At 39.0% G+C, this 137128-nt stretch overlaps 2 protein-coding genes, 1 non-coding gene and 1 pseudogene across 10 annotated transcripts in view; 1 reads left to right on the top strand and 3 right to left on the bottom strand.

Moving 5' to 3' along the window:
- The first annotated feature begins 48882 nt into the window (after positions 1-48882).
- On the top strand, positions 48883-82857 carry Ythdc1 (YTH domain containing 1). 7 transcript variants are annotated; one of them, XM_036200781.1, is made up of 18 exons: positions 48883-49267; positions 53721-53756; positions 60570-60671; positions 62097-62425; positions 62537-62957; positions 66271-66360; positions 66869-66922; positions 67502-67596; positions 68173-68281; positions 68371-68488; positions 73409-73493; positions 74460-74626; positions 77068-77150; positions 78210-78246; positions 78343-78382; positions 78475-78537; positions 80073-80207; positions 81874-82857. In XM_036200781.1, the coding sequence occupies exons 1-18, from the start codon at positions 49240-49242 to the stop codon at positions 82096-82098; spliced, it is 2217 nt and encodes a 738-aa protein (XP_036056674.1). In that variant the 5' UTR covers positions 48883-49239; the 3' UTR covers positions 82099-82857. The 7 variants fall into 7 exon arrangements, with proteins under 7 accessions (XP_036056674.1, XP_036056673.1, XP_036056676.1 ...); XM_036200780.1 differs by having other exon boundaries at positions 78319-78382; XM_036200783.1 differs by lacking the exon at positions 66869-66922 and having other exon boundaries at positions 78319-78382.
- Positions 73747-73853, bottom strand: LOC118592616. Its single transcript, XR_004946090.1, has one exon. It is a non-coding gene; the product is annotated as a U6 spliceosomal RNA (small nuclear RNA).
- Positions 82858-94830: 11973 nt separating the features above from the next.
- On the bottom strand, positions 94831-115500 carry LOC118592338 (annotated as a pseudogene).
- Positions 115501-127995: 12495 nt separating this feature from the next.
- LOC118592310 (UDP-glucuronosyltransferase 2B9-like) overlaps positions 127996-137128 on the bottom strand; it is a 9616-nt gene continuing 483 nt past the window's right edge. The window contains exons 1-6 of one of the 2 annotated variants that reach the window (XM_036201134.1): positions 136873-137128; positions 134902-135050; positions 132789-132920; positions 131073-131160; positions 130102-130321; positions 127996-128275 (exon numbers count right to left, since the gene is read on the bottom strand). The exon at positions 136873-137128 is cut by the window's right edge and continues 483 nt beyond it. In XM_036201134.1, coding sequence (XP_036057027.1) covers positions 127996-128275; positions 130102-130321; positions 131073-131160; positions 132789-132920; positions 134902-135050; positions 136873-137128 — 1125 coding nt within the window. The remainder of the gene's footprint in view (positions 128276-130101; positions 130322-131072; positions 131161-132788; positions 132921-134901; positions 135051-136872) is intronic. The other variant, XM_036201135.1, reaches the window with a different exon arrangement.

The raw sequence follows: 137128 nt of genomic DNA, 5'->3' as shown, positions 1-137128 counted from the left end.
TATTCAAAGGGGAAATTGTCACTCCTTCCTTGTCCCATATGGTAAGAGCACCTAGACAATTTCTCTAAATCCATAAAGGGAAAACCCATTTTATGTTTCAAACACAGTAAGACTTTATACAGTGTAGTACTTATTAGCCAATTTTGTAATGTCTTTTAAATTTAATACATGTCCTTCCTAACACTGCCTCTGCATAAGGTCAGAGATTGTGTCTCTTCTAGCCACAGTAACCCCAAGGCTTTTCTAAGTCTCAAAACCATAGCTGGCATCCAGCAATTATTTCTTAAATGAATTAATATATTGACACTTGGAGGTTCTGGGTCTGTATTAGTTATTTTTCTATTGCTGTGATAAAACACCATGGCCAGACAACTTAAAAAAGGAAGAGTTTATTTTTGCTTATGGTTACAGGAAGACAAAGGTCCACCATGGCAGGGAACTGTGGTAGCAGGAACAGCTGAGAACTTACATCTTAGCCTGTAAGCAGGAAGGAAAAAGAGGAATTTGAAATGGTGCCAGTCTATAAACTCTCAAAGCCTACCCCAGTGGCATCCTTCCTTCAACAAGACCAGACCTCCTAAAGCTCCCAAACAGTACCATCAACTTGAGACCAAGTGGTCACATGCCCAAGACTAAGCTGGCAGTGGGGCATGGGAAGGGATATCTCATTCAAATCACCACAGGGTCTAGGATCCTCTAGCAGGGTACTGATCTAGGGCTGACTAAGCCAAGTGTCTATTGGGTATGAAAGTGAAAATCAGTCCTCCAGTGGAGCATGATATGAGAGGACATCAGAATAAAAAATCAAATTCAACCCAAAATCCCCAAAGAGAATGGGGGGGCTTCAAAATCAAGGAAGAAAGCCAAATCCTAAATAGGGAGCCATTTCTAGGCTGTGCCTCTTAAACTAGGGATTTTGTGCTCACAGGAGTATTCATCGGGGTACCTCAGACGACAAGAAGCTACAAGACTAACATGGATCATCTCTCAGCTACATCAAACCTGCTCAGTGGTAAGTGTATCTGAAATATTCTATTTCTATTAATGCTGCAGGTAAACTAAAAAATTCACATATTTCCGACATAAAAATAACGGTGCTTTCAGGGAGCCCTGTCGGCTCTTCCTGCACTCAGGCTCACATATTAAAGTACCACGAGCTCTCTTGGTGTTTGGGCTTGCTACACTCTGCAAAATCTTGAGACACAGAGATAAACAACCTCCACAAAACTATACCTTCCATGAAACACTCTAAGTACAGTTTGGAAAGGGCCTTGTACAACTGATAGGAAGAATATCAGACTAGCCTCAGCTAAATGTTACTAACTCAACCTTCAGTATATTCTGTAAATAAGAAACTGTTAACAAGTAACTAGATCTTAACTTCTTTCTAACTAAAATCAACATTTTTTTCCTTACTATTAACTACTTAAGGAGAGATTTGCCAAAAACTAGATAATTGTTGAAGTTTGCTACATGTGTGGTGGGATTCATTTAGCTATTGCCTTCATTTTCTTTAATTTACTTAAAAATCCCACACTAAAAGATTAAAGAAGGAAAACAATGTGTGCTGATTTATCCAAGAATATTATATACATATAAAGAAAAAGGCAGAAATTTAAAAACAAATATGATTCATTGTCTAGATACTAAGAAATTATAGTATTCGGTTTTTTTTGTTTTTTGTTTTTTTAGCTATTCATAGATAAAGGTGGGTAGACACTAAAGTGTCCATAAGAAAGGAATCTGAGAATTCAGATATTACAATGTAGTATAATTTCCTAGAATGTCCACTGATAAGTACAGGTTATATAGAGACTTTTTAAATTGTGTATGACTACATTAATGTATCCTATCTTTTTCTTCATCGGGGGGCAATACTTTGAGTTTGGAAATTAACCTTAGCTTAGAAGCAAGGTCGACATATGTAAAAATTCTCATATTTCCTTAGCTATTATCAGTTGAACATCTCCTTCAGTAAATGAGTAGGAAAGCAAGTAGTTATGCACAGTTGCACCTGGAATTAAAGTTTTAACTATTGGGGTCACCAATACTGACTTAACGTGATATTTGGGGTAACAGAAGAAAGAGCCTGCTTTCTTGATATCATTGTTGTACCACCAAGTTAACCAATCCTGAAGCTCACCCAACCTCTGTACTGTGTTAATTACATTAGTGTAAAAATAGAGAACTTGCCTTGATTCATTTTGAATTGGATACTCTTTTACATGCTACCCAAATTATCTGACACCTAGATAGTATATTCTTTTGAAACACTTGATTTCATATCAAAAAGCATCTTTTCAGGTCAATAAATTCAATTTTGTGTAGTTGGAGAGATTCTCTCCAGCCCCCGCCAAGCCCTATTAGTCCAACAACCCATTCATAAAATAAACACACAGACATTTCTATTATTTAAACTGCTTGGCCATTAGCTCAGGCCTACCATTGTCTAGCTCTTACTCTTATATTTAGCCCATTTCTATTTATCTATACTTTGCCATGTGGCTTGTGGCTTACCGGTGTCTTTACATGTTGCTTCTCATGGCAGCGGCTGGCAGTGTCTCCTCCCTGCCTTCCTGTTACCAGCCTTATCCTCTTCCTTGTCCCACCTACCCTATCCTTCCTGCCTGGCTACTGGCCAATCAGCACTTTATTTATACAGAGTGATATCCACAGCAATTTTGTATTCTCCTTTACATCCCTTTATAGTATTTTACCATGTACCTGTGTCTTCCTAGTAACCCCAATGTTTATATCAAAAGAATCAAAGGATTTTTTTTAATTTATGTGTGTGTTGGGGTTGGGGATTTAGCTCAGTGGTAGAGTGCTTGCCTAGCAAGCACAAGGCCCTGGGTTCAGTCCTCAGCTCCGGGGAAAAAAAAGAAATTTATGTGTGTATGTGTGTATATGTGTGTGTGTGTGTGTGTGTGTGTGTGTGTGTGTGTGTGTGTGTAAGTGTGTGTGTCTGTGTGTGTGTGTGTGTGTGTGTGTGTGTGTGTGTGTGTGTGTGTGTGAGAGAGAGAGAGAGAGAGAGAGAGAGAGAGAGAGAGAGAGAGAGAGAGAGAGAGAATATATGCCTCACAGAGGAAGGTTAGATTCTTGAGGCTGTAGTTACAGGTTGTTGTGAACTATCTGACTGTGGATGCTAGGAACCAAACTCTGATCTTCTAGAAGGGCAGAAAGTGTTCTTAACCAGCCATTTGTTCAGACCTAGAGTGAAAGATTTTAAAGGTGGATCCATTAAAAGCACAGTCCCAGGATCAATAGAGTTATACGTCTCTTCATAACAGTGCTTTTTCCTCATAAATATGTCATTAGGCAGTTTTGTCACTGTGTAAATATTATAGCATGAACATATATAAACTGAGGTCAGTCTCTCAGTGCAGTCTCCTTGTAAAATTCAGAGATTCTCAAAACACAGCATTTCTGAGGCTGATGTTTTTAACAAAAGTGTAGTCTAAAATACTGACAAAAGTCAAGTATGTTAAAACATATAAACCAGTAACAATGTTGTATACTGTTCATAATTGTGTGTGATCTGCTGTTATTCAACTGGATGTACAATAGATTTGCTAAGTTGGACATCACCACAAACATATGAGGAATATGTGTCACTTATGTTACTATACAGCTATGAAGTAATGACAGTGATGGTGCCATGTAACATGAGTTTGTCAGCTCCATTCTGGTCTAATGTAACCAGTGTTATGTATGTGGCCAGTCATTGCTCAGAATATTGATGCACACTTATACTTTTCATTAAATAATCAATATAAATAAGATGATAGCCATTTTTTCAAAATCATTTTATCCAAGTTGTAGGTCTGACACCAATATAGAACTTTATTATTAGGAGTTCACAGCATTGCATACTATTGTCTAACTAGGGAAAAGGTTACCACAATTTAACACTAGAACAAATTTATCACATGATACAGGGTACTGTGAGAAGTTCCTCTTCACTGAGTTCCACACAAAGGGAGGTCCCAGTCATAAGAAATTTGTCATCACTGTTTTCCTGACATATAGATGTGTCACTCTGAAAGTTAAGAAAGTAACAACTCACAAAAGAACAGGAACTCTGCCTATTAGAAGGGAAGGATGATTTGAAAACCTTCCATTTATGTATTTTAACCTTGGTATGTCATGGTAGTCAATTATCCTTAACTGGCTATCAAAGAAGATATTGAACTACCAGATTAAAGTTAACATTATCTAAAAAAATAGATAATACTTTCTTTTGACCATAGCATTTCTGCTGTTAAGGATTCCCACCATGGTAGAGAAAATATGAAAGAAATAGTTCAGTTGTTTTAAGGAGCATCATATAAAATACCTTATACTGAAAAGAACATGATTGTAGCAAAAATATGGGAAATCAATATTCAAAACTGAATTCTAATTGTATCACTTCCTTCACTGTTTCCTTAACTTGTCAGATTTTTTTTTATTTATGAGTTTGAGTGAATTGTTTGCACATGTATATGTGCACCATATACATAGTTGGTGCCATGAAGAGATGAAAGAAGGCACAGATCCCCAGGAACTGAATTTATGAGTGGCTTTGAGCTACTGTGTGGATACTGGGAACCAAACCTGGGTCCTCTACAAGAACAAGTGCACTTAATTGCTGAGCCATCCATCCAGCACTTGTTATTACCTTCTTAAGGTCAATATTTTGTCAGGATCCTAAAACATGTACGATTTTAAGTTTCATGAGAAGACAAGTCAGTTTTGTGTTCTGTTATCCCTTTTTGTTATGGTGAGATAGTGGCCCTAATCCAGATTATTTGATGAAAATAAAATCATCAGATAGAATACAACTATGGCTGATACTCAGCACAGTCTTTTCTTCAATTAACTAACGTATATGCAAAGACACATATGGATTCCAGGAATGTCATCAATAATAATCATCCATGTACTACCAAAACATACCACTTTTCTCCAATGAGAAATTACATAAAGTCATATGTGTCAGATTTTTCACAATGCCGAGAGTTCAATGGCCTCCAGTTTACATCTTGGGTGGAATTCATAAACTCTCTCAATGCACCTCAGTTACATGTTAATGTGAAGCTCCACCATACCATAGTCTGGTTACATGACCAGTTTTCATGTTCTTTTGATCAAGGTCCCAACAAGAAATATAAGGAACAAACAAAAGAGGAATGTTTCAAGGAAAATTATCTGCAAAGTTATTATTTACAAATGTGTGGATGTAACAACTAACACATATGAGTCTAGAAGCCAAGGTTCTATAGCAGCAGAGTGATTCCTTTTAGGTTAGAAATAACCAAAGAGAAAGTCTTTGGGCTTAACATGAGGGATGACCTTCAGGTGAAGAACATAAGAAGCAAATTTACTAGGAGTCAGCCTTAAAATAAACACCTTGCTATTGTTATCTTGCCTCTTTCTGGTATACTATTAAGTCTTCCCATTGGCTCAATTGAAAATCAGAGAACATATGAATCCATAGATGATGCTCATGCTTGTCAAACTTCAGGCAGAGAACAATCTATAGAATGAATTTGGAGGTGTAAATAATGAGATAGCACAGGCAGAATAATTATAATAAAATACTGCAATAAAGTATCTCATTAAGAGGGACAGCAATCCTTTACCAGAAACAGGCCTTGTGCATAAAATGTTGATGATTTACTGACTGAATAGTAGTTAATCTACACCTTGCTGAGATAATAGGCACCTTGAGCCCTGATGCCTAGGAATATTTCCTCTGTCTTTCAATGTGCAAGGCTTCTTCTGCAGGGGTGTTGGAGAGTTTCTCTCTAAATAGCTGCATTGCCTCTGCAAACCCAACTTGAATTTAGCAATCTCAGTTGAATAACAGGGTTTCCAACCTCCCCCAAATTCACTTAATGAAAACAATTTGTGTTATGGAATATTAGTTAATGATGTGTTACATACTTTTATGCTGTGGAATATTTGTTTAATGATGCAAAGATGTGTTGCATTCTTTTATGTTGCATTTGTTTAACTCTATGAAGCTGTGTTACTTTGCCTGTCTAAACCACCTGATTGGTCTAATAAAGAGCTGAACAGCCAATAGCTAGGCAGGAGAGGTAAAAGCAAGGCTGCTAAGTACAGAGTATAGGGAAGAGAGAGAGGAGAAAAAAGGAAGAAGAAGAAGAAGAAGAAGAAGAAGAAGAAGAAGAAGAAGAAGAAGAGAAGGAGAGGAAGACTCCAGGATCCAACCACCACTCCACACAGACAGAGTAAGAAGGAAAGAAAGGTATATAGAATAGAGAAAGGTAAAAGTCCAGAGTCAAAAGATGGATGGGACAATTTGAGAAAAGCTGGATAGAAACTGGAAACAACCTAGATGCTCCTCAACTGAAAAATTGATAAAGAAATTGTGGTACATATAAACAATGCAGTATTACTCAGCTGTATAAACAATGACATCATGAAGTTTGCAGGCAAATGGATAGAACTAGAAAATATCATCCTGAGTGAGGTAACCCAGACCCAGAAAGACAAACATGGTATGTACTCACTCATAAATGGACACTAGATGTAAAGCAAAGGATAATCAGACTACAACCCACAACTCCAGAGAGGCTAGGAAACAAGGACCCTAAGAGGGATGCGTGGATCATCCTGGGAAAGGGAAACAGATGAGCTCTCTATGAGTAAATTGGGAATGAGGGTGGCAATGGATGATAGGGGATGGGGCATGAGAACATGAAGGAATGTGATGGTGGGGGAAGGACAAAGTAGGAGAGCAATGAAAGAAATATCTTGATAGAGGGAGACATTATGGGGTGAGAGGTGCTAGGGAAATTCCTAGGTGTCTACAAGGATGACCTCATTTTAGATTACTAGCAATAGTGGTGAGGATGCCTGAACTGGCCTACCCAGGTAATCAGATTCGTGAATACCCTATCTGTCATCATAGAGCCTTCATCCAGTAACTGATGGAAGTAGATGCAGAGATCCACAGCCAAGCACCAGGATGAGCTCTGGGAGTTCAGTCTAAGAGAGGGAAGAGGGATTCTATGAGCAAGGGTGGTCAAGACCATGATGGGAAAATCTACACAGACAACTGAACCAAGCTTGGAGGAACTCACAAACTTTAGGCCAACAATTGTGGAACCTGCATGGGACTGGACTAGGCCCTCTGCACACAGGAGACAGTTATATAGCTTAGTATTTTTGAGGGGCTCCTAGCAGTGGGATCAGGATCTGTCCCTACTGCATGAGTTGACTTTCTGGAGCCCATTACCTATGGTGGGATGCCTTGCTCAGCCTTGATGCAGAGGGGAGAGGCTTGGTCCTGCCTCAACTGAATGTACCAGGGTTTGTTGACTCCCCATGGGAGGGCTTACCCTTTAGGGGATGTTTCAGGGTGAGCAGGCTGGGGGAGAGCAGGAGGAAGGATGAGAAGAGGATCTGTGGTTGGTATGTAAAAGGAATAAAAAAAATTAAAATAAAAAAAAGAAGGGAAAAAGGAAAGCTGGCTAGAAATAAGCCAATCTAAGTTTGGGTATTCATAAGTAAGAGTAAGTCTGTATGTATTTATTTGGGAGCTGGGTGGGTCCCCTAAGAGCAAATAGAGGAAAAAGAATTCTGCTGCCTTCAAGACAAACTGATTTGAGGACTCTACTCACCCTTACTAAAATGATAATGTTATATTGTTCTCATTGAATCCTTTGGCTTGTTAATGAAGGGGGCTTAGTATGCCACTCCTGTGTCATTGCTGTGAAGTCTGCCTTGCCTGTAATGCTCTGCTTAATGGTCTTTACATGCTCCTGAACAAGAAGAAATACCTGAACTACTTAGGGTGAAAAATACCACAGCCTGGCTGGGAGGTGGTGGTGCACACCTTTAATCTCAGCACTCGGGAGGCAGAAGCAGGTGGATCTCTGGACTACAGGGGGAGTTCCAGGAAAGGCACAAAGCTACTCAGAGAAACCCTGTCTCGAAAGAAAAAAAAATACCACAGCCTTTTTCTATATGTTGCAACCCCTACTGAATTCCAGGGAACTGTGATACCTTGTGGAATATAGTACTTCCTTAGTGCTGGTCAGGAAGTACTTTCTTAGTCCCACTGTCACAAAGCACTTCCTTATTCCTACAGTTCATGAAGTACTTCATTAGTCCCACTAGTCAGGAAATAGTTCCTTGGTCTCACTGATTAGGAAGTACTTCTTTAGTTCCACTAATCAGAAAGTACATCCTTAGTCCACTGGTCAGGGAGCATTTCTTTAATCCCACAGGTCAGAAAGTACTTCCTTAGTCCCACTAGTCAGGAGCTGTCAGAGGTGCTTCAGAACAGTTCACCTTTCTGACTTGCTAGACTGCCTCACTACAACCACAGGGCTCCTGCTCTTTTCTAATGGGCTCATTAACCTTAATATCTTTTCACACTGATGAGGTTTAATTTTTCCTGACATTATTAGAGACTTTAAAGCTGGTTATAGAAATCAGGTACTTCAATTAAAATTTATATGCCCATATTATTTTTATATATCTACTTCATAGTGGACAGGTTGATATAGCAACTATTATAGATTGGTATTATATTTTTAAAGAATTATATGATTCATGAATTACATTCCTAAAAGCCCAAATAAATACCTAACATATTTGAATATCTTGATATTTTTCTGTTATGGTCATAACTTTGGTCCCCACATGGGGAATATTTCTTGCATGGTTACTACATCCCTATGAGTTTTGGAGGCACTGTAGAAGCTCCACAAACAAGAACCCTGTTCAACAAAGCTTTTGCTCTAGATGAATAAATAGTATGGTGGTTTATTGCTATTTCTCTGTTGGGTGTCAAGGACTATTGCTTTCCCAACCAGAGGCTAAAGGATGTTCCCTTTCCTCTTAGTCCACTTCAGCTCCTTCTGTATCTTAAGTTCTGTAGTTCACTCAAAATTTATAATTTACCTGTTGAAATTATGGCAGAGTTGCTTGCATGATGAATATGATTGGTTTTTGATTTGGGGGAATTTTGGGATCGGGCATTGATTTTTCAAGACAGGGTTTCTCTTTGTAGCCCTGGCTATTTTAGGAATCACTCTGCAGACCAGGCTGATTTACTGGCACTTTCTTTAGTCCTAAGATAGTGCAGTCTGCCAGCTCCCAAATAATGACATGGAAAGCTTATTAATTATGAAACCTTGGTCTTCACTGAGGCTTGTTATCAACTAGTTTTTAAAACGTAAATTAACCCATTTATATTAATCTATGATCTGCCAAGTGGCTTGTTACCTCTCTTCAATAATGTACATCCAACTTACTTTATGTCTCACTGATGAATCTTCACCTCTCTGATTCCTTCCCAGGGTTCCTATCTCTGCCTGAAAGTCCCTCCTATCATCTCCTGTCTAGCAGGAGATCCAGCTTGGTAGATCAGCTCTTTATTAAACCAACCAGAAGGTGCCTTGGCAGAGACAAAATCTTTACAGTGTACAAAAAGATTATCCCACAACAGGCTGGCCTCGAACTCACAGAGATCCACCTGCCTCTGCCTCCTGAGTGCTGGGATTAAAGGCGTGCGCCACCACCGCTTGGTGAATATTACTGTTTTGATACAGCAATCTAAAACATAAGTAGATTTGTTGGAGGAAAGTGAGAAAAAGATTGGCACGTGACTTTTTACTCCATACTGCTTACAGTGAAACCTGTGAGTGCAATGTTGAACCACAAAAAATACTTTAATCCTAATTCCATAAATAGCAGAATTATGGGGTTAAAACTTTAATTTTGGGATAACACTGACAGAGAACTTGGCTATCTTGATTCCTAGTTCTGCCTGAGTCAAGTTTAACATTAAAGACTTAATTGCATTTCGCTTTGCTTCAGATGGTCTGACTACTACTATGCCTGGGCCTCCTGCCAATTACCCCCAGGACTAAATGTAATCACTATTTTCTCTGCCACTGAAGAGATTCTTGGGAAGCTGCACTTGACTTGCTCCTTTGGTTAACACACTTACTTTTCAGTCATTCTCCTGTACATTTCTTCTTCCCCACATGGAAGATCTCCTAGATTTTAAATTTAAATCTCTTTGTCTCTGGCCTGATTTCCATCACAAAGCCCATGCTTTTACCAGCCTCACATTTTTTTCCAGGCCTGAAACTGGACATCAAAATATCCAATTTTAAAGAATGGGGTGCAGATCTAAACAGAGAATTCTCAACAGAAGAATCTCAAATGGCTGAAAGACATTTAAGGAAGTGTTCAACATCCTTAGCCATCAGGGAAATACAAATCAAAATAACTTTGAGAGACCATCTTACACCTGTCAGAATGGCTAAGATCAAAACATTGGTGACAGCTTATGTTGGAGAGGATGTGGAGAAAGGGGAACTCTCCTCCACTGCTGATGGGAATGCAGTCCTCTACAGCCACTCTGGAAATCAGTATGGCAGTATCTCAGAAAATTGGGAATCAACCCACCTCAAGACCCAGAAATACCACTGTTCAGCATATACCCAAAAGATACTCAACCATACCACAAAGTAATTTTCTCAGCTATGGTCATAGCAGCACTATTTGTAATAGCCAGAACCTGGAAACAATCTAGATTCCCCTCAACTGAAGAATGGATATAGAAAATGTGGTACATTTACACAATGGAGTACTACTCAGCAGTAAGAAACATTGACATTATGAAAATTTTTAGGCAAATGGATAGAACTAGAAAAAAATCATCCTGAGTGAGGTAACCCAAACCCAGAAAGACAAACATGGTATGTACTCACTCATAAGTGAATATTAGACACAAAGCAAAGGATAAACAGGCTACAACCCCCAACTTCAGAGAAGCTAGGTAAAGAGGAGGACCCTGAGAGGGACATGCATGAATCATCCCGGAAAGGGGTTAAGATCTCCTGGTTAAACTTGGAGGTGGGAGTAGAGGGGAGGAGATGAAGAACATGAGGGGATAGGAACATGAGGGCTTGGGATGGCCACGTTTGGGGAGGGAGAACAATGAAAGAGATATCTTGACAGAATGAGCCATTATGGGGTTAGGGAGAAAACTGGTGCTAGGGAAATCCCCAGGAACCCACAAAGAGGTCTCCCGCTAAAACTCATAGCGATGGTTGAGAGGATGCTTGAACTAGCCTTCCCCTGTACTCAGATTGGTGACTACCCTAATTGTATTCATAGAACCTACAATTCAGCAACTGATGGAAGCAGATGCAGAGATGCAAGCCAAGCACTTGACCAAGCTCCTGGAGTTCAGTTGAAGAGAGGGAGGAGGGACTAAAAGAGCAAGTGGGGACAAGATCATGATGAGAAAAACCACAGAGATAGCTGACCCAAGCTAGTGGGAGTTCGTGGACTCTGGACTGACAGCTAGGGAGCCTGCATGGGACTGCATTAGGCCCCTTGAATGAGGATGACAGATGTGTGGCTTAATCTATTTGTGAGTCCTCTGGCAATTGAACCAGGACTCATCTCGAGTACATGAACTGGTGTTCTTTAGAGCCCATCCCCTATAGTACCATGCCTTACTCATCCTTGATGCAGGGGCAAGAGGCTTGGGCCTGCCCCAACTTGGTATGCCAGCCTATGTTGAATACCCAAGGGAGGCCTTATACTCTATGAGGAGTGGGTGGATATGGGATAGGGGAGATGAAGGAAGTGGGAGAAGGGGAGGGAGTGGGAACAGTAGGTGGCATGTAAAATGAAAAAAAAAAACTTTAAGTAAACAAGTAAACCTTAAAAAAAGAAAGGATTTGAGAAATAAAAATAAAAATGCACGTTTTCAGCCTATCAATGTTAATTAGTTGACTGCACAAAGTAATATCTTACTATGCCCATTTTGCCATCTGTAAATGCCTACCTAAAATCAAATTATCAAATCCTGAGTGTATATCATATTTATAGGCCTCTCAATGCAATCATTATACTCTGCAACTATGTAACATGTTTGTGCAACTGAAGTACAGAACTAGAAAGCTTGTCTGTCAATGTGAAATGATAAATATTATTGATTTAGTGAAATAGACTATAATTTTTAGATTGTCCAGTACATTTTCTCTTGGTAGACAAATCTACTGGGAAAACCAAAATATCAGCATATGTCTTAGGAAGCATAAAATCATAGCCATTCATTATGCAATTCCAATATACCTGATAAAGCTCTTCCTCCACAGGGACTGTCTACATGGTAAGTTACCCAGATACTGCAGGAGGCCTGACATTGCCTTTTCCCAGTGTATATTTCTTCCTGGTGATGTCAGCCCTTGAGACTCTCTGATTGCTTTCCACCTTTTGACTGGCCAGTCACATTTCTTGCTGAATTGTGCATTCTTCAAATTTGTTTTGCTTTTGAGCTAAATTGTTATCTCATTTTGTTGATCTGCAAATGGCTTTGCAGATGACTTACTTGACAGGTTAGCCTTCTGTGATTATTTCCTTTTGCAATTAAATGTTCTACCTAGTAAAGCTGTGAGAGTCCAGCTCTGACCTTCTTCCACCTTTTGAAGGGTTCTTAGGAGTAGGAGAGAGGGATAAGAAAATATCAGATAGAAAGAGAGACCTAGCCAATGAGAAGAAAGACAGAAGCACAGGATTGATTAGGCCTGGATCAATACCCAACAGCCTCGTCCTTTATTGAAAAGGGCTTTTTATAACATGCCAAAGGGAGAGGCAAAACACTTCCCCTTGCTTGCAAGATCAAAATACAGCTGTACAGCCAAGTGGAGACTCTTCCAAACACCTGGTAAATACGCTTGTGGTCAAATCGTCCCATTATGCAGCCCTGCTGGGTAAAGCAAGCTCAGATTCTCTGACACTGAGTAAGTTCTCACTAAGAAACCTCTGTGGGTTTCCACGTAAAGCAAACTATAAATTTCTTTAGTAGGAGAAGATTCCAACAAGAAGGTATCCTGTAATTTTTCTGCATGCTGGTATGCAAATTAAGTGGGCTCCTTTTCTCTAACACAGAAAAAGCATTATTCCTCACAAAGTCCCCAATATAATGAGTACACACCAACTCTAGAGCCTTACATTGGGTTAAAATGTGTTGTTTATGGGGCTGGGAGATGACTTCACAGTTGGGGCACTTGCTATTCTTTTTGAGGGGACCCAGGTGCCATTTCTAGAACCCACACAGTGGCTCACAAATATCCTGAATCCTGTTCTAGGAGATCTGGCACCCTCTTCTGGCCTCTCTGGGCACCAGGCATGCTTGTGCAGGCAAGACACTCATACACATAAAATTATAATAATTTTTTAAAAAGAAAGAGAAAAAATAAGATTTTCTATAATTAGAATATTAATTTACTTTTACTTATTTACTAATGTAAATAAGATGTTCTGATAAACTTGGTTTATCAGCAAGATGAACCTTCATTGAAACGCAGACAGCTTCTCTTAAATGTGGATTCAGCCTACTCACTGCCTAAAAATTCTTAATAGTGTTTATCAATCTGGGGGTGTTAGCATATACTAACTGTACATAAAGTGCTTCAGTCTGGTATTTTCAGACGTGTATATAATCTATTTTGATCATAGTCATTCCTTTCGCCTTTTCTTGCCCCTCTCCCACTCTCGCTGATCCCTTCCTCTTTAAAAATAGCCCTCCTTGTACCTTCCTGTCTTTTTATTTTTATTTAGTTTTTGATAACCCAGTGAGTTTCATTCTGGTTGGTGGCAGGAAGATGGGTGATTATTTGTTTACAGGAGCATGGGCACCTTACCAGTGGCTATATTGCAGGTGCTACAGATTCAAGAGTGCAGCAGTCAAGTCATATCTGGAAGTCACCATTCTATACCATTGCTCTCTTTCCCCTTGCCTATGCTGTTCTTATGGAGACATTTGCTTCCAGAAGGACAGGGTACGAGTTCCAGCCATACACGCAGTAGTAACTTTCCTTTGTCTCACCCTGAAGGCAAGATTGAAAGTGCCGATGCAAAAGTACAACTCTCACCTCAAGAGGGTAAGAGATAGTTTATTCTGCTAAATGTGAGTGACCGTGAGGAACAGAGATTTAGTTTCCTGAGGTTTTCATAGTTACAGATCAAAGAAAGCCATAAATCAAAACACTTTTCAAATACATTGGTGAAAACATCAGAGAGACTGGTTACATCAGATTGGGGAAATCTCTGTTGTTGGCCTCAGATGCTCTCTGATAGCACGTTTAGCTTTGGGGTTGGTGGAAGTCAGTGGTCTACTCAGGTAAATACGTTCCAAAGGGGAACTGGTGCTCTGTATGGATATTCCAAGTGATTCACCTAGTGATCACAAGGCTGTTAGGTCAGGTACAGAGTAAGGCAACATATGGCCATGAAGAGGGTTAAAGATGGGGCAAGGTAATTTGACTCTGGATTGTAGTGGTATTTGTTCTACCCATGACCTTGGGCTATAGGGCCCTAAGGAGGTGGTGCTTCCTGGCCTCTTAAAAGAGAAGGGAGAAGGGTCTCGAGCCCCTTCTCCTTGCTGCTTGCTTCCCGGTCGGATCAAACCGCCAGGTCACTCCTGGTCAGAACAGAGGACGATTTCAGCTGTTTACTTAGTTCTGTGTTTGTGAGTGTATTTCCTCAATTTGTACCTCAATAATCCCTATTACCCATTACATAGACTCACGTGAATTGGTCATAATACTGGATTTACAACATTCTAAATGTGCCACAATCACTTCAATCAGTTCATCAGCCTTGCATATTTCTGTTTGAAGGTGCAGAATCTCTCTGGGAACATTTGTTACAAAAACAAACTGTATTGGATTTGAAGTAGCAACATGGGAACCATAATATAACTTTCTCATCTACAGAAAATGTTGTTAAAGACTAACTTGGATGAGCCAATGACATTTTTTGGAGTACTTTGTGGGTCAAATATCAATAGAGAAAATATAGGTTTTCCTCTGGTGAAAATGTAATTTTCATTCATGTGTACTCTGGGTATGAGTACATGTGCGAGTGTGTTGTGTTGGCATATGCTATATTGAAGTCTCCTGGATGCCAATCAAGAAATAAGAAATTCAGGCTGGGTAGTGGCGACACATGCCTTTAATCTCTGTACTTGGGAAGCAGAGGCGGGCAGATCCCTGTGAGTTCGAGGACAGCCTGGTCTACAAAGCAAGTTTCAGGGCAGTGGGGCTGTTACACAGAAAGAAGAAAGAACGGAAAGAAGACATCAGTTGAGTAATGAGTTCTAGGAGTAGCAAGCAGTGCCTCTGGTAGCGGCTATTAACCAGCGGCCATGAGTGGTGCCTTGCAGTTCCATGGAAGTCCATAGAAATATTTAGTTTATCTATAGTAATATAAAAAAAAAGAAAAACAAAACAAACAAAGGAAAAAATCAGGAATCAGTTGCCAGTGTTGAAAAATAAAATTTCTCTTAAGAATTCTCTTGCACGATCATGAACGGGAAAACTCAGCCCCTGTTCCCACACATCAACCATCAGCTGGTTTCCAGTAACAGTTTCTCCTTTTTAATGTACTAAGAGAATGTACTAAGAGTTCACTCACATGGCGAGTGGCTTTCTGACATTAAAGGCTACCTTTAAGTCATTTCCATTATTTGTAGTTAGAGTTTTCCTGCCTGGCCCAGTCAGGACAAATCTCTCTTACCAGCCAGTCCCACAGTCTCTCAGACCCAACCAAGTAAACACACAGAAACTTATATTGCTTACAAACTGTATGGCCGTGGCAGGCTGCTTGTTTATCTACTTCTTCTATCTTAAATTAACCCATTTCTATAATCTATACTTTGCCACATGGCTTGTGGCTTACCAGTGTCTTTACATGTTGCTTCTCATGGCGGCGGCTGGCGGTGTCTCTCCCCAACCTTCTACTTCCCAGAATTCTCTACTCTCTTGTCCCGCCTATACAGTGTCCTGCCTGGCCACTGGCCAATCTGAACTTTATTTACACAGAGCGATATCCACAGCACTTCCCCTTTTCTTATTTTTAGGAAGGTTTTAACTTTACATAGTACAACTTACATATAACAAAACAAATTATTCTAGCAAGAATTTACAGTTACAATATTAAAGAAGATATCGCTATCTATCTTATATTTGTGAAGTCCTAAGGTTTTTTATATCTAAACTATCTTTTATCATAACTGAGAAATTATAACTATCCTAGTCTTCCAACCACATTAAAAGATTCAGAAGGTAATATAATATTACCTGAGAACTGGAGACAGGAATGTAAAGCATTTTTTAAGAGTCTTGCAAGAGTAGACAGAGACAGCTGGCAGCCTGGACAGTCACCTAATGTTCCTTTGTAAAGTAGGGGCATTTGTCTTTAGCTCACAGGGCTAGAGTCTGTTGGTCACTTCTCTCAGTGTCCTGTAGAATGTCTGGCAGTTTCCTCTGCAAAGCAGGAACCTGAAGGACCATTTTGTCAAGCGAACTTCAGTGGTCACCTTTCTATGGGTCCTGCATGTCCAGTTGATCAAGCAGTCCAGGCAAGAACAGTTTCTTGCCCAAATGGCTATTTTTGTCAAGGTGAAAATAAACTCCATATGAAGTGTCTTCAATGCCCATCCTCCTCTCTGAAGTAAAATGGTGCTGCCAGGAGCAGCCATGTCTCACTGTCCAGAAAGTCTAAATTTTAAAAGTATTTTAAATGCCATATTCTGTAGATCTTTGAAGTATTTGAAGATTACCTATCTACCTGAAATATCTCTGTGTATACCTAGTAAACTTAACTAACATGGCTACAAGTATGATTATCCTAGATGACTAATTATTAATCTTTTTAATTATCCATTACAATTTAAAATGAGCTATACAAACATAATACCTTAAACATGAGTAGAAATATGCACACAGTATAACAAAATTAACTTTAAGTTTGTATCAATAGACAAAAATATATACCAATGTAAAACATTTTAAACAAGTTGTTGCTCTTTGGAAGTAAGTTCCTTAATCTACCCTTTAATCCTGTTATATCTATATCATATCCCCTTTTCTTCTTTAGAAAGAGATTGCATTTATAATCAAACTGCTTTAAATAAAAATATTGGTTTTTCTCTGTCCCACACCAGAGGGCTCTTCTGATTTGGGACACAAGAATCTCTTAACCTTTTCTTTTAGCAATATGTCTGGGTTTAGAGAAGGAGTGAGCCAATTCCATCTCCAAAGCCAGCTTGATAATTTTGGGAATGTGGCCATAGTTTCTCTTACTACTTCCTGCTGGAGGGGGGCGATGTATCTTATGGGGACACAAAGAAAATTTTAGGATTATGGAGTAGTCCATTAGGGGTGAACCTCTGAGCCAGTTGCCTTGAAACCATTCTGGATGTCAGATCATCTCGGCTATGGTGTCATTGGAGACCTTTCAGGTGGTCTTGGCTGATCAAACCTGATGTATCTTAATCTGGAACAAATCCATAGCCTCTGGCTTTATTGTTTAGAAACTGTATGGCCATGGCAGGCTTCTTGTTATCTACTTTTTCTCTCTTAAATTAACCCATTTCTGTTAGTCTATACTTTGCCACATGGCTTGTGGCTTACCAGTGTCTTTACATGTTGCTTTTCATGGCAGCAGGCAGCTGGCGGTGTCTCTCCCCAGTCTTCTACTTCCCAGAATTCTCTACTCTCTTGTCCCACCTATACTTCCTGCCTGGCCACTGGCCAATCTGAACTTTATTTACACAGAGCGATATCCACAGCAATTATTGGCCAGACTTCTGTTCACATTTGAGTTAAGCAACTCCTGGGAATCCAAGGCCTTGCCAATATCCTGGCTGGAACCAAACTGTGTTATGGAGAGTGATAAAAGAAGCATCCTCATCTAGCAGCTGAAGGAGAAACTCCAGCTGAAGTTAGAGATGGAGACAATGATAGCAGTAATGGTGGCACCCTGCCAGTCAGCAAGGTGAGGGGGCTGCAGGGAAAATCCCGGCTACAACAAAACTTCTAAACACACTTCGGGCAGTACCATGGAAAACCTTCCAAATAATTTAGTAACAAATAGGTGCTAACAATTAGTAAGAAAATAGGCTTTTTTATAATGATGCATAACTTCATTTTGTAGTGAAAGGGTGGTGAGGCTGAAGAGCTGTGTCACATGTTCTGAAAGAACCAGCCCAAGATCATCTCTTCACAGTTTTGTGTATCCTCCTTCACATGTGTTTTCACTCAGCCTTACCTTGTATATGGAAGCAGCAGGAACGAAGGAAAATAATGAAGACACTGATGTGGTTTTGCAATCTGTAAAGTGTATGTTACACTATAAAGTCCACATTTACTTTATATGTTGAGATGTGTGTTACATTCTCTTATATATAGCATTTTTAATCCCTTTTCTATTTTATTTGTTTCTACTCTAAATATATGAGTGTTTTGTCTGCTTGTCTATGTCTGGGTATCATTTGATGCCTGGTGCCCATGGAGGCCAGAAGAAGGCATCAGATCCCATGGATCTGGAGTTACAAATAGCTGTGAGCCACCATGTGGGTGCAGGGAACCAAACCTAAGTCCTCTGAAAAAGTAGCTGTGCTGTTAACCTTTCAGTCATCTCTCTAGCCCTACCTCTAACCTCTTAAATTTTCACTTTCATTTGCTGTTGCATTTACAATCTGTAGATGAAATTCTAAACAGTCTTGGTAAAAAAGAAACACAGGGCCAAATACAGGGGTAACAGCTGAAGAGATCAGAGAATTAGTGAAGAGCCACTGACTACCCTTTAGCTTACCACCAAGCTGTAGTTTCCCACATGAGAGAGCTTCTTCCTGCCTTACCTGTACTTTTATTGCTTTTCTGTTCTGCCTTCTCATTGGCTCTAAGCCCAGCCACATGGCTTCCTTGTCACTGCCTGTCTATACAGACCTCCAGGTGTCTATAGTTGGTACTAGGATTAAAGGCTCATGTCACCATGCTTGGCTGTGTCCTTGATCACACAGAGACTCTGTCTGCCATGTGATCAGATTAAGGGCGTGGGCTACCACCACCTGACTTCTATTCCTGGCTCACTATATCCCCTGATCTCCAGGCAAACTTTATTAACATACAAATAAAATCACATTTCAGCACAATTAAAATATCACCACAATAATCCATATGTGTATTTGGATGTATGTATTATAGAATTGTATTGAACACAAATCTGTGAATTATAGAATAGGCAACAATGAATTTATGCTCTTGTTTTTACCTTAGAAGGATCTGTTGTGCTATCATTCAAGACTGGGAGTTAACTTTGACATAAATTGAAATATCTCACTGGATGTGAGGTAGAGGGGTTGGGTATCTTCTATATGAGAGGAACTAAACAAGCTAAAGAGGTAGTAGGGATCATCACAGTCATGAATCATGTTGTTCAGGGTTTTCTACAGCAGTGGTTCTCAACCTGTGGGTCTTAACCTCCTAGAGTATCAGATGACTCTTTTACAGATATCAGTTATTTACATTAAAACTCATAACAGTAGCAAAATTATAGTTATGAAGTAGCAATGAAATCATTTTATGGGTGGGGGTCACCCCAACACGAGGATCTCTGTTAAAGGGTCATAGCATTAGGCGGTTAAGAACCAACCACTGGCCTAGAGAATCATTATGAGCCCAACTATGTAATATCAAATTTTTAAAAAAGCAAAGGTCTTCATAGGAAAATACTGAGATAATCAACTGGTAGAGGGGCTTGTGACTTTTCAACTTCATAAAACATTGCCAAGTTGCTCCCCAACACAGTTTACTCTGTTAGACTCCCTTCCAGTGATGAGAATTCCCATATCCCTCAATGGTTGTCTCTTGAATCACAATTCAAGCATTTAGTAAGTCTTTAACACACAACAATAGCAAGATGGGCCAGGCAGCAGTGGTACATTTAATCCCAGCACTCAGTTGGCAGAGGCAGGCAGATCTCAGTGAGTTCAAGGCCAGCCTAGGCTACAGGATGAGTTAAGGGACAGCCAGGGCTACACAGACAGAAACTCCATCTCAAAAAAATGAAAAATAGTAATATAGACCAGATGGATAGGACATGGCTGAATAACTGAATAAATGTCATAACATACAAGGTGTTTTTTGTTTTGTTTTGTTTTGTTTTTAGGAGGAGGAAGCATATTTTTATTCCACAGTATATTAGCTTGATTTGCCATTTGTACATATTTGGACATACATTATGTGGCCCCCGCTTCTACCCATTTGCTTCAGCCCTCAAGTGGTAGCGATAGGCCTGTAAGCCACCACTATGTAACCAGCTGTCCTGGCTTATTTGGAACTAAGAGGGTTTTCCCTGGGAGGCAGGATTTAGAAGGCACTGCTCATACACTTCATCCTACCCTGGAGACAGGATGCCTGGCTGTAGCCAAATGACCTTGAATTTCTTTCTGACTCTGGGAACAGGACTCTCATCAGTGAAATTCTAGTAAGATACCAAGATAAAAGCATAAACAGAAGTTGTGGTTTTATTGTTGTTGTTCCCAAAATAAGAACTCTAACATATTTAGATCTACAAATTAGTAGCACTTATTAGATTATAAACAGTTCTAGAGAGAACAACTCAACTCTCTCTGTTTTGTCTGGAACAAGGTGTTTTTAAAACCATTTGAACAGTCTTAAACACATGTCCAATATCAGCTACTTCTGGAGGTGTGTGGATAAAAAGTCATAATTATGCATAGATGTGCTCAAAGAAGCCCACTACACAAAACAAATAGAGGCTGGGGAATGGGTGAATTCCAGCTATCGAAGTGTAACAGAATATATATAGAAAGTCAAGGCAGCAAGGCTGTCTGGTGATATCATGGAACAGTCTAGACAACGGGAACCCTAACTCTGAAGACAAGGTACCAGGTAACTACAAGGAGAGACCTTGTAGAATCTGTTAGAGAAACTATTGGCGTCCACAGGGGGAAGATAGCGCAAGGTGCCAAGTACTTTAAGGGAGATGGACGTTGAGTGGACACTAGAGGGACTTCCTAGACTCTGGCTCTGTCAGACAGTACCTGAAACTTCAAATCGCAGCCCCGCGCTCTCAGTCTCATCAATGTTGATATGTTTCTGGCTGTAGTTCATGATCCCTGGTATCACTGCTAAAAAGACTCCTCGCCTGCCCATGTTTATTTTACCCTGGCCATCTCCTCCCTCCTGGCCATCATTTGAATTACACTCATTTTTCTATTCAGTGTTTCCTATTCTATGGCTCAGTCGGTTGCTTCTGGTTCTCATGTTTTAATATTAAATTGTGACTTCTCAACTTTAGCTCATTTCACTAAGGCAAGTGCTGCCAGTTAATCTGCTGGTGTGGACTATTGTTCTACACATCTTATTGTCTGCTGGATATTACTGCAGCACCTTCCTCATATTACTCACTTTAGGAAGGGCTTTCTTCTGAAACAATGGGAGGAGTGTGAAACCAAATGATGATTCAGTGAGACAGCGTAAGAACTGCTGCAGTGGGGGATTAAAAAATCTGGTTTTAGAGCTGATGAAATGGCTCAGTGGGGATGGAAAGCTGCTTGCCACACAAGCCAAATGAACGGAGTCATAGGGGTGGAAGGAAAGAACAGATGTCCACAAAGCTGTCCTCTGACCTCGACACAGGCTCTGCAGCTTCAGTGCCCACCACAATAATAAGTATATAAAAATAAACAAAAATATAGGTTGAGTTTGAGGGAAAAAAAATCTAGTTCTGATTCAATATTAACTTGACCAGTTTTCAGAACTGCACATGCCAAATGAGTAGCTGCATAGTGTGAAGAAGTCTCTGCATGAAAGTCTGTAGAAATCATGAAGCATTATAATGGCAGCACAATGTAAATGACAGTATGGCCCCCACTCTTCCATCGTTCCTTTATGTTTCCCATAATGAAGCATCACACTGTCATTTCTCTGGGATCTACTAGTCTCCTACACTGAAGAGATAGGGCAATTTTTTTCACTAGTTAGTTAATATTAATTTTGAATTTGGTACTAAAAATTCAAAGTATAATCTATAAAGCACCATATTTGGTACACAAATGTTAATGAGCAAAGCAGCAAGTCCTGTGTATGTCTCTGAAAATATTGACTAACCTGAACATCAGCTTTAATCAGATGTACACACTTATGAATGCCTTTCTAAAGTTCCTTAAATCAATAACATTATAAAGTATTAGCAAATGAAATTTTCTACCTCCACTCCTTCCCTGGGATGTGGAGAATATCTGAAATTGGGAAGAATTCACTTTCATATCACCAAGCAATGTAACGAATCTCAGACATTATGTACAGAAGATGTACAATTAAACTCCTTGTCTTCATGAGGGTTTGATTTGGTAGCGAGGATTTACCTTTTCTCTTAAATCTGTGCAATTTATGATTTGATGTCTGTGTTGAGGTCAACAGTTTCCTGCATATCAAGCTATGCTTCCTATTGTTTTCTCAATAATAATTAAATGAAATCAATTATTTAAAAGTCAACATATAACCTAGAACACTGTAAACTATTGGTTTATATGTTAATTCATGTGACAAATATCTATCCCTGATGATTGTCTATCCCAATGATTTGTCTATTGTAGCTACCTGGCACAGCGGTCTTGTGCTTTGATTCAATATAAATGACATAAATATCCTAAAATTTTGCATGCAATCATGCATATATTAAGTTCCATCTACATTCCCACTGAAGAAACAAAAATATATGTTCTATTTGGTTAGGATTGGTGTGTTTTTTAAAGGTACACTTACATACTTAGATTATCTTTGACACTGAAACAAAGAAAAAAGATGTTTATAAGGGAAATATGGTAAGGCAAAAGTAAATAAAAGGAAGATTTTAAAAAACATCACTGTAATGATATTTCAAAATTATTCCTCTTTGGATTGTGTACTAATTTCTATAGACTATCTTAATCAATAGTAGGCACATTTAATGTGTCAAAGATTCTGACTTTCCTGGAACGGGACATAGATTTGTTGATTAGAAGAGATGGAAAGGTGATTGCAGCCTACCCTGGTCTTTTGTATCACAGTTTTAGTCAGAGTCTAAATATATGTGTGCCCCAAGAACTTGTATATAAAAATTAATTCCTGACTATGGTCAATTGAGTGAGAAATGTCCCCCATGGACTCTGACATTTGAACACTTGGTTCTCAGTGGCACTGTTTGGGCAGGAAGTGGAGCTTTGCTAGAGGAAGTACATCGAGAGTTTAAGCCATCTCACTTACACAACTTAAGTAAAACACAGCTCTCTGAACAGATGAAGATAGGTTTCCTCTGTATCCCAGAATCAAATCAATATTTATATGTATAATTCAGCTATCATTTGGCTTAAAAGGGGTTATTGGGAAATATTATCATTTTTACTATTTTCTAGAGAGAAAATATTTTCCAGTTTCAAATAACCCTGGACCTTTGAATTATAACCTGTTTTTATGGGTTTTTTTTTTTGTTTGTTTAAAAAAAAGGAGTTTATAGCCTGGCTCTCCTTCCAGTTCTCTCTCTCCTTTCTGCTCCAGCTGCTGGCTGCCCTTCCTCCCTCCCTCGTCATTACAGACTCACCAAAATTCCTTCTCGTTTTTTATTTTCTAGACAGTGTGGACTCTGCCTCTCTTTTAACTGTCATTCATTTTCACTTTGTCTATATATCTTTTTCATATTCTCACATATACCAAGCGAAATGCATAGTTTAGAGGATATACAAAAATAAATTGTGGAACCATCGGAACAATGAAAATAATGTTTTGTTTCCTATCACCATTGTCTGCTTGTGTTCTTGCACAGCTTATGTGGTTTGGCACACAGGCCTGAAAAGACCACAACCTTTTTTCTTTTTTTTCTTTTTTTCTTTTTTTTTGTTTTGAGACAGGGTTTCTCTGTGTAGTTTTGGTGCCTGTCCTGGATCTCACTCTGTAGCCCAGGCTGGCCTCGAACTCACAGAGATCCGCCTGGCTCTGCCTCCTGAGTGCTGGGATTAAAGGCATGTGCCACCGACGCCTGGCTAGACCTTTTAAGATATCTTCTTATTGTCCCTGAAAAAGGACCAGTGGTAATAATTTTTATCTTGACATTTTTGTTCTAAAAGCACCATAGAAATATTTCATAACAGATTGATTGCCAAATGGTCCTGACACATCCACTTGTGGATACACAAGCTTTCGAAAGCTTGACACATGCTGAGTGACGTGAAGGCACTAATGACAGAACCCTGGTGTGTGGCCGTACAGAAGCCTAGCATAACGAGCAAGCAACTGAGGAACTGTGTGGGGAGACGTGCTCTGAACTATCTGCTTTGCTGTACCAGCTGAAAACAGGTCGCAGACTGGTTTCCTCCATATCACACAACAGAGACTTGTAACCAGACAGCTATGTCACAATATATCATGCATCAGAAATATTTGCTGAAAAATAAGTAAATAAATAAACAAATAAATATTTGCTGAAAGAACAATTCATGATTTTCCCTTGGTTTGCATATGATCTGGATTCTCTTTGGCTGTTGTACAGACATAAAATACATAATAAAAGAGAATACCTGCTTTCTAGGAAGCTTATATGTACTCTTTCTGAAAGAAAGTATTGTGATATTTGAAGAGAAATCCTTCTATAATAACTTTAAAATAAGACTGAATAGAAGTATAAAATATGGCCAATGGCCAACTAAGAAATTAAATAATCAGCAGAATTTGAAATACATTTCTTTTTTGGCTTCCTGATCTCAGAATTAAATTAGTAGGTCTTTTACATTCTTTGATTATTTTTTGCAAATGATGTGTGAAAAATTTTTGCTAAACAATTCTGGGCTGGTGAATATTGACTGAAAAGTTCACAAGATTTAGAATCACATTGGAGACAAGATTCTTGGTGTGTCTGTGACAGAGGAATTGTCTAGATTGGGTTCATTGAGGTGGAAAGACCCATTCACAGTGTGTGTGGCGGGGAGCACGATCCCATTGTTAAGGGCTCCCAACTTAAAACAACAAAACAAAAACAGGTGGACACCAGCACTCATTGCTAACTGCTTCCTAATGAAGGATGCCATGTGGCCAGATCCCTGGGTGGGAGATCATGTTCACTTCTCTCACTGATGAGACGCTGTCTGGCTTGAACTTGTGCAGCCCCTGTGAATGCTTCCACAAGTTCTGTGAGTTCACATGTGTCAGTCCTGTGTTCCTGCTACACAGGCTGTAGGACCTGGGAGAATGGAGCCAATAAATGTGGCAGACTCCAGTCTCATGCAAGAGCCAATTTATTCAGAAAAACAGAAAGTTTATGCTCTGAGGGTTAAGTTCATATGAATAAAGTTCATATGAATTGAATCCACATACAAAGACAAGCTGAGCATGACAAAAACATGTTCCTCCATAGAAGAACACCAAGGACAATTTTTAACTATTATCAATAACAAGCAGTAACAAGGAATTTGATATAAACCTACTCCTTTCTGCTGTGTCTGGATGGAGCAAGAAAACACATTCCAAGAACATTTCCATGAGTTCAAGGCCAGCCTAGACTACAGAGTGAGATCCAGGACAGGCACCAAAAAAAAAAAAAAAAACAAAAACCTGAGTAACAAAATGTGGTCGTTTCATTGTAACTGTTGCCATAAGCTCATAGGAAGGGGCACTATTAGGAGGTGTGGCTTTGTTGGAGTAGGTATGGTCTTGTTGGAAGAAGTGTGTCACTGTGGGGGTGGGCTTTGAGGTCTCTTTTGCTTAAGCTTTGCTCAGTGTGACACTGAATCCACTTCCTGTTGCCTTCTGATTAGGAAATAGCCAGTACCATGTCTGTCTGCACACTGCCAAACTCCCAGCTGCCATGCTCCCCGCCATGTTGATAATTGACTAAACCTCTGAAACTGCAAGCCACCACCTCAGTTAAATGCTTTCCTTTATAAGAGTTGCTGTGGTCATGGTGTCTCTTCACAGCAATAGAAACCCTAAGACAGAAGTTGTTATGGCCATGTTTTTGTTTGGAGGAATTTGGACATTGGTGCTTTGGGCTGAGAAAGCAGCAGAATGCTTTAAGTGGCACTTAATGGGCCATACTAATAGGAGCATGGAAGACAGAGGTGCTAAGAGTTATTCGAACTGTCTGGGGCTGGCTCAAGAGGTTTCAGAGGAGAAAACTTTTAGTATGTTGCCTAGATATCATTCTTGTAATATTTTGGTGAAGAATGTGGCTGCTTTTTGCCCTTGTCTGAAAAGTCTGCCTGATACTAAAGTGAAGAGTTTTGGGTTGATTCCATTGGCAGAGGAAATCTCAAAACAGTATTGACTCTGTTGTATGGTTATTGATGGTAACTCTAATGAAGCTATATAATGAAAAGGAACAAGATGAGCAAATAGAAATACAAAACACACAAATGGAGAAAAGGTGCACCAGGAAGTGAAATAGAGCCAAATCCTGTGTTCAAGGAGATAAATGGATTAAAAAAATGTAATAAAGGGAGTAATGACCTCAGGACTAGATCCCTCCCAGCTAAATTGCCAACTTGTGAAAAGGAACTAAAAGAAATCTTAGAGCCACGTGTGGTGGTGCACACCTTTAATCCCAGCACTGGGAAGGCAGAGGCTGTCAGGTCTCTAAGTTTGAGGCCAGTCTGGTCTATAGAACAAGTTTCAGGACAGCCAAGCTTAGGCAGTAAAGGACAGAAAGCTGGTAAAGATCTAATCAAACAAGGGAGGGGGCCATATTCCAGCCCCAGCAAGCAGCAAAACTTGGCAACTGTGGCCATGTGGTTCTGGCTTCAGAGTTAAGGATAGCAGTAACAGATTATGGAATTTGCCTCTGTGCCTAAAGAAAGCCGCTGAGACTTAGGCATATGTCAGGGGTGTCCCTGAATGGAGGCCTAGAGAGACCATTGCTTGAAGCTGTGAAGTTAAAGCCTGGATTGCCTTGGAGACCCCAAGATGTTGGAGACACCAGAGTTGTGAGATACCTACCTAGGAAAGCTGCTAACAGGGAGTGGAGCCAGCCCAAAAGAAAGAAGTGTGCTGCAGTCAACGAAGCCGAAAGGAGTTGGAGATATGACAAACATTTTGACATCAGACACAGAACTGCAGAGTATGGAGTTTGCCCAGCTGGTTTTGGTCCTGCTTTGGTCCAGTATTTCCTTGCTATGCTCCCTTCCCTATGTTTTGGATTGGTAATGTGCATCCTGAGCACATATGTTGGAAGTATGTGATCTGCTTTTTGATTTTTTATTTTACAGGGGATTACAGTTAAGATATTGCATGAATATCAGAAAAGACTTTGAACTTTGGACCTTAAAACATTGTTGAGACTGTAATAGACTATGAGGACTTTTCAAGTTCAACCAAATGCATTTTGCATTTGATATTGTTAAAAGCTTATGGGGACCAAGGAGTGGAACGTGATTTACAATACACGTATCTCCAACTGGGGAGTGGGCTTTAAATCCAATCAGAAATGGTTGATTACCCCCTAACATTCATGATGCTATTGTACTCAAGGGTATAGTTTGCCATGCCCCTTATTGCTGTAGTTCATAGGGTTCACAGCTGGGTAAAACTGTTCATGACTGCTCACCTAGACACCTACACAACACCTTCCAGTACTATGAGAGCTGGCAACAGGAAGGAAACTTACTCATTCCAACTTGATTTCCCATGTGATGAAAGTCTGCAGTGTCTTTAGCAACAGGGTTAAAGAGTCCATTTCCCTGTGGGTTTTTCAAACACCCTAGTGCTAGCTGTCCTTCTCCCCACCCCTTCTCTGTCCTACCCACCCTTCCCTTGCCCTACTCAAACCTTCCCCCATTATTTCTATCGTCTCCTTCATATTACCTGTGTGCTAATTCCTCCTTTCCCTTAACACTTTTCTTCCAGACCCCTTTCTAGTTTCATGAATTCTATAGATAGGCCAGGATACAAATCAAAAGACTAACATCAACATGATTAAGACCACGGGACGTTTGTCTTCTGGCTCTTGGTTACCCCAGTCAGTATAATGTTTTCCAGCTGCATTTACCAGCAAATTTCATTTTCCTTTCCAACAGGTTCCACATTTTCTTTATCTGCTCACCAGCTGATGGACATCTAGGCTGTTTTGATGTCCAGCAGTTGTGACTAGAACAGCTATGAACATGATGAGCACCTGACTCTGTAGCAGCAAATAGTTCTTTGGGTGTACACCCAGGAACGGTACAGCTGAGTCTTGTAGTAGATCTGTTTCTAGTTTTTTTTTAGTTATTACATTTCTTTATGTGTGTGCATGTATATGTGCCTTACATGTGCATGCTGGAGCTCTACATACCGGAGTCAATTATCTTCTTCCATTATGTAGGTCACAGGAATTGAGTTGGCAGCAAGTGCTTTTATGCACTAAGCCATCTCACCAGGCCCTAGCTTTTATTACTGGGTCTCCACACTGATTTCCACAGTAGCTGTACCAATTTTCACTTCCACCATTAATGCGTGAGGGTTTCGTGTTCCCCACATCCTTACCAGCAATCGTTGTCTCTTGCAATTCTAAATTGGTAAGATGAAATCTCAACGTAGTTTTAATTTTTCATTTCCTGATGAAATTACTTCTTACGATTACTCTCTACTCAGTCACAGAGCTTACTTTTTAATTGGGTCATTTGTTTCCTTGTTGTTTAGTGTTTTTAGATCTTTGTATAGTCAAGACACTGATCCTCTGTCAGATGGTTTGCTGGCAAAGATTTTTCACATTCTGTAGGCTGTTTCTTTACTCAGTTAACAGTTTTCCTTCCTTTGCTATACAAAAGTTTGTAATGTCATGAATTCCCACTTGTTGATTATTGGTCATATTTCCTGGGCAGCTAGTGCTACCAAATTAAGACTGTCTCATAAGAGAGGGGAGAGTTAGAAATAGCAGAAGACAGAGTATCAAAAGTGTAGTTAATACAGGTAATCATCCTTAATCTAAGGTAATCGAAATGCCACTGTTCATGCCCCAGATCAACCAGTTCTTTCCAGACTAATCATCTATTTTTATCAGATTTTTCCTGATTAATTGAATTACTAAAATTTCTACAATGAATATGTATTAGTTTTCCTTCAAACAAAGTATTATTATCTTACTAGAAATGATTTTTCTTCTACTTCATTATCTCAAATTTATGTAATAAACACATATAATACAATGAAAATCATTTTTATTTCCCAGGAGACTATGATTATGAAGTTTCATTTTTGTAGATTTAGTGCTAAGAGGCATATGAAAATGGAATTTAGGGTACTAACATACTAAGGACAAGTACACTATGAAAATGAATCAACAGATTCAAAACTGGCCTTGCAGCAATGTGGAAGGATGTTCTGGGCAAGCTGCATGCAAAGTTACTATTCTCAACAAGGAATCTTTGCTCTGCAGCATCCCATCCTCTGTCAGGTAAGAAAGACAGAGAGCTAAAAGGTTTGGGGTAGAAAGAGGAAGTACAGTTTCATCATAGTAACAATATTATTCAACAAGATATCAGAATAATTCGAGCTAGAAATTAAGAAGCCAGACATGGTGGCAGATGTTTAATCCCTGCACTTGAAGGGCAGTTTACATGTATGTAAGAAAACCTCATCTTCAAATCTGGTTCTAAGAAACATTTGACTAGGCCGGGTTGTGGTGGCGCATGCCTTTAATCCCAGCACTCTGGAAGCTGAGGCAGGAGGATCTCTGTGAGTTGGAGGCCAGCCTGGGCTACAGAGTTCCAGGAAAGGTGCAAAGCTACACAGAGAAACTCTGTCTCCAAAACAAAACAAAACAAAATAGAAAGACAGAAAGAAAGAAAGAAACATTTGACCAAAACAAAAAATTAACAGAGGGAAACTTTTCCTGATGACTAGTGTCAAACAAGGACGAAGACAACAACAACAGACTTGAATTTTACTTTCAACTTTTCAAGTGAAAATGCTTTCCCTTTCCTGGAACTTACTGTATTATGTTCTTTATGAAAACCTCCAAAGCAAATGACAAACTTGTTTGAGGTCCCCCAAGGCAGTTTTCAAGGCTGTGTTAAGCTATAAGCCTGGAGCTACATGAAGGACCAGGCAATTGAAGGTGGCTGTCCTAAATCATAGTGACCATGCTGAACTGAAGCCCCATGGAACTGCTCACTACGTGCTGCTCATGAGCCTCATGTGTCTGTGCATACTACCACACCCCAGTGTTATGTGACACTCCTTTTGTGTGATTTATTCAGGGTGTTGCATGCTTTGCTAGGTCGGTGTGTTTGATAAAGCAACATATAGGTCTGTTTCGTTTTGTTTTCTGATGTTTTAGATATGCCCATGCTTGCAATCCACATCAATGAACTCATAGGTGGTGATTTATTGCTGTCAGGAATGAGTTACTTACCAGGCCAAGACTTCCTGTCTATGATGGGCCGGTGCTGGCTGACAACTTCACAAACAGAACTAAGTAAGCATCATTCTTCCCCAGTATTTGCACTCAAACTGAGTCACTCAGGGAAAGACACATTGGAAAAGCCATTGTCCCAAACAATGTTGTAACTTTGAGCAGAACAATAACAGATAGTAGGGAAATGTCTAATTTCAAAACTCTCTGGGCATGCTTCCACACTGTCTCAAAATCAAAACAAAAATGCAATGTGCAATTAGTGACTGTGGCCACCCACATGAATTCTCTAGGAATTTGCTTAAACTCATCTCTAACTACAGAAGTAGTTGAGAAATCACTGTAGGCTGTGTATGTAGTTATTTTTTAAGCCTCAAGATAAAAAAAAATTAGTTGTAGTGTACACAAGAGCAGATGTGTGCAATTTGCAATTTTAACTCTAAGTTTTCTACATAAAACTTTTTGGCAATCAAACCGGCAGAGACAGGTTTTCACCTCCACAGCAGAGACACAAATATCTAGAGGAGAGAAGGTGTAGTCATCTAAAAAAATAGAATAAAAGCCAATAATTAGTATATCCATCATCTTACACATATATTGTTAAGTGTGTTGAGCACATTCAGAATCCTCTCTACTAACCATTTGGAAATATCAGTAGGCTTTATTAGTTACAGTCATCCAACTTTGTGATAAATCTCCAAAACTTCCTGCTAACATTATTCAGTGCATACATGAACCAGAACATTAGATTGTGCCCTGAAAATGTGCACAAATATGTGTCCAGCAAAACAAAATAAAACCAAAGAAAGAAGGTGAGTGTTACTCTTTTGCAAAGCTTTGGGGCCAATGTTGAAAACTGGAGTTCCTCTTTAGCTTTCCTCTATTTGTATTTACTCTTCCCTCCCCATATTCCGTGTGTGTGTGTGTGTGTGTGTGTGTGTGTGTGTGTGTGTGTACCTGTGTGTCTACACACATGGGGGTGGGTGAGTCTAGAGGTCGACATTAGGTGTCTTCTTCAATTGCTTCTCTAACTTGCTGTGAGACAGGCTCTCAGCAGACCTGGAGCTCATAGATTCAGCTAGACTAGCTAGACACGGAGCCCAGGGTCTGCCTGTCTTCTCTCCTATCTTCACTTCAAGTACTGGGGTTACAGATTGAAAACATGCCTGGCTTTTACATGGGCATTGTAGATGAGAACTCAGGTCCCTAAATTTGTATGACAAGTTCTTTATTAAATGAACTCCCTAACCCCTTAGGTTTAAGCTGCATTAAACAAATATTCTACAACACTGTCACTTCTTGATTCCTCATGCAAGATCTCATTCACCTGAGTTTTAAGCTCACTTATTTGTTTTTATGTGAATTCATTCTGAAAAGCAGTATCCATTAAACTGTAAAAGGCTCAAATATGGTATTAGACTTAATTTTTAATTGTTTCAGGTATTATGTTTTCCCATGTTTCAGATGACCCTCCAACTTGCTTTTCTGACTTGTTTTCAACTTCCTCCTATAGGCTTTAAATAGTTATTATGTTTTTAAAAATTGCTGTGTGTCAGCTGGGCATGGTGGCATATGCCTTTAATCCCAGCACTTGGGAGGCAAAGTTGGGCAGATTTCAAGGCTAGCTTGGTCTACAAAGTGGCTTCCAGGACAGCCACACAGAGAAACACTGTTTCAAGACAACTGAAACATAAATTTACTATGAGTGAGTTGCTTTTCTATTGTTGTGAATAGACACTGTGGTTGATATATTGTGCACCCCAATAAACTTATCTGGGGGTCAGAGAACAGAACAGCCATAATATTAAACATAGAAGTTAGGAGTGGTAGCACACACCTTTAATCCTAGCATTCCAGAGGCAGAGATCTGTCTGGATCTCTGTGAGTTCAAAGCCACACTGGAAACAGCCAGGCATGGTGACTCACGCCTTTAATCTCAGGAAGTAATGGCAGGGAGCAAGGTATATAAGGTGTGAAGACCAGGAACTAGCCTGGTTAAGCTTTTAGGCGTTTAGCAGCAGTTCAGCTGAGATTCATTCTGATGAGGCCATAGAGGCTTCCAGTCTGAGGAAACAGGATCAGCTGCGGAATTATCAAGGTGAGGTGGCTGTGGCTTGTTCTGTTTCTCTGATCTTTCAGCATTCATTCCAATATCTGGCTCCCAGGTTTGTTTTTATTAATAAGACCTTTTAAGATTCATGTTACAAGACACCATGACCAATGCAAGTCATAGGACAATTGGGGGCTTACTTACAGTTTCAGAGAGATAATCTGACTGTTATGGCAGGGAGTATGACAGCAGGCAGGCACGGTGCTGGAACAGTAGTTGAGAGCTTACATGTTGTGACGGCATACCAGACAGAGAGAAAGAGACTGGGCCTGACCTGGACATTTGAAACCTCAAAGCCCAGCCACAGTGACATACCTCCTCCAACAAGGCCACATCTCCTAACACTTCCCCAAACAGTTTCACCAACTAGGGACCAAGCATTCAAATATATGAGCCTATGAAAAGAGACATTCTCAGTCAACTACTACACTATGATTATTAAAAATTCTTTTTCGTTCATTTGTTTTATTCTTTAAAAGATTTCTCCATTTGCTTTTTTCTCTTATACCATACCTACATTCCTCACATATTGTGACTTCTTTCTTGTAAACATATATTCAAATAAGATCTAGAGTAATATCCCAATGAGTTAGTGGCCAATACTGTAGGGACTGCAGCTAATTTGAACAGAATGTTGACATAACAGACCATTTGGAAAATCACTACAAGTACATTCTGCTCAATGGCTGAATATTAGCCCACAGTCTAATGTGGAACTGTCAGCTAGCCACATGGGTTATACAAACCATCATATTGACATCTTGCTACAGAGTTCTTGTAGCCAATACTACCTGACTGATCCAGTTCTGATCTTGATCCAAATTGGTTGGCAACACAATTTTTAAATCTCCTCCTCTACAATTCAACAGTTTTTATGATTTAAAGAAACAATGGAGGGGGGCTGTTGAGACAGTGTCTCTCTCTGTGTAGCTCTGGCTGTCCTGTCCTGGAATTCTCTATGAAGACCAGATTAGTCTTTTTTTTTAATTTTTTTTTTATTTTTTGGTTTTTCGAGACAGGGTCTCTCTATGTAGCTTTGCACCTTTCCTGGGACTCACTTGGTAGCCCAGGTTGGCCTCGAACTCACAGAGATCCACCTGGCTCTGCCTCCCCAGTACTGGGATTAAAGGCATGTGCCACCACTGCCCAGCTAGACTAGTTTTGAACTCACAGAGATATGCCTGCTTCTGCCTCTGCTGGGATTAAAGGTGTGCACCACTATGCCTGGTTTAAAGATGCATTTTTTTTCTTTTGAGATCACAAAAAGTTTAATGATGATCAATGTTTGAACCACCCTCCAAATAGCTAACCAGAAAGCTAGGACAATAATTTAAGAGCTGTCTAGAATAGTTTGTTCACAGGCCAGCAAGAAATTATTTTCCTTTCATTACTTAATACTTAATACCATGACAGATTACATCCACACCTTATTTTACACAGGAAGTTTTTTTTTATTATTATTATAGTTTAACAAAGTAAAGGTGGCATTTATTTTGGTCCTATAATATTTGCTGATTTCCTTTTAAGTATGTGGGCCGCCAAACCTGAGACTATTTTTTAAGGGCTTACTTTCAATTAGCCTCTCTTGCCACTAGGTGGTGAACCTGGCCTCTAAATCTAGCTGGTCAAGTGTAATGTTTATGAGCAAGGTTTCGTCTTAATCTGTTGAAATATTAATATTCCAGCTTCAAAGGTGAATATAGGACAGTTTTCTTTCCCTGCCAGTTATTAAATATGAGCACAGTAGGCCTTTTTCCCATGCCAACTCTAGCTCTCCTTTGTTGTAGGAACTTAGCAGAATCACTGTATGGGGTAGATAGTAGAGTAGAATCAACAACTTTTTTAGAAGTACTTGGACCTTGAAGAACCTTTGTGGAAAAGCGACTGTTTTCTGTGATCTGTAGAACTGTTTTGCTGAAGGGGCTTTGCAACCATCCCATGACTTTGGTCACAAGAAGCGTCAGGTACACATGGGGCATCTTGTATTATTGTGTATTGCTCACGATCCATAAAAAATAGACTGGAGTCACGGAGGCGTGTGATTCTCTTCTTCAGTAAGACATGCAAATTAAGATTAGGGACCTTGGTATGAGGAAATACTTTGTGTAACAATCAATAAATACATTCAGGGTTCAGTCCCTCAGAAAAGGCTAGACCTTCCTGCTGCCACATAGGCCTTAAAATTTCATCTTGGGAGTGCTTTTTTTTTTTTTTTTTTTTTTTGGTTTTTTGAGACAGTGTTTCTCTGTGTAGCTTTACACCTTTCCTGGGACTCACTGGTAGCCCAGGCTGGCCTCAGACTCAGAGAGATCCTCCTGGCTCTGCCTCCCCAGTGCTGGGATTAAAGGTGTGCGCCACCAACTCCCGGCGGGAGTGCCTTCTTTCAACTGACCCACACTACATGGTGCACCCTGACACCCCATGTATGAACTTGGGAGAAAAGGAGAGGTTTTTAGCACCAGAAACAGTAATAGTTAATAACAAGCTCCCATCATTTCTAGCTGAGTGTTTTACATTCTTCCTGCTAGGATCCAGGAAGTAGGTTCCTGGCAGCCTGAGGTTTGCATGGAGCCTGGCCTCATTTCACCAGTAAAGGGCAGTTAATTTGCTGGCAGATTCCATAGGTGTCACGACAGCACTGGATATTCAGACCTGTTGTCTTTTCCAGAGTGAGAGTGTAGTTAGAGTTTTCCTGCCTGGCCCAGTCAGGACAAATCTCTCTTACCCGCCAGTCCCACAGTTGCTCAGACCCAACCAAGAAAGCATACAGAAACTTACACTGTTTTCAAACTGTATGGCTGTGGCAGGCTTCTTGTTATCTACTTTTTTTTATCTTAAATTAACCCATTTCTGTTAGTCTATATTTTGCCACATGGCTTGTGGCTTACCAGTGTCTTTACATGTCGCTTTTCATGGCGGTGGCTGGCGGTGTCTCTCCTCAGTCTTCTTCTACTTCCCAGAATTCTCTTCTCTCTTGTCCTACCTATACTTCCTGCCTGGCCACTGGCCAATCAGAACTTTATTTACACAGAGTGATATCCACAACATGAGAGAGCAGACCAGATACAATGTCCCTCCTTCCATTGTGCTTGCTGACAGCTAGACAAGGCATGGACCATGTTTAGAAAATCCCCAGACGCCATAAAATTATACTACTACATACACATTTGCACCTCCATTTAACTGTTGCATTATAAGCAAGCATATCATCTTGCTTTTAAGCTAAAGTTCCCCATATTTATGTTTAATCTGAGGAACATTACAGGGAAGAAAGTTTCCTTTGTATTTGCGTGGTTGATATATTGTGCACCCCAATAAACTTACCTGGGGGTCAGAGAACAGAACATCCACTATATTATAGGTTTAGGCAGTGGGTGGTAGCACACGCCTTTAATCTTAGCATTCAGGAGGCAAAGATTTGTCTGGATCTCCATTAGTTCAAAGCCACACTGGAATCAGCCAGGCATAGTGACATGCCTTTAATCCCAGGAAGTGATGGCAAGAAGCAGAAAGATATATAAGGTGTGAGGACCAGGAACTAGAGTCTTGTTAAGCTTTTAAGCTGTTAGCAGTAATACAGCTGAGATCCATTCGGATCAGGATTCAGAGGCTTTCAGTCTGAGGAAACAAGATCAGCTGAGGGATTGGTGAGGTGAGGTTGGATGTGGCCTGTTCTGTTTCTCTGATCTTTCAGTGTTCATGCTACCTATTCGCTTCAAAGACCTAAAAAGAAACACTGCCTATGAACTAGGGGTCTCTAAATCTTAGTGCTGTCCTACTAATAATGATATACATGAATGAAATGAGCCTGTTGTTTCCTACCATACTAGATAACCTATAAACAAACTGCTGAGAAATAGGCAGAGGCTGAAGATGTGGCTCAGCTGGTAGAGGACTTGGCTAGTGTGCACAAAGGCCTGGGTTCTTTCTCAGCACTACATATCAGGAGTGGTGACACAATACCCATAAGTAGAGCACACTGGGGGAAAGGCAAGAGGATCCGGAGATCTTGGGATGTATCCCTGGCTGCATAGCCAACTAGAAGACAGCCAAGGCTACACTGTCTCCAAAACATAATCAAACAAACAAACAAAAAATCCTTAGTTTTAACAATGAATGAGCTGGGCTTAGTGCCATGCTTTTTTAATCCCACAATCGGGACGCAGAGTCTAGTGGATCTCTCTGTGAGTTCAAGGCCAGCTTGGTCTATATTGTGAGTTCCAGGACACCCAGAGCTACACAGAGAAACTGTGGGGAGAAAGGGTGAGAAATGGGAGGGAGAAAGAGAAACAGGCAGGCTTAAGAGTTAATCATTGATGACTGGTGGTGAGAAAAATGTTCACCTCACTAGGAAAAAACCCTCAAATTTTTAATTTTATTTTACATATATTTATGAGTAAGGAGGGGGTGGCTGTGTCCTACCATGCATGTGCAGGTCAGAGAGCAACCCAACCTCTCCTTCCAGCACGTGGGTTCTATAGATCCACCTTAGGTGGTCAGGCTTGGTAGCAAGTGTCTTTATACAGCTGAGCCTTCTCAAAGGCCTCTCAAAAGTTTCCTTTTTGGTTGGTTTGGTTTTTGTTTTTCCTGAGACAGGGTCTCTCTGTGTAGCCCTGGCTGTCCTGGAACTCACTCTGTAGATCAGGCTGGCCTGGAAATCACAGAGATCCACCTGCCTCTGACTCTTGAGTGCTGGGACTAAATTCGTGCACCACCACCAGCTGGCTTAAATGTGTTCTAAGGTTGCAATTCTCTCTTCTGAAAATCCTAACAACTGTGGCAATCATGACTGATTGGGGTGGATGGATGAAGAATAAACTTAAAGGTGTTTTCAAGAAGACAGTCTTGCAATTGTTATAAAAAAAATATAGCTTGAAATGTTTCACTCAACAATCTATTGCGTTTTGACAGAAAAATGTGTAAAATCCTGAAACTCCAGAATTCAAATAATGGCTAAATGACACTGTTTTTCAATACAATCCACTTAAAAAAAAAATCAGGATTTAAGAATGATTGATTGATTTGAGACAGAGTCTGATTTTATAAACCAAGCCGGGCCTTGAATTGCCAATAATTCTGCAGGATGGGTCTCCTCAGAGCTGGAATTATAGGAAGGAGTCACCACATCAGGTTTACAACTCACTGTTTTCCTGGCTTTGGAGGGGGTAAAGTTAAAAACTACATTTCCCAGATGCACTTGAGGTTAGGGTTGCCTTCACCAATCAGATGCCGGAGGTGGTGCTGTTTGATGGGTGAAGCAAGGTACTGATTGCTTTTTTATGCACATTAATGAACATTAGCCTCTAATTTGATGGTTTACCTGGGCAATTTGGACTCTGACTCTTGGATCATCTGTTAGAATTCCTAGCCATTCCCCATGACTGTGCATGTACTAGCAAGATGCTTAGTCATCCCAGTGTCTTATGACCTAGACAATCTGTACACTGAGTGATCATGTAATCTACGTGCATTCGTGATGTAGCTACATAAGCCCATATATGCATGTGCAGGGGGAATTTATAAAAGTGGGCCCCACATACCCCTCCCCACTTCCTGTATGATCATTCCCATAGGCCTAAGCATATCCCTTCTGTTCCCCTTCCCCAATAAACTCTTATAGAGGGTTTTCTTGTACCTGCTGGCTTTTCTCCCACAGTAAACAGCACTGCTGAATAAATAACACTGCCTATGGTGATTCTGGGAAGCAAAGGTTCTTTCTAGAAGATTACACAGCAGCTGGGACAATTCCAAATAATTTGTTAGGCAGCCAATAACCCACTAATATATCTCTTATTTCTGTCCAAAGAATGGCCTGCCACTGTACCATACCCAGTAGACTACCTATACCATATACTATGACATATCGGTTCAAAAGTCACACTATAGAATGATTAGTGAGTGATACAGAGTACACTCTCAAGTTTGTTTTCAGACAGGTTTCTCTGTTTGACCCTGGTTGTCCTGGATCTCACTCTGTAGACCAGGCTGGTCTTGAACTCAGAGATCTGTCTGCCTCTGCCTCCCCAAATGCTAGAATTAAAGGCATGCACCATTACCACCCGGGTAAAACTCCAAGTTTGTTTGTTTGTTTTTGATACTGAATTATTTTACTGCTGCCTTATTATACTGAAAAAGGTCCAAGTTTTAATTGACTCAATTTTTTAATTTAATGATATATAACTTATCAAGTGCTATGTATACTGTAGATATTCTCTTCTCAAGGAGCATATATCTTCGGGTGCAAAAACAGTAGCTCAAAATCCTTAAAAATAATGTCCACATTGGCTTAACCATAATTCTCTGTTTATATTGTCCAATTTCCCTTAAAAGCAATTGTTTCTGCGTGCTTCAAAGGCAACCAAGAATGGTTCACATCTTTCACATAAATATTAAGTACTATTTTCTTCATGGTTTCAATCGTCCCACCTATTTTGGGGAGGGAAATGAGAGAGTAGCTTGGATTTTTTTTTTTCCTCTTGGAACAATTAATTGAGTGACTTCCTCGCACTCAGAATTGACTGCAAAAGAAAGTCTTGTGCCACTCAGTAGGTAGAAACTGTTTTTCCTTTTGTGCTGGTTTCTTCCTCTTCCTCCTTCCTTCTTCTTCTTCCTCCTCTTATTACACAAGACTAAAGAATTCATCACCGCTATTTGTGGATACCTTTGTGAAAAAGAACAAGCATGAATATCAAAGAAAGGTAAGGTCAGGGCTATCTGAAGAGGAGGCCTCAGGCAGAAGAGGCTTGGGCCTCAGAGGAAGCAATAATGGAGAGGATCGAAACCTGCCCAAGGCCAAAGATTATCAAGGCAGTACTCCTGGATGGTGTCAACATCTCCGAGGAGGCCTCTGAGCACCATTTCCAGACTCTCCGTTCTGTATGAAGGGAAGTACAAGACTCTCAATGCCAGGGATGTGCTGCTGGCCACAGAAGTGAGTTCCAGTGGTTCATTACACCACTAAAGCTCTAGAAGCATACACAAGCAAAAAACACCAAGAAGCTAGCTCCCAAACAAAAAGACAGATTCAGAAGAGCAGGACAACAGGGAGGAAGACACTGAGGATGAAGAAAGACGGGTGGAGGAAATAACAGAATGAAGAAGAGGAAGAAGACAACCGAATCTTGAGAATGGACAGGCTGGCACTGTAGAACTGACCACTGAGACATGTTTATGTGAAGCTTTTTCCGGCAAGGCTTAAGCTTGAGTGTCTGAGATCAAAATAAAAACTGACCAGAATGATCAAAACCAGCCCTTCCCAGACTCAAGAGCATCTGTGGGACAGAATTCTGTTTTGCTAAATCAGTCTTGAGGTTATGACCTTTTAGTATTAGAGATACTGAATGGCTAATTAATTTGATATCAGTAGTTTAAGTATCTGGCTAGCTAGCTTTTGATCCCATTTCTGAACTGCCCCCCCCCCCCAAAGTAATAACTTCTGTGGTGCTGCTGTGTTCCAGGTCAAGAGGTAGTAAAAGCTGGGGTGGGGTGGGGGTTGAGCACAGTCACAATGTTGATTACACAGTAATGGGCAATGGGCACTAATGTGTAGAACGGTTGTATTTTAGGAAATGACTAAAAAGCCAAGAGAGAATAAAGAAATCACTTCACTGGATGGTACATTCCTTTTTTTTTTTTTTTTTTCCTAGACTTAATTAGCTTGTAGCCTTTCTTGATTGTCTGTAGATGTTCAGTCTGCTGGGATGGCTGATCTCCTGATGCACACTCTAAAATTCTCAGTGTTGACTGGAATCTGTCAAACAAGAGTACCAGCATCTTAAAAAGAGGTGCCTTAATCTTCAAGATAACTGCCACTGCAGGCTTAAGTTCCTGGAGGTATAAAATCCCAGCCTTTCTCCTCTATGACTGGTGTTTTTCATTCTCTGAACTCACGACAAGTTCCACACTTGTTCCCCCAGCCACCGTCTTTCTCTCTCCTGCCTCTGCTTCCCATCCCCACTTCCTCCTCCTTCTACTTTGTCTTCCAGTCTAGGAACTTGGATTATCTATGTAATATCCCAGAGTGCAAATTCCTCCAATTCCTTAGTCCTAATCTCTTTATTATTATTAAGAAATTTTCTATTCATTTTACATACCAACCACAGATCCCCCTCCTCCCTCTTCCTGCCGCTCAGCCTTCCCTCCAACCCAGCCCATATTCCCACCTCCCCTAACCTCTTTTAAAAAGGAACTGAAGCTGGGGCAGTGGTGGCACACGCCTTTAATCCCAGCACTTGGGAAGCAGAGCCAGGTGGGTCTCTGTGAGTTCGAGGCCAGCCTGGTCTCTAAAGCGAGTTCCAGGAAAGGCGCAATGCTACACAGAGAAACCGTCTCTGAGATTTAAAAAAAAAAAGGAACTGAAACACCTCTAAACCTTAAGGGAAATGTAACGGTGCTGAGGAATCTAGCACCATAGCCACCACTGCTGAAGCTTCAAAAGTGTCTCTGCTGGTCTTTCCTTTCTCCCCAGTTAGTGCTCTCAGCACTTTGCTTTGTCTTAGTTGCACTTGAGGTTGACAGGTCATGTGATATAGTTGGACACGGTTAAGTAGTCAAGTGAATACAGTGAAGAGCTTGGTGACAGTGACTGGAGGCTGTCGAGAAGATCTTAGTGCTTTATAGAAATAAAGAGCATTTTTTTAAAAAGGTAAGGTCAGTTATTCTGAGAAAGGACTACTATTAGAAAATTTGGGGAGTCACACTTGGGGGGGCCCATGTTACAAGTGAAATTAGAGTCCCCTCTTGGGGTTCTTGGTCTCATTAATAAAAGAATTTAAGATCCAAATCCGAAAGAAAGTTAAAGGATACTTTAATAAAGTTTAAAAGGAAAACCCAGGGTAGGTAAGCTTAGGCTTATTCCCAACTAGCTCTTTTAACTTAAATTAAGTGATTTATATTAATCTCCATTCTGCCATGTGGCTTGTTACTGCTTCTCAATACTATATGTCTCATTGGTGAGTCTCTCATGCCAGATTCTTTTCCAGAGCTCCCATTTCTGCCCGGAAGTCCCACCTATCCTCTCCTGCCTAGCTCTTGGCCTTTCAGCTCTTTATTAAACCAATCAGTAGGTGCCTCAGGCAGGCAAGGAAAAACAGAGACTCATCTTTCAGTGTGATCAAATGTCCCACAACACAGGTGGCAGGGAGAGACATACTGGGAATGGCATAAGCCTTTTGAAACCTCAAAGTCCACTTGCAGTGACATATTTCCTCTAACTAGGCCACATCTCCTAATCCTTCCCAAACAGTTCCACCAATACCTAGGGACCAAGTACTCAAACCTATGAGCTTATGGGAACCATTCTCATTCAAACCCCCATACCTACCTTCTTCTATCTAAAAATTGGGGGAATATTAATAACATAGTGGTTACTATGTCACAGCACCATTTTTTGATCATTTACCTTGCCAGATGATATATATAGTAGCTAAATTTGCACAATGACTCTACATAGTAGATAATCTGATTCCCGGGTTCCCTTGTTTATAACAGGGGCAGGTAAATCCACAACTACATCACGAATGGATGTAAGGAAAACAGTAACTCTATTTACTTTGGGGTTTTGTCAGAAAAGTGTTCCAATATTTATCCTAATCATTATCTCCCAACAGTACAGAACTTTTTTATTGGCATTGTAACTGAAGATCAACTGAACATTTCTCAGTTTGTATTATACTACTATTATACTAGTTTTTGCTTCATGTTTCTCTTTTGGCTTATAAAGAAAAAAAAATCTTATTTGTAACATAAGGGGAATTATTTATAACAAGGTGAAGTTGTCCCCCTAATTCTAAGAGATATAGAATGTAGCCAGGCTCCAGGAAAATTTGAATGCTTTAAGTAAGACAACTAGGATGTGTATCTCCTTGTATCTATTTTCCCATTATATGTCTGCATTTTTTAGTCTTTCAAAGATCAGTCCTGTCTGCTCTTCATTTTATGTTATGGCCAAAGGGTAAATAGTTGCAGTTTCAAATGTTCATGAATTATAAATTTGGCCAGTCACCCCCCCCCCCCCCACGCCAGACAACTGGCTATCCTGGAACTCACTATGTAGACCAGAGTGGCTTCAAACTCATGGAGATACACCTGCTTTTGTCTCCCAAGTGCTGGGATTAAGAGCAGGTGACACTTCACCCAGCATATTGTTGTTTCTGCCCAATTTCAAACTGGGAGCCTTTCCAGTATGAGGACATTATGGAAAGCACAGCACTAGGAACTGCCCCTAAACCCATCCAGTCATAGTAATAGCCTTTTCATTTTCCTGTTTAGTCTATCCAGGCCCCTAGCCTATGAGGTGGTATTGCCCACATTCGGGATATGCCTTCCCACCTAAGTTAATCCTTTCTAGAAATGACTTCACAAATGCACCCAGAGAAGAACTTTAGTAACTTGGACTTTTCTCAATCCAATCAATTTGACAATTGAGATTGGCCATTATAATTGTTGCTCACCAGAGATGATGGAAAATTTGGAAAGACAGGTATTATTAGTCTAGATAGCCATATATGTAAGTAGCTACAGAAGACAGTCTCTGAGAGAAGAAGAGAGCAAGGGACTACAGAGTAGGCATTGGTTTTTGGCAGCATACCAAGTGTGTGTGTGTGTGTGTGTGTGTGTGTGTGTGTGTGTGTCTAATTTTAATGCAAGTAACATAGTTATCACACTGAATTGTTAAAATTAAACTCAATTAACTGAAAGAAAATATCATAGTCAGGAAGCATGTTCAGCTCTTATCAGCAATGGTGAGCAAGCTTGCTGTCCACTTCATAGCCTTCAGCTAAGCACCACAAATGTTTTGTTGACTGAACAGAAATCATGTCTTGGAAGTGGGCATCTCCTCTTACCTCTATCAGTCCCAGTGGATACATCTAGAAAATAGTTGCACAGGTAAGGCTCAGCAGGGAACACGGGGAAGACTGTAAGAGCTGGAGGAGCAGGGGGTTCATTGTAAGATTGTATCTCCTCGTAATATCAGAAGCTACACCCAGAAACTCTCACCAACACTACTGCCTAAACATGCACTAAACAGGGACAACAATAACAGACATGCCAAAGTGAACAGGGAAAGTCCATGAGGTCTCAACTCTACACAGAGAACTAGACACAACTGAGGACTACTGAGAGCAGGAGAATAGTCTTCTCCAGGGAAGAGCATACCACTTGTTTGTCCAATACTAAATAGTTAGCTCTGAAAATATGTGTATGAGTAACATTACACATATGGCAAAGGTTATATTTAAAAATAAATATATATTTATATATACACATAGATGCATGTAGCAACTATTAATGAAAGAAGACATGAATTTGAAAGAGTGAGGAGAGGTATGGAAAGAGGAAACAAAAGGGAGAAATAATGTAATTATAATCTCAAAAATGAAGGAAAATGGAAAAATTAACGTAGCATTGCAACAATTTCTTTTTGAGACTATGGTCTCACTATGTAGTGCTGACTAGGCTGGAATTCACTATGTATAGCAGGCTGGTTTTGAATTCACAGAGATGGTCCTGTCTGCCTTTTGAGTACTAGGGTTAAAGGTGTGTGCCACTCTGCCTTGTACTAGCTTTAGTTACTTCTGCCATGCCTTTTGTTAGTAACAGCGCTTTACTTCTGTTAACTGCATTTGTTTTTCTTTCTTTTCTTCTAGACAGGGTTTCTCTGTGTAACAGTCCTGGAACTCATTTTGTAGACCAAGCTGGCCTTGAACTCACAGAGATCTGCCTGCCTCTGCCTCCTGAGTGCTGGGATCAAAGGTGTGTGTCACCATGCCTGGGCTGCATTCCTTTTTTCTATTCATGGCTTCCCATACTGCTGGAAGGACCAGTCTGTAGCAGCTCATGAATTGAAGGAGAGTCTCAGAGTCAGCGGACTAATCAATTGACTTTTCTATCTGAGGGAGTAAAACTTAGTTCTCTGGGGCCAATGAACAGGACAAAACTTAACTCTCTGGGGCCAGTGAAAAAGGGAAACACACACACACACACACACACACACACACACACACACATACACACATCAACATGTCAGGAGCTCACCCAGGATACTGATGAATGGCAAGCCTTCAGCAGGTCAGAGAAACTGAAGAGGTGAACTACTGGACAGACAAACAGACACATGAGGACTTTTCTGAGAGCCAAAGCTTAGTTCTTCATTTTATTATTATTTGTGTTACTTGTTCTTCTCTTTCTGTTCTGTTCTTCTACGTGATGTTTCCCTTCTTCTGTGTCTCTTTGTTTTTCCCTTGCAGCTTATATACCCCAGCAAAGTCTTTCAAGCAATATAAAAATTACAATATGGTTACATTCTATTTTTAAGTGAATGACTACACTGAATACAAGCAAAAAACAACATGTTTCCCATTTTCCTTACATGATTAAGCATTTAACATATTACAGGTGAAAAACAAATCATCCCCAAGAACCCACACTCAGTTACATTCATCTTTTAGACTTCTCACAGATCAGGAGCCTCTCAGCCATAACTGTTTACATAGGCAATAGTTTTTATACTTGCCAGAAAAACAGGTTACTAGTTTCACTTTTCATATTTCAGAATCCAGTCCAATTACCTTAACTAACCATCCAATTCTGTTTCCTAGTTACATGAAGTCATTACTTAAAGCTTTGTTTTAGCTATGATGCACACCAAAACCCTTGAACACATTTCCCCTTATCAAAAAGAACTTGAGCTAACTCCTGAGACTTGACTGTTTTTCTTAATTATTAACCTAAACCATAGTCTATATGGCTCCTCAAATAAAACCCATAAGTCTTAGCTGCATGACACCTCCTTGTTCTTATTTTCTATCCTGTGCAGCCCCTGCTTTATCAGCCGCAGGGGGCAACACTATATCCTACCTTTACCTATACTAATTTTCCCACTAAACTAACCTCTATCATTATCCCTTACTATATTTTCTAGAAACCCTGAATCATCAAAATTCTATTTAAACTAACACTGTTTGCTGATGTCTTTCTGTAGGCTGTGAATGTGTGTTGCTCTGATTTGGTTGATAAATAAAATGTTGATTGGCCAGTAGCCAGGCAGGAAGTATAGTATAGGAGGGATAAGCAGAGAGAAGGATTCTGGGAACAGGAAGGCTGAGTCAGGAGTCACCAGACACAGAGGAAACAAGATGTTAAGATACCGGTAAGCCACGGGCCAAGTGGCAAGGTATAGATTTATAAAAATGGGTTAACTTAAGATGTAAGATCTAGCTAGCAAGAAGCCTGAGCCATTAGGTCATACAATTCATAAATAATATAAGCCTCTGTGTGCTCACTTGGGTCCTAGCAGCTTCGGGACAGGCAGGTGAGAGAGATTTGTCCTGACCACCCGCAGGCTGGGACACAGAAAATCTTCTAGCTACAACTGTTACTGCATAAAATCACTGCTTCAGTTGAACAGCACATCTTAAGAGGAAATCATCTTCATAATAATCCACAGGAGAATGGGGTATTTTCATGAGATAATTACACTACATTAAAGGCAGTGGGAATTCCCCAACACCCATCCGCACCATGCCAGATATCAGAGAAAAATGGCAGCAGCAAACATGCAAAGGCACAGCAGTAGCAAGAGGTATCCTGGAGCTGAAGCCCTCAGGGCCTTGCCTATCCAAGATTCACCTATCAATGCCTTGCCTCCTGGTGGGCTGACTCCTGAAGCTCAATTGCACCAGGTGTTCCTCTGACATGGCTACTGGCACTTCTGCCTTACCATTTTTCTCACATCTGCTTATTGTATTGTTAGTGAAACACACCTTAAAAGAAGAACACACAATACTAGGTGTTCCTGCTAATAGTGTGTTTCTATCATGTAATAGAAACCAGGAAACCTACACACACACACACACACACACACACACACACACAGAGAGAGAGAGAGAGAGAGAGAGAGAGAGAGAGAGAGAGAGACAATATTTTTTGAGAGGGTGTTGAGACAGGGTTTCTCTGTGTAGTCCTGGCTATCCTGGCATTCACTCTGTAGACCAGGCTGGCCTTGAACTTGTAGAGATCTACCTGCCTCTCCCTTCCAAGTGCTAGTATTAAAGACACATGTCACCATTCCTGGCTTAATATACATAATCTTAAAGAAAACTTGAGGACATAGGAAAAGGCTAGCTAGTGGAGATGACAACAGGAAAAATAAGATTCTAGGAAGAAATCTGGAGCAAATTTATAAATATAGAAAACAATTAGGTGTGTTGAACAGAGAACAAAGGGAGAGAAATTTAATTCACCTAGATCACTTAAGTAAGAGATAAGAGTAAAACGTCTGGTATCAACATGTGCAAAGTCTGTTTAAAGTTTAATTATTTCTTGAAAACTAAGGAGCTACTTGTATATCAGCGAGAAAAGTAAGTGATCACATCATTTTTCTGCTGTGATCACAGACTTTCCTGCCGGTTTCTGGCATGACAATATGGGTCCAACAGAAAGGAGCCAGCTGGGAGGCTACCAACATGAATGGTAAAAATGGAAAGGGCAGCAAGGACGGCCTAACAAGGACTAGCTTGGACGTTACTTTTGGATTGTTGTGAACAAAATCTCTCAAATAGTAGAAGGAAAGAACGCTTTATTTGGCTTGTGTTTCAGCCAGATTTCAGCCCATCACAATGCAGAAGGAATGGGACAGGAGCAGCTCCCTAGAAGCAGGAATGTGTGCTGGCAGCTTTTCACATTTTGGCAGACCAAGAAACAGAAAGTTTATGGTGATATTTTATTTGTACTGAAATGTGATTGTATTTGTATGTTAATAAATAACGTTGCCTGGAGGTCAGAGCTAATAACAAGCCAGAGCAGAGGTTGGGCAGTGGTGGCGCACACCTTTAATCCCAGCACTTGGGAGGCAGAGCTAGGCAGATCTCTGTGTGTTCAAGGATACAGCATGGAGACACATACCTTTAATCTCAATACCAAACAGAAGACCTGGAGGTCTGTACAGACAGGCAGTGATGAGGAGGTCATGTGGTTGGGTTTACAACCAATGAGGAGGCAGAAAGACACACAGGAACTAGGCTTCTTGCTAAGGGGGAGGACAGCAGTGGCAGTGAAGGGTAAGAAAGGATTTTTAGCTCTTAGCTATTGCTCTGACCTCTTGGGCTTTTAACTCTGCATTTGGCTCTGTGTTTCTTATTTAATAAGACTTTTCATCTACAAAAGTTAGACTGGAAGTAGAGGCCTGCTCTTAGTAACCAATTTCTATCAGATAAGCACCATGTTTTAAAGCCTCCATGGCCTTCCCAAGGCCACAAGCTGGGGAATCAAATGTCCAAAGAGGAGGCTATAGAAGGCATTTCACACCCAAATAAGTCATAGCATTTCATCTCAGGCCCACGAAAGCTCATTTATTCTATGTAGTACGTATGTCTGAGAGGGATTCTCAGTTTTTATTGCTTACTCTGGCAAGGAGGGGGCTGAGTGAATCTGATAAATTTCAGGGACTTCATGAAGCTATTTTGAGTTGTTTACTTTCCTGCTTAAGGAGTGTCCCTGCAGGATGGACTGTTTCAACCTCAGGAAACCTCAAACACGGACCAAAGTGTACTTCACCAATCTTCTTGATAATTCTGAACCTAGTCAAATTGACAATACAATCACAGATTGATGTAGTTACACCAGAAGGCACCTGGCACTTGATTGTCTTTCTACTGTTGTTGTTATTACTACTATTTTTGTTGTTTTTTTCAAGACAGGGTTTCTCTGTGTAGTTTTGGTGCCTGTCCTGGAACTTGCTCTGTAGACCAGGATTTTGTTTTTTGTTTTTTTGGTTTTGGTTTTTCGAGACAGGGTTTCTCTGTGTAATTTTGGTGCCTGTCCTGGATCTCACTCTGTAGACCAGTTTGGCCTTGAACTCACAGAGATCTGCCTGAGTGCCCAGGCTGACCTCGAATTCACAGAGATCCTCCCGGCTCTGCCTCCTGAGTGCTGGGATTAAAGGCGAGTGCCACCACCGCCGGCTTAAAACATAATCTTAAGGCAATACAATCTAACTATAACTTTTTTCAACAAACCCACACATTTGATATGTGTGTTGAGGACCTGTGAAACTGGCCAGGGCTAAGCCAAGTGAGAAGCGTTAAAAGACAAACTTTAGAGAGAACTGCACACTCTGATCTCATGGAAGACTTCTTTGAGAGCCCCCAGTAAACACACACAAGGAAGTCAAGACTTCGCTGAAGGCAGAGAACAGATCCTAAAGATATTCTTAATATCTAGGCCTAGAACAATATGTAAGGAGAAACAGTACACATTACTAAATAAATAAAAGAACATTACGTAACAGCCTCAGATTCTGTCTCCCATTAACCATTCAAGGCCTACCAAAAGTTTCAGGTGGGAAATCTGCACCCCCGATGTAGGAAGCACAGCCGCAAAGTCCAGAAATCACGTGCCCTTCTGCCCTTGGAAGGAGGGAGGGTCCCTGGGTGTTCAGGCTGCGCGGGGCGGGGCGGGGCGGGGCGGGGCGGGGCGACGTGCCGAGACCACGCCCCCTCGCGTCCCGCTTCTTCCGTCCTCCCCCTGTGACGTTTCGCGAGAGGCACGGAGCGTAAACAGCGCAAGGCATTTCGGGAGCGGGATTGTCTCAGGCAGGAAGCAGGCTCCATTTTAGCGCCGCCCGCCGTCGCCATCTGTTTCTCTCCCCTCCCCCTTGTCCCTGTGGTGGCTGGGTCCCAACAGGAAGCCTGAAGCCCGGGCCGCCCGAGGCCGGAGGGAAAGGCGGGAAAGGAGAAGAGAGGACGGGTGGAAGGGTGCGCGTCGGAGCCGAGTGGCGCAGGTCAGGTCCAAGCGCGCGGCCCGCCGGACGGACGGACGGACTGACGGACGGACTCGTGCGCCTGCGGCCGCGGCTGCGGCGCCCGCGCGACTCGCGTCCCGGCAGTGGCGGCGGCGGAAGCCGGAGGGCAGCCATGGCGGCCGACAGCCGGGAGGAGAAAGGTGAGAGCGGAGGACGGGGACCCCCGGGCGGCGGGCAGGGCACCGAGTAGCCGCGGCCTGCGGGCGGGGCTGGAGGGGAGGGCCTCGCGGCGGGCGGGCGGCGGCGGCGGGCGGCGGTCGCGCAGTGCCCGCTCGCTGCCAGGCCTGGCCGGGGCTGGCGTCCTCGCCTCCGCGGGGCCTCACACCTTGGCCAGGGCTTTGCTTCGGCCCGGACTTCACTCCGGACTTCACCACGTAGTCGTCCCGGGAGCGGTTGGGGGAGAGGGCCTGCTCGGAGTTGCCTGGCCCCAGGCTTGTTTCCTGGTAGGATTAATGCGGATGTAATGCGCATTTTCTGAACTCTCTTTCTGGTTGACTTTTTTTGGAAAATAACAGCGTTGATAGGCTAGTGAGGAGGCTCGCTTAAATGATAACGGGTGGGTTATTAATTCCGAGAAATAGCTGTAAGTGACTTCTAACTGCTCTCCTAGATCAGCAAATGTTTAATTCCTCAAGCACCCGCTTTAGAAAGGAAGATGCTAGAAAACAATAACACACACCCCCACCCACACACACAGCCCAAATTCTGGCAGCTCATCTCCCAGAAATACAGTGTATAACTCCTAAAAGGTACAACCAGGAATACATAGGTGTAGGTTATAAGAGACTTGGTAAAATGGAAGAACTTAAGTTGATAAAATGTCATTTCTTCTGAAAGAATGACTTTCCAGAGACCACAGATAGCAGTGTAGGCTCTAGATCAGTACTTTGCTGGAGAGTGGTCTAGATTGGATGCTGCCTTGAGATATTTCTCAGCTCTTGGGCTGCCGTGGCAGTCTTGTGATAGTATAATGAAAATATACTACGATTGCTGCCCTGTGTTTCTCACGTCTCTGTGTGGTTCATTAATTTGAGATGGAGGTTTGTTTAGTTAGATTAAACTTTCTCTGATATACGTCAATAGAGTATGCTTCACGAAATTGCTTTAGGATAAAGATGGGCTTTGGAAGTGGAATGAGTGAGAATATATTTATGATAATGCCTTTGTCATAAGCAGTGCTTGTTTTGTTTTTGAGACAGGGTTTCTGTGTAGAGGCTGGTTGTTCTGGAACTGACTCTGTAGCCCAGGCTGGCCTTGAACTCAGAGATCTGCCTGCCTCTGCTCCCTGCGTGCTGGGATTAAAGGCTTAAGTAATTCTTCATCTACTATTTGCATTTTTTTTATTTTCTATCCTTCATCTAACACCTCAGAATTGCTCCTGAGAATCTTGAAGGAATGGGAAAGAATTCTGTTAGTGAATAAAGGAAGCCAGTTTTTTATTAGAGTAAAGTCAGTTTTAAAAAGATCTTAAGGTCATTTTATCAACAGTTAAAGATTCATTCAAACCTTGATTGTCAGGATAAGATTTATGATTTAGAAGTTTATGACTTCCAGTGCTGCCCTGTTATGTTAGGCAATGTGAACCAAACACAAAAGCAAAGAAATACTCCATTGTCCATGTATTGTCTCTTTAAATGAACATAACTTAGAAATGAGTAATATACAATAGTGCAAAATAAAGAAAGGTAATGATTATTTGGTTTTAGAAATGGACTTAATAGTGAAGATAAGGTCCAAACACATAAACTTTATTGTTGAGAAGTAGTGGTATCACTTGTCACCAGTGCTTAGGATTTTTGGAAATGGTTTTTTAAAACTTAATTTTTCTAACTATGATTTATTTAAATTTTCTGGTTTCAGTGATTCTTTTTACAGTTAAAATCCAGATTATTTATTCTATACAAACAGCTAGTAGTCTACTGGAAGTGTTCAGTGTTGTTTGACCATTGTCAGACACCTATCAATTATAGGCAAAATTAGAATCAGTAAGTAAAATTTTTAACAAGGAAAATTGAGAATGTTAAATATCATGTTATATATTTAATAAGAAATAAGAGCCTTAGTCATGCCAAAATTTAAGCTTTTAATAAATCCCTACGTTTTAGAAGTTCTTAAAAAAGCCTCAGTTGGCAGAAAATTGCAACTCCTGTGTCTTAGTCACAGAATGAATTTTAAAGAGAGTCTTAGGAATTCTTAAAACTTATTGGGCTTTGTAATAAACACATGAATTCCTATAATTCCTCAATGAGTCCTCTGTACTTGGACAAATTACCAGGTTGACGATTTGTCCAAACAGTAAAGTTGAAACGTCAGAGTTGACCGTTTTTTGTGGGTTTTTTTGTTTGTTTGTTTGTTTGTTTTGGGTTTTGTTTTTTTTTGATGATGTTGGGGAACAAATTGCCCCATGTGTCAGATAAGTAAGTACTCTACTACTAAACCACATCCCCAGCTCTTCATTTTTCTGTAGGATGAGAAATGCACATCTTTTCTTTAAAGTAACATTTTGCATGAATTTTGAGTTCCTACAAAGAATATTTAACTCAAAATGTGTATGAATTTTCACTTTTGCAAGTAACTCTACATTTCTAGATCTAGGCTTCAAGGGGTGTGTTTGTCTGGTTTATAAGTGTCTCTTAAAGTAACTGTCCTATGTCTTAAGTGTTTACATGGTTAAACTTCATGAATAACTGAGCATGAGCAGTATAAAGTTCAGAGCTAAGTTTTAGTTAAACACAGAAATATATACAAGCTACTGTGTACATAGATACACACACATACTCTTGTATATATGTTGTGGTCATCAGTATTGTGAACTAGTTACCTGAAGAAGGGCTCTGTAAAACAGTTGGGTTTGGTACACATACCCCTTTCCTATTTTGGGTCTTGTTTTGGTTTACCTGTAGTAGAAGTAAGTGGAAAATTAAGATACTATCTTTAGGTGTCAAATGATGGCATGGAGGGTGGAAAATATGTTCAGAAGGTTTCTCTAAGTCCCTGGACATTATTTAGAAGAATGATAGTGTTCAGGCTGAGAGAATGGCTCAGTAGCTAAGTATACTTGGTAGCTCTTGGGAGGACTCCAGTTTTGAGTTTCTAAGAACTCACAGACCAGCTTACAACTGTCCTTAATTCCATCCAGTTCCAGGATCTGATGTCTGACTTTCACCACCAGGCCTCATGGTACACATACATGAATGTAGGCAAAACACTTAGATACATTTAGAAGGATGGTGGTTTTTAAATGACTTAACTATGTTTGAGGGGTTATCCTGATGTAAATGTGCTTTGCATGATAACAAAAGGTGAGATTGTAGGACATGCTGTTTTACCTCACTGAAACTGTGTTAAAGTGAGTTGAAAAAAATGAGTGAACCTCCTTACCTGGGTTTGAAACTGTGTGTTTAACATCACAGTTTTCTTTACTCTTGATCTGGTGATGAACCCTGAAATAAGTAGTATTTTGTGTTTTTTGACCAGCAGTCTAATGTGGTCAAATTGTGTGTCCTAGGTCGAAGATTGCTACACCAATCTCTCTCTCTGAAGTTAAGGTTTATGACCTTTTTATGTAGAGTTGAGATTTTACTTAAGTCACTTAAATTCTTTGGATTTTATTTCAGAGTTCTTATAAAACATAACCATATAAGGCTAAACTACTTTGAAAATCCTGCTCCTATTTCTATCTAAAACCCCATAAGAAGCAGAATTAAAGATGAAAATAAGGCTCTAAGAACAGAGATTCCTATTTTTTTGTTTTGTTTTGTTTTGTTTTTTTACTTTGTTTTGCCTCCTACACCTAGAAATCCATACTTTTACCTCAAACGCAGTTTGCTAGTGGTTTGGCTAACAGTGATTTTCATATATGAAAGGTAATGTAAATAGAAAACATTTGCAGATTTTCTGTAGAGAAGTCATTAACTTGTTTTTTAAAAAGTGTTGTTTTTTTTTTTTTTTTTTTTTTTTAAATTGAGGCACCATTTAAAAGTAAGACTGTCCTAAGTAAAATTTGGGTTTGCAAATGTGGTTGAAAATATGCAGAATATGATAACAATACTTGGATTTTTTGTTAGCAGTCAGTCCAATGGAATTGCTTAGAATTGTCCTTGGTCCCATACTTTTACAATGTATAGTCATATACCCTCCATCAGTATTTGAGTCAGTAATGAGTTGCTTGCATGGTGTGATCCCACAGGATTATATTGCCTAACAGTGTATTTAGTCTGTGAGGGCAAGTTGTTTACAAGATTACAAAAACCTTCTAGGGATTGCTGCACATCTCTTAGAATGTAGTCTTGTTGATATACAACTGCATAAAACACAGACAGAACCTCGATTCACCTCTGCCTCAATGCCAGTTGAACTGCATGAATCTTCAGTCTAGTTGAAGTTCTCTTGCTGCAGTATTACTAAGTTGCGAGCATATATTCATACTAGGATAAGGCAGATAAAAAGTACTGCTAACACAAGAAGCAACAGTATTGTCTTTAGAGATACCAGCATGGCCTATGTTTAGACAGTATTAGTTAATAGTTTCATTACCATAAACCCAGAGCACCTCATGCAAAGCCTTGACATGTTACTTCTCTGTTTCAACAGAAGATTGCCAAGACTGCTCCAGCTGGTTGTTTTCAGGTGAGAATATGGGCCCCCAATGATGAATAGTCCTTTTTTTTTTTTTTTTTTAAAGTGGGTTTTTATGTTAAATATTTGGCCCTTTTTAAAACAAAGTGTTTAGTAACTCAGTTCTTCTGTTGACTCTTAATATATAGCCTTTGAGTGGGTTTGAACCTTAGTTCTAAGTAGAAATACTATTGAATGAAATCATGATTTTGTTGAGTTAATTTTAGTTGCACTGCTCACCTTTTTAAATAACATTTGTGATAGTTTAATTTTGAAACAGATGCTTTAAAATGATTTTAGGTCTAGTTTTCTATGTAGACATCAAAGGAAAACTGTTTCAATCCCACAGAAATTAGGATTCTATAGTACATGAATTGTATGGCCACAGAATTTTTAAGCTGGTGTTCACTAACCTGTTTCTTTTACTGTTAACTGTTCTTAGGTGAGGCTATTGCTGTGGTGTTACTATGAAGTAACTATACATATCATATATGCACATATGTATGTAAGAAAGGGCTTCTTAAACTTTTATCACTAGTGACCCCCTTGATCAAAGAATTCTTGTATGGCCCTGAACATATAAACATACAAAATAAATATATGTCAAACATTTATGGATAGTAATCATAATGTAATTTCACTTTTAAAGACAAAAACCAATTTGCACACTAATGAGAAAAGCTATGATCTCTTTAGTTTTACATAAAGAATTAAACCTTGAGTGAGTGATACTAGAGGTGGTTAAATACTTAATGCTATTTTGCATAAATCTGTACTGCAGAAGTATGTTTAGGGTGATTTCAGACATTGTTGGAAATCCTTTCCTAATGCCAAGCCAAGCTTCACTTAACAATTGTTGTGATATGCAAATAAGCAAGTCAAACAGCAGTTGTAAAAGTCAGATAGTCTATTACAATCTAAAGGTACATTGGATATTCACATGTTGAGAAGTGACTGTAGGAAAACATCTTCATTTTCCACAAGAAAACCATTATATTTCTATGTGACCATAAATTTTTGAGTGTAGACTAAAAGACCTCGGTTCATTTGTGTTGTGGGATGGTACACACAGTGCAGAGTATGCATGTTGTATGTTCAGAACCAAGGTACAGTAATTTCTTGGTGTAATATAGTAAGTGCTGTGAGAAATGGTTCAAATTCATTTTGATTCTGAGTTAATTTTTGGTTGTTATGCATTACTTTTTTCTGGTGTCAGATCTTACCACCTCACATTGTTAACAGGTTGAAACCCACAGTTCAAAGTGTTGTGGAATAATGTTCAAAACATCAGGACAAAGTGATGGAAAGTTTATTTAAAGAAAGTTGCCCTAAAATTAATATATTTTTTAAAGATTTATTTATTATAAATACAGTGTTCTGCCTGCATATCAGAAGAGGACACCAGATTCATTATAGATGGTTGTAAAATACCATGTGGTTGCTGGGAATTGAACTCAGAACCTCAGGAAGATCAGCCAGTGCTCTTAACCTCTGAGCCATCTCTTTAGCCCTAGATATTTTTATTTTTTAATTTCATTGGAGATAGTTATTTTTTTTTTTTTTACCCCCAAATGACAGAGATGATTATTGTCTTTAAGGGCAACAGCATGACATTTTTAATGTTTTCTTTCTCTATAACTAATTCATTTTAAGTTGAAAAATGTATACAAAGTATACTTTTTATAACCATGAAGGAACTCACCAGAGGAATCAGCTTACATTATTTTATAATACCTACTATTAGGGATATTTACTAGATTTTTTTTTTTTTTTTTTTTAGCTGAGGATCGAATCCAGGGCCTTGTGCTTGCTAGGCAAGCGCTCTACCACTGTGCTAAATCCCCAACCCCGATATTTACTACTTTTAAAAACCTCTTGCCCTCATATATTTCTCTCAGCAGTGAAGAAGTTTGCTTCCTTTCCCTGAACCTGGGTGGGCTTTTTTCTTTCTTCCTCCCCTCCCAGGTGAGAACTGAACCCAGGGCCTTGTGCTTGCTAGGCAAGTGCTCTACCACTCAGCTAAATCCCCAAACCCCCTGGGTGGGCTTTTATCAATTGTCTCCAAATCAAATACTGATGGTGTTGCTGGGTTTTGCCCACTTTTCTGTGTTGGGATATAACCCTGAAAGCTCTAACCCACACTGGAGCTGCCATAAAGGAGAGTGACTATAGAAAAAGACCAAGAAGCCCTAGTTACCTTAGGTTTTCTCAGGCTGTTCTTTAGCTAAAAGTATTTGAGCCATTCCTAAGACCCTTCCTTAGCCTCAGCTAGCATCAGACTCCAAACTTCTGAGAGACCCCAGTTGATGACATGAGCAATAATGAAAAATGATTGTTACTACCTTACAGCGTCATGTCTCAGGGTAATATCTTCAGATAATTGGGACATGTATGTACTTAATGAATAGATTCTATGCTCTGAAACAGATTATAAATATGATAAGAGCCCAAAATGTTACACTATAAAAGTATTGAGGTGGGCTGGGCAATGGTGGTGCATGCCTTTAATCCCAGCACTCAAGAGGCAGAGGCAGGTGAATCTGCAAATTTGAGGACAGCCTGGTCTACATAGTGAGTTCCAGGATAGCCAAGGCTACACAGAAAGAAACTGTCCCGGGGGTGGGGTGGGTACCTCATTGTTCCCCATAGCCCTCTCTTCATCCCCTTGCATATCACATTATGTTTTAAATTTTTATTTGTATTGTGTGTTTGTTAATAATGTCTGATTAGAAGTGAAAAAATTAGAGCTCAGAAAGACTTGATTTTCTGGTTCATAGTTATAGAATTATCTAATCTGAATTTCTTCATCTCCTAGTTTCCTGTACATCTTAATTCAATTAATATATTAGTGGTTTCAGTGATAGGAAAGATAAAATGTGATTATTTATACCAGGGAATAGTAAAACATTTTATTAAGGGTTAGGTGGGGTTTGTGAGCCACAACAATTCTTGGTTACATATCTGCCAACTTTTTGATAAGACTGTATCTTTAGCATATTTGTTGCAGACTTAGTACTAATAAAACTATACTCCTTGAGGAATATTAGGTTTCTGTATTAAGTGAATTTTAAATGTTGCTAGATATATAGAGCCAAGGCTTTGGGCACATTAATTTGAAATTCATATTACTTTTTAAATATTTTATATTCATATTGTGTCCTGTTCTCCATCTAATTGTAGATTTTGAAAGCTTGAACTCCAGACTTATATCCACCTGCACACTATATAAGTACTTTTGGTCAGCTTTTCTTTTTCTTTCTTTTTTTTTTTTTTTTTTTTTTTTTTTGGTTTTTTTGAAATAGGGTTTCTATAGGTAGCCTTGGAAACTCACTCTGTAAACCAGGCTGGCCTTGAACTCACAGAGATTCACCTGCTTCTGCCTCCTGAGTGCTGGGATTAAAGGCATGGCCACCACTGCCTTTAATCCACTGGCTTCTATGTTTTGTTTTGTTTTGTTTTTTTTAAAGATTATTTTATGTGTAGTAGTAGTTTTACCTGTGTGGAAATCTGTGCACTGTGTGCCTGCCTAATGCCTGTGGAGGTCAGAAGAGGGCATCAGATACCCTGGGACTGGAGTCCAGGATGGTTGTAAGCTGCCCTGTGGGTTCTGGGAACCAAATGCTGGTCATCTGCAAGAACAAGCGCTTTTAGCCACTTAGGCACCTCTCTAGCCCTGAGCTTCTAATTCTTTATGCCTTCTTTATTTCATATGGTCATATAAGTGAAAGTGCTAACATGTTAGCACTAAGAAGTTTGGTTAAGTAGCCGTTGGATAGTATGGAAAAGTTTGTAGACATTTTCTGAAACAGCAGTCACTATCCGAATTTGAAATTGTTAAAAACTTTATACTGTAAAATTGCTTTTTATAAGGAATTACGATGTAGGTGTGCCTTTGAATTTTAAATTAATTTGCATACTTTTTGTTTTTATATTAAATTCAGCACATGAGGTGTAATGCTGATTTTCTTGGGTTACTTCTCATTGAAATTAGTTATTTTATGAAAAGGATTTGCCTCTTTTCACTGCTCTGCCTATAGTTTTTCACTATTTTCTATGAATGTATTTCATCCTTTAAAAACTAGTTGATGCTACTTTAAACTAATAAAAGTACTTTGAGCAGGTAATTATTAAACATCTTCCAAATTTGGATTATTTCTAACAAGCTGTTTAATTTTGGTTTAGTTTTTTAAATTTATATGTATAGTGTTGTTATATGTCTGTGCACCTCAAGTGTGCATGATGCTCACAAAGCAGAAGATGATATGAGAATCCCTGGAACTGGAGCTAAGGATGATTGTGAGCCACATTGTGGGTTCTGGAAACCAAACCCAGGTCCTCTGCAAGAACAACACATGCTCTTAACCACTAACTCATGTCTCCAGCCCTTAATCCATTTATAAATTTTTAAAAAATTAATTCAGAGTCTAATGATAGTACTGCCATCATTCTGAGCTTGAAGGATCTTCATGTGAAAACACATCTAGATTATATGTTCCTTTTTATTCAACATACTTTGATTTTCACTAATAGTAAATGAAGAAATATGACTCGTTTCTTCATTGTAGAAAAGTGAAGTACAGATAAATATTCATAGCACCCAGAGAAGTCAGTCATTATACCAATAACAGATTTACTTTTCTAATTTTTCATAAATGGAAAGAAGCATTTTTGTTTTCTGTGTAACTTTGCTTCACCTTTTATTGCTTGTGGTAACTGTTACAGGTATCTTCATTCCTGATTCTTCTCCTCTAATTATTAACCTCATGTGCTTCAAGTGTGCTTTGTTGTGTACTGTAACTGTTCCATCAGGTTTTATGACTGTAATTCCTTGCCATTGTAAATTTTCAAAGTTATTTTTTAACTTCTTTTTATTCTTTGTGTCTTTCACATCATGAATCTTGATCCCATTCATTTCCCTTCCCTTTGTATCTGCCCTTGCAACCCCTCCCCCACAGACAATAAAATAAAATTGAGGAAAAAAAGGAATCTCTTCATGGTAGTAGTGTGGCACAGTAAGTGGCAGTAAACCCTTTATCCACATGTCTACGTGCAAGTGTTCATTGCAGAGAGTCTTGATCTGGTTCGAGGCCTCTGCTTTCTGCTGTGCTGTCAATGCAGGGCCCTCAGTTGGACTCCTTGGATAGCCTGATGTTGCCCTGTGTGTCCTGGAAATCTGCAGCTCTGCATCTGCCCTTCACGTGCTCCAGCAAATCATAGATGGGGTGGATGCCACACATAATACTGGTTCTGGGCCTGGGTAGTTGCAGGGTTGGTCAGCCACTCAGCTTTCCCCCATCCTCACTACCAGGGTAAGCTCTCCAGCGTCGCCCTAGGCTGGTTCATTCCTTGCAGTCGTGAGCAAGGGACAGGGTCAGTTCTGTTTTCATGTCCTCAGGGTCTGCTCCTCCACAGCTACACCATCTGAGCCAGCTCTATGTTCAAGTGAGATGCAGGAGTCACTTTTCCTTAACCTGACAGATGAGGAGTGTGTGGCCAGCTATCCCACTCTCATACTCTTGGACCAATTCACCCACGCCTCTGCCACTGCCCATGTGAGGAGTAGCAAACATTTTTATACTAGAAGATTTATTATTTGCCTTGAGCTATGATGTGTACTTCATTTAGATAGAGTTGCCTTTCTGAACAAGTTAATCTCTTTCCTTATTAGCAGGATGCAGATACTTAAGTTTTGCAGCACAACATTTATTTTGCTTTGTAACCCAGTCTTGTCTGGAGTTTGAGAACCCTCTGCTTAGTCTCAGTTTTTATTCTTAAAACTATTTTAATGATAATTTTAGATAAATAAAGTAGTTATAGAAGTAGTACAAAGAATTTTTGTATGCTCCAACTGTATTCTGTATATACTACCATTGGTCACATCTATGTTTGTGTCCTCATTTTCTCTCTGGTATTCACTCTCTCTTCAAGTTGATCTATCTTCATGGAATATGTGGGTATATGCTTTTAGGCCTGTATTTTTTTCCTTTTTATTTGCTGTGGGTGTGATACAAATTTGCCTCTAAGTACTTAATTTCCTTAAGCATATTACAAAAACAATCACAAAATTAAGACTTAGTCTCATGTGGACTTCACCTATTTCCCCAGTTAACCTTGGATATGGCTATCTGTCTTGTTTCCTGTATCATGAAGTAGAGAGAGAGAGAGAGAGAGAGAGAGAGAGAGAGTGTGTGTGTGTGTGTGTGTGTGTGTGTGTGTGTGTGTGTTTCATAGACATTCAGATTTGCACTTTGGGATATATATATCACAAAACTACTACTTTGATCTAAGTGAGCCATATTTAGAGTTTTTGTGATGATGATTTGTGTCCTCTTGGTGATTCAACTGTGGTGTGTACCATCTTTTCATACCTTATATGGTACACTTCTGGTTTGCTAGTTGAGGACTGTATGTGTATTCTTTATTTAATGAGCTCAATCCTTAACTAAAACCTTGAAAGTTATGGACTTTTTTCTTTTTTTGAGCTGAGGATCGAATCCAGGGCCTTGTGCTTGCTAGGCAAGCGCTCTACCACTGTGCTAAATCCCCAACCCTGATATTTACTAGTTTTAAAAACCTCTTGCCCTCATATATTTCTCTCAGCAGTGAAGAAGTTTGTTTCCTCTCCCTGAACCTGGGTGGGCTTTTTTCTTTCTCCCCCCCCTCCCAGCTGAGAACTGAACCCAGGGCCTTGTGCTTGCTAAGCAAGTGCTCTACCACTGAGCTAAATCCCCAACCCATGGACACTCTTAATTACTCAAAATAAATAGTAAGTACTAAAAAATAAATAATACTGATTTTTTTTCCAATTTTTAAATGTGTTTACAGATGGGGAACTTAATGTTTTAGATGATATTTTGACTGAAGTACCAGAACAGGATGATGAACTGTACAATCCAGAGAGTGAACAGGATAAAAATGAGAAAAAAGGTAAGAGTTCTATTATTTTTGTTAAAATTCACAGTTTAGCCAGGGGTAGGAGGGTGGGGGGGATGGCACGCACCTTTAATCCCACTACTCTGGTGACAGAGCCAGGCAAATCTCTGAGTTTAAGGCCTAACTGGTCTACAGAGCAGAGATCGAGGACAGGTACCAAAGCTACACAGAGAAACCCTGTCTTGGAAAAGAAAAAAATAAGTAAAATTACAGTTTAAATAAAGGAGATTCAATTTCTTTCTTTCCCTCCTTCTTTCTCTTCCCTCCCCCCACAGAGGCTTTTTTTGTGTAGCTTTGGAGCCTGTCCTGTGTAGTTGGAGAGCTTCTCTCCAGGTGCCACCAAGCCCTGTTAGTCGAACAACCCATTTGTAAAATAAACACACATTTATATTATTTAAACTGCTTGGCCATTAGCTCAGGCCTACCATTGTCTAGCTCTTACTCTTATATTTAGCCCATTTCTATAAATCTATACTTTGCCACATGGCTCACGGCTTACCAGTACCTTACATCTTTCTTGTCATGGCAGTGGCTGGCAGCCTCTTCCACCTCCCAGAATTCTCTTCTCTCTTGTCCTGCCTATACTTCCTGCCTGGCCACTGGCCAAACAGCATTCTATTTATACAGAGCAATATCCACAGCAGTCCTGGAACTCGATCTGTAGACCAGGCTAGCCTTGGTCTGCCTGCCTCTGCCTCCAAGTACTGGGATTAAAGGCATTAAAGGTGTGGCACCACTGCCCAGGAGATTCAATTTCTTAAGAAAAATCTGTTTTTGTACTTGTACCTTGACATTTAGTACCAAAAGCACATAATAAACTTGTGCATAACAGACAACCCCAATCAGTATGAATAAAAATACTTTTTACAAAACAAGAGGCTGGCACACGCCTTTAATCCCAGCACTTGGGTGGCAGAGCCAGGCAGATCTCTGAGTTCGAGGCCAGCCTGGGCTAGAGTGAGATCCAAGACAGGCTCAAAGCTACACAGAGAAACTCTGTCTTGAAAAACCAAAACCAAACAAACAAACGAAGAGGCTGGAAAGATGGTTTGGCATTTAAGAGTACTTATTTGTGCAGAGGACCAGGGTTCAGTTCCCACCACTCCCATGGCAGTTCACAATTACAGGGATCCAGCACCTGCTTCTGAGCTCTGGGGCACATACATACATGCAAACAAACACATAAAGTAGTAAAAATAACATTTAAAATCTTTCAAATAATGGGCTTTTAGTTCAGCAGTTGGAAAGCTGTTTTGTTTAAATTTGTTCTGGAGTTAAAATATTTTAGGAAATATTTTAAAGAAATGAGATTTCCTATTTTTATTTGTTTATACCTGATTGATATACATTATTTGTAAATCTTGGTGAAATTAATGACGTGTAGTACTAATACTTTTCTTTTTAAATTGTATTTTAAAGGATCAAAAAGAAAAAGTGAACGAATGGAATCTACTGACAGCAAGCGACAGAAGCCTTCCATCCATTCACGGCAGTTGATTTCCAAGCCACTGAGCTCATCTGTTAGCAATAATAAAAGAATAGTTAGTACAAAAGGAAAGTCGGTTACAGAATATAAAAATGAGGAATATCAAAGATCTGAAAGGAACAAGCGTCTAGATGCTGATCGAAAAATTCGTCTGTCAAGTAGTTCTTCTCGAGAACCTTACAAGACTCAACCAGAAAAAGCTTGTCTACGGAAAAGGGATTCTGAAAGAAGGGCCAAGTCTCCTACACCAGATGGTTCTGAGGTAGTAAATATTATTGCAGATAATAAAGCAGGTTTTTTGAGGCTTTAGAACTTTATTCGTCTTGACCTTGTCTGTTAATGACTGCTGATTCCCTTTTTCTTTAAACATCAGAGAATTGGGCTTGAAGTTGATAGACGTGCAAGCAGATCCAGCCAATCCTCAAAGGAAGAAGTAAACTCTGAAGAATATGGCTCTGACCATGAGACGGGGAGCAGTGGTTCTTCTGATGAACAGGGCAACAACACTGAGAATGAGGAGGAAGGAGTGGAAGAAGATGTAGAGGAAGACGAAGAGGTAGACGAAGATGCAGAAGATGATGAGGAAGTGGATGAAGATGCAGAGGAGGAGGAAGAGGAGGATGAAGAGGAAGAGGAGGAGGAGGAGGAAGAGGAAGACTATGAACAGGACGAGAGAGATCAGAAGGAAGAGGGAAATGACTATGACACCCGGAGTGAGGCCAGTGACTCTGGTTCTGAGTCTGTTTCCTTCACAGATGGGTCTGTCAGATCTGGTTCAGGAACAGATGGATCAGGTACTGTTTGTTTGTTTGTGGGGTTTTTGTTCGTTTTTTGTTTGTTTTAAATATGAGACTGTTTGTCTCTCCTTTGGCAGGACTTGGGGGTGATAAGGGGTTGTTTTGTCATCTTTTATATTTAGTTGCCTTTCCCTGAATGTCAAGTAATATGTTTTAATAATTTTGAGTAAAATTTACAAGTTTTAAAGTGTGTCCTGGCTGTGAATTTAGTATGAATTGTGTGAGTCCATGTTTGTTTATATGAAAGTATATTTCAGGCTTTGATTTTCTAGGTTCTTAATATTTACATCATTGACAGCAGCTTGTTCAGATATATATGCATTTGGTGTAAATTCACATGGAATCTTTCCACTAGTTATTAGGACATTTTCATGGTAGAATGCCCTACATTTCTATCATGTTGCAGTAGAGCAAAAATAACTATGGCTGAGATATCCTATAGAGGACTGAGGTATAGTGAAAAAGAATATAAGTATCTTGTAGAAAAATTTGGTAAGAGACATATTAGGTTATCTCTTTAGTACTACCTTTCCTTTATGCTTACTTGGTTGGTTAATCTGTGAAATAAAACATAAGTCCACTCACAAGGCCAAGTTGCCCTTCTAAAGGAAAATTCAAAGGTTACAGCAAAAAGAGGTGCTTATAGTTTCATGGGCATTTCCTGTAGGGTGCTATCAGATTAGATGTGCTACCTAATTGAAATAATAGTCTGTATTACAGAATTTTACCATTAGTAGGTCATTGTAAGTAAATAATAATGATGTAGTTAGTATAAATGACAGTCATTGACCACCTGTTTTGTGGTGATTAGCATCTGAAGTGCTTTAACCTTGTGTTCACTTGAGTAATAGCTTTGAGGATTTAAGTACTTTTCTTATAGTTCTTTCTACACAGCCCTTACCTGGTTTAGACATTTTTTTGAGAGAAGTCTTTTAAAGAAGTATTTAAGCGAATAGGTAATAGTTGGATTTGATGTAAAAAGTTACAGAAAGTTTGTTCTCTCATTCATTTTACAAGCTAATGGGCTTTATTTTTTTATTCTCTATAATGGATAGGGATTATAAGTCAATTGGCAAGGTGAGTGTAGTACTATAAGCCTGTTATCTTAGGCACCTGGGAAGGTAAGGCAGGAATATTGTGGGTTTGAGGCCAGCCTGGTCTATGTTTAAGACTGTCTCAAAAGCAAAACCAAAATATGTTGCTAATGCGAAGAATCTTCAATTCTGGAGACAGAGGAAATTTTGTTACAGGAATTGTATGTTTTGGGTATTGAATCAAATATGGGGTTTGCTGAAGTGATTAGGACCTGAAACACTTTTCATTTTTAATAAAGTTCTTATATGAATCTGTTAGTGTGGTAGAGTACTTCATATTTTTTATGGAGAATATATTCCAAATTAGATTATCGTTTTGCAAAATATCCATTTTTTTTTTTTTTTTTTTTTTTTTGGTTTTTCGAGACACGGTTTCTCTGTAGCTTTGGAGCCTGTCCTGGACTAGCTCTGTAGACCAGGCTGGCCTTGAACTCACAGAGATCCATCTCCCTCTGCCTCCCAAGTGCTGGGATTACAGGCGTGCTCCACCACCACCTGGCAAATCCATAATTTTTATTAATAGATTGTTATAAAAGAGATACCTAGAACTGAAAATTCCTTATGTGACACCTACTTATGATACTATACATAGGTAATTTTTAGGTTTTATATATATATATACACACACACATATACTCACACATTACTCAAAAGAAAAAAATGGGGTTAGTATGGAACTTTCAGATTTGGATATGCCCGTTTTTTAATATTAGGGACCACATTTAAGTTCAGTATCACTAGTTCAGTTTCTCCAGTTTACTTTTTCTCAGAATTTTTAGTAATATATAAAGTAACTCTGGTCAATTTAAAAGCTTTTTTTTTAAACATCCATAGTGGAAATTATTTATTATAATATGCTGAAAATTTCTTTGCTGTTTCATTTACTAATGCCAAGTTTCCTATGCTATAAATTCAGTTGGACAAGATCTTCTGCATCTGTTTTTCTTTTCCCTGTATTATCTCTGTGAGAGATTTTAGCTACAAGAGATGTCTTACTCTTTTGGGCTAAAGAATTTGTAAGGCTTTTATTCTTAAAATGTTCAGGGAAGAAAATTTAAGCATATCACAGCTTTGAAAAAAACGCAACAGTAATTTTAAAGAAAACCCACCAAGATATTCACCAAATCTAGAGTGACCACCATGTTTTCAAGTTCTTAGTGTCTTTGCTCAAGAGCTGCCAGAATGTCCTTGCTTTATACATTACAACTACCATGGGCAATCTGCATACTTGTATTAGGGTGCATCCTGAGAAGTACTAGTGCTTTCAAAAACAACAAATCTGTAAAATATCTTTTGCTTGCTCAGGAAGAATGGAACACAAGTATTGTTTTCTTTAGCTTGAAGGCCAGCCTTTCAAGTTGTGTCTTACTACTGAAGAACTGGAATTTCAGCATTGCTTGGTTCGGGGGTTTTGTTTGGTTTTGGTCAAGGTTTTCATATCTAAATCTCAACAGAGAAGAGAATTTAGTTTTTAAGTAGGTAACTGACATTATATACTATTATATAGTAGGGTATTGTATGTCTGACCACTATATTCTTTTTCAGATTTCCATTGTTGTTGGTTTTTGTTTGTGTTTTTTTTTTTTAAGATATTTTATCCTTATTTTCCTTATCGTCCAGTTAAAGGAATTCATCATTGTATGATTACAATGGCAAGAGGCACGAGAGCTTAATTCTGTTTCCATACTCATATATTTATAAATTTCCAAATTAAGCTCGATGTAGTGAGGAATCAGTTTTTGGTTATGTCTATATGTGTGTTTTCCAGTCGGAATGCTTTGTGTTCTGATATTTGCATACATCACAATAGACTTCTGAGGAAGATGGTAGAGTAGTTCAAACAAGCAACAGGACTCAATACAGCACTCCATGGTACATACAAAATACACAATAAATTTTATTGAAGAAAATTATATTTGCTTTACAAATTTCCCTCTCTTGTGGAAAACTTTTTTCATAAAGCAATTAAGTAAGTACTTGACTTCTATATTCATGTGTTTTTATTGTTTGGAATGTGTGACAGGGTCAAACATACTTTAAGCAGTATTTTTTGACAGTGAGGAAGTTAAGCAATGAGAAGATGAAGAACCATGATTAATGTTTAAGACCTGGAAAACAAGACTAGATGCAGGACAGGTTCTCATTTGAAGTACCTATTAGAGCTTCTTTTGTACTGTGATACTTTAAAAACTTGTCTGGATTTTTTTTTGCTGTAGATGAGAAAAAGAAGGAAAGGAAGAGAGCTCGAGGCATATCACCTATTGTTTTTGATAGAAGTGGCAGTTCTGCGTCAGAGTCATATGCAGGTAATCCTATTTAATTTTAGCATCATAGATGACTGATTGTAACCTGCTATAGAAAGTGTGGAGGTTGTAGTTTTAATGTGAATTGTTGATGTCCATTAGTACTGAATTTTGGCATGTTCAGTGTAATAATAATTCTAGAGGAAACTTAAGCTTTTTCTTATTTTAATCCTGTTCTGTTACTGCTTCAGTGGAATTTTCAATTTTCACTTTTTTTTTTTCTCTTGGAAGATGATGATTCAGTGACTAGTTTTCTGAGTGGGAAACTGTTCAAATATACCAAAAAAAAAAAAAAAAAAAAAAAAGAAAGAAAGAAAGAAAGAAAAGAAAAAATTCGAACAACCCAAAAAAACAAACCACTCGTACACATTGAGAAATATTTTTTGTGTGTGTGGGTGCGCCAGGAAGAATTAATTTGTCTTGAATGAGAATTTTATGTGACAAGACTGTAGAAATTTTGTCTTTATCTATTAAAGCTCAATCTGAACAAATGTACTTTGGCTAAATACAGGTTCAGAAAAGAAGCATGAGAAATTATCATCTTCCGTTCGTGCTGTCCGAAAAGGTATCATTTAAATTTGAAATTGTTTTCATTGCATGCTCCATAAAGTCATTATTTACCTTATCGGTTCTCCATCAATAGTTGGTTTTAATGTGGTCATGTTCCGGTATATCATGTTAAGGAGAAAGCATTATAAACTTAAACAGGAAATTCCGTGTTTGGGGTCTCCTTTTTATTGCCTATTTTTTCCAATAATTTTAGACAGCTTGGTATATCTTAGTTTCTAGAAATAATTATTGGTATATTCACACATTTGGACATTTGTTTAACAGCATAGTAGTTTATGATCAATCTTTAGATAAATCTGATAAATGTTTTCAGAACTTGAAACCATGGTCATACTTAAGCATGGGTCTGATATACTGGAACATCGCTGGGTGAGGCTGCTCTGCACAGTGCTGGTTCTCTCTCCTTAGCTTTACTTTATTCTGTTGTGCCTGAGCTTTCTAGGTTGATTGGGTGATTAGAGTTTTTACAGTTTAGCTGGGTTTGGAGGACTAGTTTGTATAGTTGGACACCTATGTGTTATAATGTCCATGGTTAATGAAACTGGATTTCTTTTTTTTTTTTTTTTTTTTTCAGATCAAACCAGTAAACTCAAATATGTCCTTCAGGATGCAAGATTTTTCCTCATAAAGAGTAACAACCACGAGAATGTGTCCCTTGCCAAAGCTAAGGTATGATAGCATTAGCCCTATTGAAATAGTCCCAAACCTGAAATGTTAAAGTGCAGTTATCAATAGAAACTACCTCCAGTAGCATAAGATGCTTTGAGTTTCCCAGTTGTTACTCTAGATCTGGTTTGTGATGAGAAAGGGCACCTGGTAGTGGTGTGAATTTACCCTTTTCTCTTATTCTAGAAACCATAGTATAGTGTTGGAGATTGTATCATTTATGTTGTAATAGATGTGTTTCTGTTAATATTTCTTTCTAAATCCAGCCATTAATATTTTTAATGTCACTTGGATTTAGAAAGAAGGAGGAACCATAGCTTTAAAGTCCACCTGAGATTTTACCAAAAGGATTATCAGTTACTGGAGAATACTGAAGAAATACAGTAGTACACTTATATTTTACACCAGTTGCTGTATTTTCAAATTCTTAAATTGCATAACATTTTCAATTGATTATCAAAATGTTCACATTTCTAACCATATTTCAGTCAGTATTAATAGTGTTTCTAACTTGGGTTAATGATTACACATAAAACTTGTATTTGATTTCAATTTGTAATCTTTGTACTATTTCTATAGGGTGTATGGTCCACATTGCCTGTAAATGAGAAGAAATTAAATCTTGCATTCAGATCTGCAAGGAGTGTTATCTTAATATTTTCTGTCAGAGAAAGTGGAAAATTTCAAGGTAAGCATAAGTTTTTTGTTATTTTGGACATATAACAATAATAATTACAGTGACTCTTAAATTATTTTTTGATACTGTGGTTTCCTTAGGTTTTGCCAGACTGTCTTCAGAATCACATCATGGTGGATCTCCTATACACTGGGTGCTTCCAGCAGGAATGAGTGCTAAAATGCTTGGAGGTGTCTTTAAAATTGACTGGATTTGCAGGTAAATTACACACACCAGTATACAGAAAGTTGGCATGTTGTGAATGGCAACTGGTTGAACATAAATTCTGTAGTAGTTTGATTAAGGTAGATTTTTCATGTCATGTTCATACCGTTATATACAACATTAAATATCTGAAACTGACTATATGAATGTTATTTTTTACAAATTGACTGTTGGAATTTAAAGGAATTAGAAGTGTTACAAATAAGGGAACTAAACATGATGGCACACGTCTGTAACATCAACACATGGGGGTGAGCAGAGGCAGGAGGATCACTGAGTTAAATGCCAGGGTAAAGACTCAAGAAACCCAATGAGGAGGGGAAATGCTGTTTGTGTTTCTACTCCATGAGGTTGTAGGAATGAATCCATAGTGCTGTGACAGAAGAGCCAAACAGTGAGGAGCAGTGGTGCGGCCAGCCAGGGCTTAGTGAAGCCCAGGGGGTGTTGTATTAGGTTGCTTTTGAATGGAACGCCCCAAAATGATGCAAATTCTTTGAAGATTTGAGTTTTTGTCTTAAAGTATTTTTTTCTTCGTGTTGATTGAGTTTTGTTTGTTTATTTTTTTTATATCCCTGGCTGTCCTGGAACTCAATATGTAGAGCCAGGCTGGCGTCAAACTCACAGAGATCTTCCTGCCTCTGCATTACAAGTGCTGGGATTAAAGACGTGCACCACTACACTTGCTTCTTACTCCTTAAGGTTTTATGTATGTGTGTATATGTCTGTGTACATGTGAGTGCAGGTGCCCACAGTCTAGAAGAGCTTCAGTTCCCCTGCAGCTTGAATACAGGTAGCTGTGAGCACACACTGTAGGTGCTGGGAACTCAGATTCTGAATGTCTCTCTACACTGGGCTGCTCCAGCCCACAAATCATATTTTATGATCAGCTTCTATAGTAAAAACTGAAAGGCTTCTACGTTTTGTTAAAATAAATATGAAATTGGTTAAGTAAAATAGTTTTGTCTCGTATACAACATTTTGCAAAAATAAATGTTCATGAAATACATATAGAAATTGAATAAATTAAAAAATACATAATTACAGAACATTGAGATGAGACTACTGTGTGTGACTGACTTTTCTCAGAAGAGAAAATAATGATTTACTTAAGTTGGAATACAAACTTTAAAATTTTGGTGAGATGGCTCAGCAGGTAAAGGTACATGCTATGAAGCCTGAGGACTTAGTTTGGAAGGAGAGAACTGACCTCATGTGCACATGCATGTATACATACACACACACTATGAAAATTTGGTGATTATTTCTTAATTGATACAGGTAAAAAACAGTTATTTTTCTTATTTGCGGGTCCATAATTGTAAAGGCCAAAGGAAATACTGTAATACAGAAGTATGTAATTGTGCAGTCTTTTTTGGGACCAAGAGACAAATTATATTTTATAACATAGCCTATGTTAGATTGTTTTTACTTGTATTGATTTTTATATTTGCAGATTGGAAAGTTTTCTTAATTTTACAAGATGAGTTTTATTTGATAATTTGTATTTTTTACATTGACTCATTGGCTATCTTACTAACTTGTTAACTTGCAATTAAACTTGAACTGTGTTTAGTATGGGAATTCATGAGGATATCCTGGAATAGTCCAGCCTACTTAGACTGGATGTAAAGTTTAAGGAAGAAAGGCTTTTACTTTGTAAAATTATTAGGTGTACCTAGATACAATTTCTTAGGGTGAAAACTGTATTATTTAGTACTAGTTTTATTAAAGTGTAATTTAATGAAAGTTCTGGGAGACACAGTATTTTATGGATACTTGCTACATTGATACTTCAGGTAAGTCATTTAAAGGCTGAGTTTTGTTTTTCTCCACAAAATGAGATTTATATTGGATTTTCAGAGCTAAATTATTAAACAGTCTGAAACCCATTCTGAGTTTGAATCCCCAATAATTCAGATATTTTGTAGCCATATGAAAGTTGCAGAATGAATGTTTGTATATAACTTAAAAAGGCATGTTTAACCATGTTGCCACCTGGAATGAGCTCAGAATAACATTGTAATCTATAATACCATTTATCCAGAATTAAACTTAATGTATATAGCCAAACCATTATTATATCACATAAAAGGCTTCACTGTTTTCTGTTCTTTTATTAAATTTGTCATCTACAAAGTGACTTAAGTCTTGATCTCTCACATAATTTCTGGTGCACTTAATATTGTAAATGTCATATCTGCACTCATATTTCATAGCTTATTTATCTGTTCAAAGTGACTAGATGTTTATTCTGTAACTGATGTGAGCAGATACTGTGTTCCATGGATCAAGGATGCTATTCTAACATGCTAAATTTCGTTTTCTCTATGGTATCACAGTTATCTGTCACACTCTGGCTGAGATGAACTAGTATCACCCAGTGGTGTGCAGTGTCTTCAGTCTAATTGTGGCTGATAGTACCAAAAGTTATGGCCCTAAATGATGTGTCTAGTTTGACAGAGACCTTTATTTTAGATACTGTGTATTGTGCTACACTTCCAGTGATTAAAAATAATAATCCGTAACTGTATTTTGTTAGCTGTAGATTTTTCAGTTCTGTGAATTTTTTTTTTTTTTTTTAATTTATGTGCATTGGTATCAGATACCCTGGAACTGGAGTTACAGACAGTTGTGTGTAGCTGAAGAGCTTTTCTCCAGGTCCCACTAAGCCCCAGCAGTCGGGAAGCCCCCTTATAAAATGAACACACAGACGTTTATATTTTTTAAACTGCTTGGCCATTTGCTAAGGCCTACCATTGTCTAGCTCTTACTCTTATATTTAGCCCATTTTTATTAATCTATATTTTGTCACGTGGCTCCTGGCTTACCAGTACCTTACATCTCGCTTGTCATGGCGGCAGCTGGCCTCAGCCAGCTCTGCCTCAGCCTTCCTGTTCCCAGAATTTTCTGCTTGTCCCACCTATGCTTCCTGCCTGGCTACTGGCCAATCAGCATTTTATTTACACAGAGCGATATCCAAAGCACTCCCCCCCCCCCTTTTTTTTTAAAGGAAGGTTTTAACTTTTACATAGTAAAATTACATATAACAAAACAATTATTAAACAAGAATTACAGTTAACAATATTAAAGAAGATATTCTATCTATCTTATATTTGTGAGTCTAAGGTTTTATATCTAACTTTTACCATAACTAAGGAAAATTGTAACTATCTAGCTTTAACTACATCAAAGACCTCAGAAGGATATATTATTACCTGAGAACCGGGAGAAGGATGCAAGCAACTTTTGAGAGTCTTGCAGGGTAGACAGAGACAGCTGGCAGCCTGGACAGTCACCTAATGTTCCTTTGTAAAGTTGGGGCATCTGTCTTTAGCCCACAGGGCTATTGGGTCTTTCGGTCACTTCTTTTAGTGTCCTGTAGAATGTTTGGCAGTATTTTCTGTGAAGCAGGAACCTGAAGGACCATTTTGTCAAGCAAAGTTCAGTGGTCACCTTTCTGTGGGTCCTGCACGTCCAGTCAATCAAGCAGTCCAGGCAAGAACAGTTTCTTGCCCAAATGGCTATTTTTGCCAAGAAGAAGATAAACTCCATATGGAGTGTCTTCGATGCCCATCTTTCTCACTGAAGTAAATCGGTGCTGTCAGGAGCAGATATGTCCCACTGTCCAGAAAGTCTAAATTTTTAAAATATTTTAAATGTCATATTATGTAGGTCTTTGAAGTATTTGAAGATTACCTATCTATCTGAAATATATCTATGTATACCTAGAAGACTTAAATAACATGGCTACAAGTATGATTATCATAGATGACTAATTTTTAATTATCCATATGAGCTATACAAACATAATATCTTAAACACGAGTAGAAATATACACACAGTATAACAAAATTAAGTTTGTATCAATAGACTAAAATCTATACCAATATAAAACATTTTAAACAAGTTGTTGCTCTTTAAAAGGAAGTACATTAATCTACCCTTTCATCCTATTATATCCGGCTGAGATGAACTAGTATCACCCAGCAGTATGCAGTGTCATCAATCTGATAATGGCTGATGGTACCAAAAAGTCATGGCCCTAAATGATGTGTCTAGTTTGACAGAGACTTTTATTGTAGATATTGAGTATTGTGCTATGCTTCCAGTGATAAAAATAATAATCTGTAACTGTATTTTGTTAGCTGTAGATTTTTAGTTCTGTGAATTTTTTTTTTTTTTAAATTTATGTGCATTGGTATCAGATACCCTGGAACTGGAGTTACAGACAGTTGTGAGCTGCCATGTGGGTGCTGGGAATTGAACCCAGGTCCTTTGAAAAAACAGCTGGTGCTCTTAACTGCCATCCATTTATCCAGCTCCCCGTCCCCCAATTGTTTTAAACTGGTAACTTGTAAGAAAAATTTAAAAAGTCTGTATTGAACCAAGCCAGATTTTAATAGTCACCTGCATCTGAAAGAAAGGTTGGGGATGTAGTAGTGTGCCATTTATTTTACCAACCTTGGGTGTCTTGAATACATTGGTTTGTGTTGTAGGTTCATTAATTTGATATTACTCATTACAGACAGGTAACTGAAGTCTTTTCAGTGCTTTCCATTTTTTTTTTTCCTCCTTGTGGCTGATACATGCTTGTTTGATTTTATAAATAACCCATGTTCCAAGCTGTGTTTATTAGGTTAAACATAGTAAATGTATTTTGATTTAAAGTATTTACCATTTTGGATTTCACAAAGGATATAATTCTTTTTAAATTAAGGAACACCTATATTGGATTTTTTGGAGAAAGAAGGTTTTGAAGGGGCTCTCTGTAGAGGGTTATATATATACTACCAGTGTAAGTGATTCTTTAAATTTTTGATGCGTTTAATTCACAGTTAATAGACTACTGAAGTGTAATATAGCATCCTTAAAAGACTCTCCAAAAGAATATAATTTATACTATTTTATATTTAGGCGTGAATTACCCTTCACTAAATCAGCTCATCTCACCAATCCTTGGAATGAACATAAGCCAGTCAAGATTGGGCGTGATGGACAGGTTTGTTTCATTTTTAAGCTACGTTATTCAGCCATTTGTAGATCTTTATTAAAAGACATTTTAAAACCATGTCTGAAAAATATGAATTGTGAAAAACAGAGTATTGGGGAATTCCTGATTTCTATGATTAATTAGTAATAAGATATTTACTAATGTTGGTACTCAGGTAAATGGTACTTTCACTAATAAAACTAAAGGGAAAGGGATGAATGAGAAGTGGCCCAGGCTTTGTAGTATTTTCATTATAAGTGTTTTAAATGTGGAATGCTTCATAAAAATCTGCACCATCCTTTCTCAAGGGGCATACTATTCTTGTCTTTATCATTCTGATTTTAGTGTATGTGCTGATGAAACAAGCACTCATAAATTTTTAATTTATAGTATAGTTTTAGATTTGCCATTAGCATGTCTGATTTTTTTCTGAATAGAAAATGACCACTGAAAAGACAGATGTATGCAGGTATGCACACACATCTGCAAATTAAGTTGAACGTGTAGTGATTTAAAATAAACCCAGACTTTTTATTCTTAGAGTTCCTTTACATGATTTGGTACCAACAGATACTCATTATTCCTACTGCTTTTAAGTAAAAATGTTGGTAATTAAAAGTAACAATTTTGTATAAGCTTGTAGGTTAGTCTGCCTGTGTTGTAGTTATTTCTCAGACATATTCTTAGTTGTTTTAAGATGAATGACTTATTTTTTATGTTTTATGCAAATATTTTTTGCATAGTTTTAAGCAGCTGCACTTGTGGATGAGTGTGTACACCTGTAGTTTCTATTCTTCAAATATGTTAAAACACTTTGGAAGGGTTTTTATAAACCTGTAAGTGTATTAGAATCTCGTGTTTAGTCCCTTGGGAAAAATGTCTTTGACAACAGTCAGTGTTCAGTTTTGTACATAAGGAACCTGTAAGTCTTTTAGAGATTTTATTTTGCTCTTAATTGTTACTTTAACATTCCAGGAAATTGAACTTGAATGTGGAACCCAGCTTTGTCTTCTGTTTCCCCCTGATGAAAGTATTGACTTGTATCAGCTCATTCATAAAATGCGTCACAAGAGAAGAATGCATTCTCAGCCTCGATCAAGAGGACGACCATCCCGTCGAGAACCAGTCCGGGATGTGGGAAGGTTAGAAACGTTCTTTGGACTGATAATAGGCACATGTATCGGGATAACATGATGGAGGAATGTGATTCGTCAAAAGTTTGTCCTGCGGTAAAGAAGAAAGAGAAAATCCTCAAATCAAGCTGCATGGACTAGTTTGTGGCTTCATTGAGGATTTCACATGGTCACCTTGGTCTCAGTCATTTTTTTCAAGAGGAAAATGGGGATCTTTCCTAATGCAGAAAAAATAATTTACTAACAAGCAATGAGCACTTTAGACTAGCTAGTACTCTGATAAAACAATACGCAAGTGAAACGAGGTAGGCATTTTGTTGCTAAGAACAGGTTAGAGAGGAGGAAGAGGAGGAAGTCTTTATTTGCAAAAATTGTTAATATTTATAAAAAGCCTTTTCTTTCAGGTATGTCTCTGGATAAGCCTTATCACATATGGGACTTTTATAAAGGATCACTAATAATTTTTGAGAAGATGACGCCTCACTTAGAGGATAAATGTTTTAAGTTATTTCATATTCAAGAGGAGCATTATTGGGACTTTCCAATTTTGTCACCGTGATGTGTTAACCCCATTGCCACATATTCTGTAACATGTGCCCAGTGAATTCACACATCCTGCTGAGCTTCTGAAAACAATAGGTTCTTTCCAAAGGGGATCAAGTGGCCCTGGGAGACCCGGCAACAAACCAAAACGAAGGGCTGTTGCTGTGTCTGTTTACAACTTTTCCAGATGCTGGCAGTACCTGTGGACTTAAAGTGGTTTTTAGAGGATCGCCATGGTTATTGATCACTACCTTATGAACTAAACAGCATTTTCCAGGAAAAGGGGGTTTAACTTGTTACAGAATTGGAGAGAAGTCTTTGAAAAGAACTGATTTAAGCCCTTCTACCCAACACCTTCCCCTGTATAGATTTGCATACAGCTAAATCTAAAATATTCTGCTAAAGACTATTGGATGTGTGGTTGATGGGATGAAACCTTTCGTTAAGTTCCCTTTTGGTGGAAACAACCTGTGGTAGGTACAGATAATCCAACAAGAGTCCCATTTCTTTGAGCTTAAAAAGGACTTTGTCAAGTAGGTAGGAGGAAACCTGGCAGAGCCCCTTACTTTTGGCCTAAAAGGACTGATCACCAAGATGTCTTTTGAAGTTTTAAGCTAAGAGGTTTCCAGTGCAATACAATATACAAGTGAAGTTTTTCCTCAGTTTTGCAATGGACTGCAAACTATACTTATAACACCACTACACCTTCTCAAGCCTGCCAGGGCCTCTATTTATGTATGTGGCTTACAGCTTAAAGTCAGTAGTTGGACTACTATATGAACTGTTACTATCATGTTTTATACCGGTCGTAAATGCACTCCCCAAACTACAAGAAAGCGGTATGTTTATTTTATAAACCAGCTTTTAATTTTATTAGTGCTATTTATTGTAGATGCAACTGTTTTTATTCTGTTGGGGGGGGGTGTTCTTGGGTTTGTTGGTTTTAACTGCAATTTTGAGTGACTTGTTGCAAAAGTTAATGAAAATATTCAGTATTTAGAGAACTAGCTGAAAACTACTGATGCTGGGTTATTTTATACTATCTATATATTTGAAACTAATAGTAAAAGGATATGTTTATTTCTTAAATGTTTTGGACCTTTTGTTTTTATTTTTGTTTAGCTCATATTAATTACTAAATGTGTTTTTATGATGTGTCAGTTTTACTAGCCGTCAAGGTTTATGAAAGACCATGAAGAACAGCCCTCTGCAAATTAACAGTATCTTCTAAAGTTAAATTTTGGCCTAGTTTTATGAACTCTGTTCAAACTTACTATATGACAATTCATGAGAGCCATTTTATTATAAGGCATTGTCTCTGGAAAAAATACCTTAATTAATGTTATTGAAGTAAATGTTACTGAGATACTAGTTTTTCAAATAACATTTTCAAAATTTTCCTGTTACATAGCTATATTAAAATTTAAAACTTTCTGTATAATCATGAAAAGTACAGTTTTGTGTAAAGCAGAGGCATCATTTAAGACATTCTTAATTTTGTTTAGATTGAATCTATATAAATTTTAGACTAAGCTATTGCATAATTGCTGGTATGGTTTTCCTCCTGTTTTCACCTGAATGGTGACATTTGGGAGACTTGTTGGACTTGTTAAAGAACTGCTTATATATGTTCAGACTACTAAAATGCGGTTTACAGGCTTGCATTAGGTAATCCATGGGGTTGTCTCATAGTGTGAGATTACAGAGAAACCTACTCCAATGTATGAGGTTTACCTTTGAGGAATTAAAATTTAAGAACTTTAAGATAAATTGTTCACCAAAAATTAATGGAGGTATTTTAGGAGGCCTTGGGCTATTCTTTGTACTCACCTCTGTCAAACTCTTGCTTTGCTCTTTGTTTTCCCAGCTGTTATTGGTTTAATTTCTAATGTGTCTAATTTGTGTAGGCGTCGACCAGAAGATTATGATATTCATAACAGCAGAAAGAAACCAAGGATTGACTATCCCCCTGAGTTTCACCAGAGACCAGGTTAATATTTTATAATCCTGAAGATTATTTGACTTTAAATCATTAAAACAACAAAAAACTTCCAGTAGGTTTAAAAGTAAAGAACATTTAGGTCATGACTACTTTAGGAAATCATTACTGCTTCTAATTAGTAGTTTTTCCCCTACCATGTGTAGATTGTTCTGTCTATTACAGCAAGTCATGATTTATTAATTACCTGAAATTGCTGGCTTTGCAAAAGTGGAAATTGACGTGTACTACATGTATAAGATGCAGGAAAAAGGTGACCTATTTTGTTGTGCTTTCTGTTCCCTATGATGCGCATGCAATGTTTCCTAGAGTATACAGCACTAATTGGAAATCAAAATAGTAATTATACCTTTTTCAAAAAAAAAAAAAAAACCAATACCATTTTCGAGAGTGATGAGAAACACTTGGCTTGTTGTCTAAGTGTCAATTTTCAGTTAGTGTGTTGTTCACCGGGATTAAAGAAGGGTATGCTTCAATGACAGTCACTGACACACCTGTAAAACTCTCATTCTGGTTAGCATTATAATGCTAGTGTTGTAACAAATGGCTTTATATAAGCACTTCTTTTTTCCTTAAAGGAGGTAGTTGTGTTTCATTAGGACAAATTCTTCCCCCAGTAACAGGGCCAGATATATTTATGTATTAGTTTGTTAGATCCTTCCTAATGGAAGGAGAGAATAGAGTAGACATTGTTTTGTTACTTGGTTCTTGGAATATTATACATGTTCATTTTTGAAGCTTTTGCAATTTTGTGTCCTTTTTTGAGTCTTCATGTTTAAAGCTTAGCTGTAAGTTCTCAAGTTAAAAGGAAAACATTCTTTAAAAGGATTCTCCCGCAGTGTCCTCAAGCCAGTACAGACTGTACACTCAAGTTAGTCCTCTGCCCTTAGCTCACATGATACATGTGAAAACCTCTAGTAAGTTCAATGATAACTCCTTTAAAGTATATTTCTCATGGGAAGAATTGAAACAAGGGTAAGGAAGATTTAATTATTATGCCATAGTAAAAACATAAAATTTGATTTACTAAAATGCTTGATGTTTGAACAGGGTATTTAAAGGATCCCCGATACCAGGAAGTTGACAGGTAAGTTGGGTTAACTCTTGCTTAGCTTTGAAATACATTCTTGGAACTAGTTTATGAATTACCTGAATTTAGTTTCACAAATCTTATTCCCAACAGACGATTTTCAGGAGTTCGCCGAGATGTGTTTTTAAATGGGGTAAGCATTAAATTTTACGTATTTAAAGCCAGGAGCTGATTTGTATTTCCTTGATTTTAATTTATTATTGACAATATCATCTTTTATTTTAGTCCTACAATGATTATGTGAGGGAATTTCATAACATGGGACCACCACCTCCTTGGCAAGGAATGGTTTGTATTCTGTTTTTTCATTACTCTATTTTGTAATACTCTATTTTAACTTCATTTTGCAGTGTCTAATTGTAAATGCTTACTCAGAATGTGATACCTATACTTATTCATTAAGAGACTTAAAATACAAATTTTTGGTGATAAATAATGGGTTAAAATGAAAGACTTAAGTTTGTTTATGCTTAAGTATGGGCTTAATAATATGGGCTTACTATAGTATTATAGATATATGTAAAACATGGTAATGGTTAGTATAAGCTCTTAACCTGGGTGATGAGATTTATTCTCTCATCTTTCTAACAGTTTGACCAAGTTCCATGATAACATCTGTTTACTTCATATGTAAACTTCACTGGCCATTCTTTGGCTCATCAGACAGATATTGAGTAGTTTGTGCACGGAAGTATGCTTACTTTGCTATTGAAGTGAACAGTTATATCCATCTCATAAAGTTAAACCTCAGGTCAAATAGTGTCTACTTAGGATCGTACAGAAAAGAAATTCACTAAATTCATATGAAGTGTCTAATTGGACCTAATTGGGATAATAAGTAAGTTTAGGTCCATTTAAAATAAGAGTGAATTAAATCCTGAGTTTTAATTTTCTGTCTTCAAGAAAATTTGATAATTTTCTTAAAGTATATTCTGACATGTTAAAAAATCCTGGAAATAGTTTCTGAGAGGTGAAACTTTGTAGCTGAAGTGCCTCTGTGTTTCTTCTCATTTTATTTTTAAATGCTGTTAGGTGACATCTTACCTTTCTTTGATTTCTCTTCAAGCAGTTTCACACTATCTTATATATACAGATTAACTAAAAACTCTTTTAGTCTGAAATACTTAGATGAACTTGATGCTAAAATTATCATGTGCCCTTTATTAATTTTATAATGGCACCTTAAATGATAATTTAATTATTGATGTGTCTGTGGGCATGTTCATGCCATATACAGACATATGAGTCCTGGGATTGAACTCCGGTCATCCTGCAGCAGGTGTCTTTACTTACCCTGAGCCATCTTACCAGCCCCTATATTGGCATTTTTAAAGTTTCATTAGCTCCTGGACTTTATTCTGGAGATAGATTTGTGTATAAGTGATTCCAGAGCCCAGGGTACTGTGATTGTATCTCAGCTGTATGTACACACTTTCTGTTGTGGCCCTTTCTGTAATGTGATTGTAGGCTAGTTGCTTAACCTAGAATTAGTGTAAATTTGCTACATTAAATGCTATAAAGTACTTAGGGATTAGTGCTTTGGTTTTAGTAAGTGCCATGTTTGTTTGTTTTTTTATTTCTGTTAGAATTTAAATCATACAAGTAGCGAGATAGAACATGTTAGATAGAGCTTAAAGTATGTATTATGTGTAATTTTGTTTTTAACAAACAGGCTTTTGGGCGGGAACCTTGATGTTTTCAATGTATATGAATAGTAATGCTGAAATTAATTTGTTTATGATTTGGCAATAGGAGTTCTAAGAATGTGTCTGTCTACAAAGGTATTTGGAAGATTTTTGATGTAGATGGTCTTTGTGTTTTAGCCTCCTTACCCGGGAATGGAACAGCCTCCACACCATCCTTACTACCAGCACCATGCTCCGCCTCCCCAAGCCCACCCCCCTTACTCAGGACACCATCCTGTACCCCATGAAGCAAGATACAGAGATAAACGAGTAGTAAGTGCACAAAAGGCAGAGGTGTTGAGGGAGCTGCTTAGAATTCTATAGGTGGTTACATAGGGGCGAATACTAGATTTCGATGACAGACTACTTGTATTACTGTAGACTCTGAATATTAATTTAAAAATTGTTTTCATTTAAAAAATCTGTGTTATTTAGATAGACTTGTATTTTATTTTTCATGAGTTGAACCACCGTGTGTGTGTGTGTGTGTGTGTGTGTGTGTGTGTGTGTGTGTGTGTGTAAACATAGAAGTGTACTTATGATATTCTTCCTATACTGGGATCTTAATTACTAGCTATGTAATTCAAAACTGCTAGTATAATTTTTTTCTAAATCTCTTAATTTTTCATGTAAGATGGTAAATTTTAAGGTAGTTTCTAAATCATACCTTTTTTTTTTAACCAAGTTTTATTTAAAACTAGTAACCTAGTGATACACAGAAATTCTAACTAGTTATGTCATAGTAGGGCTGTTTGGTTATTAAAACCAATTTTCTGCTAACATATATTTAATGAAAATTGTCTTCTGCTACTTAATTGGAAGGATATGTGTATATATATATATATATATATATATATATATATATATATATATATATATAAAAATCTTTAACACTGAACTACCATTCAAAGTCAAAGTTAAATGTGTATGGAATATATATATATATACACACACACACACACACACACACACATTACAGAGAGTCAGAATAGTAAATTCATATCTTTGAGATTTTTTTTAATGGATTATTCTTGAATTCAAAAGAGGAGTCTATTAAATTAAATCTTAACATTATATAAAACAGTTTAATGATAGAAAATGACAGGCTTTATTTTCTGTCAATATATGGACTTCAAATGGTGAAATCTTACTTGTTTATGTTTATCATGAAATCTTATGGAAATGCTAATAGTGAGCTTTACAAAAAGAAAGATCTTTGAAATAGGAAGTCAGTCCAAGATTACTGAAGTTAACTAGCCCTTGCAAACAAGTTCTATTTTATGGACCTTCATTTAGTAGTAATTGGATTAATTAAAACACCGTTCATGTTTATAATACATTCACATTTTACTTATAAGTAATATGGAATTGTGTTCTAAACCTTGCTTCCTATACATGGAAGCTGAAGTTTGAAAACGCACCACCTTCTGAGAAAAGATGACAGGAAAAGTGAAAATGTAAAGGTAGACCAGGCACCAAGTTTAGACTCGCCTCTCCTTTGTGCCTGTGCTTTACTCTTTCATTGTCTCCATCTTTCAGAGTGCTTTGTTAGCTTTATGTGGGGTAGCTTCCCATCTTACTGAAACACATTTTCTTAAAGTTCAGAAGTCAATTTTGTAGTTCCTTAGATTCCCAAAATTTTATTTCATCAAATTCCTTAAATTACTATTAACAGTAAACAAGTTGTATGAAGTTTATAGCCCGAAGTCTTCTAGTTGAATAGGAAGTTACAGAAAGAGATGTGGATTCCAGTTTATATAGCCCGTCTTCCAGTTGAATAGGTAGTTACAGGAAGAGATGTGGATTTCGTTTAGTGGTATGAGTGTCAAAATTAAGTTCTTTGAAATAATGGTTGCATTTTTTGATTTCTTTACCAGACAACTGTGAGGGAATCCCATGCAAAGTTGTGCTTTGCTAATCAATTTTCTCCTTTTTCTAGCATGACTATGATATGAGGGTGGATGATTTCCTGCGCCGCACACAAGCTGTGGTCAGTGGTCGGAGAAGTAGACCCCGTGAAAGAGATCGGGAGCGAGAGCGAGACCGGCCTAGGGATAACAGAAGAGACAGAGAAAGAGACAGAGGTCGTGATCGAGAAAGGGAAAGAGAAAGAATATGTGATCGGGACAGAGACCGAGGGGAGAGAGGTCGTTACCGAAGATAATGCGCTTTTGGAAGCATTGATTGAAGATAAAAAAAAAAAAAATTGTATTTTTTTTGTGTGTTTACAAGTAGTAAATTTATTTTCAGCTGTCTACTTAAAGCTCATTGTGTAGAAGGATTTATTATCATCTTTGTTCCAAGCATGCAGTAGAATAAGAACTGGAAAACTCAGATCCGCCAAAAATGCACAGTTGACAGTTGAGTTGACACTTTTATTGGGGCAGAATGGAACAGTCCAAGAATGTAGATATTGATTCATTCTCTATAAATGTTCTTTTTACAGTATATTCATCCTAGAGTTATTTTGTTTGTTTTCTTTCTTTTGGATCTTGATCAGTAACTGCCATAGTATTTTGCTTTGTGTTTTTACATGTAGCTGCACACGGTTCAGTTAAAAATAATGCTGCTATCAAGTATGCAAATATTGAAATATGATGGTTTGACTATATGGCAGTGTTGTAGCAGCCTCTTGGTTTCTCCTCTTCCCTCTTTTTTTAAACCTATAAAGTCACTTCTTATTTTTTTTTTAGTCTTCAATGATGAGAGCAATATTAAGAAGACATTGCTATCTAATTTTTAATCTTTTTAAAGAAGAAGTTCCCATGTTCAGTAGCATGGTTGATGCTATTGTTTAGCCCTCTTTCCAAACTGTACGTCGGCTTGGAATGTTTGCAGTTTGCGTGTGTGGCAGCAGAAGAGAACCCCACATTCTACGTTGCTACTGTTTTGTATGAAATAAATTGGTAAAGATTGACACTTACTTGCTGTATTTCTTGTCTGATTGCTAGTTTTACAGTGTGTAAGCATAACAGTATGTTCTCTATTATATAAATTCCCATGGAGTGGGATTGTGTTGGTAATTTAGTTTGTTACTTATACATCTGATGATAGTTTGGATCCATATTTTAGGATTTTTGTTTTCATCTTCTGTTGTTGAATTGCTTTCTACAGTTTTCTGTTTTCTTAGTCTATAGTGTTCTCACATTTTCATATATTGCTTGTCGATCATTCCTTGTAACAGTTCTCTACCATAGTAAACCACATAAAAAAGTTTATAAAATAATAATTTTTTTGCATTTTAATTTCTTGATTTGAACCTGAAGTTTGGTCTGTATGAAATTGACCGTCTAAACATTGGGAATGTGATTTTTTTTTTTTTCTTTTTGACAGTGTCTGCACAAAATCAGTACATTGTTTTGTGTTTTATTTCTACTTATATGCCTGCAGAGAACACAGCAACTTCAGTATTTAAAAGTATAACTTTATCACTTTTTTTTTGAGCTGAGAATTGAACCCAGGGCCTTGTGCTTGCTAGGCAAGTGCTCTACCATTGAGCTAAGTCCCCAACCCCACTTTATCACGTTTGACTTAATCTTCCTATACAGTCACAATTCTATTTTACCAGTGTCAGAATACAGCCTGTGGATTCATTAAATATATGCATGGGTGATAGACTTGCAAGAGTATTTAACTCTTAGGGAACTGGGGTTGCAATTCTGGCATTGTGTTTAATTAACTAGTTGGTGATGTTAAGTTGTGTTGCTCATATTTTTAATAACTAATCCTTTGATAATTTTATGTTTATATTATACATTTTGTCCTTAATCATACCTCCACTTCCCTCTTCTATACCTGCCCATCTTCCTCAGAAGTATCCATCTCACGTTCACATCTTTTTGTTTTTTGCTTGGTGATACCACTTAGGTTTTTTATTCCATCAGTAAGTTACACATTGCACTAATGTCTACTCTTTGCAAATCCTTAAAATCAAATACATTCATTAGAAGCAATCACCAGAATTGTTTTTTTAAATAAGTAGTTGCACAGAACTAGTAGGAAACATTAAAGTTATTTCTTCATGTTAAAATGGGTTGTAAATCACATTGAACATACTCTGCACTGTATACTTTTGTGTTGCTGTGTACGACTTCATCCACATATAATTCTGATCTCTGATTAGAATCGGATAACAGGTTCAGAGAGTAAAATTACTCAATTTGTGTTCCCACAGAAGTTACTTCATTGCTAGTAAAAAGTAGAATTTAGGCATTCTCTAAGATGATGTGCATGATGTCCATCCTGATCATAAGCATTAACTCTTCAGGCTTCATTAGTCCTGGCCTTCCTTAAAGTCAGTATAAGAAGCTTTATAATTTGGGGGTTAGTTTTGGGTGGCTTACATTTCTAATCCTAACACAAAGTAATCCTGTGGCAGTGTATCATTAGCAGTTCAAAGACAGCCTGAGCTATGAACTGAGACCCTGTCTAGACTCATTCCCCCCCCCCCCCCCCCAAAAAAAAAGTTGAGTATTCTAACTAAAAGTTTATTTTTGAGACATGGTCTAATCAGGTAGCTCTGGCTATCTTGGAACTCTGTAGACCAAGCTGACTATAAAATTTGAGACCCACCTGCCGCTCTCAAAGTGAGTGCCTGCCTGTCTTAAAAGCTTTTTTCAATGGATAAAAATTCTGTTTACATTTTATTGTATATTTATTGTACAATGCTTCAGTCCATCTAGATAGTAATCATTGCCTCCTCCTATATTGTCTTTTGGGAAGAACATTTAACATGCATTTAAAATCAGTCTCTTTCTCAAGTATACATTGTTCATCATTGTCATTGTGTGTTGTATCCGTCAAACTTGGTTCTTTGATCTAACGATAGATAAACATGAATCCATTGTCATCCTCCTCACCCCAGTCATGGATGTCAATTTTTTTTAGATTTGACAAAGTGAGATGATATGGTATTTGCCCTTTTTTTTTTTTGTTTACTTACATAGTCAAACAAGATGTTTCAGTTAGTGATAGTTTCCAAGAGGCTTTTAATGGTTCAGCAATGTGAGCTGAATCTAGTCAGTTATATCCCTGCTTTGGATGGAAACATTTATATTGGCAAGCAGCTGGTTTATGAACTAGTAAAAGTACCTGATTTCTATTGACTGTAAGGGGATAGAAGAAGTTGAAAATTCTAGTAGAAAATTAAGTGGTTTCTATGACATTGTGTTAAATTCTGTATTTCATTACTGGAAGTAATTTTTTTCTATAACTTGTGAAAGATTATAGGGACTTAACGTTTAAAAAATTCGTCTCCAATTTAAATGTGTGAAATAGTCATACCATTTGTGTTTTTTGTTTTTTTGCATAAGGTTAAAAGTCTTGCTGCTATTTCTAACTTTGCAACAAATCATATTTTCTGCTAAAATGTTCATTTATGAACTGTTACTGTCCGTTTAGAAAACCTTTAGATTTTGTCATGGCTATGAGGACACAATTTGAAGGTGGTGTTTTTAGAAGAGATTTCACCAACTTTCTAATAACACTTTAAAATTTACTGACTTCTTTTAATACAGACAGACTCCCATTTATTTTTTGAAATTTGTTTACTGTGAATAAGTCACCCCATTCTTGCTCAACTCTCTTTTCAGGAATATCCACCCTGGCTTCTGGACTGACCAATATGGTGATCCCATTCTCTTGGGAACTCGGCTTGCTTTGTCAGGGCTTGGTTGAGGATTACACAATGTATAGTCCTTTGGCAAAAGAGATGTTGGGGAAATCAGAATTGCTGAGAATAGTTTGGTTGCTCTGAGGCTATATAATAGAAGATACACTTTGTTCTTGGCAATTAATTACGTGAATGTGAAGCCTAAGGAATTGGTTTAAAGATAATCCTAAAAGAAAAAGCTAAAGTTCACTGCTAAATGAGTAGAACTTTTTGTAAGGAATTTTTTTAATTCATTGGTTACAAAGACTTTTTAAGTAAGTACAGATAGTGATACACAGAAGGCAAGTTAAATTTGGGAGGAAGTCATTTAATAGATTAAACTACAGAGTAGGAATCTAGATGGTGTGCTCTTCCATGAACCAGGGATACCACTGACAATGAGTTAGCTCATTTGGCCCACAAGTGTTAACCTGGAGAATAGGCCCCAGAGTTCTCATAACCAAAGGAAAAATCAGGTAGAGGAAGATGGCCTGCAACTTTAATGTCCACACCGTGTTATTTTCTTTTTATTGTTTTGTTTTTCGAGACAGGGTTTTTCTGTGAGCACCAGCTGTTCTTCTGGAACTCACTCTAGACCAGGCTGGCTTTGAAATCAGATACCTCAGCCTCCTGCATTAAAGGCATGCACCACTGCCTGGCTCACATGTTCTAGCGGTGTGTATGAATGAGTACACTATAAGACTGAATTGTCATGTCTTTTAAGGAGGAAGAGAGGACTTATTTTTAGAACATTTCTGGTGCATTGTGGGAAAATTAATACAGATGGGATATAGGAAGGACACAAATACAGGAAGGATAAAAATATTGTTAAACTAGTTTTCCTGGAGCCATCTTACAGCTCCAGTTAAAAGGAAAGAATCATGATCTAGTTGAATTTGAAAGAGGTAAAATACAGCATATCCATGAATTAGGTTCAGAAGTTGGTTAAGTATCTCCAGGGGAACATTATGAGAGTGTATTTGTTACTTTTCTGTTGACGTGATAAAACATATGTCCAAAAGTGACTTGGGAAGAGTTACAGATTCAGAGCTGGTTCCACAGTGATGGGTAAGCATGGTGGCAAGTTGCAGGTATGGCTGCAGTAGTAAGCTGAGAGATCACCTCTGATTGCAAGCAAGAAGCAGAATGAGCCAGCAGTAGGGGGAGATGTACACCAATGACGTACTCCAGCAAGATAACACCACCTTCCAAATATCTGAGTCTATGGGGGAATTTTCTCTCTTAATCACCACAGGGAGCTAACATAAATATAAAAATTTTCTTTCAAAGAGTATGACTTTTACATGGAGGTGGGCAATCAAGGAAGATGCAAGCATGGCCAGGTGTTGAAGAAGGGCTGATGGGGAAAATTAGTGTGACTTTAAAAGTTGGTGATGGATGACTTGCAAAGTGCCTCTGTTTAAAGTATGTTCTGTAAAAGCCAGGAGTGATGGTGAGTGCCTGAAACCTTAGCAGGTAGAGGTGGGGTTAGGACCTGAAGACCAGTCTTGGTTACATAACATCTGTGAGGCCAGTTTCAACTACATACAACTTCATCAGATTTTTAAAAAGCTATGTTAGCCCAAGATTGTTTGATTATTTGCTGGGATTTTATTGTTTCTTTTCTGTAAAGTGATAAACACCTTGGGAAAAAATGAAGTATTAGAATTACACGTTGAAGTGATAAAGGTAAAATTTCTTAAGCCACTACAAAAGCAAAGCATAAAATGTGTAATAGTCTTTCTAATCTGATTTCTACATGTTTTTATTGACTTTTTTCTACATAATTAATGGTGTGTATATGTGATGTGTGTCAGTTTAAGTGTGTGTGCCTTATTTCCTATGTGGATCTCAGAAGACAATCTGTAGGAGTCTGTTCTCTCCTACTACCATGTGGCTTCTGGAGAATCAACTGAGCCATCTCACTGGCCCTAATTCAACAATTTCTTCCAGGCATTTATCTGGACTTATATATTTTTATTCATCATTTTAAAGTTATTAAAAATGGGGATATTTGTTTTCATGTGCTTTGTAATAGTCAACAATAGACTACATACATAGTGGGGCTGGTAGAGGCCAGAAGGCTTCAGATCCCCTGGATCTGGAGTTGCTTATGATATCATGAGTCATGCATCATGGAGATGGTCATGAGTCAGCAGGTGGGTGCTGGGAAGTGAGCCCAGGTTCCCTACAAAAGTATCAAGTTCTCTGAACTGCTGACCTATCTCTCTGTCCCCAAAAAATTATTAACCATGTTTCTTTTTCTGATAATTTTCTATTTGATCATTTCCTCTTTTTACTATATGTATGAATATACATATAAAAATTATTGGATTGTGATATATGTTGTCAGTGTTTTCTGCTCTGTATAGGTTGTCTGCCATGTGTGAGGTGAAGTCTCACTGCATGACCTTGGTTGTCCTGGAACTTTCGATGTAGACCATACTACTAGCCTTCAACTCACAAAGATCCATCTGCCTCTGCTTTCTCCAGCGCTGAGTTAAAGGCATATACTGCCATGGCCAGTCTGTCTTATCTTTTTTGGGTTTTTGTTTTTATCTGTATAAGAGTTTACATTTGGTGCAGTTAAAGTGGAGATTATTTGTAATGTAAATTTCTAGTCCTTGAAAGTCATTATTACAAACTATTTAGGATAATAAAGAAATGCAGGTTGTTAGTCACAATCAAACTTGCAGTCAGGTTAGGCATGTTTTCAAGGTCAGATATATTTTAGATAGACAGGTGGTATTCAAACACTGCAGAGATCTACAGAATATGACATTTAATATGTTTTAATAACATAAGGTTCTTTTTTTATGATAATAAAACGTATGCTCCTGGCAGTACCAATCCACTTCAGAGATGATGATGGGCTTCAAAGAAACTCCATGTGAAGTTTACTTTTGTGGCATAAGTTAGCCACTTGGCAAGAAAGTGTCCTTGCCTTGACTGCTTACAGTATGCTGTCCAAATTGGACAAGCAGGACATGAAAGTGACTGCCAAACCTTGCCAACACAAGGTGGAACAGTTCTTCAAAACCCCGCTTCACAGAAAGTCTGTCAGATATTCTAGACCTTCAGGCCAAAGATGGATGCCCTAACCTTAGAAGAACCTTGGGTGACTTTCCGGGCTGCCAGCTGTCTCTATCATTTCTTAGTTTTGGAAGTTGTTAGTTTTGCACTACCTGTTTACTCAGGTAATATTCTATCCTCAGGTCTCTGATTGTAGTGGGTAGCCATTCCAGCTTTGACCTGGGAGTTCCAACCCCCATTGAGTTGGAACTTCCAGGTCCAGACTCCAGGATCTGATAGACTAGCCCTTTGTAAAAAAAAAAAAAAAAAAATCAGTGATTCCTTTTGGGCCTTGTATAACATTAGTAAATAACTCACTTTCTTTTCTAAACTTCTCAAATTCTGTCCTAAGCATTCAAAGCTGCTGCACGGCATAGAGCCAAGGTGTGTTCATCATTTATAGACTGTCTTTGTACATCAGCATAATCACTCTCTCCAAGAAATAGTTCTTGGGAGATTTCAATACCTCTAGCCCTACTTTATGTCTCTTCACTGCAGTAGAACAGTGATTAGATAATTGCCCAGGTAAGTCATAGCTGTTCCCAATTTTTTATGTCTTTTTATTCTTAAGTAAATCTATGTGTAATAGTATTTCCTTTACAAAAGTAGGTGCCCTTGTGTTTGGGACATAGATTTTAAGAATTGAGATGTCATCCTGATGTTTTTTTTTCCTTTGATGTGTATGTAGTATCCTCTATCTTTTTTGATAAGTCTTGGCTTGAAGTCTATTTTGTTAGATATTAAAATGGCTATACTGGCTTGCTTCTTAGGTCCATTTACCTGGAATATCTTTTTCCAACTCTTTACCCTGTGGTAGTTTTTATCTTTGATATTGAGTGTATTTCTTGGAAGAAGTAGAAGGATAGATCCTGTTTTCATATCCATTCTGTTGGTCTATGTCTTTTGGGGAGAGAGGGAATTGAAACCATTGATACTGAGAGATATCAATGACCAATGATTGTTGATTCTTATTGTTTTTGTTATCCTTACTGTTGGTGGTCTTTGTATGTGTGGTTCCCTTCTTTTGAATTCGCTGCTATGAGATTATTGATTTCCTATGTTTTCATAGGTGTAATTAACCTCCTTAGGTTGGAGTTTTCCTTCTAGCATCTTCTGTAGGGTTGAATTTGTAGATAGATACTGTTTAAATTTGACTTTACCATGGAATATCTCATTTTTTTTCTATCTATGGTGAATGAATGTTTTGTTGGGTATAGTAATCAGGACTGGCATCTGTGGTCTCTTAGAGTCTGCAGCACATCCATCTAGGCCCCTCTGGCTTTTAGTGTCTCCCTTGAGAAGTCGGGGTTAATTTTAATATGTCTCCTTTTATATGTTACTTGATCTTTTCCCCTTGCAGCTTTTAATATTCTATCTTTGTTCTGTATGTTTAGTATTTCGATTATTATATGGAGAGGGAGGGGACTTTCTCTTCAGGTCCAATCTATTATTCTGTATGCTTGTAGTATGATTGGCATCTCCTTTAGGTTAGAAAATTTTTCTTCCATGATTTTATTGAAAATATTTTCTGGGCCTTTGAGTTGGGTTTCTTCTCCTTTTATTCTGATTATAAGTTTTTTCTTTTCATAGTGTCCCAGATTTCCTGGATGTTTTGTGTCAGGATTTTTTTTAGACTTAACATTTTCTTTGGCTAATGTATCCAATTCTTCCAATTGTATTTTCAGTACCTCAGATTGCTGTGTATGATTGATTGATAAATAAAACTCTGACTGGCCAGTAGCCAGGCAGGAAGTATAGGCGAGACTAGCAGAGAGGAGAATTGGGAGAAGAGGAAGGCGGAGTGGGAGGAGACGACAGCCTGCCATCCAGGGAGCAGCATGTAAAGGCAGCAGGTGAAGCTATGGAACATGTAGCGGCATATAGATTAACAGAAATGGGTTAATTTAAGATGTAAGAACTAGAAAACAAGAAGCCTGCCATGACCGTACAGTTTGTAAGCAATGTAAGTCTCTGTGTGTTTACTCCGTTGGTCTGAGCAGCTGCAGGACTGGCAGGTGAGAGAGATATGTCCTGACTACATCCAGCTACATCAGATTCTCCCCTCCATCTTTTATATTTTGTTGGTGAAGCTTGGCTTTGTAGTTTCTGCTCAAATTCCTAAATTTTTCACTTCCAGAATTCGCTTAGTTTGTGTTTTCTTTATTGATTGTATTTCTGTTTTTAGGTCTTGAACAGTTTTATATAGTTTCCTTTCATACAACTTTTTGTTGTTTGCTGGATTTTGTGAAGGGATCTATTCATTTCCTCTTTGAAGACTTCTATCATCTTTAGATCATTGGTTTTAAGGTCTTTTTCCTGTGCTTCAGCTATGTTGGAATATTCAGGGGCTGGTATGGTACAATGGCTAGGCTCTACTGGGGATATATTGTCCTGGCTGTTATTGATTGTGTTTTTATGTTGGCATATAGGCTTTGGGATGAGTTTGAGATGATTATAGGTCTATGTACTGATTTCTGGATTTGTCTTAGTTGAAAGGAGGGTTTTGTTCCTTAGTTTGTGTTTCCTCTCTGGAATTTTGGAGAGTATAATTGTAGTTGGAGTTTTCCTGCCTGGCCTAGTCAGGACAAATCTCTCTTACCCGCCAGTCCCACAGTTGCTCAGACCCAACCAAGAAAATACACAGAATCTTATATTGTTTATAAACTGTATGGTCGTGGCAGGCTGCTTGTTATCTACTTTTTCTATCTTAAATTAACCCATTTCTGTTAGTCTATACTTTGCCACATGGCTCGTGGCTTACCAGTACCTTACATCTTGTCATGGCGGCAGCTGGCAGTGTCTTTCTCCCCCCAGCCTTCCACCTCCCAGAATTCTCTTCTCTCTTGTCCTGCCTATACTACCTGCCTGGCAACTGGCCAATCAGAACTTTATTTACACAGAGCGATATCCACAGCAGTATAATGGTTGTGTGTTGCTTGTTCCCTGGTCTTCTCAGATGGTATGTTCACAGGGAATGCTTTCTGTTGTTAGAGGCTGGGATAGTGGGATGAGTTGGAGGAGGGAAGAGTGGAGGAGGTCTTTGTGATTCCTTTGAGGTCAGAGAGGAAAGGGAGACCACAACAGGTTTTCTGATCCAACCGGGGTGTTAGATCTAGGAGCAATAGGAGATGTATGGGTCCACTTTTAGCCTACTTGTTACCCTGGGAGAAGCAGCCCTTAGGTTATTAGAGAGTGCTTTCTGGGGTTGGAGTCTGACAAAATAAGAGGTGTGGGGAGGAAGGTTAGAAGGGGAAGATCTGTGGGATCCACAGGAGAGGCTGCAGCAGTCACAGAGCTGGAGATGAGACTGGATGATTAGATTTGGAGGAGTGGAGGAAGAGGTGAAGATCTGCAGTTAGCCTACCTATTTTCCTGGCCTGCATGCCATAAGTATATATAGTATCACAACCTGTAATTGAGACCTTACTTCTATCCCTAAAGGCTGAAAATAATGACAGTAAACAGCTGAATAGGTTTTCAGGGTTTTTGTTTTCTATTTTTTTGAATTTTTTTATTAGCATAACTTTTGTATTGATTCTTTGGGAATTTTACATCATGCACTTCAATCCCATTCATTTCCCAGTCCCTCTGTATCCGTCCTTTACCCTTGTAGTGTTCCCCCCACAAAGGAAAACTAAAAAAGAAATTATAAAAATAAGATTAAAAATAATAAAAATGCAAAAAAGAATATTAATTAAAAACCAACCAAACAAACAAAAACCTAACAAGGAAAAAACCCACAACACTTTGCTCCTCCATCTTTCCTGCCTCTCCATCGCCTCTTCATTTGTAGTGGCATTGGGAGCTGCTGCATCACATGCAGTATAATCTTTTCTCTACACAGCTTTTACCTGCAAGCGTTTATTGCTTAAAGTGGTGTTGGTCAGATTCAAGGCCTCGGATTTCTGGTTCATCATCACTATTGGACCCTCACTGAAACTCCTCTTGGATTAAAGGAAGCAGGCAAAAAGCACCTTGGCCTAAGTACAGTCATTTGACTTCAGACTCCATTTTACTTGTAGGGTGAAATAAAGTTCAGGGTCCCAAGCCCTAGAAGAGCTGAGAACTTTCCAAAGGGTGACTGACTTCTTCTCTAAACCACAGAAATAGTCGTTAGGCATCTTTAGTTCTCCAGAAACATTATGACTGTTCCTAACAATAGAAGGAACAAATGAATCTGATTGGCTGGACTGAGGGCTTTCATTGTATATTGGTCGACAATGATGGAACACTCAAGGAAGACTCCTCTAAATCCTTATGGGTAAAAAATTGTAACTCTAACTTGGTAATGAATGTTTGTGAATTTCATGCTTATAAATCCTGCTTCTTCCCCGAAGAAATAAGGCTCCCGAGTCCTTGTCCTGAACTTCTAATGGATTAGTGACCCGCTTATGTGGTGATTTATTAAAATCTCTGGAACCCATAAGTATTGTCTCTTTCTTTCCTCTTGGGACATAGTGGGCTGGGTTTAACAGAATACAGTTGCTCCAAGTCATGGAGATCCTGTGGCTATGGTTCCATAGGACCAGTCCCTTCATATACTCCAGCAGGTCATAGATGGGTAGATGTTGGGGAATGTCCACTTAAAGCCCGGGATGTGTGTCTGGGTGGTAGCTGGGTTGTTCTGATCAGACTGCTGGGACCACCCCCATCAGGTGAATGGCTCTGCCACACCCATGGTGAAGACCATGGGACCAACTTTCCCTTGTCATTGGGGTCCATTATCCCAGGGCCTGAGAAGGGTAGGGTTAGCTCTCTGGTGAGGGGGAGTGTGGCTCATCATGACCCTGTATTTTAATACATGGTTTAACACATGGTTTTCATGGGTAACACAGCGAACATCAACACAGACTCCAGCTGTGGCAGGACCACAAACCCTGACATGGCCATCAGAAGCAGGTTGAGCCTGGATTTCACCATGGCCGCGGTGGCAACACAGGCCTCTGAGGTCGGCATGGTTTCTATATAGTTTACTGTTATAGCTGGAAGCAGGTATGGAAAAGATATCTCCTTGTGAATGCTTTTAACTGTGAGAAGACTTCAGCAGGAAAAAGGTAAACACAGCTTCGAGTCCGTGGAAAAGAAGCAGTGCCGAGGCTGGAGTGCAATACCAGCAAAGCAGCGCTCAAAACCAGGTGGAAGAGTGTCTTAGTCGGTGCCCTGCTGCTATGAAGAGACACCATGACCACTGCAGCAACTCATAAAGGAAGGCGCTTAATTGTGGATGGCTTACAGTTCAGGGGTTTAGCCCATTGTCATGATGGGCAGCAGGGTGGCGCTTAGGCAGACCTGGTGCTGGAGAAGGAGCTGAGAATTCTACATCTGGATTGACAGTCAGCAGGAAGAGCCAAGTGAGCCACTAGCACTGGCTTGAGTTTCTGAAACCTCAAAGCCCACCCCTCAGTGGCACACTTGCTGCAACAAAGCCATCCCTACACTAACAAAGCCACAAGTCTTAATCCTTTCAAATAATGCCATTCCCTAGGGGCCTACAGGGGCCATTTTTATTCAAACCACCACAAAGTATAAATCTTTTGATATCTTGTTTGGGAAAAATAAAAACTACACAGTTCTGCAACTGTGTAGCTAATACATACTGAGTATTTGCAAAACAATATGGATACTACACGTGGATTTTTGAAGGCCCTTATGTCCATCATTAACTTATGAACTGGAATTAAGCCTGATAAATGATGGCAATGTAACATGGGACTTACAGCAGTTCTTTAAAGATTTGTTTATTTTTATTTTATGTGTGTGAGTGTTTTTGCCTGCATATCATGTGTATGCAATGCCTGAAGGAGTCAGAAGAGGGCACCAGATACTTTGAAATTACTGATGGTTGTGAGCCACCTGTGGGTGTTGGAAATAAAACTCAGACACTCTACTAGAACAAAAAGTACTCTTAACCATGGAGCCACTTCTCAAGCACCACAGAAATATTTTTTAAGAGGCATCATTATAGTTTGATTGTAATTTTTTCCTAGTTCCTTGCACCATGGGCAAAAATATTTCCAACACATAGTCATGTATTAAAGCTCTGTAAATAATATTGTGATTTGACGAGTCAAGGAGAGAAAAGCTGTCTAGTCACAAGACGAAGGACCCTGCCATCACAGCCTCTCTTGCTGGGATGCACTGGGGAGGTCCGTGTGTCCGTCCTCCCCACTTCAGCTACTCCCTTTTCTTCTTCTCTCCAGCTTTAGCAAACTTCCAGCAACAAAAGAGACAACACTTCATGATAATGAGCATCACAGTCAGCACACAGGCAAACAGGAATGCAAGCACATCCAGAGAGTGGTACTGGAACCAGGTGAGCTCATGTGCTGCCACACGAAGGTGCTTGGCTCCTTTGTGGTGCATGACAAACTCAATCCAGAAGACGGCTCTGTCCAGGGGCTTCACTGGCTGATCGTGGTGGATTCTTGATAGCCGCATGGCATTCTCCTTATAGCTAAAAACAGATGTAAAGGAGAAGCACAGAAACATCAACAATTAATTTACTGAAGAGCATCAGGACTATGAAAGGTCAGAGAAAGCATGAGATTGACTAATGTCATAGAAGAGCAGGAGGGGTATGGTTTGGGTTAGTAGGGGATGTTTGAAAGTTAGCCTGCAAATTAGTATTTTCTGAAAAGTCCTTTTCGAAAATGATAAAGAAAATTATTTTGAGAAGTAAATATTTTCAGGATATTAATTTTTTTTTGTTTGGTTTTTCGAGATGGGGTTTCTCTGTGTAGCTTTGCACCTTTCCTGGATCTTGCTTGGTAGACCAGGCTGGCCTCGAACTCACAGAGATCCACCTGCCTCTGCCTCCCGAATGCTGGGATTACAGGCGTGCGCCACCACCGCCCGGCTAGGATATTAAATTTTATTAAGCCATTCCAACTACTGTAAGTGAGACAGTTAAATGCAGAATGATCATATTGAAGTTTTTGAGAATAGATTGTGCCATGAAATTCTTTAAGATCTCAATGAAAATTAAATCCTTATGACTGTTTAAAAAACAGATAAATGATGAGAAAGATTCATGTTTTTCAAAAGATGATAAAAATGCCGGGGATGTAGTTCAATGATAGCTTGCCTAGAATACCAACGGATTGAATTCAACCACCACTATTGCAAACACACAAACACAAAACCCAATTATTGCCTGCCAGGCATGCAGAGAAAGTATAATTCTTCTAAAAATACATTTGTATGTGGTGTGTGTGTGTGTGTGTGTGTGTGTGTGTGTGTGCGTGCGTGCGTGCATGTGTGTGTGTGTGTGTGTGTGCACGCCCACATGTGCACGCATGTACATGATACATGCTAGAGGTGAAAGGACAGCTGTAGGAGCCAACTCACTTTCTCTACCACATTCAGTTCCAGGGATTGAACTCATGCTGTTATGATGGGTACAAAGAAACTTCACCCACTCACTCATCTGTTGATGTCAGAAAGTGGAAATCTTACTGAAATTGGTTAGAGTGTAATATGGTACAGATAGTATAAAAGAAAATCCACATATTTCCTGAATACACTGAAAACAGAAATACTCCACGTTTTAACTTTCTTCCTACTAGGAATCTATTTAAAGAAATAGTAAACAATATATCAAATAGATACCTTCATGTCCATGTCTACTGCAGCACTAGCCATGATAGCTAAGTGAAATTCACTGAGGTGCCCACTGAGGGATGATGGATAAAAAAAAGTGGTACGGAAACACTGAATATGTTTTATATATATTATTTTATAGTATATAAATATATAATATTATTCAGCCATTACAAAGAAGAAAATTTGCTATAACAAGATGCAATTGGAGGATATCTTATTGAGTCATACAAACCAGACCCTAAAGGAAAATACTGCACATTCTCACCACTGTGTGGAAACTGCAGAGCTGATGTCATAGAAGTTGAGAGTAGAACAGTGGTAACTGGAGTGTGGGAAGGTAGGGAAGGAATGGGGATAGAGAGAGGTCAGCTAACAGATACATCCTTCCACTGGAGAGCAGGACAGTGCACTGTAGCAGAGGTAGTGACTGTGAGCCACAATTTACATGTCTAATAAGAAGTGGAAGAGCAACATTGTAACAAATGAAATAGCAAAAGTTTAAGAGGATGGAAATGTGAGTATCCTGATTATGTTTTACATATGTATATATATGTATGTATGAATGTATGTATATATGTATATTATCTACTTTTCAAAAAAGGGAATAATTTAACAATAGAAGTTTCAGAAACTTTAGGTGTTTAATTGACACATTTTCTATCTTTCACATTCACTATGCTGTTTGTTGACTTGATCATCTTTGTGGAAATTGTGTCCTTTCATTTACCAAGAGAAAAAGGTTTCCAGCATCAAATTATTCTAAACTAAGTTGTTACACAGTAAGTTAATGGGGGTAGTTTGCTGTCTTGGTTGACAGTAAATGCTCATTCAACAGTGCTTAACAGGATTTCTTTTACCTTCAAAATTAGAATAAATATTGTATGAAATCAACAGTTATTATTGAGGAAATCTATCTTGAACACTATAAATTAAAAAAAAAGTCACTGTACTCACAAAGGGTCATTAGTGACTGTATTTAGTGCATCGACCAAATCTGTACTAGACATTGTGAGAAAGTCCAGCCTAACTGCTCCTTTGGTCTTCATGCGAACAACATTATCAAATTGGTCTACAAACAAAGGAATGCCAACCATAGGGATCCCGTGGTAGATCGCCTCATAGATGCCATTGGTGCCACCATGAGTTATAAAAGCTCTGGTTTTAGGATGACCTAGGAAGGGGAGAAATTAAGGGCAAGTATTACTCATAAGTCTGAGATAGAAAATGAGAGGCAGGGGAAAAGGGCACAGAAAGGGTAAATATTCTCTAGTTAACATTATCATAACCACAGGACTGCACTGAATTCCTCCCATGTCTTAGAGCAAGGAGCACCACAAGTCCACAGAGATTAAGTGAAGGCCACATAGAGGAGGTGCAGTGTGGAAGCAGAATGATTTTGTGCAATGGACAAAAAGAGCAGAGCTCCCCCCAAGTGCAGCAAACAGCTTGTGCAAGCACAGGCTGTGGTTCAGGAGAGTGTGTCCTCTTAAAGGAACAGTGAAGCCACTGCTCTGGATGGGTTGGCTTCACACTGGAGGAGTTGGATGCTCATTGTGATGGAATCAGACTGAGAACATTTCATCATGGGGTATCATCTCATGTTGTGGGGTCTTGGGAGGAGCATAGTAAATAAAGAGTCATTAATGAAAGAATACCATTTGCACTGGTATTTACAATTGCCCCACAGTGGAAGTGATTTCATGTATCTGAATGGCAAATAAAGCAGAGATAAAAATTGATTCTCCCATCTCAAATGTTACTGTAAGAATATTCCCGGTAGTTCTTGTATCCATTCTCCCCAGGACTGGACCACAGCTGTCATAAATGCATTAGAGTTGACCAGCCATTCCTCATGTCTCAGGTGTATCCTGATGCTTACCGAGAAGGTCATTCTGGGGGATCCATTTGTAGAGCCTAGTGTTGGAGCTCAAGGTGTCTGGCTTCTTGCCTTCAAATCACCAAAGAACCTGTTAAGATGAAGCTAGCCTCTTATTACTTTGGTCAAATGTCAAGTTACTCCTCCTAGAATTGCAGATCGATTAAGAATCAATGGAGACAAATTCCCAGTCTGGAGGACACAGGAAGTGAGGATGGATGATGGGAACCATGAAGAACTTCTACAGCAAAGTTGCAACACTCTTCACTCTCCTGCATTTATTCTCATGCTTATCCAAGTTGAAGCATGCCACCTTAACATTTAACCAACAGCAACTTAGACAAAGTTAGGCCCAGTAATATCAACCAGGAGTTAAGAAATGTGTGAATATAATTCCAGTTCAACAATCGATCAAAGTTACTAATATATATCTGGTTTTGTTTTTCCAATATATATTTATAGCAGTTTTTTCCAAATTTACTATTTGTCCATGGTATTTGATTTAGTTCATGTATAATCACTTTTATCATAGATATTTTATTAGATTAGGCCCTTGTAGTGTAATACATGGTCACTTCAAGAGCAAGTCCCCAAGTTCCCTTTGTTTCAGAATTAACAGGCTTTGTCCCCCAGCTCAAACTTAAGCTAGTAAATCCTGTCCTACCTTTTTTTTTTTTTGAATAGCAACATAAACATACCATGCATAGGCCCATTTACAACATGGGTGATCACATCTGGCCAAGTTTACAAAGGAATATGACACTATAACCCCAATTGCAATTTTTAAACTTGTATTTTATATTTTTCTATTATTTTTTTTCATGCAATATATTCTTGCTTATGGCTTCTTCATCTACAGCCCCTCCCCTAGATCCTCATCTCCCTTCCTATCTAAATCCATACCTTTTCTTTCTCTCTGTTCTTAGGAAAGAAACAACCATCTCAAATAATGGTTCTCAATCTGTGAGTCTTGACCCCTTTGGGGATCAAATGACCTTTTAATAGATGTTGCCTAAGACCATCAGAAATATCAGATATTTATATTACAATTCATAGCAGTAGCAAAATTACAGTTATGAAGTAGCAGTTAAAAAAAAAGTCTTGGCCCTGGAGGAGATGGGAATGGAGGGGAGGGGCTGGGGGGAAGGTGGGGGCGGGGACAGGAGGGGGGAGGACAGGGGAACCCATGGCTGATGTGTAAAATTAAAACACAAATATAATAAATAACAAAAAAATGTTATGGTTGGGGGTCACCACAACATGAGGAAATACATACATACATACATACATAATATACACATACAAATATATATATAAAAGCATTAGGAAGGTTGAGGACCACTGATCCAAAAGAAAAGATAAAAGAAAAGCAAACATTCCAGAAGAGCACAAATCCCATTTTAAAAATGAGAGTTTATTTTCATTTATGTGTAAGTTAGTGTGTTTGCATGTATGTGTGTCTGCCTGTGTGTCTGTCCGTCTGTCTGTCTATGTGTGTTCATGTGTATGGGAAGTGTGTGTGTGTCTGTGTCTCTCTGTGTTTTTTCATGTGTATGGGAAGTGTGTGTGGGTGCCATCTGAGCCCTGAAGAGTGCTTTGGATTTCATGGGATGGATTTATAGGCAGCTGTGAGCTGCTAGACATACAGGGGCTCAGAACTAAGTTAGATCCTCTGGGTGAGCAATACATGCTCTTCAAAGATGTCCCTCTTCTCCCTCTCCCATCACTGCCGATGTTGAGTGTCTGCTTATTGCTACTGGGCCAGTGCATTTACTGCTTAAATTTAATAGCAGTCTGATTACACTGTAGTGTGTGCACTCCCCAGTTTTCCTCCAAAGTACTATGTATGTGCCTACAATACCTTCCTAACACTAAGTTCACAAACTCTTGCTATTTTTCTTTTGGAACACAATGTTAATAACAAAGTTATTAATCAAAAGCACCATTTACTATTTGGCATCTGTCCCTTGTATTTCTGTGTCACAGGTGACTTCAGAGATGAGCTAGAGCTATCAAGACAGCTTCAGTTTCACACAGCAGGTTTCTGCAATCACACCCAAGCAGGATGTGACCATCTTAGGGAGGATGCAACACTGAGGCACTGTATCTCATCTTCTGTGGAATCTGGGCAAGGCCTGCTGCAATCACATTGGCCCTTTCTTCTGTTAGGGTACCCACCATGGACCCCAGGGAAAACACCACAACACCATGCTCTCTGGAAGACTGGACAAAGTCTTCTGTTTCCTGTAAATGGAATATCTGCTCATCACAAACAGCAGCAACACAAAATAATGTGCATAGAAACTGACACCAACATCCACAGGAAGAAACAGAGCAGCATTATAAATGATTAGAGTAGTGGGTTCTTAAAAACTATTCACATCCACATAGAAGATGTACAGTTGTAGCCAACTGTAAGGTTACAGTTCTCTCTGTTAGATGTATGTATATGACACAAATAGCCCTGGCTTTTTCATCTTGAAAAACAAGATCTGCAGTAATTAATTCTGAATTCCTCTTTCTGCTCCCCAGTCCCTAGTTTACTGTACCTCTCCTTTATGCTTCCATGATTTTGACTAGTCCATGTAGTACATGTGATGACCACTATGATATTTTTGTGTTATTTTACTTGGTATGATTTCATTATGGTTCTTGCCTAGATTTAAAGGCTTAGTTATATGTCTCTGTATTGATATACTCTCTATTATTTACCACAACTGTATCAATTGCTGCCTAGGTTTCTGCTACTTCTATAATTATCCTTCCACAGAAACCTCCTTGAGGTGCTTCAATCACTTGTTACATGCATGCCCAGGAGTGGAATCCATGGTGCATAAATCTATTTTTAACTCATAGAAAACTCCATTTTCTTCTCAGTAGTGGTTGTTTTTAAGTAGAGGTTAGTCAGTTTTGTTGGAAAGACATTGAGTGTTTGAGATCGCTCTCTTTTACTGTATATACATGTGCAAGAGTATGCGTTGTATGCATAAATATGTGTTGTTGGCAAGGTGTCTATTCTTGTCTGTTTCATTAAAAAAACAGAGAAAGCAGTTGTATACTTCTGTAAATGTTTTTCTGGCCAAACTGTGGTGGTTTGAATGAAAATGGCCCCCATAGGGAGTGGTACTATTAGTAGGTGTGGCCTAGTTGGAGTAGGCGTGGCCTTGTTGGGGTAGGCGTGGCCTTGTTGGAGTAGGTGTGGCCTTGTTGGAGGAAGTGTGGCCTTGTTGGAGTAGGTGTGGCCTTGTTGGAGTAGTCGTGGCCTTGTTGGAGGAAGTGTGTCAGAGTGGGTGGGCTTTGAGGTTCAGATGCTCAAGCCAGGCTGAGTATCACTGCCTCTTCCTGCTGCCAGATGTAGAACTCTCAGCTCTTTCTCCAGCGCCATGTCACCCTGAATGTTGCCGTGATTCCTGCCAGGATGATATGGTTTAACCTTCTGAACTGTAAGCCAGCCCCAATTAAATGCTTTCCTTTATAAGAGTTGCCATGGCCATGGTTTCTATTCACAGCAATAGAAACTCCAAGACACAAATTATATCATTCTTATCTTAGATCATTTTGTTCAGGACTTGGCTTTTGGTTCATCTCTGCATTTTGTGTTTTTGCATTTTTTGCATACTCAATTTTTAGCAATATTTTATTTATTATTAGAGATTTTCATTCAAAATATTTTAATAAAAACACCCCCCTCTCTGAGAATTCTTCCTTTTGCCATCCTATTCTTTTCCTCTCAACTTTGAGAACTTTTCTTTTTTTCTCTCATCTTTCCCCATTGAGTCTAGTTTGTGGTGCCCATCTAGTCTGGGGGTAGGGCCTTTCTTGGTATTTGGACAACCTACCATGCATCACATTATTAAAGAGAACTGACTCTCCCTCTCCCAGCAGCTATGAAATAGCAATAGCTCCACAGCTAGTCATGGGATTTCATGCACACTCAGATTTCAGAAGCCGTACTCTACACAGTTGTTCTCCACTTGTGGATTATAACCTTTTTGGCAAACCATATCTCTAAAATTATTTACATTGTGGTTTATAAACAGAAGCAAAATTACAGTTATGAAGCAACAACAAGAATGATTTTATGGTTAGGGGTCACCACAACATGAGGAACTGTATTAAAGGGTTGCAGCATTAGGAAGGTTCAGAACCCCTGTTCTAAGAGAATCTTATTGAATCAATGTCACCCAAATGCTGACATTGGTCCTAGTTATCCTTCCTGTATTTTTCACTTCCTGCATAGTCCTTTTCATTCCATAACTTCTTGTTAAAATGGTCAGCCCTGGAAACACACATAGAGATTAAGCAGGTTGTATTTATGTACTTACATATGTGAGCACACATTGATATGTAAATGACAACATGTAATGAAAAAAGAAGCTATGAATTTGAAAATGCAAAGAGAAAATATGGAAAGAAGGAAAGGAAAGGGGGAAATGATGTAATTATAATCTAAAAAATTAAAAGGAATAATAAAAATGCTCATTTGAGAAAAGTATATGAATAAAAATAAGATTTACTCATACTCTCTTTGCAATACTATGTCTGGTTTAAAAAAATGTATGGTTTTAGTCTAGGGATATCGTTCAGTGATTGTCTGTGAGCTTAGAGTTCACAAGACCCTGGATTTAACGCCAGCAAACACACATTACAATTAATTTATTTTTTATTCTCTTAATGTAATACACACACACACACACACACACACACACACACACACACACACAAAACCACAACATGATGTATATGTTTAGGAAACAAATCCTGTTATCTAAATCTTTAGTCCCAAAAAGAAGTGCAATGTCAAATTTACTTCTCCTCACATTTCCTAAGTAAACTTGTATTATGCTTGACAAGTTATTCTTTGATACAATAATTGTTATATATATATATATATATATATATATATACACACACACACATATATGTATATATATAGTACATATTTAAACTAATACTTGATTGTTTAAATTCATTTAATTTCATTGTTTCTTTAATCAATAATTGTTATGAATAATAATTATGTATACTTATTTTTCTGTGTACAGTTTTTATTAGTCTATTGTGAAACAAATGTCAATGATTATTTTATTGACACTGATTAAATCAAGTTAAATAGTACATTCACCCAACTGTATATTACTAAAAATTTTAGTTTGAGAATGCTCCAAATCCTGTCTCTTAGCTACTATGTAATACACAAAGTGTGTTTTTTGTTGTTGTTTGTTTGTTTTTTGAGACAGGGTTTTTCTGTGTAACCTTGGCTATCCTGGAACTCACACTATAGACCATGCTGGCCTCAAATTCAAAGAGATCCGCCTGCCTCTGCATTCCAAGTACTGGCATTAAAGGTGTGTGCCAGCACCATCCAGCTTTACAAAACATTTAAAAATGTTTAAAATGTACGTTTTAAATGATTTTTGTTAGTATAATTTAATGGCCTTATTACATTTATTTATTTATTTATTTGTTTATTTATTTATTTATTTAGGTTTTTCGAGACAGGGTTTCTCTGTAGCTTTGGAGCATGTCCTGGACTAGCTCTGTAGGCCTCGAACTCAGAGATCCACCTGCCTCTGACTCCCGAGGGCTGGCATTATAGGCATTCGCCACCACCTCACAGCCTTACATTTATTTATTATGTGTATGAGAGCTGAAGAAAATTTTGAGACTTACCTTTTTCCTTTCACCATTCGGGTCCCAGGATCTAACTCAAATTCAAAGGCTTTGTTGCCAATGCCTTTAAGCCCTGAGCACCTAGCAGGCCTGCATTTTGTAACCTTGATGTATTTTGTCAGATCTATTCTTTCAAATGCACAGAAAATTTTAGCATCTAATAGGAAGAGGCAAGTGCTTTGGAAAAATAATTTCCATCCCAAAAGGATTAAGAGTTGTAAAATTAAGACTGAAAACTATTTCCTATAATTTCAGTACAATTTATATTATTCCTAATTATCATGAGTAAACTGCATTTCTACCTCTGCTTCCTTCCTTCTTTATTCCTTTCTCTTGCACTGGGCATGTGGGGCCAGCTTTCCAGTATTGAACCACAGCCTCAGCATACCCTGGAAGTCCTCAGTCTACCTCCCTCCCACCTTTTCTGCTGACACTGCCATCCTTAATGTAAAGAGAGAATGTCTGTACCAGGCTTTTTCTTCTGGGCTACCAACCAGCTCCAAAATCAGACACTTACTAGTTTTGAATGCTCGGCCTAGCTTAGGCACGTTTTGGGCTAGCTCTTTTAATTATATCAACCTGTTTCTCTTACCTACCTTTTCCTCAGTACTTTTAAACCTTTTCTTATGTTCTCGCTGTCTCTGGCTGGCTGGCTGATGGCTGCCTGGCTTTTGGCTTCTGGGTGTGGCACTCATCCTCTCCTCCTTCTTTTATCTTTTTTCTCCTCTTGAGCCTAGATTTCTCCTCCTATTTATTCTCTTTGCCTGCCAGTGCCATTTATTCATATTCTGCCTAGTTTTTGGCTGTTCAGCTCTTTATTAGACCAATCAGTTGCCTGAGGCAGGCAAGGTGAAACAAATGTAACATATCTTTACATGATTAAACACATGCAGCCTAAACAAAAGTAGCACACTTTTATACAGTTAAAGTAATATTCTGCAGCATAAACAAACATAACACATCTTTGCTTAGTTAAAATAATATTCCTAAACAAATCTCCTGTAAACATTACTGTACTGCACAGAATTTATGAATCTCCCCTCAGCTTTTGGACTTCTCAGTTACATCTTAACTAACTTTGAAAACAGACATGTCCCTTCAGTCCTGGAACTCCCATCTGGACCAGAGGTGAGTGCCTGGGGTTATAGTCAGAGAGGCAACTGCCCCTGGGTCCCACCCCTGGGCACCATGCCGAGAGGACATGCCCAACTTGGCTCCAGTTTCCAGTCATTCGGCCAGGCCCTGCTGGAAGGCTCCCCTTTTCCAAAACTGCAGCCAGACCCTGCAGTCTCCACACCCTTCCCCCATACCCATTTGCCCGAGACCCCAGCCACTTCCTGAGACTCAGAGACCAGCCCCCAGCTCCCATCTGCCCTGGAACTCACATCTGGACCAGAAAGAGACCCTCCAGTAGACACTACAACCTCAATGCCTTGCCCCCACATCCATTTGCTGGAGAACCCAGCCACTTCAGGAGACTTAGAGACCAGTGTCCAGCATTCCATCCTGCCCCAGAATTCCCATTAGGACCCGGGCTTCCATTCTGTCCTGGAACTCCCATTTGGACAAGAGGAGCTCCCATCTGGACAAGATAAGGAGATCCCAGGGACTTCCTGAGACTCAGAGTCCAGCCCCCAGCTCCTATCTGGCCAGCACTCTCATCGGGACCAGAGCTCCCAGCCAGCCCAGAGCTTCCATATGAACCACAGAGAGGCTTCCTAAATCTGTCAGCTCTGTCTGGACCAAGTGCACTGATAAGACCAAGAATGAACCCAAGAGGAGATGGGCAGACATCAAGGCAGAAGTACATACAACAAAATAAAGAGCCATATAGCATCATCACAAACTAGCCCTTCTCCAACAGCTAGACCTGAACATCACGGAATGGAAGAACAAGAAGAAAACAACCTTATAAGTAACATCATGAAGAGGCTAGAGCCTTATATAGAAGAAATCAAAAATAAAGTGGAGGAACAGACAAACAAAAAATGGGAAGAACACTATAAAAAACTAGAGGAAAGGACAATTAAAGCAGAAGAAAACAATAAGTCCCTGAAAGAAAATCATGAAAAAGCAATGAAACAGATGAGGGAAATAGTCCAAGACCTGAAGAGGGAAATAGAAAAAAATGAAGAAGACACTAGCAGAAGGAATGCTGGAAATAGAAAATCTGAGTAAACAAACAGAAACTTCAGAGGCAAGTATAACCAACAGAATGCAAGAGATGGAAGAGAGGATCTCTGGTGTTGAAGATAAGTTAAAAGAAATAGAATCATCAGTCAAAGAAAACACTAAAGCCAACAAAGTCATGACCCAAAATGTCCAAGAAATTTGGGACACCATGAAAAGACCAAACCTACAAATAATGGGGATAGAGGAAGGAGAAGAATACCAACTCAAAGGCACAGAAAATATTTTTAACAAGATCTTAGAAGAAAACATTCCCATCTTAAAGAAGGAAATGTCTATGAAGATACATGAAGCCTATGGAACACCAAACAGACTAGACCCCCCCCCCCAAAGTCCCCTCAGCATGTAATAATTAAACAACTAAATGTACAGAATAAAGAAAGAATATTAAGGGCAGCAAAGGAAAAAGGCCAAGTGACTTATAAAGGCAAACCCATCAGAATAACACCTGATTTCTCAATGGAGACTTTGAAAGCCAGAAGGACCTGGACAGATATAATGCAGACACTAAGAGACCATGGATGCCAGCCTAGACTAATATACCCAGCAAAACTTTCAATCATCGTAGATGGAGTGAACAAGACCTCCCAAGACAAAACCAGATTTAAACAACACTTATCCACAAACCCAGCCCTACAGAAAGCACTAGAAGGAAAATTCCAACCTAAGGAAGGCAGATACACCCATGAAAACACAGGCAATAGATAACACCACAGCAGTAAACCCCAAAGAAGAGAAGTACACACACACTACCACCAAAAAATAAAAATAATAACAGGAATGAACAATCACTGGTCATTAATATCCCTTAATATCAATGGACTTAATTCACCTATAAAAAGACACAGATTAAAAGAATGGATACAAAAACAGGACCCATCTTTCTGCTGCATACAAGAAACACACCTCAAATTCAAAGACAGACACCTCCTCAGAATAAAAGGCTGGGAAAAGACTTTCCAATCAAATGGTCTTAAGAAGCAAGCTGGTCTAGCCATCCTAATATCCAGCAAAATAGACTTCAAACTAAAATCAATCAAAAGAGATGATGAAGGACATTACATACTCATTGCAGGAAAGATCCACCAAGATGAAGTCTCAATTCTGAACATTTATGCCCCAAACACAAGGGCACCCACATATGTAAAAGAAACATTACTAAAGCTTAAATCACATATAAAGCCCCACACATTAATAGTGGGAGACTTCAACACCCCACTTTCACCTCTGGACAGATCAGCCAAATTGAAACTTAACAGAGACATAATAGACTTAACTGATTTTATGGCTCAAATGGACTTAATAAATATCTACAGAATATTCTACCCGAACAAAAAAGAATATACCTTCTTCTCAGCACCCCATGGAACCTTCTCTAAAATAGACCACATACTTGTCCACAAAGCAAATCTTAACAGATACAAAACAAATGGAATAACCTCCTGTGCTCTATCAGACCATCATGTTTTATTAGATTTCAACAACAACAAAAACTACAGAAAACCTACAATCTCACGGAAACTGAATAATGCTCAACTGAATCACCAATGGGTTAAGGAAGAAATAAAGAAAGAAATTAAAGACTTCCTAGAGATCAATGAAAATGAATAGATCACATACCCAAATTTATGGGACACCATGAAAGCAGTGCTAAGAGGGAAATTCATAGCACTAAATACCCACATAAAGAAGTTGGAGAAATCTCACGCTAGTGATTTAACAGTACATCTGAAAACTCTAGAACAAGAAGAAGCAAAGTCTCCCAGGAGGAAGAGATGCCAGGAAATTATCAAATTGAGAGCTGAAATCAATAAAATAGAAATAAAGAGAACAATACAAAAATTAATGAAACAAAGAGTTGGTTCTTTGAGAAAATCAACAAGATAGACAAGCCCTTATCCAAACTAACCAAAAGACAGAGAGAGAGCATCCAAATTCACAAAATCAGAAATGAAAAGGGGGACATTACAAGAGACAATGAGGAAATCCAGAGTATCATCAGGTTGTACTTCAAAAACCTATACTCCACAAAACTGGAAAATCTGACAGAAATGGATAATTTTCTGGATAGGTACCACATACCTAAGTTAAATCAAGACCAGATAAACCATTTAAATAGTCCAATAACCCATAAGGAAATAGAATCAGTCATTAAAAGTCTCCCAAAGCAAAAAAGCCCAGGACCAGATGGTTTCAGTGCAGAATTCAAACAGATCTTCCAAGAAGACTTAATACCAATACTCTTTAAATTGTTCCACACAATAGAAGCAGAAGGAATATTACCAAACTCCTTCTATGAGGCTACAATTATCCTGATTCCTAAACCAAACAAAGATGCAACAAGGAAAGAGTACTACAGACCAATCTCCCTCATGAACAGTGATGCAAAAATCCTCAATAAAATAGTGGCAAACAGACTCCAAGAACACATCAAAACAATTATCCACCATGATCAAGTAGGCTTCATCCCAGGGATGCAAGGGTGGTTCAACATATGAAAGTCCATCAATGTAATACACCATATAAACAAACTCAAAGAAAAAACCAAATGATCGTCTCACTAGATGCAGAAAAGGCATTTGACAAAATCCAACACCCCTTCATGATAAAGGTCTTGGAGCGATCAGGAATACAGGAAACATACTTAAACATAACAAAGCCAATCTACAGCAAGCCAACAGCCAACATCAAATTAAATGGAGAGAAACTCAAAGCAATACCACTAAAATCAGGAACAGCACAAGGCTGTCTCCTCTCCCCATAGTTATTCAATATAGTACTTGAAGTTCTAGCCAGAGCAAAAAGACAACAAGTGGAGATTAAGGAGATACAAATTGGAAAGGAAGAAGTCAAGCTCTCCTTATTTGCAGATGACATGATAGTATACATGAGTGACCCCAAAAATTCAACCAGGGAACTGATACAGCTTATAAACACCTTCAGCAACATAGCAGGATACAAGATCAACTCAAAAAAATCAGTAGCCCTCCTATATACAACAGACAAACAGGCTGAGAAGGAAATCAGAGATACATCACCCTTTACAATAGCCACAAATGATATAAAATACCTTGGGGTTACTCTAACTAAGCATGTGTAGGACCTATATGATAAGAACTTTAAGTCCCTGAGAAAAGAAATTGAAGAAGATGTCAGAAAATGGAAAGATCTCCCATGCTCATGGATAGGCAGGATTAACATAGTAAAAATGGCAATCTTACCAAAAGCAATCTACAGATTCAATGCAATCCCCATCAAATTATCAACACAATTCTTCACAGATCTGGAAAGAATAATACTCAACTTCATATGGAAAAACAAAAAACCCAGGATAGACAAAAGAATCCTGTACAATAAAACAACCTCTGGAGGCTTCACGATCCCCGACCTCAAGCTCTACTATAGAGCTACCTTAATAAAAACAGCTTGGTACTGGCATACAAACCGACATGTGAACCAATGGAATAGAATTGAAGACCTTGGCATTAAACTGCACACCTATAAACATATAATTTTTTGGCAAAGTAGCCAAAAATGTACAATGGAAAAAAGAAAGCATCTTAAACAAATGGTGCTGGCAAAACTGGATGTCAATGTGTAGAAGGCTGCAAATAGATCCATATCTGTCACCGTGCACAAAACTGAAGTCCAAGTGGATCAAAGACCACAATATAAATCCAGTTACTCTGAACATGATAGAAGAGAAAGTAGGAAGTAGTCTTGAATGCATTGGCACCAGAGATCACTTTCTAAATATAACAACAGTAGCACAGACACTGAGAGAAACAATCAATCAATGGGACCTCTTGAAACTGAGAAGCTTTTGTAGAGCAAAGGACACAATCAACAAGACAAAGTGACAGCCTACAGAATGGGAACAGGTCTTCACCAACTCCATATCTGACAGAGGGCTGATATCCAAAATATATAAAGAACTCAAGAAATTAGAAATCAAAATGCCCAACAGTTCAATTAAGAAATGGGCTATAGAACTAAACAGAGAATTCTCCACAGAGGAAGTTCAAATGGCTGAAAGACATTTAAGGAATTGCTCAACATCCCTAATTATCCAGGAAATGCAAATCAAATTGACTCTGAGATACCACCTTACACCTGTCAGAGTGGCTAAGATCAAAAACACAGAAGACAGCTTATGCTGGAGAGGATGTGGAGCAAGGGGAACTCTCCTCCATTGCTGGTGGGAATGCAAGCTTGTACAGCCACTTTGGAAATCAATATGGAGCTTCCTTAGAAAATTGGGAATCAATCTCCCCCAAGACCCAGCTGCAGCACTCTTGGGCATATACCCAAGGAATGCTCAATCATCCCACAAGGGCATTTGCTCAGCTATGTTCATATCATCTTTGTTTGTAATAGCCAGAACCTGGAAACAACCTAGATGCCCTTCAACTGAAGAATGGATAAAGAAAATATGGTACATATACACAATGGAGTACTACTCAGCAGAGAAAAACAATGACATCATGAGTTTTGCAGGCAAATGGGTGGATCTAGAAAAAAATCATCCTGAGTGAGGTAACCCAGACTCAGAAGGACAAACATGGTATGTACTCACTCATAGAAGGATACTAGATTTAAAACCAAGATGACTAGACTGCTACACAACTCCAGGGAGGCTACCTAGAAAATGGGACCATAGGAAAGACACAGGGATTACCCAATGACAGAGAAATGGATGAGATCTACATGAACAACCTGGATGACAGTGGGAGTAATGAAGGGCAAGATTTTAGGGAAAGAAAGCCTAGGGGATCAGGAGATCCCAGCTGGATCAAGAACAGAAAGGGAGAACAAGGAATAACAGACCATGGTAAATGAAGACCACATGAGAACAGGAATAGGCAGAGTGCTCGAGAGGTCCCCTGAAATCCACATGATACATCCTCTGTAGACTGCTGGCAATGGTCGAGAGAAAGCCTGATCTGACCTAGTCTGGTGATCAGATGGCCAAACACCCTAACAGTAGAGCTGGAACTCTCATCCAATAACTGATGGAAGTGGATGCAGAGATCCATTGCCAGACCCCAGGTGGAGCTCCAGGTGTCCACTTGCCGAGAGAGGGGAGGGACTGTAAGAACATGCATTGTTGAGACCAAGATTGGAAAAAGCACAGGGACAAATAGCCAAACGAATGGAAGCACATGAATTATGAACCAACGGCTGTGGAGCCCCCAAATGGATCAGGCACTCTGGATAAGTGAGACAATTGAATAGCTTGAACTGTTTGGGAGGCTCTCAGTCTGTGGGACCAGGACCTGTCCTTAGTGCATGAGCTGGCTGATTGGAACCTTGGGCTAACACAGGGACACTTTGCTCAGTCTGGAAGGAGGGGACTGGATCTGCCTGTACTGAATCCACCAGGTTTAAGTGAATCCCCAGGGGAGTCTTGGCCCTGGAGGAGATGGGAATGGAGGGGAGGGGCTTGGGGGAAGGTGGGGACGGGGACGGGAGGGGGAAGGACAGGGGAACCCATGGCTGATGTGTAAAATTAAAACACAAATATAATAATGTTAATAAAAAAGAAAAGAAGACAGAGATGTAGTGTTTGGGGTGAGATCAGATTGTATGCTGCTGTCATCACACAACTAGAAAGTGGTCACCAGAGACGGTTCACACCAGAGCAGAAAAACTTTCACTTTGTGTGCATCATGAAGTGTTATGTTAAAGTCACAGTGCCTGCCTCTGAACCTTTAGAGGGATGTCATCCTACGAGCTTACAGAATTCATTGGCAGTCATTAACTAAGGGCAGGCTTTACTGGCCAGAGAGAGCTGAGAGTTCTTCACTAAGCAGAACTGTTTCCCTCTCTGCTCCATCTCTGCTCTTTACTTCTACTGCCAGGCAACTTGGCCTTTCCCCACTGTAACATTTCCATGGTTTTGTTACTTGTTCACAGTTTGTCTTCAGAGCAGAATTGCTGGTGTTTCTGGCTGAGCCTGTGTGCACTTTGTTTCTCTGTCTGCTTGGTACTTTCCTGTGGGGTGTCCCTGTCACTTACCTGTATGTTCCGTGTGAATCACTGAGTTTTTCTCTGTGTTGAGTAGGACTCTAACTGTCCCTGTCCTCTGAAATCCCACAGGGCTCCATAAAAGAAATTTAGACTCTTGTGATGGGATAGATACATTCCTTTCTACTGGCCAGTTTCTTTATCTAAATTCCCATGACTCTCTTGAGTTTGACAGAAACATTCTTTTTGTTTTGTTTTGTTTTGTTTTGTTTTTTGTGGTTTTTTTCCACATTATTCTTTTTTATTATTATATTTGTGGTATTATTATTATTATTATTATTATTATTATTATTATATTTGTGTTTTAATTTTACACATCAGCCATGGGTTCCCCTGTCCTCCCCGCTCCTGCCCTCACTCCCACCTTCCCCCATCTCCTCCCCTCCATTCCCATGTCCTCCTGGGACAAAACTCCCCTGGGGATTCATTTAAACACGGTGGATTCAGTAAGGCAGGTCCAGTCCCCTCCTTCCAGGCTGAGCAAAGTGTCCCTGTGTAAGCCCAAGGTTCCAAACAGCCAGCTCATGCACTAAGGACAGGTCCCAGTCCCACAGCCTGGGTGCCTCCCAAACAGTTTAAGCTAGTCAACTGTCTCACTTATCCAAAGGGCCTGATCCAGCTGGGGGCTCCACAGCCATTGTTTCATAATTCATGTGCTTCCATTCGTTTGGCTATTTGTCCCTGACACAAACATTCTGAAGGAATGAAATAGAATCACTCTTGCCAAAGATGTAAGGCAAAAAGAAACAAGCAAACAGTGGTATATTTACCTTTGTTATAGGCTTGGCAGGTCTGCAATGGAGAACTCCAACAAAATCAAAATTTGGTAAGACAGGGTGAGGAAATTCCAAATCTCAGTAGGTTCAAATAAGCCAAATATCTGCCTTCCCCATCATCTCAGTGAGTGCCGTGGGTCTTCCTGAAGAGGAATCAGAACAGGAAGGTATAACTGGTGACAAATGTCAAGTGATGATGAGTATGCCAGGGAGTCTTCTGAAAGCACTTTTGATAATGTAGCCAGAGTTGTTTATAAGTGTGTGGCTGGGATATAATGTGTGTTTGTGTGTGTGTGTGTGTGTGTGTGTGTGTGTGTGTGTGTGTGTGTGTGTGACTTAGGAGAAGACAACATATCTGTAACAGACATTGGAAATTCACGTTTACCAAATATCTAGATATGCCATTGAAGTATAATCAATTCTCTTATCTATGAATCCTGCCTGTCCTGCTCAGGGAAACATTTTTCTGGTATTCTCCATCTAGTTTGCCCTGTTTAGCTGTTGGAACTTTGATGTGTGCTTCTCTAGGGGAAAGGAGAACTTCGTGCTGTCTCGTTTTGTGATAGTCTGATGGAGCCCAGGGTGGTCCCTAGGTCCCTATGTCCCTATGTCCCTATGTAGCCAAAGTTGACTTTGAACTACAGATTCTCTTTTTTCTCATCTCAACTGCTGGGATTACAGGTATGTGCTGCCATGCCCAGTGTAAACATTTGTGTGGATTTCAGGATTTCATTTGGAGACAGGGTCTCACTACACATTCTTGGCTGACCTCAAAGAGAATTTTGATTATGTGTGAGTTCTTTGTCCTGGTACTGCTCTGAAGTTATGACTGAGTTTGTATATAAGTATGTTTGCAAACAGTAAGTGATAATAAGTCTTGGAATATGGAAAAAGATGTCTGTTCCCTACAATTTTTCCTTAAAAAAAATCACGGTCTAAAACATTGTAGCTAATATTTTCCATGTCCACAGTTGAACATTGTAGGACTTTTAAAAGATGTTTACTTATTGTGTGTGTGTGTGTGTGTGTGTGTGTGTGTGTGTGTGTGTGTGTATTCAGAGGACATTTGTAGGAGAGCATTTTGTCCTTTCTTGCCTTATATCCTGTGAATGGGTCAAGGTCTTTAGGTTTTTGGCAGCATTGTGCCTGGTGATCAATTTTCTGGGATCATTAAAGGTTTAAAAGAGAAGAATTTTAAACACCCAGTGATTGAACATGGATTCTCTAAAATCTTGCATTCATAAACTTGCTGCATCTGATACAGAGACAGTGTATGTCACAATTGTGAAGAAATTAATTTTGTAAAGTCAGATAATATTTCAAATTTTAAATAAAATAACTGATTACCTTAGAAGTGATAAGTTCTCCATGCTGTGTAGATAATGTGGTAGAAATAATTGTTAATCCTGAAGCTACATGTCTGTCACTCAAGAAGACATTGGATGAGTTTAAAACAATCATTTTGGGGGTCAGCCTGATGGCCCAATGTGTTAAAGCATATGCTATGCAAGGTGGCAGGCACACTTCCATCCTCAGACTATGTGTAAAAGTGTAAAGAGAGAATAGACTCCACAAAGTGTCCCCTAAATTCCACATGTGTACCTTGACACATGGCCCCCCAATCTGTGCTGAAAAAATAATGATAATAATGATGACGATGATGATGATGATAAATATCAGAGGTAAAACTGTTCTAAAATGTGATATAAAATAGCTAGCCTATGTACTTGTTTAGAGAAATCCACAAAGCATTGCTTTGTGGTATGTGCCATTCTGACTTGTCCTGTGCAAGTTATAGACAAGGCTTTCCAATTTGCCATTGAGACATAGGCTTTTCTACAGTGCTTTGAATTTGGCAGATAATTTCACATGTTTTTCACCCTTTTACTTATGATTATCTATCCTGTTCTTTCAAGTACACCTTCAATGACACAGCAGATTTAGAATGCTGTAGCTAAAACAGCTCATGGCACTTACCTAATACTTCACTGTAAAGCTGATTCCACCTCTTCTCATTAAATGTTTGGAACCAAAAGTCAAAACAAAGCACATAGATTACATTTTGCACCCTCTCCATGAATGTCATTCGGTCACTCAACTCTGACAGAGCAACAGACACATAGAAAGGTGGCAGTGGGAATCCTCCACTGTACTTTTCATATGTGGATCCAGGAAAGAAGCGGAGACTGTACACAAGTGGTATCTTGAGAATCTCAGCCAGCAGGTCACCGCAGGGTATGAAGGGATCTGCTACCATGATGTCAAAGCTTGAATTATGTAGTTTTGTCATGAGTCCTTGTTAAAAACTATATCTTTGCAGAGACTTTCAAAATAATCTGAATACTTCCAAACAACTTCTTGCGACATTAAAAAGTATCTCCAAAATGATTGCTTTGGCAGCTCATAAATGCATTTCCTGAATAATTCGATATAAAGTTCTTCCAAATCAGCCTTGAGAAAGGATGAAGGGTATATCTCAAACTCAATAGCAGATGTGTTGTCAACCTCATAAGAAAGGGAAGCTGAGGGTATCAGAACAGTGACTTCATGTCCCTTCTTTACAACTTCTTCTAGGATTACCTTTAAGTTGAGCCAATGGCTGTATTCCATTGGCCACACCAGCACCTTCCCACCACTTCCAGATCCAAAGAAGCCACTCATCTGGAGCAGGAGCAGGGCTGCTGTCATTTTCACAGACATCTTGATTAAGTTTAGAGCTGCATTTCAAATGGCAATTGCTCAGCTCTTGTAGATCTAGACCGAATAATAACCAGTTAGTTAAAGTACAACTTGTACCCATCAAAGCAAATACAGATGGGATAGTCACAGCCTCTGAATACCAAGTGCAAAAACCAGGAGGCAGATGTGAACATGTGAAATGACTCCTGATTCTCAGTGACCTTAAATGAGTCATTTATCTTTGATATGTTAGAGATTTTAAAACATTTTTTAGAATAGTGAAAATGAGCCTTGTGCTGGACAGTGATATCACATGCCTTCACTCCCAGCACTAGGGAAGGAGAGGCAGGCAGGTTTCTGAGTTCAAGGCTAGCCTGGTCTACAAAGCGAGGTCCAGGACAGTCAGAAACCCTGTCTTGAAAAATCAAAACCAGGGAGAGAGAGAGAGAGAGAGAGAGAGAGAGAGAGAGAGAGAGAGAGAGAGAGAGAGAGGAGAGAGGAGAAAGGAGAGACAGAGACAGAGATACAGATATGGAGAGAGAAAGAGAAAATGAACTTTGTCAAAAAATATACATTGATATAGAGCCTGAAATAAAGGCAACACTTCTGTGTCAGATTTTTTTCTCACTGTTTAGTAACTTTTTCCCATATGAATATATATAATGTGTTAATTACGTATCACATAACTCATCAACTTCAGATCAATAGTCCAGAGGTTCATAGCATAATCTCTGAATTATAAATCAACCACTATAATAAAGTTTATAGAAGTATGATAGCCCAGATATATGGACTGTGTATTTTACCCTTTCCACTTGACTCAGTCTTTGCCAACTTCTTATCTACTTTCTTAGGTTATTGTTTCCTTATTTTAAGCATATCACGTAAGTTGTATTATAGTCTAGATGGTACTATTGGCATTTAGATTCAATATTTCTGAAGTTTTTGAGAACTCTTCATGTTATAGTAACCATGCAAATTAGTTCTGTGTAGTCATCAAATCCCATTTTGAGATATGATAAAACTTGTTTATTCATTCCTGAATTGATTGGTTTTTTATTTGTTCCCCTACATTTTGTCACTATGAATGTTGATGTTATGTTATTAAAAATAATTGTGTTCATACAATATATTTTGATCATAGTTTCTACACTTTCACCAACAAACAAATGAACAAACAAACAAACCAGAATTTAAAAAACAAAGAAAAGGCACAGGAAACACACTCAACACACATAAAAATATAAAAACAGAAACTATTTATACAATCAAAGACTAGTAAGATAAAAGAAATGTCCAACCAAACTATATGAGACCAAAAATAAAAAATACTTTACAAAACTATCATGGAGTTTGTTTTGTGGTGGCCATCTAGTCTTGGGTATGGTGATATTTTATTTGTATGTTAATAAATAAAGTTTGCCTGGAGATCAGAGGACATAGATAGCCAGCCTTAAACAGAAGTCAGGTGGTGGTAGCGTAAGCCTTTAATCCGATCACATGGCAGGCAGAGTCTCTGTGTGTTCAAGGACACAGTGAATCATGGTGACTCATGCTTTTAATCCCAGTACCAACCATAGAGACCTGGAGGTCTGTATAGACAGGGAGTGATGAGGAAGTGAGGTGGCTGGGCTAAGAGCCAATGAGAAGGCAGAACAGCAAGGCAATTAAGAAGCAGGTTAGACAGGTAGACGTTCATTTCTCTCATGAGAAGCTACAGCAGTGTGGTGAGTAAGGTTAGCTGGTGACTACCACTATTTCCTGGTCTCTATGGCTTTCACCTCTACATTTGGCTCTGTGTTTCTTATTTAATAAGACTGTTTAGAAATTTGTCTATACCTGGGTATGAGGCCTGCCTTTAAGTGTGGTTTATATATCCAGTGAGATTCCTATGGGGAAAATTAATTTTCTCTTTGAGAGCAGTTGTCAAATGAAGATAAGTTTGTGGCTAGGGATAGGAGCTCATACCCACTTCGGTCTCTCCACACAGAGGTCCTGCATGGTTTGAACCTGCACCTGCCTCATGTCTCTCTATTTTTTTAACTTTCTTTTTATTTATTGTTCTTGTCATCCACATCATGCATCTAGATCACATTCAGTTCCCATCCCTGCATATCCACCCTCTGCCCTTCTAGCCACCATCACCGCCAAATAAAAGTTAAGAGAAAAAAAGAAGAGAATTAAAAAAGGGAAAAAAAATCTCATCATGGAAGTTGTAGTGTGACATGATGTGTCATGCAGTAAACCCTTTTGCTCATATATCTGTACTTGTAAGTGTTCATTGCAAAGAATCATTGGTCTGGTCTGAGGCCTTTGTTTCTGTTACACTATCAATGCTAGGCCCACTATCAATCCTAGATCTCCTCTTGGTTATCCTGCTGTTGCTCTGTGTTGTGGAAATCCTGCAGCTTTGGGTCTGTAAGACTGGTCCCTTAACATGGTCCAGCAGATCACACATGGGGTGGATGTTGGAATGGACCAACCCATAACCCTGGCTCTGGGCCTGGGTATTTGCAGGGTTGGTCAGCCCTCTAGTTGTCCTTGTCCTTATCACCAGGATGAGCTCGCTCTCCTGCATTGCCTTGGTGAGTTCACCCTTCACAGTGATGAGCAAGGGGCATGGCTAGTTCTCTCGTTTTTATGTTCTCAGGGTCAGATATCCCACACCTACAACTTTAGGGCCAGCTCTACTATGTTGCCCAGGCAGGGAGTAGGTGCCACTCTCCCAAGTGCTGCACCAGATGAGGAGCAGGACCAGCTCTCCTACTTTTATAACTTCAGGGTCAGCTCTCCCACCTGCTTCAGGAGTTGATGGGGGAGGGGTGGCAGACACATGGGAGGCAGGGGCACTGGACATTTCTTTCTTGCCCGTACTGCCACATGACAGATGAGAATGGGGGCAGCTCTCCCATGCTCACAACTTCAGGGCTGTCTCACCCCTACCTCTGACCAGAGGATCTACTCAATTTTGCTGCCTAGGTGAGATGCAGGGCCTGCTCTCCTGAGTGTTGCAGCTGGTAGCAGGCAGGGACAGCTCTCTTGCCCTTATGACCTCAGGACCATTTCCTCAGCCAGCCTCAGGCATTTACGGGAGGAGGATAATTGGGCTCCTGTCAATTTATATGTACTAGTTTCCTATTGTGTCTGGAGTCACTGTTCTTTGATGTCTTACAACTTATTAGACTCAGGACTGAGTGTTCCAAAGTCTCTCACTCTCTGCACATTATCTAGTTGTGGGTTTCTGTATTAGTTTCCAACCACTACAAGAGGAAGTTTCCCTGATGATAGGTGAGCAAGACTGATCTATGGATATAGGAAAGTATCATTAGGGATCCTTGCATCCCTATGTTCCTTTAGCAGAATTATAGTATTTGAACTTTGTGTAGGCCCATGGCCTATCTAGTTTCAGGTTCTCTGTCTCATGAAGTGGACTGAAACTCCACCCAGAGTGGCTGGTTGCTACCACTACATTTGTGCCACTGTTGCTCTGGTGTATCATGCAGGCAGGTCACCTCTGCAGACTGAAGAGTTGATAGCTGAGTTGGTGGGTGTATTTCTCCTCTGATAGGTTGCAGAGTTCCTTTCAGTACCATGAACACTAGGCAGCAGGGGGGAAGGCTCTAGGTAGGTGCTAGCTCAACTTCTCCAGTTTTCAATGAGTTAAATAAGCATGCTCTTCAGCAATAGAGCCTTGCCATCAATTCATGGGGAGCAATCAATAGCCTTGCCAATAGTCAGAGTTGTTGGGGGGTTCCCATGGGGCTCCTTTGGCCAGCAACTCATTTAGATTTAATCCATTTGTGACACCAGGAGTTTCTCTTTGTGCTGAGAAATGTCTAGTCTCCCTAATTCTTTAGTAATTCCATTTAGATTTCTTTCATATTTCTGTATATTTTAAGAAGCTGCTACAGTAGAAGGTTTCCGTAGAGCCAGACAAATGTTCCTTTGATCTCTTGTCCTTTCCTGTATTCTGTCACTTACTCCCTATTGTGGTTTGACAGAAAATGGCCCCAAAGGGAGCGGCATTATTGGGAGGTGTTGTCTTGTTGTGTCACTGTGGGGGCAGGCTTTGAGGTCTTTTTCTCAAGCTTCATTTAGTGTGACAGTCAGTTGACTTCCTGTTGCCTGCAAGATGTAGCACTCTGAGCTCCAGCACCATGTCTGCCTGCATGCTGCCATGCTCCCCATCATGTTGATAATGGACTGAACCTCTCAAACTATAAGCAAGCCTTCTCCAATTAAATGTTTTTCTTTATAAGAGTTGCTATGGTCATAGTGTCTCTTCACAGCAATAAAAACCTTAAACGTCATGGATGAGCCAGTTTTTCCTTTGGTAGAATCCTTTGGTGTATTTGAATCTTGATGTAATTGGTTCTTGAGGGATCCCCACACTGACGCCCATTGTCCCTATTGAAGTTTGCATTCCTCCCACAGTGGATGACAGGCCAGCATTAACTGTCTTTTGGTGGTTGTTGATCTTGGCCATTCTGACTGTTTTTAGATGAAATATCAAAGTAGTTTGAATTTCCTTTTCACTGATGACTAAGACTATTGTACGCTTCTCAGGCATTTGTGTTTCATCTTTTCTGAGAATTCTCTGTTTAGTTCTATACCCCATGTTTAATTGGTTATTTGTTTTCTTGATGTTCTGTCTCTTCTTAATTCTTTATGCATTTTAGCTATCAATTCGCTATCAGATGTCTTATTGGTAAAGACATTTATCCATTCTGTAGCCTGTTGTTCTGCCACAATGGTGTTGTAATTTACAACACAGTGGCTTTCCAGTTTCATGAGGTCTGTTTATTAAGGGTTGGTCTTAGTGCCTCTTGTTGTCAGTGTTCTGCTCAGAAAGTCCTTTCTTGGCCAAGAATTCGAGACTATTCCCTACGTTCACATCTATCAGATTCAGATATTATGCTTCATGCCTAGATTCCTGATCCATTTGGAGTTGAGTTTTGTGCATGGTAATAAATACGGATCTATTTGCAATCTTCTACATGTAACCAATCAATTTGATCAGCACCATTTGTTTAAGATGCTGTTTTCCCCTCCTTTGTGTGTGTGTTTTTTTTCTTCATCAAAATTCAGATGTCCTTAGGTGTGTGGAGCAGTATTTGGGTCTTCAATTTAATTCCATTGATCAATGTGTCTGTTTTTATACCAGTACCATGCTGTCTGTATTTCTATAGCTCTATAGTCAACTTGAAAGTGGGGATGGTGATACCTCATGTAGTTCTTTTATTATTCAGGATTGTTTTTGCTATATTGTTTATTTTTGTATGTGTGTGTAAGTTTCCATATGAAGTTGAAAATTGTCCTTTATAATTCTTTGAAGAATTGCATTGAAGTTTTGATGGGGATAGCATTGAATCTTCAGAATATTTTGGTAGAATGACCGTTTTCCCTATATTAATCCTATTGGTCCATAACCATGGGACATCATTTCGTCTTCAGTTTCTTTCTTTGATGTCTTAAAGGTTTTTTTTTCCTTTTCTTTTTTTTACACAAGTCTTTTATTACTTGCTTAGTTAGAGTTTCCACAAGATAGTGCATTTAATTTTTATTTTTTGAGTTTATTTTCAGTCTCTTTGTCATTTGAATACAATTAAGCAACTGAATTTTGTGACTTAATTTTTTATCCCACCAATTTGCTGAAAGTGATTATCAGCTGAAGATTTTTCCAGGTTGAATTTTTAGGATCTTTTCTGTATAAAATCACATAATCTATAAAGATAGTTTGATTTCTTCCTTTCCAACGTATCCCCTTTATCCAACTTAGACTTCAAGTGGTATATTTAGTAGATATGGAAAGGGAGAGGACATCCCTGTCTTGTTCCTTATTTTAGTGGAAATGCTTTGAGTGTCTCCCCACTTAAGTTGATTTTGGCTGTGGTATTTTTTAATTCATTTATTATATTACAGATGTTCCTTGTCTCTCTAATTTCACCATAATTTATATCATGAAGGGATGTTGGAGTTTTGTCAAAGAACCTTTCTGCATCTAATGACGTGATCATGTGCTTTTGGATTTTAGTCTGTTTATTTGGTGGATTACATTTATCCATTTATGTATGTTTAACTATCCCTGCATCTCTGGGACAAAGCCTACTTGATCATGGTGGATGATCTTGATGTGTTCTTGGATTCTGTTTGCTAGATTTTCTTGAGAATTTTTGCATCTATGTTCACAAGGGAAATTGCTCTCTAATTCTCTCTCTTTGTTGGGTCTTTTTGTGGTTTGATATTAGAGTAATTGTAGCCTCATACTAAAATGCATTTCTCCTTCAGCTTTCATTTTGTGTAATAATTTGAGAAGTATTGGAATTAACTCTTCCTTGAGGGGCTGGTAGAATTCTGAGCTGAATCCATACAGCTCTAGGATTTTTGGTTGGAGACCTTTAATTACTGTGCCTATGTCACTAGGGGTTATGAGTTGATTTAAATTGATTATCTGATATTGATTTAACTTTAGTGCACTGTATATATCAAGAAATTTATCCATTTCCTTTAGGTTTATGCTTTTTTTGTCCATACTGTAGCAATATGGAATTTCATTTTTTTCAATGCTTAAATCCTTTATTCAGCATAGGACTTGAAAATGTATTCTTTTTCACATTATGGCTTGTCCACTAATTTTGTACTATTAGTGATATTATTTGACATAGAAATGGTTTAATTTTCACAGTAGTTGCCAGGATGCAATGATATTTACAAGCTATACAGGATACACAAGATAAATGTCTAAGCATAATTGTGTCCTGTCAAATTTCTATATGTGTTGCTGACTTCTAAAGAACACAAACACCCGGTGGCCTGACTGCTTCACTTCCTGAGAAAGTGCCTCAGCTTCTCAGAAACTGAAAGGCACACAGTGCCCCAGGACCAAGGATCCTAACCTGAAAAACCTCTGATGCATGCCTATCAAAACAACTAGACCAGGCCAACTGCACATGTCCCTGCAGCCAGTGATAGGCTAGCTTTGGGGAAGGGAACTGACTGAGTTCTCTTAATCAGGACTTGGGGTCTGGTGTCACAAAGAGCAACAGAGGAAGAACAAGGGTATCTTGTTTCTGGCCAAGAATGCAGTGAGTTTGTAGAGGATGGAAAAGGACAGAAGGAATGACTAGGCACGGGGCAGGTCCAAAATCAAGGCTGACAAGGGTAGGTTGCCTATCTGGGTTCCAGCCAAGTGTGTTGCATGTGTGGGATCCCAGGTAGAGAGTAGTTCTGCAGGACTTCAGGGATTCAGAAAAGAATGGAGATGGGCTAGGAGAAATAGCTGAAGGTTTCCACAAGAATGACTAGGGGTACTGTGGGTCTACCTCTTCAAAACTAAGTAGTGTGTGTGTGTGTGTGTGTGTGTGTGTGTGTGTGTGTGTGTGTGTACTATAGCTCTCTTCTGGTGGGAAGGGTACTGTGGGACTCAGTTATCTTCTTGCTGCATGTTGGTCCCAGGGATTGATTGATCTCATGTGGTTAGGCTTGGCATTAAGTGTCTTTATCAGATATAACTATCACAGGAAGCACATTATTATAAAATGCTTTTTATTCCTTTAGAATTTTTTGTCACCTTGACATATGCCAGGAGCATATGAGAAGAAGAAACTTCAATTTGAGAAAATGACTGTGTAAAAGTGGCCTCTAGGCAAGTTTGTGGGGCATTTTCTTTCTTTTTTCATTTTTCTTTATTAAGAAATTTTCTATTCACTCCACATGCTATCCACGGATCCCCCCTCCTCCCTCCTCCAACTCCCCAGCCCTCCTTCCCAAGCCACCCTGAATTCCCACATCCCCCAAATCGAGGTCTCCCATGGGGAGTCAGCAGAGCCCAGCACACTGAGCCTAGACAGGTCTAAGCCCCTTCCCACTGCACCAAGGCTGTGTAAGGTGTCACACCACAGGCACTGGATTCCAGAGGCCTGCCCATAGACCAGGGACAGATCCCGATCCCCCTGCCTGGGTTCCCCCCAAACAATTAAAGCCAAACAACCATCTTCCATATCTAGAGGGCCTAGTCCAGCCCCGTGGGGGCTCCACAGCCACCAGTCCACAGTTCATGGGCTTCCACTAGTGTGGCCAGTCATCTCTGCACGTCCTCCCATCATGATCTCGACATCCCTCGCCTGCAGTATCTCTCCTCTCTCTCATCAATTGGATTCTCAGAGCTCAGCCATGGATCTCTGTATCTGCCTCCACCTGTCACTGGACAAAGGCTCTATGATGACAGCTAGGTTATTTGCTAGGCTGGTCACCAGAGTAGACCAGTCCAGGCACCCTCTGGACCACTGCCAGCAGACCAAGGTGGGGTCAACCTTGTGGATTCCTGAGAGCCTCCACAGCACCCTGCCTCTTCCTATTCCCATGATGTCCTCATCTATCATGGAATCTTCCTCCTGCCCTCCCACTCTGTCCCTGTTCCAGCTTGACCCTCCCATTTCCCTATGTTCTCATCCCCCACTCCTCACCCTCTGCCACCCCCCACACCCAGTCCACTCATGTAGATCTCATCCACTTCTCATTCATAGGGTCATCCATGTGTCCCTCCTAGGGTCTTTCCCTGTTAGCTAGCCTCTCTGGAGATATGGGTTGCAGTCTGACCATCCCTTCCCTCACATTTACTATCCACCTATGAGTGAGTACATACTATGTTTGTCCTTCTGGGTCAGGCTTACCTCACTTGAGATGATATTTTCTAGTTCCATCCATTTGCCTGCAAATTTCATTATATCTTTGTTTTTTCATTGTTTTTTTTTTGTTTTTTTTTTAGTTGCTGAGTAGTATTCCATTGTGTATATGTGCCATATTTTCTTTATTTATTCTTCAGTTGAGGGGCATCTAGGCTGTTTCCAGGTTCTTGCTATTATGAATAATGCTGATATGAACATAGTTGAGCACGTGTCCTTGTGGTAAGATTGAACATTCCTTGGATATATGCCCAAGAGTGGTATAACTGGGTCTTAAGGAAGACTTATTGCCAATTTTCTGAGAAACCACCATACTGATTTCCAGAGTGGCTGTATGAGTTTGCATTCCCAGCAATAGTGGAGGAGTGTTCCCCTTGCTCCACATCCTCTCCAACAGAAGCTGTCTTCAGTGTTTTTGATCTTAGCCATTCTGACAGGTATCTCAGAGTTGTTTTGATTTGCATTTCCCTGATGATTAAAGGTGTTGAGCAATTCCTTAAATGCTTTTCATCCATTTGAGATTCTTCTGTTGAGAATTCTCTGTTAAGCTCTGTAGCCCATTTTTTAATTGGATTGTTCAGTATTTTGATGTATAGCTTTTTGAGTTCTTTATATATTTTGGAGATCAGCCCTCTGTCAGATGTAGGGTTGGTGAAGATCTTTTCCCATTCTGTAGGCTGTCATTTGGTCTTATTGACCGCGTTTTTTGCTCTACAAAAGCTTCTCAGTTTCAAGAAATCCCATTTATTAACTGTCGCTCTCAGTGTCTGTGCTACTGGTGTTATATTTAGGAAGTGGTCTCCTGTGCCAATTCATTCCAGACTACTTCCTACTTTCTCTTCTATCAAGTTCAGTGTAACTGGATTTATGTTGAGGTCTTTGATCTACTTGGACTTGCGTTTTGTGCATGGTGACAGATATGGATCTATTTGCAATCTTCTGCATGTTGACATCCAGCTATGGTGGGGCATTTTCTTGATGGATGATTTATATTGGAATCCTCAGCTCACTGAAGGTGGTGTTAACCCTGGGCAATTGGTTATGGGTGGAGCAGGGTGAGCCAGCCAGTAAATAGTATTCCTCTATGACTTCTGTTTCACTTCCCACCTCCTGGTTCTTTTTTTTTTTTTTTTTTGACTTCCCTCAGTGATAGATTATCCAGAGAGCTATGAACAAATGTAAAACCTTACTTCTCCAAGTTGCTTTTAGTCATGCTGTCATTCACAACAATTTAAAGCAAACTAAGACAGAAATTGGTACCACAATTTGTATTACTTGGGTACTCTAAAAGGAATAGAACTGATATACTCAATATACATCCATCCATGCCTCATTTTAGTAATTGCTATTTAGGAAGAGATGAAAAGATTTCAGTTTTATGTTATGACAACACAGAACAAGAACTCAAAAGAAGTTTATTTATGACATTTGATTTATATCTATTATATAGTTATATGTTAGATTAGACTGGTTCAACGTTGTCTGGGTATTCCAACAGGGCCCCGTGATGACACAAAAGCTGAGAATCTGGTAGTTATTTAGTCTATAAGGCCGGAGGTGTCGCCAGTCCCAATCCGGCACTGGTGTCCTGGAGGATTCCTGGAGAGTTGTTAGTTTTCAGTCTATACTGGAATCCTGAAGTTGAAAGTATTGATTAACCTGCCAACAAGTATGAGGGCAAGCTGCCAAAATGCAAAGTGTCCTCTGTTCATGTTGTTTGCTGTGGGCTGTCACAAGAAAGTGTGGCACAAATTTATGGTGTGACTAGCTGCCTCAGTCAATCTGATTAAGAAAACCCCTCATAGGTGTGTCCTATAGCTTGGGTTTTAGTTGATTCTAAATGCAATCAACTAAATTGATAATTAAGATTGGCCATCACACATGCTTTTCAAAATTATAGGTTATGAAGTATTGATCATTATTTCTCTCTCTCTCCTTCTCTCTCTCTCTCTCTCTCTCTCTCTCTCTATATATATATATATATATATATATATATATATATATATATGTGTGTGTGTGTGTGTGTGTGTGTGTGTGTGTGTATGTGTACATGTGTGTGTGTGTTTGTATATACCCATACTATGTGAGTAAGGATGTGAATATGTATTCATGCACTAATATATGTGTATGCAGAAGACAGATGATGTTTAGTGTCTTGCCTGCTCTCTTACCCTTTATCTTATTCACTAAAGACAGTATACATCACTAAACCTGAGTTTGCCATTTCTCTTAGGCTGGGTGGTCAGTAAGTTCTGGGATCCAACTGTTTTCACCTGCCTTTCCAGAATTTATGTTATAGACATTCACACAAACATGCTTGGTTTCCACACATGTGATGGAAACTTGACCCAAGTCCTAATACTGGAACAGCAAGCACTCTTACCACTGAACTATCTTCCCAGCACATAGTCATTATTTCAAAACATCATCTATAGAAATATTGAAGTCACAACATAAATGTGAAGAACATAGGTAAATTATATTCTGTAAATATATAAAAAGGGACACACAGACACATACACACCTACATATTGATACAGTAAAAACACACCTTTTTTTGAATTTTTGTTGTGACATCAAAACTTAGAATTGAAATCTTACATCTGTTCCCAAAGATTAGTTATGGTAATGAGGCAATTTCATTATTCTTTTTAAATGGAAACAAAAACTTTAAGTGGAAACAAAATTCATTTCATGAAATCAATATTTTAATATTTATTTTTATTTTATGTGTATGTATATAGAGTCTGTTTATGTATCTGCAACATGTGAATGCAGTGTTAACACATACCAGAAGAGGGCATCATCTCTGGTGGAATTGGTGTTACCGAGAGTTGTGAACCACCATGTGGGTGGTGTGAATGGAATCTGAGTCCTCTGGAAGAGGAGCTAGTGTTCCTAACTGCTAATCCTATCTCTCCAGCCCAAGAGTAATCTTAGCAGACCATTAAAGAAGAATGTCATTCAGAGGCTTGGCATGAGACCAGCACCAATCCTGGTCTCCCAAAGACAAATATAAAATCAGGATTTTTACACAACTTCAGTCCTGAACTCTTTACCTAGAAATTCATACTCCAGTGACTACAATAAGTCAAGTTAAAACTTGTTCAATACTTGCAAAACCAAGCTGATAACATAGCAGGCTTTTTAGTGATCTTGCATCCACAAACAACCTCTGAACCACCTTCATTCTTTGGGGGTGTGTGTGAATTGAAGTGTGTAAATGTGTATTTCACATGGGTGTGCTCATTTGAGAGTGGGGGCACCCCTATGGCATGGCAAGCATTCGGGATGTCAGTGTACAACATCCTGTGTTATTTTTCTCCTTCCATACTTTATGAGGCAGGGTATCTTTTGCTGAACAGCAGGCTACTTGGCTTGCAAGCTTGAGGCAACTCTGTCTCTCCCTCACATCTCCTGGTTTGCTTACACTGAGGTTATAGATGCTACTAGATACAGCTTTTATATGGGTTCTGCAGATCCAATATAAAGGAGGATGTCTGGACAGACAAGTGTTTTACCCATGGAGCCATCATCTCAGCCATAGCATTGTTTGGTGTAACTTTAAAACGGTAAAAATGAATTTGTAAAATTCCTATGCATCCTCATGTTGACTACTTCAATTGAACTTTGTTAACTTTTCAATTTCATCATTGGCCTGAAATAAACTAACTGCAAAGGAATTATTGAGTCTCTGGGAGAAAAAAAAATCCTATGACTTGACAAAGAAGACTGAAAAGCTGTCTCGTCACAGGACGAAGGACCCTGCCATCACAGCCTCTCTTGCTGGGATGCACTGGGGAGGTCCGTCTGTCCGTCCTCCCCACTTCAGCTACTCCCTTTTCTTCTTCTCTCCAGCTTTAGCAAACTTCCAGCAACAAAAGAGACAACACTTCATGATGATGAGCGTCACAGTCAGCACACAGGCAAACAGGAATGCAAGCACATCCAGAGAGTGGTACTGGAACCAGGTGAGCTCATGTGCTGCCACACGAAGGTGCTTGGCTCCTTTGTGGCGCATGACAAACTCAATCCAGAAGACGGCTCTGTCCAGGGGCTTCACTGGCTGATCGTGGTGGATTCTTGATAGCCGCATCACATTCTCCTTATAGCTAAAGTTAGCAATATGGAAAAGCAATTAGTTTACTTAAGTGCATCAAGCCTATGGAAGATTCAGGGAAAGCATCACGAGACTCAGTAAATTCCTTAGATTAGCCCTAGATACAGTGTGGTTTTGATTGGTACACGTTTGAAAGTTTGTCTCGAGGTTGGCATTTTTTCAGAAATTCTTTCCAAAACTGAAATGGGAAATCATTTTGGGAAGTAAACCTTTCCAGCAGAGGAAACATTAGTAAGCTATCTCAAACACTGCAAGGTAGGTGGTTCAGCACAGTCTGAAGATGATCACATTGATGCTTTTGTGAAGAAACTGTGTCAAAATTCTTTGAAAACTCAACAACAATGCAATTAATGATTACAAATGGGTAACTGGTGAGAAAGCGACAACCTTTACAAAAGATGACATAAGGCTGAGATGCAGCAGCTCAGTGTTTGCTTGTCTAGAATGCTTGAGGGCCTGCATTCAACACCTAGTACTTCTAACAGAGGCAGAGGCGCAGGAATGACAAGGATGCAGAGGATGTAGTACCTGTCAATTATTTTTTACCTTTCTCCATTTTAATTGTTTTTCTATGGGGCCTTAAGGGTGTGGTGTGTACCATGCAGCCTGTGTGGAGGTCAGAGGAAAACTTGTGGGAGTTAGTTCTCTGCTTTTATACCGGAGCTTCTGGGAATTGAAAGTCAGGCTGACAGGCTGATCAATGGCAGGAGGATGAGTATGACTAAGAGAAGTGAACGCTGGAGTCTAATTCAGTATAGCAGCTACTAAAAGAGCATGGATTCCCTGAAATAGTTAATCTGGGTTCTAGCTGTTTGGCTATTAGGAATCTATTTAAAGAAATGGTAAACAACATATCAAAAAGATCCCTTAAGGTCCATGGTTTTTGTAGCCCTGGTCATGAGACTTAGGAAGTGGAATTGTGGGATGATGGAGAAATAAAATGTGGTATGAAAACATAGTTGAATATTACTCAACAATTATAAAGAAGGAAATCTTGTCTTTATAATAATAAGGATGAAATTGGAGGATATTATACTACATCATATAAACTAGTCCCTAAATGAAAACACTGTACATTCTCACCACTGTGTGGAAACTGCAGAGCTGATTTCATAGGAGAGGGTAGAACAGTGGTAACTGGAGTCTAGAGAGTGAGTGGGGACAGACAGACATCAGCTAGCACATGCATCCTGCCACTGGCTAGCAGGACAGTGCACTGTAGTGAGTCAGTGACTGAATTACAAGTTACATGTCTTGCTGTAACTTGTGGAATGTGGAAGAGGGGACTTTCAGCACTGACAAAAATAAAATTATATCTGTCTAAAGAGATGGAAATGGGGGTTGGGGATTTAACTCAGTGGTAGAGCACTTGCCTAGCAGGCACAAGGCCCTGGGTTCGGGCCTCAGCTCAAAAAAAAAAAAAAGAGATGGAAATGATATTTTATTTGGTCATTACATATTATATATATACATATGTGCATCATTATTCTACTTTTGTCAGTGAGTAACAATTATTTAAACAAAGAATAAGAGTTTTGGAAATTTTAGTAATTGACTTGAAATATTTTAAATTTAGCTTCATTATCCCATTTGTTGATTTGATCCTCTTTGGAGAAATTGTGTCCTTTCCATCATCAAATTATTCTAAACTAATTTCTTATACAGCAAATCAACAGGGATAGTTTGCAGTCTTGATTGACAGAATAAGTTTTATATTGTCGTTTTCAAACTTAGACTAAAGATCAGATGAATTCTACTGTTACCTTCGAGATAACCTATTGGTACTAGTACCAACTTGAACAAAATCACTGTACTCACGAAGGGTCATTAATGACTGTCTTCAGTGCATCGACCAAATCTGTACTGGACATTGTGAGAAAGTCCAGTCTAACACCTGCTCCTTTGGTCTTCATGCGAACAACATTATCAAATTGGTCTCCAAACAAAGGAATGCCAACCACAGGGATCCCATGGTAGATCGCCTCATAGATGCCATTGGTGCCACCATGAGTTATAAAAGCTCTGGTTTTAGGATGACCTAGGAAGGGGAGAAATTAAGGCAAATGTTAATCATGACTGTGAGAAAGAAAATGAGAGGCAGGAAAAATGGCACAGAAATGGTAAATATTCTCTAGATATCATTTATCATATCCACAAGACTGCACTGAATTCCTGTCATGTCTTAGAGCAAGGAGCACCACAAGCCCACAGAGATTAAGTGAAGGCCACATAGAGGAGGTGCAGGGTGGAAGCAGAATGATTTTGTGCAATGGACAAAAAGGGCAGAGCTCCCCCCAAGTGCAGCAAACAGCTTGTGCAAGCACAGGCTATGGTTCAGGAGAGTGTGTTCTCTTAAAGGAACAGTGAGTCAATGCTCTGGATGGGTTGGCTTCACACAGGAGGGGTTGAGTGCTCATTGTGATGGAATCAGACAGAACATTTCATCATGGGGTATCATCTCATGTTGTGGGGTCTTGGGAGGAGCATAGTAAATAAAGAGTCATTAATGAAAGAATACCATTCGCACTGGCATTTACAATTGCCCCACAGTGGGGAAAGGGTCAATGTAAGTTATAGACATAGGAGGTAGAGAGAAAGAAGAAGTGACTTAATGTATCTGAATGGCAAATAAAGCAGAGATAAAAATTGATTCTCCCATCTCAAATGTTACTGTAAGAATATTCCCAGTAGTTCTTGTATCCATTCTCCCCAGGACTAGACCACAGCTGTCATAAATGCATTAGAGTTGATGGCCATTCCTCATGTCTCAGGTTTATCCTGATGCTTACCGAGGAGGTCATTCTGGGGGATCCATTTGTAGAGCCTAGTGTTGGAGCCCAAGGTGTCTGGCTTCTTGCCTTCAAATCGCCAAAGAACCTGTTAAGATGAAGCTAGCCTCTTATTACTTTGGTCAACTGTAAGTTACTCCTGCTAGAATTGTGGATCAATTAAGAATCAATGGAGACAAGTGCCCAGTCTGGAGGAGCCAGGAGGTGAGGATGGATGACGGGAACCATGAAGAACTACTACAGCAAGGATGCAACACTCTTCACTCTCCTGCATTTATTCTCATGCTTATCCAAGTGTCAGCACGCCACCTTAACATTTAACCAACAGCAGCTTAGGTAAAGGCAGGTCCAGCAATGTCAAGAAGGAGGTAAGAAATGTATGAATGTTAATTCCAGTTCAACAATCCATCAAAGTTACTAATGTAAAGTTGATTTTGTTTTTCCAGTATATATTTAGAGCACCTTTTTCTTTTCCAAATTCACTACAGCTGTTGTTCATGGTATCTGAGTTACTTATAATTACTTTTGTCATAGGTATTTTATTGGCTCAGGCCCTTGAAGTGTGATACTGTCTAAGCACATATTCCCTTCAAGAAGCAAGTCCCCAAGTTACCCGCTTTGTCAGTATTAACAAGCTCAGTCCCAAAGGTAGACTTGGGGGTTGGAAAATCCTGTCCTACCTATGTCTTGGATATGCAGGGAAAACATACCAGCATAGGCCCATTTTTAGTGCAGGCCAAAATTACATAGAAACATAGGACTATGATACAAACCCATCTTTAAATTTTGTATTTTATTTCTTTTGACTATTTTCCATTAATTGAAAAGAGGTTTTTTTTTTTCACCCATAAAATATATTCTCATTGTGGATTGATTCCCCTGTAACCCCTCCTGAATATTCTTCCATACTCTTCTCATTGAAATCCATTCCTTTCTCTCCTTAGAAAAACAAATAGGCATCTAAATAATAAAAACAAAATAAGATAATTGAAAAAAAAAACCCAGAATACCATAAATTCCCTTTTTAAGATAAGGACTTCTTTTTATTTATGTATAAGTTAATCTCTCTCTCTCTCTCTCTCTCTCTCTCTCTCTCTCTCTCTCTCTCTGTGTGTGTGTGTGTGTGTGTGTGTGTGTGTGTGTGTGTGTGTTCATATGTACGGGATGGGTGTGTAAGTGTCATCTGAGGCCCAAAGAGTGCTCTGAATCCCATGAGATGCAGTTATAGGCAGCTGTGTGTTGTCAGACATGGGGCCTCAGAACTAAGTTCAGGTCCTCGGGGTGAGCAACACATGCTGTAAAAGATAAGCCACCTCTCACGTCCCACAAATGCCAATTTTGTGTGCCTGCTTATTTGCAATTTAATGGCAGTTTGATTACAGTGTAGTGTGTGCAAAGTCCTCAAATATGCTCCAAGATAACAGAGGAAGTAACAAGGCAGATTCTGTGTTTCTGCCTATAATATGTTCCTAACATCAAGTTCACAAACACTTGTTAAATTTTGTTCTGAACACAATGTTAACAACAAAGTTATTAATCAAAAACACCACCTACTATTTGGCATCTGTCTTCTATATTTCTGTGTCACAGGTGACTTCAGAGATGAGCTAGAGCTATCAAGACAGCTTCAGTTTCACACAGCAGGTTTCTGCAATCATACCCAAGCAGGATGTGACCATCTTAGTGAGGGTGCAACACTGAGGCACTGTATCTCACCTTCTGTGGAACCTGGGCAAGGCCTGCTGCAATCACATTGGCCCTTTCTTCTGTTAGGGTACCCACCATGGACCCCAGGGAAAACACCACAACACCATGTTCTCCGGAAGACTGGACAAAGTCTTCTATTTCCTGTTAATAAAATATCAGCTTATCACAAACAGCAGCAACACAAAATAATGTGCATAGAAACTGACACCAACATCCATAGGAAGATGTAGTTGTAGTTTTCCTGTGTCCCAGTTAGCTAGCAGTTGGGACAAATCTCTCCCACTTGCATCCCTCAAGCAAACACATAGAGGCTTATATTAATTATAACTGCTTGACCATTAGCTCAGGCTTATTACTGATTAGCTCTTACACTTAAATTAATCCATAATTCTTATCTATGTTTAGCCACGTAGCTTGGTAGCTTTTCTCAGTTCTGCCTTGCCATCTTGCCTCCTCTGTGCCTGATTGGCAACTCCTGACTCAGCCTTCCTCTTCCCAGAATTTTCCTAGTCTGCTTGTCTCGCCTAAACTTCCTGCCTGGCTACTGGCCAATCAGCATTTTTATTTATCAACCAATCAGAGCAACACACCTTCACAGCATACAGAATGACATTCCACAGTACGAAGAAACTGAACAGCATTAGAGATGATTAGTGTAGTGCATGCTTAAAAACTATTCACATCTACATATAAGATGTACAGTTGTAGCCAACTGTAAGGTTACAGTTCTCTGTGTTACACATCTTCACATTCATACCAACAGTTCTGGAACATTTTCTTCTTGAAAAGCAAGATTTGTTGATATTAAATTCAAAGTTCTCTTTCTCCCTCTCCTGTCCCTTGGCCACCAAATATCTGCATTCTGTTTCTATTATTGTGACAAGTCTAGGGAATTTACGTTAGCTATTTTTTTTTTTAAATTTCTGTCTTGTTCATTGGCTAGTTTACTTAGTGTGCTGTCATTAAAAATAACACCATGCATCTCTAGACCCTAGATTTTAAAGTTTTAGTGATATATGTTTGTATTCGCATACTATCTAATTTTTTATAAGCAATTCTAGTGATATCTAAGTTGCTCCAACCTTTCTTAGGTACTGTTTAATGTTGTGAGAAGACACCATGATTAAGGCAATTTATAAAAGAAATTATTTAATTGGAGGCTTGTTTAAAGTTTCAGAGGGTTAGTTTATGAGCACCATGGTAGGGAGCACCATGGCAGGTAAGCAGGCAGGCCTGGCACTGGAATTGTTACCCAGAACTCAACATGAACCATTAGATGCAGACAGACAGAAAGAGACTAAGCATGGTTTGAGCTTTTGAAACCTCATAGTCTACCTCCTGAGACACATTTTCTCCAAATAAGCCACACCTCCTAACCCTTCCTAAACAGTTCACCAACTGGGAACCAAACATTCAAGTATATGAACTGATGGGAGCCATTGTTATTCAAACTCTCAAGCACCCTTCCCTTCAGGAATAGTGCTGCTATGACCATCCTGGCATTACTGTCTCATAGAGGTCCTTCACTCAGTTCTTTTACACATACTCAGGAGTGGAATTCATGGACCATAAATCTATTCCTCATTTTGTTAAGAATGTCCACTGTCTTTTCATTTGTGTTCTTTGTAATAGATGTCAGTTTCATTGGATAGAATTTACTATATGCTGTCAATTTATATTATTGTGTCTGTTACTGCAAACATATGTGTGTATGTATGTTTGTGCAGGAGTGTGTTTTCACTTGTGTGATTGATCAAGAAAGTAAATAGAGCCATTGTGACTTGTGAAAACAAGTTTTTCTTTGTTCATACCCCATCTATTTTTTCTCAGATCACTTTGTATAGGACTTGGCTTTTGGACCTCCCCTGCATTTAGTACTTTTGTGTTTTTTACACTCAAATATAAGAAAACTTTTTTAAAAACAGATTCTTGCTGAAATAATTTAATGGAAAGGAAATTTGTATGCTGTGATGGAATAGATACAGGTGTTTCTACAGGCAGCTTTCTTTATCTAAATTCCTGTGACTCCCTGAGTTTGACAACCATTCTGAAGTAGTAGAATATAATCACTCTTGCTGAAAATGCAAGACAAACAGAAGCAAACAAATGGATCTATATTTACCTTAGGCAGAGGCTTGGCAGGTCTGCAGTGGAGCCCTCCAACAAAATCAAAATTTGGTAAGAGAGGGTAAGGAAATTCCAAATCCCAGTAGGTTCGAATGAGCCATATATCTGCCTTCCCCATCATCTCGGAGAGTGTTGTGGGTCTTCCTGAAGAGGGATCAGAACAGGGAAGGTATAACCCATGACATAAGTGTCAGGTGAAGATGAATATGCCAGGAAGTCTCCTGAAAGCACTTTTGATGACATATTCAGAGTTGTTTACAAGCATGTGGCTGGGATATGAAACATTTTTGTATATCTATGTATCTCTCTCTCTTTCTCTATGTATATCTGAGTGTATAATGTTTGACACAAGTTTGTAATAGCTCTGTTTCTCATCCTTATGCTTAGAGACATATGAAGTCACTATGCAAGTAACATCGAAAAAGACAACACATCTGCAACACACCTTGGAAATTCATGACTACTATCTAAATAAGCCATTGATGTATAATCAATGCCATTATCTATGAATCCAGTTTGTCATAGAGAAACACTTTTCCCTGCTATTCTCCATCAAGATTGCACTGTTTAGCTGCTGGAACCTTGATGTGTGTTCCTCTAAGGGAACTGAGAATTTTGTGCTGTTTTGAGATAGTTTGATGGAGCCTAGGGTGGTCCCTAAGTCACTGTGTAGTCATAGTTGACCTTGAACTCCAGATCATCTTCCTCCATGTCTCGTCTGCTGGGATTGCAGGTGTGTGCTGTCACGCCCAGTGTACACACTTGTAGGGATTTTGCTTCAGCACTTCATTTTCAGACAGGTTCTCACTATATTGCCCTGGCTGACTTCCAAGAGAATTTTGATTATGCCTGAGTTCCTTGTCCTCATATTGCTCTTGATTCCTGATTGACTGTGTAATAATTAGGTCTGGGTAAGTTTGTTGTAATAATTAGGTCTGTGTAAGTTTGCTTGCAGATAATAAGGATAACAAATCTTAAAATCTGAAAAGAGAGTTGTTTAGCCATTAGATATATTTTAAAACACTGTAACTAGTAACCATTACTTCTACACTTTAGTGTTATACATTTTAAACACAATTTCAACACTCCTAAAAAATAAATATAGATTCTCCAAAATTTTAAATTCACATGTTTTCTTTACTCATTATATAGATAGTGTATTCACAGCTGTTCAGAAATTTAGCAGGTGAAATGACAAAATATTTAAAATTTTAAATGAGAAAACTAATGTATTAAAGGGAAAAGTTCTCAATGCTGTGTAGATCCCTATGCTAGAGAAACTTAGTGCTCTTCAGTCTAATGTGCAAATAATGAAAACATTGTGTTTGTTTAAAGCTACTGTTTTAGGGACTAGTGAAATGTGTTAGGTGTTTAAAGTGTTTAACATGCAAGCTTAATGATTTGAGTTCACTCCCTATGCACTTCTGAACACCTGAATTGATCCTGAGAATCCAAATATAGATGGAGGTAAAAACTCAACAAATTTGAATCTGACATCTTCATATGTAACACAGAGCAAAAGCATCCACCTATGACACAAGTGTTCACATGCATACTCATGATAATAAAAGTAATGGCAGCAATAAAATAATGATGATGATGATGGTGGTGGTGGTGGTGGTGATGGTGATGATGATGATACTACTTCACAGGTAAATCTATTATTTTAAAACACAAGGTAAAATGGCTTGTGGATAAGATATTTCTTAGAGAAATTCTCAAAACTTTGTTTTGTGGGTGTATGCCTTTCTGAAATGTCCTGTTCTAGTCAAAGACAAGGCTTTGCAACTGACATTGTGACATAGGTTTTTCTACAATGCTTTGAACTTGGCAGAGAATTTCACAGACTTTTCACTGTTGTACTTAGGAGAGAAAAATCCTTCTTAGCAATCCTGTTCTATCAAGATCACTTTCAATGACACAGCAAATTTAGAATGCTGTAGCTAAAACAGCTCATGGCACTTACCTAATACTTCACTGTAAAGCTGATTCCACCTCTTCTCATTAAATGTTTGGAACCAAAAGTCAAAACAAAGCACATAGATTACATTTTGCACCCTCTCCATGAATGTCATTCGGTCACTCAACTCTGACAGAGCAGGAGGCACATAAGAAGGTGGCAGTGGGAGTCCTCCACTGTACTTTTCATATGTGGATCCAGGAAAGAAGCGGAGACTGTACACAAGTGGTATCTTGAGAATCTCAGCCAGCAGGTCACCACA

This window comes from Onychomys torridus, chromosome 10, assembly GCF_903995425.1.
Source record: "Onychomys torridus chromosome 10, mOncTor1.1, whole genome shotgun sequence".
In the NCBI taxonomy this organism is placed as follows: Eukaryota; Metazoa; Chordata; class Mammalia; order Rodentia; family Cricetidae; genus Onychomys; species Onychomys torridus.
The sequence above is the reverse complement of the archived record's forward strand: the minus strand, read 5'-3'. Positions and strand labels throughout refer to the sequence as shown.

Coding starts and splice junctions, on each gene's coding strand:
- Ythdc1 (XM_036200780.1), top strand. CDS start 49,240: ATGGCGGCCGACAGCCGGGAGGAGAAAG. Junction 66,361..66,868: donor TGCGTCAGAGTCATATGCAG/GTAATCCTATTT, acceptor GGCTAAATACAG/GTTCAGAAAAGAAGCATGAG. Junction 67,597..68,172: donor TGTCCCTTGCCAAAGCTAAG/GTATGATAGCAT, acceptor CTATTTCTATAG/GGTGTATGGTCCACATTGCC.